Source organism: Dryobates pubescens, chromosome 12 (assembly GCF_014839835.1).
Source record: "Dryobates pubescens isolate bDryPub1 chromosome 12, bDryPub1.pri, whole genome shotgun sequence".
Lineage (NCBI taxonomy): Eukaryota > Metazoa > Chordata > Aves > Piciformes > Picidae > Dryobates > Dryobates pubescens.
This window is the reverse complement of record NC_071623.1, coordinates 23,683,815-23,827,572: the sequence shown is the minus strand read 5'-3', so window position 1 is coordinate 23,827,572 and position 143,758 is coordinate 23,683,815. Positions and strand designations below refer to the sequence as shown.

At 40.7% G+C, this 143,758-nt stretch overlaps 5 protein-coding genes across 6 annotated transcripts; 2 read left to right on the top strand and 3 right to left on the bottom strand.

The window, feature by feature from the left end:
- The first annotated feature begins 57,611 nt into the window (after positions 1-57,611).
- On the top strand, positions 57,612-63,159 carry N6AMT1 (N-6 adenine-specific DNA methyltransferase 1). The gene is made up of 6 exons (XM_054165889.1): positions 57,612-57,828; positions 59,135-59,221; positions 59,798-59,888; positions 60,785-60,868; positions 61,573-61,714; positions 62,735-63,159. The coding sequence occupies exons 1-6, from the start codon at positions 57,686-57,688 to the stop codon at positions 62,839-62,841; spliced, it is 654 nt and encodes a 217-aa protein (XP_054021864.1). The 5' UTR covers positions 57,612-57,685; the 3' UTR covers positions 62,842-63,159.
- Positions 63,160-65,364: 2,205 nt separating this feature from the next.
- On the bottom strand, positions 65,365-97,249 carry LTN1 (listerin E3 ubiquitin protein ligase 1). The gene is made up of 30 exons (XM_054165930.1): positions 97,161-97,249; positions 95,412-95,615; positions 95,210-95,308; positions 93,974-94,204; positions 93,162-93,214; positions 92,570-92,750; positions 91,755-91,928; positions 90,513-90,703; positions 88,727-88,874; positions 87,302-88,084; positions 86,749-86,790; positions 85,595-85,784; positions 82,942-83,181; positions 81,726-81,879; positions 81,151-81,301; positions 80,347-80,548; positions 79,258-79,417; positions 78,977-79,081; positions 78,584-78,726; positions 77,542-77,677; positions 76,196-76,340; positions 74,293-74,506; positions 73,556-73,793; positions 72,684-72,758; positions 71,824-72,010; positions 71,218-71,389; positions 69,769-69,989; positions 67,855-68,049; positions 66,565-66,732; positions 65,365-65,837 (listed from the first exon to the last, which is right to left on the bottom strand). The coding sequence occupies exons 1-30, from the start codon at positions 97,200-97,202 to the stop codon at positions 65,775-65,777; spliced, it is 5,307 nt and encodes a 1,768-aa protein (XP_054021905.1). The 5' UTR covers positions 97,203-97,249; the 3' UTR covers positions 65,365-65,774.
- Positions 97,250-99,952: 2,703 nt separating this feature from the next.
- RWDD2B (RWD domain containing 2B) lies at positions 99,953-102,993 on the bottom strand. 2 transcript variants are annotated; one of them, XM_009905684.2, is made up of 5 exons: positions 102,906-102,993; positions 102,574-102,808; positions 102,422-102,489; positions 100,985-101,350; positions 99,953-100,435 (listed from the first exon to the last, which is right to left on the bottom strand). In XM_009905684.2, exons 2-5 carry the CDS (start codon positions 102,778-102,780, stop codon positions 100,198-100,200), a joined length of 879 nt encoding a protein of 292 aa, XP_009903986.2. In that variant the 5' UTR covers positions 102,781-102,808; positions 102,906-102,993; the 3' UTR covers positions 99,953-100,197. The 2 variants fall into 2 exon arrangements, with proteins under 2 accessions (XP_009903986.2, XP_054021850.1); XM_054165875.1 differs by having other exon boundaries at positions 102,622-102,808.
- A 186-nt stretch (positions 102,994-103,179) lies between these two features.
- USP16 (ubiquitin specific peptidase 16) lies at positions 103,180-126,034 on the top strand. The gene is made up of 18 exons (XM_054165969.1): positions 103,180-103,329; positions 105,546-105,635; positions 109,089-109,267; positions 109,914-110,017; positions 111,554-111,657; positions 113,754-113,935; positions 114,914-115,006; positions 115,687-115,817; positions 116,175-116,262; positions 117,929-118,007; positions 119,017-119,108; positions 119,877-119,933; positions 120,668-120,835; positions 122,005-122,671; positions 123,362-123,456; positions 125,074-125,160; positions 125,470-125,626; positions 125,739-126,034. Exons 2-18 carry the CDS (start codon positions 105,584-105,586, stop codon positions 125,861-125,863), a joined length of 2,460 nt encoding a protein of 819 aa, XP_054021944.1. The 5' UTR covers positions 103,180-103,329; positions 105,546-105,583; the 3' UTR covers positions 125,864-126,034.
- Positions 126,035-128,177: 2,143 nt separating this feature from the next.
- On the bottom strand, positions 128,178-139,236 carry CCT8 (chaperonin containing TCP1 subunit 8). The gene is made up of 15 exons (XM_009905686.2): positions 139,103-139,236; positions 137,434-137,524; positions 136,806-136,885; positions 135,805-135,954; positions 135,351-135,531; positions 134,559-134,620; positions 133,755-133,892; positions 133,153-133,331; positions 132,322-132,388; positions 132,154-132,241; positions 131,939-132,054; positions 130,412-130,483; positions 130,046-130,210; positions 129,593-129,712; positions 128,178-128,412 (listed from the first exon to the last, which is right to left on the bottom strand). The coding sequence occupies exons 1-15, from the start codon at positions 139,160-139,162 to the stop codon at positions 128,335-128,337; spliced, it is 1,647 nt and encodes a 548-aa protein (XP_009903988.2). The 5' UTR covers positions 139,163-139,236; the 3' UTR covers positions 128,178-128,334.
- Positions 139,237-143,758: the final 4,522 nt, after the last annotated feature.

The window sequence follows — 143,758 nt, the reverse complement described above, 5'->3', positions numbered from 1 at the left end:
CTCTGAGGGATATGAAATCTCCATCTGATTCAGTGGCAAAAAGAAATGAAAATAAAGCAGTCCTTAGTAAAACTAAAAACAAACAAATGAAAAACCACCCACTTCTGAATGTGTTATGTTTTCAGTCTTTGATTTGGAATGTGTCTGGACCCTTGTTAAGAGCAACACAGGGAGTTCAGCTGGAAAGGTGGGGGAGGACAGTGAAGGGAGAAAAGTCCCACTGGGAGTAAGTCCCAGCTCTCCCATGTACCATCCCTCATCTCCCCTTGCAGTGACCCATTCTCCCTGCTCTGGCTTTGGCTCCCATTTGGCAGCTGGGTGCCCCATCTTGCTTTAGGGAGGAGAAAGGAGGCGTTCTAGCTCTGTCCTGCCTCATGAAACTTCACTGAAGGCATTAAAATGATTAGTATTCAACAGGAAACGTACAGCAGCAGTAGACACAATGCAATTCATATCTGATTCTCCTTTTTTCTGCTCTTGGGAGCCAATCTCAGAAAGAAAATCACAAATAAATCCCTCTGCCTACTCATGCTCTTTCCTGAAGCTAGAAACCTGAGTTACACTGATTAACCGAATCAATATTCTATTGTCTTGTTCCTTGAGCTTTTCCAGTTCCCTTTCCAAAGGGCTGTATTATGACTTTTGTGGAGCTTTATAAATAACATGTTTTGTAATAACAACACAGGGATTTTTGGAAGTCATTTCTACTCAATAGGTGTCATTTTGGTCTGCCCCATAATTGCTCCAGCCAACATATTCAGATATGAAATCTATAGAAATTACATGCAATATGCTAACTACCACATATAATTTTCCACAACTCTTAATTTCTGTGTACTAAATTGTGTACTTTGGCAGAATATTTAAGTGTGTGCTATTCAGAGATTGCAATACAATTTGACATGGCCACATGAAATGACAGCATTTGGAACACTGATCAGATGAATTTAGCTAATGGTTTAAAATAGGGAGTTCCATACTTAAATATAATGCAAAATCCCATATGCATAAAACTAGTCCTAGTAGGGTAACAAAAAAATGCTTTGTCCTGTTTATATGCACACACACACACACACACACATGCATCCTCTACAGCTTCCATGGAATAATACTACATATAGAATAGAATAGAATAAACCAGGTTGGAAGAGACCTTCAAGATCATCACATCCAACCTATCATCCAACACCACCTAATCAACTAAACCATGCAACCAAGCACCCCATCCAGTCTCCTACTAAACACCTCCAGTGATGGTGACTCCACCACCTCCCTGGGCAGCACATTCCAATGGCCAATCACTCTTCCTATGAAGAACTTCTTCCTAACATCCAGTCTGAACCTCCCCTGGTGCAGCTTGAGACTGTGTCCTCTTGATCTGGTGCTGGTTGCCTGGGAGATGAGACCAGACCCCGCCTGCCTACAACCTTCCTTCAGGCAGTTGTGGAGAGCAAGAAGGTCTCCCCTGAGCCTCCTCTTCTCCAGGCTAAGCAACCCCAGCTCCCTCAGTCTCTCCTCGTAAGGCTTGTGCTCCATACCCCTCACCAACTTTGTTGCCCTTCTCTGGACACATTCCAGCGAGTCAACATCCTTCCTGAACTGAGGGGCCCAGAACTGGACACAGTGCTCAAGGTGTGGCCTAACCAGTGCAGTGTACAGGGGCAGAATGACCTCCCTGCTCCTGCTGGCCATTTTAAAAATATCATAATGACTTTGCTGAATCAGAAAGCTTTCCTCTAAAGCAAAACCAGCATACGGATAAAAAGTGCATAACCCAAAACTTCCCAGTTCAGCTTTTCTGTTAACATTTGCATTCGTCATTTTGAGGGCCAGAGCGTATTTTAATAGAAATGAAGTGTAAATCAGCTGTAATAAAAAACAGTCGCATAAATGTGCTGAAATATACAAAATTAACAGAAAAAAAACAACCCTAAACATAAAACATATCCTAGCTCCTTTATAAGCATTCCAGCCATTCTGCTGGGGAGCTGCACACAACTTTCACATGTTATTAGGTATTTTATTTTCATTTGGGTGCCACTCAGTGCTACTAAGGCTTGTTAGCAGTTTCTGTTCACACCAATTATTTTAGCATACAAATGTGATTTCTCTGCTATATTACAACTGCCTTAGTTAACCTTGTTACTGACAGCTGATGCAATCTGAACTATTTCCAATACTACCCAGTATTTGAGGCTATTAAAATTTCTAGATGGTCAGGAAGGTCCTAGAGCTGTATGTGAGGACAGCGTCATCTCTCTTCAGCCACCTCTGCTGCCAGGCAATTAAATATTTCTGCAAGCTGGATTTATCCCAGAGATTTCACGTGGACAGTTCATGGGGTATCCTGGACTCCTCTATCCTACTCCCTCCCATATGGGACTCTTATGCTGGTACAACCTATTGCATAGAATCACAGAATTATTGAGGCTGGAATAGACCCCTGAGATCATCCAGTCCAGCCTACAACCTTAGATCATCACATTGACTAGACCGCACCACTAAGTGCCACATCCAATCGTTCCTTAAACACCTCCAGGAAGGGCAACTCCACCATCTCCCTGGGCAGTCCATTCCAGTGTCTAATTACCCTGTGGTGAGGGAGTGCTTCTTAACATCCAACATCCTGGGGCACAGCTTCAGGCCATGCCCTCTTGCCTGGGAGAAAAGCCCAGTCCTACTTTACTACAGCTTCCCTTCAGATAGTTCTACAGTGTGATAAGGAACCCCCTGAGTCTCCTCTTCTCCAGGCTAAACAACCCCAGCTCCCTCAGCCTCTCCTCACAAGACTTTTCACCAGTCTCGTTGCTCTTCTCTGGACCTGCTCCAGCACCTCAATATCTTTCTTGAAGTGAGGGGCCCAGAACTGTTCCTCACAAGATCAGTTCTCCAGACCTTTCAACAGTTTTGTTGCTCTTCTCCTCTCCAGGATTTGAGATGTGGCCTCACTAGTACCCAATCCAGGGGGATGATGCCTCCACTGGTTCTACTGATCGCACCATTGCTGATCCAAGCCAGGATGCCGATGGCCTTCTTGACCACCTGGGCACACACTGGATCATTTCCAGCTGCTGTTGACAACCCCACCAGGGTCTTTTTCACCAGGCAGTTTCCAGTCACTCTGCCCCCAGTCTGGAGCATTCATGGGGTTGGTATGATTCAAGTGCAGGACCCAGTCCTTGGCCTTGTTGAGCCTCATTCCACTGGCCTCATCCAGCCTGGCCAGAGCACTCTGTATAGCCTCCAGCCCCTCCAGCAGATCCATTCTTCACCCAGCTCAGTGACATCTGCACACTGCCAAAATCATGATTGTGGAATAATACATGGTATTAGAGCCTTAGAAATACTTATGATGTAGGTATGTCTACCTTTTAAAGTATTTATATAGTGTGAGCTACTGCATGTACATATTGCAATGACATGGATATAGTCATATAAGGAGACACATTAAAGGGACAGAAGCCCAATACTGCAGCTCCACATATTTTTCAGAATAGAGGAAGATTTTTGTTCAGACTCCAATATTTCTGGTGGAAATACTTTTCAAGGCAGGCATGTTTTCCATTAACCTAAATACTGTTAACCAGAACAGAAAACATCCTGTAAGAAAATAGTTTAATCACACACCATTTCGAAACACTGTGCCACACATCTGCTTAGGGACCTGTGTATTGTTACCTGCTAATGTTCAAATACAAGCCTAATTACTTTTTAAAGTTATTTGTTTGTTCTGGAAGACTAATGCACAGACTCATGCTAATTCACAGACAGTAAGACTGAGATCCACAAGACAAGCTTGATCCAGAGCATATTAAAGTCAGTGGAAGTTCATTGACATTAAAAGATCTCAGACCAGAAACTAAAATAAGGTATTACAGAGTAACATTGAATAACCCTTTTGTTAGCCACTCATTCATCTTGCTGGATGAGGAAGAGAACTGCCTTTTTCTTCTTCTTACTCTCTTTCTTGTTTTCTTACTTTTTCTTCCCTTTTCCCTTTTTTTCTTTCTTTCTCTCTCTCTTTTTACCTTTCTTTCTCTCATGCTCCTTTTCTTCTCATTATTCCTTGTTTGTTTCTTCAGACCGATTTAATAACTACATTGTGAAAATTCAGTGGCACTTAATGCAAATTGTTTCTTCTAGAAAGTAGTGCATTTGTGACCTTTAAAATGGTATGTGGGTCCGAGAAATATGATACCAGCAAAAAAAAAGTCACCATAAGTCTTCCAAGGCACAGCTCTCAGGCATTTTAGCATGCACCGCTGCAGGTGGTTATCTTTCAACTATTGCTGCATTTGGTACCAGCAGTTCAACTCCTTGTTGTCACTGTGTAGTATCTAATTGCTTTCAATTGTCCCAGAAACCTTGCTTCACATTCCTGCTCTTTGGATAAGAAAAGAAATATATATATATATATTCTTTCTGCTGAAATATCTGGCTTTCTATTCACTTACATGTTGTACCATTTGCCTCAGCCACAGCCAGCAAAGGGAAGTGTGAATCACAGGTGTTGTGGACTTGATTCTTAGGGAAAAAAGCCCAAGAATTTATTTTTTTCAACCCAATTCTCTAATTATATCTTAATTAAGACAGTGGGTGTTGGCAGGAGACAAAAGGGTTGAGATAAATGAAAAGAGGATTCAGTTAAGGCTTGAAGCTTGTTAAGAGAGGTTTATGTCAATTTTCCTCTGTTTGTTAACTTTTCTGCAGCATGTTGTATTTCCTTTCCAGGGGCCTGTATGTGCTTGCGGTGGTGCTAAGTGTCCCCTTAGGGCAGTGGTCCCCTCTGGTGATATGGAATTTCACCCCTGAGCAAGTACAAAATTCTGACATGCTGGTAAAATGTAAGGAAAATGATAAGGACCAGGGAACCAGGGAACAAGAAAATGAGTGAGCTGTTTACTCTTTGCTCTCTCAGCTCTTATCAGGCTTTGGAAGACGGCCAAGGACAGTGAATAAAACTAGCAAAGGCTTCAGGGAACTGAGGAAAAACCTCTCCTCTTCTGTAGAGGCCTGTGTTTCAGCCATGAGTAGCAGGTGTTCCTGTCTGTGCACACACACTAGTGTACCCTGTGGTTTTACTAGCATGACCATGGGGAGGACATGAGGAAGTGGAATGGAAAACCCACTTCAGTCCTAGCTTCATGAGTATGTGAATTACAGGAGACTTCTCCCCCAAAGAATGCTGCCTCAGTTTCCAGTGGAAAATCACCAAAAAGAGCAGACAAGCTGACTCTGCTTCTGATTCTTCTGAAAGGACTCACAAAGCATCTTCACAAGATGCAGGTGATTCTACTCAGAGGAGCCCTACCTCCAGCTACATGGAGGACAGGGACAGCTGGGTTTATTGGACTATATGGAACCAATGGCTTGACAGGTTGAAGAGCTGGAACCCATCTGTATGTCTGGTGTGACAGAGGGATCTCCACTCCTTCATGCACTGGAAGCTAGGAACCATAATGGAAGCCACAGGGGGTTTTTTCACTTGGAGGGGTGGAAGGAGCCACTGGACTCAACTGCCCCAGGGGTGGAAACACAGCCCTACCATTTGGAATGGTCACGGACTGATCCAGATTGCACTGGAACAGAGTGGAGCTCCAGAGCATCTGCAGTGAGCAGTCTTCTGTCTACTACAAAGCAATCTCATTTTGGGTGAGAATGGACAGTGACTGATGTATGATGTCTATTGTTTAATGTTGATTGCTGCTGGGCATGATGCAGATGGTACAGAATAACGGGTGGAGAATGTCATGGATTGAGTTGAACCTGCTGCTGTTACTCATACCATGCTGCAGTCATGCCAGCTTCAAAAAATGAAAGTGCCAACTAGAGCAAAGTATTATGGGGCCTGAAGTTCAGACTGCAGCAGGGGAAGCTTCATGTTCTGGTTGCTGCTTCTGGGTTACAAGGTCTTGGGTGTTGGCTCTTTTCTGCAGGCACAGTGGCAGAACAGGTGGGAGTTAGGTAGCACTGCTTTTGGTTTTCTGTTTTATGCTGGGTTTTTCCCCTACTTATTTCACTGTGCTTCTTCTGCAAACAGGCTAAGATAAGGTAATCATGCATTATATTATTAAATTAATTAGATTATTAGCTAAGGTAATTATACATTGTGCTTATGATATCTTATGTTACATTAAACTCTTTCCTCTTTATCTCAACCCTGAGTTGTGTGTGTTAGTCATGTTGGGGGAGGAGACATGTTAGCCCTAGCACTAAACTATTACAAAGCCCCCAAATTTAATTTTTTCAACTCAGTTCTCTAATTATATCAAAGAACATTTTGGAGGAGGGTGATATGCTTCTTTGGTTTCTTTTATTGCTGAGGCAAAGGGTGTTTTGAATCTAAATCAGGTAGGATTTACTTAGAATTTGAGCATTCCTTCACAGCACACATCATTATTACTTAAGAGCAAAGCAAGACTCTTCCTTTGAGGTATCCAGAATACTTCTATATCCAGCATGCACTGAATAGCCCTGACATAACAATATTTTTAAGCTGCATGAATAAGTGACATCAGAGTATAAGCAATCTCCCTAGCGAGCAGCGAAAGACAGCACACTTTGTGAACTGAGCTTTCTCCACTCTCCACCCTGAGTTCCTCTCTTCCATATATTTCTGCCTATCTGTGATAGAGTTTTCCAATAGAAAGGGTCTTAGAGAGACTTTGTTCTTACATAGATGTGTTCACAGTCACCGTGCCTGGAGAAGCATTTGATTGACTACTGGAATAGTCTATAATGGACACTCACAGCTGCTTTTTTTTTTGGCAGGTCTTCATTTGATGTATATCTTAGCAGAGTTTCTGATAATGAACGAAGCAAATTAAATGAGCATAACCTAAAGGAATTTAGGTTTAAAAGATACCAGGCATTAAATGAGTGATAAATCCCAGGGTGAGAGATGACTCTTTCAAGATAGATGATTCAAAATGCTTACAGCTAATGTTATCCAAACATCACAAATACATAGTCTGTGAGAACAGCACAGTAACAAGAACAAAACAGAGAATCACAGAGTCATAGCTGAGGTTGCCTTTACTGAAATTGATTGAAAGCACAACTTGCCTTCGTTGAAATTGACTGGAGTTGTGTTATCAACATCAATAGAAGTAGAAATAGCTCAAATGTGTCCAGCTAGTGGCATCCCTATGGTATAATCTAAATCTCAGTTGACATCAAATGTTGTGCTACCACTGAAACATCCTCAACCAACTGGAATTTTTCATAGGCTGCAAAGCAGAAGACATCAGGCATTAAAAGCTGAATTTCTCTGCAGTAACACGTCTAAGAGATATGTATACATTTAAACCAGATCCATAGGCCTCATTAAATCCTCACCAATTCCAAGGAAAACATTTGAGTTTATGCAATCCTGACATTGTACTCCATTACACAATGTAAACAGGGGCCAAAGATACCTCAGATAATGAAAATATTAGCTTTGAGATCTAGAGTGCATCTTGCAGGCTTTGTTCAGCTGTTTATATTGTACTCCTAGTGATTTCCAGATCCAGGAAAGCTTCTCAGCACAGATGTGGCACAGTGCAACCCCATACTGATGCCTTCCTGCAGCACTGCATCCAGCATAACAAGCTTTTCCAGATCCCTAAGTGTGGTGCCAATGAATAATCAGGCACCACACCAAACAGTTAGCCAGGTTGAAAGAATGTGCCTTGCTGTACCACGGACCTGAAAGCTGAGTGTTGTAGGGAGCAATGCCTGGCACTGCCAGCACTCCCTGCAAAACTCAGGTTTCAGGACTTCAGTACAAGTACACTCAAGTTGGCTCCCTGGAGAACAGACTCCAGGCACTGAAAGTTAGAGTAATCTTCAGGTTTATATTAAAGAAGGCTCCTTTTATTCAGCAGCATGTACAGTGTTTACATTAGAACCTTAAGCTCACATCAGCACTAATCTATTTTTTGCTGGTCCAAACAAATTACTGGATGCAGTCAAAGAAGAATAATATTTTGTCCTTTTGTATTCATCTTAGAACTGGTAAAATTACCCTTCTTGGCAGTCAAAGAAGTCTCCTTGCTGTGTATTTGTGAGTGCAAACATACAGAGGACTAAAAAATAATCAGTATTACCAATGGTACTTGTTCCAGCAGAGTATGCAGTTACAAACCCAGTATTTTAAACAGTCATAGGATGATATTATGCTTTTGAACATCAGTAAATATACTGCCTTTGCTCTCCTCTTCCAAAAGCTTGGCTGTCTGACAATTCTGTATGCTTAAATGGTATTAAATATCTAAACTACTGTGTTTCAAAACCCACCCATTTAAGATTTTTCAATAACTGCCTCTGTGAAGAAAAAAAAATTTCTCCTAATTACCTCTTGTGATGCATTAGTATACAGCTCAGGTTTTGCTGTTATCCCCAACACCAAGAGCAGTTGCATTTTCTGATGATGGGAACAATACTCGTATGTTTGATCTCCACAATGCTGTGCTGCAGAAGAAGTGAAAAAGAAAGGACATTATGGCTGCAGAATTGTGAAGACTAGTGACTCTAAAGGTGTTCCCTTGGAGTTCATAGTTTCATAGAATGGTTTGAGTTGGAAGACACACTAAACATCATCCAGTTCCAGCATCCCCACCATGGGTGGGGACACCTTCCACTAGACCAGGTTGCCCAGGGCCTCATCCAGCCTGGCCTTGAATGCTTTCAGGGAGGGGTCATCCAAGATCTCCCTGGGCAACCTGTTCCAGTGTCTCACCACTCTCACTGTAAAGAATTTCTTCCTCATTCCCAGCTTAAATCTGTCTTCCTCAAGCTTCAATCCATTCCTTCTTGTCCTATCACTACAAACCTTTGTAAGAAGTCCCTTCTCAGCTTTCTTGTAGGCCCTTTTCTGGGTCTGGAAAGCTGCTGTAAGGTCTCCCTGGAGCCTTCTCTTCTCCACACTGAACAGCCCAAACTCTCACAGCCTGTCCCCATAGGGGAGGTTCTCCATCCCTCTGATCATCTTTGTGGAATTCCTCTGGACCCATTCCAGCAGTTCCATGTCCCTCTTATGCTGAAGGCACCAGAACTGGATGCAGTACTCCAGGTGGGGTCTCATGAGAGCAGAGCAAAGGGGGAGAAACACGTCCCTTGACCTGCTGGTTCACAATTCTTTTGATGCCTCCCAGGACACAGTTGGCAAGTGCACACTGATGACTCATGTTGAGTTTTTCATCAGCTGACACTCCCAAGTCCTTCCTAAGACTGTTCTTAAGCCATTCCTTGCCCAGCTTATATTTGTACTTGGGATTGCCCCAACCTAGGTGTAGGACCTTGCACTTAGCCTTGTCGAACTTGAGGTTGCCTTAGATGCACCTCTTAAGCCTGTCCAAGTCCCTGTGGTTGGTATCCCTTCCCTCCAGTGTGTCAACCTGACCACACAGCTTGGTGTCATCCACAATCTTGCTGAGGGCACACTTAATTCCACTGTTCATAATGCTGACAAAGATGTTAAACAGCACTGGTCCTGGCACTGATTCTTGATGTCCCTGGGCTCCATTTGAACATTGAGCCATTGACCTGCATTATCTGAGTGCAGCCATGCAGCCAATTCCTTATCCAGCGCATGGCCCACCCCTCAAGTCCATGCTTTTCCAATTTGGTGATCCAGATGTCATGCAGAACAGTGTCAAACACTTTCCACAAGTTCAGGTAGATGACATCAGTTGCTCTTCCCTTATCCATTGATGCTGTAACTCATCATAGAGAGCCACCAAGTTTGTCAGGCATGATTTGCACTTGGTGATGGTTGTGCTGCTTAACACCAATCACCTATTTTTCATTTTCTCTATACCTTAGCAAAGCTTCAGGAGGATCTGCTCCATGATCTTGCCAGGCACAGAGGTGAGACTGACTGGCCTGTACTTTCCAGGGTCTTCCTTTTTTCCCTTTTTGAAGATGGAGGGTTATGTTTCTCCTTTTTCAGTCAACAAGGACTTCACCAGATTCCCATGACTTAACTTGTTCTTATATGCTTGTGAGACGTCTTCTATCAAATATATTGAGCGTCTAGAAAGCAGGTACCTCTAATTCAAACCACATGTCTTAACTCCTAGCTGCCCTGGTGATCTCATCTCTCAACCATCATTTGCAATTGTGCACTGTGCAATCCTCCATTTTAAGTCCTGGATTGTTTAATAAAAGAGCTATTTCAAACTGTGGTTTTCCACCACACATAGGAATACAAATATTAATTTCAGGCATTCTGTACCTTTCACTTCTGTTGCCTTTCACTTCAGAAATAACGTTTCTAAAAGTGCCTCCAAAAGACAGTTAAAAAAATATTAGTTACAGTAAATTGAACTCCCTGCATATATTGGATATAGTGTCCTGTAATTTTTGTTCATTTATTCTCTACAACAGCACCTAAAAGCATCTATTATTTACACAAACCTCTCAATGCCTTGCACACAAATGCTCTAATTTACATCAAGAGGAGTTACTTGGAACCTGCAGTAGAAAAAAACTCTTCTTTACATTTCACTGCAGGTTTTTCTTCAAAAACTGGAGTATGTGTTCTTTAACACAAAGCAAAGCTCAACTACATACCTGAATAATGTGCACACGCACAAGTCACAGAATCACCACATCACCAAGGTTGGAAGAGACCTCAAAGATCATCAAGTCCAACCTGTCACCACAGACCTCATGACTAAACCATGGCACCAAGTGCCACATCCAGTCCCCTCTTGAACACCTCCAGGGATGGTGACTCCACCACCTCCCTGGGCAGCACATTCCAATGGCTAACAACTTTAAACAGCAATAGATGAATCTTTCCGTCTCCAGGCAGTAAATGACTATGTGTCTAGAGTAAAAGAGAAATCCCGATTTCACATTTCCTGAACAGTTGGCAACCACAGGGTTTGAGTTTTATTGAGTGGGCAACTTCATAGTTTTAATTCTCTCTTGATGAAGCCTTCTTTCTGGTGATTAGATTTGCGTGCACTGAGCTGGAAACCAGTTTCAGAGACACATGTCCTCTTTCTCTCACCTGCCGTGAAACTCTTCCATACGGAGAAAGTCCGGCAGAAGCCTAGTCACCATTTAAAAGTCACTAGGTTTGGCAAAATAGAGGTAAACTGATATTTAAGTAGAGCCTCAAGGTAGCTCTGGCTCCTTGCAAAGGTGGAATTTCACCCATAAATCTTGTTCTGCCGATAAATTAATACTGAGATTGATTTTTTTAAATATAAAGAACAGGTAATAGTTACACCACTAAGTGAGGTATTTTCAGTGTCTTTGGACTGGAATTAAAGTGTTTCCCAAGTGGCTGTAAAATGCATAGCAAGTTTAACAAGCTTCTTACATTGTCTCTTAAATTCTCTCTGCTTTAATGCAGACATCTATTTGAGAGATTTTTAGCTAGCTTAAAAGAAAGCTCCAGCCTCCTACTTAATATCTTTGCTGACATCATCATCCACCATGTTTAGGAATGATTATTTTGCAAGGAGATGCTTACTTTTTACAAATAATAAAAGCATAGGTGGCCAGAATTGTAAAGCTTTATTAGGAGGAAGATCAAATTGTGTTTTATCAGAACACTCAGTAATTCTTCCACTTAGCTTCATTCTGGTTAGTTTAAATTCAAGCTGCAAAATACCTCCTAATTCAATGAGGCTGAGTCGAATCTGTAAGAACTCTTTACAAAGCCAGTGTTGACTCCCTAGACAAAACATTAATGGTATCTTAGCCATTTACTTGTGCTTATCTGGAAAAATCAAGTCTTTGGAGAATTTTCCTGTCTAGATCTTACCACTGTCTACCTTGGATCTATACAGCAACTGATACTAAAGTAATTGGAGGCTGATCAAAGGCAGCCTTTACTCTATAACCTTTTGTTAACTGAGAGCCAGTTCTATGAAATTTTTCCTGAGATGTTTCCTGTTGACATCAGAATACATCCCAAAGCAACATTACTTAGTGCATGGTATGACATCTTTTGCCCCATCTTGACAGGAGATGAACACTAAGTTAAAGGAGTTGACCACCAGCATGAAAAATACGCCGTTTCCTATATCTACCGAGGTCCCACAATGCGAATATGGCTGCACCCATGTGCAATGCTAATGTGCTTCAGAAAGTGCCCTTCCAACACCAGGGAGTGACTGAAATGCTGAGCAAAAAAATCCACCAACTGGCCAGTTCTACTTGTTTTCATGTCTTGGGTGCTCAGTCCTAGTAAGTAGGCGCTTCTTCAAAACCTTCTTGATGCAAAAAACATATTTGACCACTTCAGTCCCCAGGTTAGAGGACACAGTCTCAGGCTGCGCCAGGGGAGGTTCAGGCTGGATGTTAGGAAAAAGTTCTATACAGAAAGAGTGATTGCCCATTGGAATGGGCTGCCTGGGGAGGTGGTGGAGTCGCCATCATTGGAGGTTTTCAGGAGAAGACTTGATGGGGTGCTTGGTGCCATGGGTTAGTTGTCTAGGTGGTGCTGGATTGGTTGAAGGTCTCTTCCAACCTGGTTTATTCTATTCTATGTAAAATTCTCCAAAGCAGACAACATGGCTTCTCAACAAAAAAACTCAACACACCCACATAAATTATTATTAAACTCAGCAGTATGTGGTAAGGACCTGAGAGCAAGGTTTCACCCTTGGAAGCTCTAAGCAACTAATAATTAGATTCCCAGGTCTTACTGACTTTTTAAGGATTTCTCAATTTGAAAGAGTGTAGCTAACCATTAACTGATCTGCTGCGGTCTCAGAAAGCAAACTGAATCAACGTGTAGAGGATTTAGACCATTTCTATAAACACATTTAAAAACAAAATTGACAGGAATTTTCAAACAGGTCTTGAGTGAAAAAAATACTGAGGGCCTGTATAATCTCTCCAGCTGATATCTTCTCCATATGTGCCTGAACTGCACACCAGCCAAGAAACTCTCCGAGAGTTCAAGTCACTCTGACGGAATCTCGCAATACACCGCTTAAGTGGATGGAGAGCACAGCTAAAATTCCTGGCTAGGAAATACATCACTCAAAAACAAATGTGGTCCAGGAAAAAAGTCATGGAAAACATTGAAAACAGTCATATGGCAATGCAAGATGTCAGCAAATGTCCTTTTTTTTTTTTTTTAACCAAAAAAAGCTGAAAGTCAGCATAATTGAGTGTATCATGCTAGCTTTCTTATCAGAAGTACTTTTTCCTGGCCATTTATGTGAAAAAAAAGTCTCATAAAAAAAATAGGCAAAAAAAGCCAACCAAATGAAAAACAACATCAAACCTACTCTCACTGTGCTAAATCTCTAAACCAACTGCAAATTAAGGTTTGAATATACTCCCAGGTCAAGACCTCACCACCATACCTTCAGCAATCACAATCATACTGAACTGGGCATTTCAGAAATAAGGGAACTTGGTGTTACTTAATTAGGTTGTTAATGATCTCCACATCACATGATAAGAATTTAAAATTACTTACCTACCATTCATGCTTTTAAAACAAAAACAGCCTCAGGAGGTTCGTTGCCACATACAACTTCATTTGCAGAAAACTGTATTTCTGCCCTTAAAAAGAGCAGTTTCAGAATGAGCCTGCAGGAAGCACAAGAGAAGTATATATGTTCCAAATAATTAATTTCCTTTCCTGTGCCAAGCAATTTTCTCCATTCTTTAAAGCTGCTCTGTTGTCCATAAAGCATCACTCTGGCAAGCCAAAGGACCCTTCACCACTTTCTGCAGATCTGTTTCCCATCATCCTTCTGTGTCATGGCTTTTTTGTCCAGAAGTCCCCAAGAGAGTAAATGCTACCACCTCCAGCATCAACCTGCCCTTCTGTGTCACTTTGTGGCTGAGCCTCCACATGATGTGACAAGAAGCCAAGGGAAGAGGCAGAGTAAATGAAATGCTTGGTTCTTCATTCTACCAGGATTTCCCTGTTTTTCAAGGGGGCATGGTTCTGCCAAGGAATCAGAAGCCTGCACATTGTGTTTCCAGAGTCTGACTGTTTCTGCCTCACAGGGTACCAGGAGCAACACATGTCCACCTCAGCAACCTGAGCCAGCCCCACACATCCCTCAGCACCTCCCAAACTGCTCTCCACACTGCAGGAAGTGGAAGGAGGAGGTGATAAAATAGGGACATTGACTGCTATGCATAGGATTTATTCAGCTCCTTCCAAACTTTAGCTCCTGAGGCATAATCATAATTCTCAGCTGCTCAGGGAGGGTGAAATAGCTGGGTTTGCCACACAAGCAAGCTGGGATTGGTCTGGGCTTGTGCTAGCAGCAACAGTCGGTGGCTCCCATTCTGCTCCTCCGTCTCAGGAAAAAACTGATGTGGCTTAGCTCATGCTGAAGTACATGCTAAGAAGTGTTGATTAACATGTCCATACTGCATAGCAGGGTGCAACAGTGCAAGAATCCTGCACTATGGCTGATCCAAGCTAGCCAGACAGCTGAGAAGTCCCTCCACAAGCCTTTAGAGGTTTGGAGCGCTTCCAGACCAAAACAACTGTGCAGCTCTTAGAGCTGAACTTGCTCACATAAAGTGCAATCCCCAGCTCTTCTATTTTATATTGCTGCTTTTTCTTTTTATTCATTTATTTGAAGTTAACATTAAATGAAAACAGGAGGGAACATGAAAGGGCAATTCAACCAACCAAGCTGCTGCCTAGGAAATATATAAAAGGCACAATGCATTAACATACTGGTCATGCATCTCCAAAAGCAAGTAATGAACACCACCAAATCTATTTTACCATCTTTAGGCAACATGAGAGTTTCCCTTTTGCTTGCTAATTTATTCTGAGCGTTACACTATTCAGTTGTATTTAAACCAGATGCAGGTTGCTGGTTAGTTGAGGTTTCTTTTCTTTTTGCATTTGTTGTTCATCTGCTGTGCTTGGCTAACAAGGGCTGCTTTTGTTAAGAATTTCTGCTACACTATAGTTGAAGATCGTATTCCTTAACCCCAAAATCTCTCAGGTTTATGAGGATCTCTTTATACCTTATCAGATTAAATCTGGAGTGATTTTTCATGAAGACTGTAGTTATAAGTAATGCTATGCTCATGACAGATCTGTTATGTCTTGTAACATTGCTAAAGTCATAGCTCAAGGCTCACAGGACTTGAGGCCTCGCTGCTTTCCCTAGCAGTCACTTCCTGCACCTTCACCCAAAAGAATGGTTTGAATGAGATGATCCTACTGGGTTCAGCCAACAGACAGAGCTTTCCCTAGAAAACAAATGGTGAGCCAAGTGAGAGGTTTAAGATGTGAGGCTATGATGCAAGTAGTTATAGACATGGGGCCAGAGGGCAGAAGACAATTATCTTCTCCAGCGCTACCCAAGACTCACCGTTATGCAAGATGCATGCATCCTGTGCACATAGAGATGCAAACATACCGGAAAGCACTGGCACAGGTATAGTAGCCCTGAGCCTGGAGATATTTATCTGTACTTTCAGGGGATCAGAAAGTCACACAGAGAAATTCCCACAAGAACCAGTAAAAATTAGTCAAAAAGATTTGTCATGGAAAATTCCCAGAAGAAACAATTTCCAATTTTGGCCTTGAGGTTTTAGTTGGATCAGGATGTGTTTAAATATGGTGAGCATAGGCCTTGTGAGCAAAAAAAACCTTACAAGTATGAAAAGCAATAAAAAAATAACTACATTTGCATTTCTAAAGCAAAGTCTTTTTTCATCCTCTAAAATATCTGACTGAAAAATATTATGTGTACTTTTATTCCCTTTCCCCCAAGGGAACAAACACAGTGGCTGCCTCCAAAACCCCCTCTATTTGACTGTGGGTTGGCACAGGAAGGAAGGTCTGATTGGGAATGGATATGGGCATGGGTGAAAACAAGAACATGATAAAAAGAGATGCTTCATCAGGGGAGGAGGCTGCAAAGTATTTCAGAAGTAGTGCTGCATACTTGCCTGTTCTCATTCTTTCTTGTGCATCTGTTATTAACCACTGACCAAATGAACAAGCTCAGGGCAGCTGTTCCCATGCTCTTATTTATTTAGAAGAGGTGTGTTAGCTTTTAATGCTTTGCTTTATCATTTCTTCTTGGTTTCTACTCACAAAGTTTTCAGAAAGGTTTTCAATTTAGAGTTCTAGATGGAGTTTGTTCTTGAAGATCATACTTTTACTGATAACTAAAAAATCTAGTTTAAACTTTGCACAAAATGTAACAAGAAAGTAGACCACATTTAGGTTTGGTGTAAGGAAGAGCTTGGTTAACAGTGGATAATTTTAATCTGCTGCTCCTGTGTGATGAAATTAAGCTTATTGCTCTCACAACTGAAAAACACCCTCTGAACAAAAGTAATAAAGTATTGGACATTTTGATTCAGATGTAGAATATCTCACAGCAGCTAAGAAATTCAAAGCTATGTAGTATTATATGCTTCACTTTTGCAACCTGTAAGTGCAAGCTTATCACTCCCATGTACTGTATACCCTTATACACATGCCAAAAAGCAACCTGTGCTTCTCTGTGGATGCCCTACAAAGGCACTACAAACATCTATGTGACTACAGTGAGCAATATAGGGACTAAAGAAAGGCAAAAGTAAAGCAGAACTAAGTTTGTAAGAACTGAGCTAGGGGATAGAATAGAATAGAATAGAATAGAATAGAATAGAATAGAATAGAATAGAATAGAATAGAATAGACCAGGTTGGAAGACACCTTCAAGATCATTGTGTCCAACCCATCAACCAATCCAACCCACCTAAACAATTAAACCATGGCACCAAGCACCCCATCAAGTCTCCTCCTGAACATCTCCAATGATGGTGACCCCACCACCTCCCCAGGCAGCCCATTCCAATGGGCAATCACTCTCTCTGTATAGAACTTCCTCCTGACATCCATGGCAGTTGTTAATTGTTTTTTGGGAATTGCATTAGTTAAGTTCTAAAAGCAGTACATCTCTTTCCAACTTATGATTATGTACCTGCAGAAGTTACTGTTATTGTTTTTAATCACATGATGATGTTTTTAATACTATTATCCAGATATTTCCAGTCTGTAAAAAAGGAAATTAAGGCTGTGGAATGTTACATGGCTGTGGGAGTCATACATACTGTTGTTCTGCAACTGGAACTCATAGCAAGGAGTTCAACAATGGTGAATTTTACTATATTATAATTAAATTATCTGTGGAAAAATAAGAGCAATGCAATGGACATGTCTTGATATGCATCAGATGGTGATATGACCTTAGAAGTTTATTAGAGTCATAAAATAGTCTGGTATTTAGGATCTTCACAAAGCTTCATGATAGAGCTCAGATTAAGCATTATAATTTTGTGAATTACTTCTGATCATATTTTAATCATTACAAATGTTTCAAAGTAGTCCAAGAATAAAAAGAATAATCTACTGGAAAGCCATTTCATTACTTCTGACTAAGTACACAGAGTAACAACAGCATTGTCAGTGGATGTGCCAAGGTATGAGCTGTCCCTTATTTGACATGTTTGGGGGCTTTTTTGTTTGAATTACAATGTTTAGAGTGTCCTGACTGAACAGAACAATTCTAACACAAATTCCCAGAAAACTCTCCCTGATTTCTCCCATTGGCTACATGACTCCACATCTACTTCCAGTAGACAAGGGTAGTGATAACAGCTGCCTCAGGTCAAGCAGCTCAGTTAGCTTATTCCTCTTCTCTAAAATTTGTTAAATCGGTCCAGTTTCTTCAAAATATCAGATGAATGAAAGAATAGAATAGAATAGAATAGAATAGAATAGAATAGAATAGAATAGAATAGAATAGAATAGAATAGAATAGACCAGGTTGGAAGACACCTTCAAGATCATCGCGTCCAACCTATCATCCAACACCACCTAATCAACTAAACCATGGCACCAAGCACCCCATCAAGTCTCCTCCTAAACATCTCCAGTGATGGGGACCCCACCATCTCCCCGGGCAGCACATTCCAATGGGCAATCACTCTCTCTGTGAAGAATTTCTTCCTAACATACAGTCTAAACCTCCCCTGGCACAGCTTGAGACTGTGTCCTCTTGTTCTGGTGCTGGTTGCCTGGGAGAAGAGACCAACCCCCTCCCGGCTACAACCTCCCTTCAGGTAGTTGTAGAGAGCAATAAGGTCTACTGTCTTTTAAAGCTGCTGTAGTATCATGCTGAGAAGGAAGAATGTCAGTCATTAATGGTTATCAAAGACTCAAAAAAAGCTTACAGTGACAATTTGGATGGAAAATAGAGCAGTTTTCTGGCACAATAAATAAAAATTGTTTGGAGAAAAGTGAACAGGGTCCTAGTTAAACCACACACAAGACACTTAGGCCTGGGCCCTTACAGACATTAGATGAGGTGTTTTAATGAATTGTAGTTTTGAATACTCAAAATGTTTCTTAATGAACCAAAAACCCAACTTTTTATCTTGTGTCGGCACATAAGCATAACTGAACATGTATTTTCCAATCTGTGTAAGCATGAAAACAGCACACCACCTTACAGGTGCAATTATGAAGGTTTCCTTTCTCTACAATGGAAAACTGACAACATGCAAAGATTCAGAGCTCAGTTGCTTCTTTCTGCAGCTTTTAAAATTGCAGTCCTGGGAGAATGAGTCACCTGAAAAGCAGGAAGGTAAACATGATTTTTTTAACTCTCACAGTGACTGGTCTGAGTTCAGGTATGGCCATCTGTAATCCAAAGCCATCCAGTACCTGTTTAGAAATCTGCGTGCCATGAATTGGTGGCCACATGGCAGGCAGTGATTAGGCATTGCTCAGCAGTGAGGGGCCAGTGGTGGTGTATTGATGTAAAAATACAACAAGTTTGTTCATCTGCAGAACTTGCTTTGTGCGTAAACAGAAGACTTCATGCTCACAGACTTCAAGTTTGGATCATCTCCTAAGGAGGCATTTGCTCAGATGTGGTAGTCAGTGTCAATATTTGCATTTTTACCATGCCTACCCAAACATTTTTTTTCTTTCTGTTATCTTACACATGGATCAGGGTGAGTTGAAAGGCACACCCACGATTCACTCACAGCACAGGCTTTCCAGCACTATTTCAGATCTGAGTGTAACTTTATCTAACATGGTTCCTGAGTTGGATTAAAGTAATCAAAGAGACACACATTTCAATCTAATTCCAGTCTAAGGATACACGTGTGTCATTTGACTCCCTTGGTCCCTTGGCAATGCTAGTGTTGATATGGCCAATCCTCCTTGGGGGCAACAAGGAGACATTTTCGTCTTCACATGACCAACAGGAAGCTGAGTCTTGAAAAATTAAGGCCTTGACCCATAGAGATACAACATGAACAGCTGTTAAGTTCCACCTGCTTGTGACAATAGCCTGAGGCTTTTTCCACACCTCCTGCCCTGGCGGTATCCATACTCCTGTCTCCAGCTGCTCTCCCTCTCCCTTTGACAAAGGCTGACAGAATAACTGCATGTGCAACCTCCCCTTTGCACAGTCCATGAAAAACATTAAGGGTTAACAACAACTTTTTTATGGACATGAAGATCAAAGATATTAGCTCAGAGAGTGGTGATAATTGCTGATAGATGAGACAAGGGGGTGAAGAGGGAGGCACAGCTCTTGGGAGGGACATATCTCACTCAGCACAATTACCCACTGCACTGGCACTAGACTGAGCAAAGCAAAGACCCTCTGCAGCAGGAGGGTAAAGCACAGCTAGCCTCCACCCTGCCTGCTTCACCTGTGCAGAAGTCTACCAGGAAATAGCTTTGAGGTCTGTGTGTGAAGCTGCCACTGCAGCAAACTTGGCCTTCTGAGGGCTCTCTCTTCCTCTTCTGCCCTCCTCCCAGGGTGCCCAGTCTGTCGGGTTTAGTTTCACCCAGACCCTAGCTCTGTACCCCAGGGTCATGGAGGGGAATGTGGAAGAGCATGGGTGTAATTCTGGCTCTCCTAAACCCTGGGATGATGTCCCTCCTCCTGCTCGTAAGAGTAAGAGGCAGTGGAGAAAACTACTGCTCTGCTGCTAATCTCCGAAGAGTCTCTTCCAAACCACAAGATACTGGCTCTCACTTCACAAAAATCTTACAGCCCGTGAAAAGTGAGCCTTCTCTGAGCACCATTTACAGACACAGACTGTGTGGTTTCTTGTAGGTGGAGGCACAGTCAAACGCTTGGCTCGACACACTGTGTTTCTGGTCTTCTTAAGCACACGCACTAAGCACCTCGGGAAACGGAGAACATCCGGCACTCATGATGTAACCGCACTGGCTGAGGGGGACACGCACACCCACGTGCACAAAACCTTTAACAGAGCGTGTGGATTGTCCCTTAGAGCTCCTTATGCTTTTATGTCAAAGATGGCAGCTGTGATCTCTCCCCCTGCTTGCGGTGGCAAAACATCAGAAGTCACACACACGGATTCTTGGGCAGAAAGTGTATTTATTTCTTGTTGCCAGCCTCATCCGAAACAGATAATAAGTATTCCAAGGCTTTTGCAGTTTCTGCAGCCTGTCTCCAACAGCCCTGCACTCTGTTACAGCTCAGGCGACCTGCCCTGATGAAAAGTCACAGAAGGAAATCTGTGAAAGAACCAGAATTCAAACACAGATCTTTTAAATCTCAAACTGACTATAATTTTGTATTTAATTCCTTCTATGTATCAAAAATGCTATGCATCTTATTTTATTATTTGCAAGATCAGGGCCTACATTTGGGTATGGCCATTCTTGTAAGAAAGTGTTTTGCTTCTGAACAGCTAAGACATACTTCAGAAGGCTTTTAGGCGGGAACCCAGAGGTTTGCCAGAGTCTATGCAGCTACCTGCCTTCTTCAGTCTCCTACCATGCCCTGTTTAAAATATGGAATATTAGACTCACAGAAGACAAGTGAAAATCATCAGACACTTGAATGTACAGATCAGTGGTACCACAAAGGGCTAATTGAAAAATGCCGATTCATCTCTTCACTGAGAGAGTCATTTGTCATTGGAATGGGCTGCCCGGGGAGGTGGTGGAGTCACGGTCCCTGGAGGTGTTCAAGAGGGGATTGGACGTGGCACTTGGTGTCTTGAGATCTGTGGTGACAGGTTGGACTCGATGATCTTTGAGGCCTCTTCCAACCTTGGTGATACTGTGATCTTCACATCTGCTACTAAAATATATCACTCTTTCCAGATGTTAAACTTGCCATGTAAGGACTGTCATGTGAGGTAAAATTACCTGCAATCCAGTTAACAGAGTGAGCACACAAGGGCAACAAGCCTTGATTACAGCACAAAATTTCATCATAAGTAACAAAGTGTTCAACATCTGCAAAACTGGATCAAAACGGAGCAGTTTCTGATCTTTGACGGCTACCTAGCCATTTAACAGTCCTGTACCGCCATCTGCTGCCTTCTGGTAATAGCTGCACCTCTAAACCAGCAGTCTCACATCACCTTAGCAATGGCATGGTCCCTGGAAACATTAGGAGGGTTCAGTGGCTGGTAGATGCTTTTTCCCACAGGTTTCATCTTCTTTCAAGATGATTGTTGTTTCTTTTTACAAGTCTTTGTTGTTGTTTTGTTTTAATATCTCACTTCTTTGCAGACTTTCCTAACTGAAGTTGAATATCAGGCCCCAAAGTACAACACATTTAATAACCCACAAACTTATTAACATAGCTACATATGGAAATTGATGTTTTTGTGTAATTATAGTTATAGTATTAACACTGAATCCTAATAGAGTATATCCTCTAACATCTATTGCCAGAGAAATAGAAATATTATTTCTTGTACACAAAAGTTGCTCATACATGCTAGAATATGTAGAATATGTTCTCTCTTCCAGGTTACAGAAGCAGATCAGCCAAACTGGCAATCATGTTACTGGCATGTGGGCTGAATTTAATAAGGTACAGTGGCTGAGCAAGCTACCATGCACCAGTGGTGAAGAACCACAGCTGACTGTGATCCTCCATAAAAATTCTCCCTTAGGAGCTGTTGAAGCAAAAAGTTCTTGGATTAAGAAAAGAAAATAGGGATGAAAATGTGGTTTTGAAAGAATGAGCTGTTTTACAGTATTAAGATAAATCTAGAATATCCACTGGCTATCGACGTGCAAATAAGGCACTGCAGAACATCAAGTTTGTCTTGAAGGGAGCAGCTCCACTACATCATTTACCATAACCCTTCTCCAACCTGGTGTAAGTTAGAGCTGCTAGAACCTGAGTGACTAACAGGTGACAACATTGGCTTTGCATATGTCATCCATCGGTTGCTAGGAGGTGACACATCATCAGTTAGTCAGTACTGATCACAGTCTATGTGCGTGCTGCAAAACCAGTTGCAGCTCTTAAGGCACTGAGTACAGAATGCCCCAACAGCACTGAGAGCATCGAGGTGGTGGGGGACTGGGGCTGTATGATCAGATCATCCTTTTCCAGATTAGAGATTAAGCATGCAGCTGGGAACTCAGGGAGAGTGAAGGGGATACTGCTTGTAAGAGAGGTAAGATGTCATGTCTTATTAGCAGTATCTCACCTACATGTAAGGCAACAGCTCTCAACAATCACTGTGTTCAGAAGGTATCAGAGTAAGGAGCCATGAGCAGCTGTCCTGCATGGCTGCTTTTCCTGACATTCTGCAGCACCAAGCTCCTGGTCCTGCCACTGCTCTGCTGCTCAGTTATTTAAAATCCACTCACATGATGCCTTGGGAACTCACTGCTGGTGCTAACCCCTGCTCTACACCACATTTTCAAAGCAAGTTATTTCAGTATTGCTAGTATAATATAAGGATTTGGTTGGGTTTGATCCCAAATAATGAGTGAGCCTAAAAAGATCAGAAATCTCAAGAAAAGTATTTGGGGTGATTGTCATGTTCTGAAAGATTCAGCACTAAGCGGCAGACCATGAGTCAGTGCTTGCCTTTGCTTGTACCTACTCGCCTCATGATGCAGAGTGGGAATTGCTATTGGTCAGCATTATCTTAAAAATCAAATGCTTCTCCCAGTGCCTGGTCAAATAGTGATTAGTATTAGATCCAGGACTCTCTTAGGAGGCATGGGTTGAGTTAGATGCACATCAAGGAAATCAGCAAGAAGAATTCCAAAAGTGGGATCCAGCCCCACAGCTCATGAGGTTGAGCATCCTGAACTGAGCACTTGCATTTCCCCAGACAACAATGAAACAAAGAAATATAAATTGAATTGCAGGAGTAAAGGTCTTAGTGAATGCACAGGGAAATTTAAACTGTACCACAGGGATCAAGTGAAGGAACATGGAGAGAAAGTGACCTATGACTTGTCTAATACATAATGAATGCTCCTACAGCACAAACTGCTTCAGGGAAATGGTTTGTAATAGTACAACTAATCCCTACTGCTAGTATGTGTCCTTGCAAGCGTTAGCATAGCAAAGTGGTAGCCAAAAAATAGAGATCAAGGACACATCAATATTCAAAGCTATTTTAAAACAAGGTAAATTACATTTCCTGGCATAACATTTTATCTTCAATATATTGCCCCACGTGAAGGAGTCACTGAAATGACAAAGGAGATTTATGATTATATGGGGGGAAGTGCAGGATAAATTGTTGAGGCAAATAAAGAGATTATGTTACTAGAGATTAATTAGAGTTCAAATCATGCTGCATGAACCAGTGTGCAGGACTGTGGCTGAATTTTCATGTAGCCAGACTGACACCTTGTGGCTTATACAGAACATTAAAACTTGCACCAGGAGGGGGAATTAACTTGCAAATTGCTACTGCATGGAAAGCTATAGCTCTTTATTATTTTTTTTCAGCAGAGCAGCATGTGGCTCACCCAGTAGTTGTAATCATGGAATTTATATATAAACTCTCATTTCATGCACGTACTTGTTAGCCTTGTCTACATCTGTAAATCTCAGCCTAACAGTTGACTTGCATTTAAAGCCAGCACTACACTCCAAAAAGTGTTTAAAAGTAAAAATGTCCAAAATGGTTCAGCATTCAGGAGATTCAGCAAAGAGAGTGGGGAGATGTTGGAACAAGGGCAAGGAAAGATCACTGAGGATATGTAAGAGAAAGGCTAGATACAAGAGCGTGTACAAGGACAGCCAAAGGGCACATCCATAATGTGCCATGGTAGCTGGCACAGATCTTCAAGCTACTGGCAGCCAAGTCAGGAGAATGTGAAGCCTCCTAACCTTTCTGACTTTGGGGCTGGGGAGCCTAGACACAATGCCAAGCCTGACTGATTGCTTGGCTATGGACTTGGAGGTATGTCCTCTCCAGGCAGCCACCCAATACTAGAGAGGCTGAAGATGAGCTCTGCAATCTTTGCATCACACTCTGCCTCTTGGTGCAGACCTACTCCAAGCAATCATTACAGGTCAAACCCAGTAGGCCTCTTTAAGAGGAAGGAGCAAGGAAGAGGTAGGAGATGGGTTTAGAAAGATTTAAGTAAAACAGGGCAAAAATTGAAAGCAAGGAAGATAAAACCTGCTAGGAAAAAAAAAAAGCTAGCCAGCCTCTCCTTCTTTTCTTGGCTTCATGGAGAAAAAAGCAGCTCTTAGGGCCACACTGCAAAGCTTTGCCCTGACACTCAACACAGCACTGAATATCCCCAGTATCTGCAGTGTGAATCCTTACAGGAATGCCAAAGAAATGGGCCTCCCTGTGAATGGTTCACAGTTGCTGATACCATACATAGTGTGTGCTCTAGGAAAGGTTCCTCCAGAGAAAAAGTCAAAGCAAGAACATACCTAATGCTGTGAAGTATCCAGTCATCATTACCCTCCCTCTCCATGTAAGACGCAGAAGGAGCTGAGAAAGATCTGTTTCTTAACCCAGGACACTTGGGTCACTGCCCTGAACTAAGGTGCAAAGGTTCCAACTTGCAAGACCATATAAGCCTGACCCCCAGGCAAGTACATACACCGTCCATGTCCTGCACCCAGGAGCTGGAAGGTAGTTGTGGATGACAAAGGAGACAAGCAAAATGCTCTGCCAATAGTAGCTGGAATTTTTTCCTCTCTTATTTCTAATATGAGAGAACAGAAAAGGAGTAATTGTCACCATGCTAAAAGAGGTATTTCTGAGGGCAGAATGGAACACATGCCCAAGCAAGCAGATCAAGTGACTTTGGCTGAAGTTACAGAGAAGCAACAGCACAATCTGGCCTTCAGCAATAAACTCAGTTGAGCCTCTCCCACACAGCTCTACTCATATACCTCAATCACAGCCTGGATGCAATGTCCTTGTTGTCCCATCTGGGATCTGCTTTTCATCAACAGCTGACATTCACACCAAATTGTAGAGTTTAATATTTATCCCTAAACACATAAAGCCTGCTAATAAAAATGGACTGGGAACTATTTGGTTACAGTTACTAAGGCAAGAGTGGGAGTTCACATCTCTGAGCCTCAGGCTGTTCCCATCCTCCCCAGCACACTACTCCCAAGCCACTTCTCAGCTTCTCTGCACTTTAAACAAACTGCCTCTAAAATGTCTGAAGTCCTCTCATGGGAAGTGTAAAGGGTAGGAAAGGTGCTTCCTCAACATATTTATTTCTCTTACCCACAGGATGATTCCACTTCCTAACCCTGAAAGGGGGCAAATATTTAGAAGCAGGGTTTTTAAAAGCAGAGGTGGAAGTCTGTAAGGGTGAGAGGGCAGCTTGTCTGCAGGAGCTATCCCAGCTCTGCCCCTTCCACTACACATGAACCCATGCCTGTCATACACTTGTACTCCCACTGCCTTTAAAACCACCACATATCATGGAGGGGAGAAGACCAGCTCGTTCCATTTCTTATTTGCCATTTGTCTTGATAATAGGCCCTTAAAATATAAGAATTATCTAAAGGTTGAGAGATTTGCCTGTCGTTATTGCTAGGCAGCAGGCAGTGTTTGCAACACAATTGCCCACGTAGGTGGGAAGTGTTCGGTCTTCCAGTCTGTCAAGTCAATGCATTTCATGGCTTGTAACAACTGCAGAAAATAATTATGAACAGTGACACTGCAATTAATAATTAATCTCAGGACCATTTGGTTCTAATAACAGCATCTGGCACACAGGTACATGGTTACACAAATCCTCCCTGCAGGCCTGCACAGCTCACCGTATCCAGAGGTACCAAATGACCGCAGGCTGCATCAGCTCATCATTAACGATGGCTGCAAGAAATTCTTGAGACGTTAATCCAGTTTAGGGATGTATGTGTTGTATACATCAAAATCCCCAAACTTCTCTAAAACCAGAGCAGCCATCCCAGCCACAGCTGCCAGCACTGACACTGCTGAAGTCAAGACACTATCTCATACTAGGCCTTGAAGCTTCGAGGGAGGTTCTTCTACCCCTCTACTATGCCCTGGTGAGACCACACCTGGAACACTGCATCCAGTTTTGGGCTCCCCAGTTCGAGAGAGACAGAGACCTGTTGGAGAGAGTTCAATGGAGAGCCATGAGGATGATTAGGGGACTTGAGCACCTCCCTTATGAAAAGAGACTGAGAAACCTGGGGCTGTTAAGTCTTGAGAAGACTGAGAGGGAATCTCATCAATGTGTATAAATATCTGGGGGTGGGTGTCAAGTGGAGGGAGCCAAGCTCTTTTTGGTGGTGCACAGTAATAAGACAAGAAACAAGGGGTTCAAGCTTGAACATAGAAGATTTCACCTCAACATGAGGAGAAACTTCTTTACAATGAGGGAGATGGAGCACTGGAACAGGCTGCCTAGAGAAGTTGTGGAGTCTCCTTCTCTGAAGACTTTCAAAACCCACCTGGATGCACTCCTGTGCAGACTACACTAAGTGATCCTTCTTTGGCAGGGGAGGCTGGACTCGATGATATCTTGAGGTCCCTTCCAACCTCTACTGTACTGTGATTCTGTGATACCGTGAAGCTGCATAAGTTGGTTTTAAATGGGATAAATACTCTGAAATATTACTGAAGATGCTAGGAACTATGGATGTAAGCAGAGCCAGGTTTGAAGGGTGAGGCAAAGCCTTTATTAGACAAACTGATAAAACTGCACTGAATACACAAGTTATGAGACGCTCTAGCTGAGACCCTTCTGAGCCAAAAGGGGCTTGCATGCCCAAAGTTTGTCCATTCTTTTCCCCACAGGTATGAGCTAGCCCAGTGGAGGACTATACTTCTCCCTAGAAATCTCCACTCTCTTAGGGGAGACAATGAAAGCAGTATGATTACTGCTAGTGGCACCAATACAACAATTCAAGACCTTCCCCAGATCTGAAAAATAGACAAGCTGGCAGACAAGCAAGCTCTTTTTCAGAAGGATGACTACAAAAAAGACGCTGCCAGTCTTCCTCTTGCACTGTTTTCAGTTACTGTAACAGGCAATAGGACCTCTCACCACAGGCACCATCTTGCCTAACTAGGCCAGCCTGTGGTAAAGCTTTGTCTTCTTCAGCTCCCTTGACAAATATTACAGCACCATGTGGTAGAGATCATAATTGTTAACTGTCCAAGCACATACTATAATTATCTGCAAAAAGACAATGCTATTGAAAACTGGCCTCATCAGCAAACTCACTGGCTGTACCTTCTCCAGGAGGCAAAAAACTCCAAGGAAAAGGGCAAAGCCTGGTAAATCTGAATTTGGCAAATGCTGCCTCCCAGAGCTTCATAAAGATGTTTAAACAGGCTTTGCAGGCTCTGAGAAGTAAGTTCATGGCTGCTGTGTCTACTACTCATGTCTAATTATTGTACAGTATTGCACAATTGCCTAAGTGCTTTCTCTGAGATACCATGTCAGCCTGGATTTTTGATCAGTGAATGATCTGACTAGGTGAAGTTATCCTCTTTCTTGTTCTATAAATGTGTACTTGCAGAACTCAATCTGTCATTGACTCTGGACAAGCAAACGGGCAAAATTAGGATCTTCAGCCTTCTCCAGCATCAAAATACTGTGTTCTTGGGGAGATACACCAACAGTCAGGTTCATCCCTGCATAGCTGAAGGAAATCCTTTCAGGGCTGTATCCTTTACAAGCAAAGCTCTAAGGGTCAGAAGCAAGCTCCTCTATGCTCCCTAGGTAAGTGGCACTGGTATTTATTGGAGTAAGCTTTCAGCAGCATACACATGGAGTTAATTACACAGCACATATTGCTGTTAATGACAGTCAGGCACCTAATTCTCCACATGCAGCATGTCAAATACCTTACCCTATGAAACTGCAGCTTCACAGTTATTGTACTTCAGTTTATGTAGTTTCCCTTATGCTGCACTCAATGGATTTTCATTCTGTGTTCAGGAGCATTCCAGTCCCTCCAGTAGCAAACAATAAATGAATCTTAGGAGGCTCTGGTATACTTAGGAGGCTCTGGTGAACCTATCAAAATAGGCAATTTATTTCTGCACTTGGCACTAGGCACAGCATGCCTTGTAAATGTCAATTTGTGTATGTGTGAGCATCTGACACTACTCAGCAGCACATGTCCAGGGCCAAGAATTTGACTGGGTTCTGGCTGATTTGCAAACCTAAAAAGATTCTCTTTTATCAATATCCATTTTCTGGTGCTTATTTGCATGCTAAGAAAATTCTAAGCAGGCAGTGGTTTCATGGATCAATCCACAACAATCCACATGAAGACCTGCCATAAACTGCGTGATGACACAGTCTTAACCGTTGCATAAGAAAGGGCCCATATATAGGCGTACTTTGCTTTTCACTGTTTGTCTGTTCTAATCCTGCAAGAATCAGAAACATTTTAATACATTTTATTGTTTTGTTTTCATTTGCATGCAGTGCCCAAAGGCCCCTGGCAAGCAGAGAGAGGGCTAGACAAGCCATATGCATTATTATATCTACTGTAGTTCCTATCATGGACCCAAACCTCTCCCCACTGACGTCAGTGGCAGGTCTTCCAATAATTTCAGTGATAGCTAGATTAAGCCAAAAATCTATGGTCACACCCTGTTATGTTTTATACTAATGGTACTGTGGGCTCCAGCTAGGAATTTTAGCATTTGCAACAGTTAGAGAAACCCAGGGGACTCTAAAAAGAAGTTTTGATGATAAATGAGTGCACTGACACAGCAAGCTGCTCCATTTGTCACTGGAACATGAGAAAGGTGGGTGCCAAAATAAAACATTCAGAAATACCAAAAAAAACCCACAAACTTCTAACTTTTCTTAGAAGCACTCAGGCGACCTACATGGGTTTATCTGACAATTTTGAACATCAAGAACTAGCCTGATACTGCCCGGTGATAAAGCATGCTGAACCAACACCATCGTTGTACAGCTTGGGTATACTGCTTTATCCATTTCATCAGTCCGCTTCATTTGGTGACTCTCAGTTACTGCTCTATCACTTTCAGCTTCACCCACTGCACCTTAGAGAGAGATCTAAGGTCTAAGAGGTATAAGAGACCTTAGATTTCTCTCTTTAGTGTTCCATCCTTACCCTAGTCTTCTCAAATCCTTCAATTTCATACTCTGCTCACTGCTTTCCTTCTGTTTGCTCTCTGTATTGCCTTTCAAAGACCTCTCTCTCTCTCTCTTACAAAGGAACTTAGCTACTTACAACCATCCAGCTCTTTACATCTGAAAAGCTTTTTCTCTCTGTTGCCAACTTTTGTCCTTTTTTCAAGCCCCAAACCACATACTACTTCCAACTCCTACTTTCAGGACTGCTCCACCTCCCTCCATCTTCTTGATTCACCTTCTTTAGCACTTCAGTGTTCTCCCCAAATGCATTGTTTTTCACAGTCACCTTTTCCAACATGAAAGATCAATTTTCCTTGCCTGATGGACTCTGCAGCCCACCAATGTGCACAACATTGATCTCTCTTGAAATAAAAAAATAGGTCAAAACAAGATGGGTGGAAACCCAGTCAAAAGCTCGATTATGTTGTTTAATTAATGGCTCAAAATCAAAGAAACAGCCAGTTGAAAATGTCATTGCTTGGGGGTTGATATGGGGCCCAACACTATTCAACATATTTTTCAATGATCTGGATAATGGGACTGAATATTCACAGCAAGCTTGTGGATGATACCAAACTGGGAAAAGAGATATGCTGGAAGGAGATGAGTCATCGCACAGAGAGACCTCTACATGCTAGAAGACTTAGCCAACAAGATTGCTGTTTAATACAAGGTTAAAACAATAAACGATTGAGGTTTAATGAAGATAAATGGAAAGTCATGAAGCTGGGATAGAATAATCCCAAGCAGCAGTACCGCCTGGGGACTGGCTGACTGGGGAGAAAAATCTGTTGAAAAAGCCTTGAGGGTCTGGGCAGACAGCAAACAAGCATGGGCCGGCAGCTTGTTCTGGCAGCAGAGGCAGCAAACTGTGTCCTGGGATGCATCAGCAAGAGTACATCCAGCAAACCAAGAGATGTGTTTATTCCTCTCTACTTGGCACTTTTCAGGATGCATTTGGACTGTTTCATCCACTTTTGCTTTCTCTCTGCTCAAAAGAGACATTTTAAAATTGGAGACATGCTGGAGAACTTGATGTAGAAGGAAAGGTTGAAGGAGTTAATTTCTTCAGTCAAGAGAAGGCCCTTGGAGACTCTAATCATAGTCTTCTAACACCCCAGTGGTTGGCAGAGGTACAGAATATTGGCTTCCCATGGAAGCACAGCAACAGGACAAGAGGCAATGGGCACAAGCCATCTAGATAAAAGGGGGGGGAAATAAGCAGTGAGAACAATTCAGCATTAGAAATGGTTGCGCAAAGAAGTGGTGGAGAATGCAGCTTGGGTTTCAAGAAGATGAGAAGCCTGCAGAGCTGGCAGGTGGACAAATATGTCTTGTAAACTCAACAAAAATCCTGTAAAAGCTGCTGCTACGTAGACATGAAACTCTATCACGCCATATCTCCCGTGATACTATTCAGTGTATGACCTCAGTAGTGTAGAAGCTTTTCAGCATGTATTTTGCACTCACTTATTTTTTTTCTGGTAAAGAAACAGGGAAGGAAGACAAATTCTGGTCACACACACAAATTTTTAATATGTCCTTTCAATGCTAGAGGCAAGTTCACACTTTCACAGCTGCAGATTTTGAGCCTGAGTTTGTTTGTTGTTGGTTTTTTTCTGCATGGACAGCAGCATCTCTGAAAGCTCAGTGAAGACAGATAACAACTGTGGGCAGAAATGGTGAGAACTGCATTTGAGTGGATCATGTACAGTCTTCCTACTTTCACAACAGCTGACCCACAAGAAAGTCAGAAAATAAATCAGTGTCATGAAAAACAGTATCAAATGAATAGGAGAAAGCATTAGCATTATCCCCAGCTCTGCATTGACCCCAAGGCCAGCTCCTCCACTGGAGCACTTCAGTTTTATGTCAGTCAAGACAGAGGAGGGGTGGATAAACAAATACTTGTTTGCATTAATGTACAAAGTATGTTGATGATATTTTTTCTTTGTACTAAATTGTAGGAAACCAGAATACACACATTTCTGCTTATGATAACTGCAAGCAGAATATAAATTACCATCAAGTTAGGGGCTTAGTCAAAGGATCATATGGCAAATACTTAGAGCAAGAGATATGGAGACATGGAATTCCCAGCTCCCATTCCAAGAGTAAAGATTTGCTGCTTCTACAAGCTAATCAAATAACCATAGCACAGAATTATGGTGGCTCATTATGTGGTGGTTTTCTTCTGTGAATAATCACAAATTGCTACACACTGCAAGCAACCATAAACTATAAGTAGTTCCTCAGACTGAAGAACCCTAAAATACAGGGTCATATAGGCTCAAAAGCCATCCATCTTTTGAGAAGGAGAAGTAATCACTGGACTCAGTCTACAGACACTTAAGGGTTTATTGTGCTTTAATCAAAGCCCAATTAGTCACAAGATAAATTTAAGCAGACTTCAGCAATAAAATGATTGTCTCAGGCTTGTCTTACGCAACTGAAGAGCAAAAGAGTTGTGTTTTTTTTTTTAACAGAAAACATTTTTGTTTGAGTTAAAGAACATTTACAAAATTAACTGCCAAATCACGGCCTTCACAGAGGAAAAATGCTTCAATTTGCTTTCAGAATTTTCCTGGTGAGGCAAATTCGTTATCTTTTCCATCCACGCTCCTAAAACTTCTCTGTGTCTGAGAAGAGTTCTTCAGGTATTATGTTAGAACTGTCATTTATTATTCCTAGTATAATATCTGGACTATTGTAGAAGCTCTATAAAATGTCTTCCTGGTGGCACACAAGTGGGATTCAGTCCAGTCTTAGCTGATGTGTACTAAAGATGAATAACTAGAGAATTTTGCATGAGATTTCATCTAATGTTAATGGCAAACTAATATGTCTGTGGCTGTACACTTCTCTCATTCCGTCTCCCAGTCTTTACTTTGCACAGTTTAGTGATTAATGGTTAAAAAAGACAAAACCTCTGCCAGTTTGAACAAATAGTTCTGGGGACTCGATACAGCTGGGCACGATTTCAAATCCAAGGAAGTGCCAGAAAACTAATGAAGAATGTTACTGATCTGGTCTAGCTATGCAAAATCAGGATTTCATCTTGTACAAACCATGCAGGGTCAAATGCTGTCGACATTCAGCTTAGGAGTCCTCAGGATGTTCCTGGGGGCTGGTGATTCACCAGGCCTGATCCAGCATTTCAGCTTGCTCCTAGGAAGTACTGTGTCCATAGGTACAACACTGAAGTCACAAGTTTTTGATTATGCAAAACAACTAAAAATTCCTATGGCATTTCTTTTTCTACCCTTTTCTTTCCTTTTCTATTAATCTTTTTTCTTTTCTTTTCTTTTCTTTTCTTTTCTTTTCTTTTCTTTTCTTTTCTTTTCTTTTCTTTTCTTTTCTTTTCTTTTCTTTTCTTTTCCTTTCTTCTCTCTTTTTCTTTTCTTTTCTTTTTTTTCTTTTTTTCTTTTCTTTTCTTTTCTTTTTTCTTTTCTTTCCCTTTATTTTATTTTCTTTTTATTTTCTTTTTCTTTTCCTTTTTTATTTTCTTTTTCTTTTCTTTTCTTTTCTTTTCTTTTACTTTTCTTTTCTTTTCTTTTCTTTTCTTTTCTTTTATTTTTTCTTTTCTTTTATTTTGTTTTCATTTATTTTATTTTTTTCTTTTTCCTTTCCTTTTTTTTAATTTTCTTTTTCTTTTCTTTTCTCTTTTCTTTCCCTTTATTTTCTTTTTCTTTTCTCTTTTCTTTTCTTTTCTTTTCTTTTCTTTTCTTTTCTTTTCTTTTCTTTTCTTTTCTTTTCTGTTAAAGTCTGCTATGTTGGACAAATTCCAGCTCTGAATAATTTATCCCCACTTAAGTGACCTATAAAAAATTAAGTGTATATGGTTTTATTCTTTGTTTCCAGCGCTGGGGCTGGATCCAGGAGCGCCAGATGACTGAGAGGCACAAAGGTCTACCAACACAGCTGCTAAATATTGTGTTTTGTGAATGAAAACAGGAGTTCTCTGCTGCAGCCTAGGGATAAATAAGCCTTAGGAATGTCAATTTCTGCACCTGAGAGTACATCCATTCACAAATGACAGTCACCTGGGTCTCTTCAGAAAGGGGAGGTCTGAAAGTGAATATGATAGAGGGCTACAAAACCATGGTATGACATGGAGGAGTTGCTTTCTCTTCTACTGCAAGAACTATAGGACATTAAATGAACTTCATTGGACCCAAGTTCTAAGCAAACCAAAGGATGTGTTTTGTCATGCTATAGATCTGCTTCCCACCAGCTGCAGATGCTGTGGATATTAAAATTTTACATGAACCAATGAGCATCTACAGCAAATGCACTGAGTAACAACTTTCTTAATTACACAGAAACTTCATATGATTCAGAAAGCTGAGGGCTGGGCAATATTAGGCAGATACATCTATTCGGTAGTCAGTTGCCCTACTCCTCTCCAGCATCTTTAACCTCTACCAGAGGCTCAAAAACTAAGAAAGATTCATCTTTGGCTGGACAATATTGCTACTGCCACAACTACCACTTCCCTTCTGGAAAAATAAAACACCCTTCTGCAGATAGCTAGCAAATATGCTCTGTCTGTCTGCAGCCTCTGGCACAGATCAGCACAAAGTTCACAGTCCTCTCTCCTACCCCACTTTGCTGATCTGAATTTAATAAAATATCATGAAATCAGAAGCAGAAAATGAGGAATAGTACTAAAAGCTTTAATACTATTCATGATGACACATCAGACACCTGTAAGAGACAATCTCATGGGACTGATATGATATATTACAACCTCCTGCTAATACTGGCTTACAATCTTTCTATTAGCTAGGACACTATGATAAGACCCATCACCCGTTTGGTAGCAGACACAATTGGATATCTAAACAATTCTTGGTACACGTACCTGCTTCCACCTGCAGCCCAAGGCCTTCATCCTGTCACCTCCAAGAGGACCAGAAAGGTCCAGGGATGGATTGTAAAGTTTATTCTGTGTTATTTCATTCTCATAAGCCCTGAAACCCTTTATAAACAGGTATTTCTATCTGTTCTTCCCCTTTCCTCCCTCTGCTATCTTCTCAGCGTGCCGCATTTACAGAGAAATTGAGGCTTGCAGCCCTGAGCAGCCTGGACTTGGCAAGCTGAATTTTTAGCTGTATCACTTGGGTTTGGGGGAAGGAGGGGAGGTGGGTAGAAAGGCAAGGGGGTGGGTGGGGCATTTGAAGCATGGGTTTTTCTTTAGAGGGAGGTTGTGGAAAGCTTTGGCCTAACGAAGTTTCTGGGTAGCATAGCCAAGGTGAACTGTGGATTTGTGTCTTTTATATGCTTTTGTACCGTTGTATATAGTTATGAATAATACTCCCATTTAAATTTCCAATTCTTTCCAATCTGGTGTGGAACATTGGTCTTTCACTCCTTTGAGAAGGGTTAGAGAGCACCCGTCTGCTTTTAAAATGAAGACAGTTGGGATAGGCAACAAACCTTCTCTCCATAAGGAGACACTACTACTTCTGTAGCACACCATTGCACAGCTTTAATTCAAGCTGTCACATGAGCAGGCAATTTACCAAATCCTCTTTTCCATGTATAAGTCAAATACAGAATTGCTTTGCAGGCTTTCATGCACTACAAATGAGACATGATTCAGTTCTGCAAGTATTCCGGTGCACAATTCAGAGGCATCAAGGGTTGGCCAGAAAATCTTACAATTGGCACTTCCTAAATCAGGTGCTTCAATTTGCAACTTGATGTCTTAAGACTTTTATAAATAACAGGAAGTGCTTTATTTAGTTGATTTAGACTCTTTGCCTTTTTCATAATAAATATGAAATATAAGCCTCTTTCTTGTATGCCTGCACAAATTCCTGCCTGCTGAATTCTAGACCCAACTAGACATGATCTTGGTTTCAAAATTGTTTAACTTACCAACCCTGAAACCATCTGTGCCTCTTTGTATTGAACTTTGCAATATGGCACTGGGCCTGGGGAGGTGCAACAGCTCACAGAGCAACAGCAAGTGCAAACCACTGTTTCAGGCTTCTCTGGTTTATGTTCAGGATGTCCTGAGGGGTCTGTACTCTCACTGTCTTTTTGCTGAGAAGTAACCCGCTTCACCTCTGCAGAAAACAGGGAACTCTGCTTATTAAAACATTGGAGTGTGTGCAGTGGAGCCATCAAAGTTGAGGTGAACATCCACAAATGCCTGTATCCTCGTTGTGGGCTGAGTACACTACTATTTGAGATTCAAGGTACAGACAGAAACCCCTGGAGAAAGAGGCCCTCACTGTAACTAGAAGTAGCCATTCATACCTACACTTGTTTACCTGTAGCCAAATCCTGAGCACATCTTGACACAGCAGCACTCACTGCTCATTGAGATAATGTGGCATCTTTCAAAACACTGTAGAGGATCAAAGTCATGATGGTAAGGTATGAATGTAAGTAACTATCAAATTTGTTTCCATAAACAACTAAGGGCTACCAGAAGTTACAGCTGTTATTAAACATACACTGATCTGGGACCTAGAAATGTGTATCAAACCTAACCAAATATCAAACCTAACTATGTGTACAATAATCATGCATTTCATGTGTTTTCAAAGACCATAGGGGATGCCATTTTTGTCTCTCACACAAGAGGTACTGCTAACTTATTACAGATTAAATACTGATATTTACTCAACAGCAGTCCCAGATATCTCTGCTGATTGCTTCAATGTACATGACATGCCAGTATTGGGTTACTCTGCCACACTGTCCAGTCTCTTACCATAGCCAAAATCAGAGGTGTCAGAAAGAGTACAGAAAATAAACCTGAGCTTAGAGAAGAGTAGATGTTAGGAACAAGTCAGGAACAAGTTCTTTACCACGAGGGTAGTGAAACACTGGAACAGGTTGCCCAGGGAGGTAGTTGAGGGGCCCCATTTCTGAAGATATTCAAGGTGAGGTTCAACAATGCTCTGGGCAACATGACCTAGATAAGGATGCCCCTGCTTACTGCAGACAGGGTTGGACTAGATGACCTTTGTAGGTCCCTTCCAACCCAGACCATTATATGATTTTTATGACTTACACTCAATAGCAAAGGTACAACAGGAGTGCTGGTGATGAGAAACCCAGTTGGTTTGCTTCTGGAAGAGTGTGGTCAGAGAGCCCTCTGGCTGTACCACAGGGCAGCCTCTTGGCAGGCATTTGAAGCCTGTACCGAGTCCCATGGTGCCAGAGCTAGGCTCCTCAACGTGGGATGAAACAGTTCACCATGACTCAGAAGCATCCTTAAGACAAACATTAGAAGAGAAAGAAGGGGATCATAGTCAGGTTTCCCTTTTCAATTGGAGACAAACAGGGAAGCTGTCTCCCTAATACAGCCACGCCTTCATTCTCTCCTGACTCCTCTGGTGTCTGCACACCTGCCAGAGCATGATTCTGCAGTCTTTATCCTCTTTAGTTAAGTGCATGCCTGCATTATACATTTTCATTTGTAATAACTACAACTCTGCTTTTAAAAAACTTATACATAATCTATCAAAAAAAAAAAAAAAAAAAGCAGAGGCTTTTTAAGTTATCCATTCTGGTTTAACAATGCATTTTTAATACACACATGCACACACACACACACACACAAAATATTGTTTAAAACTTATATTGTAACTTTAGCTTCTTTTAAATTCTTTGGGTTTTCTTCTGAGTTTAATGAGCTTAGCAGTGCTTCTACAGAGCAAGTGTTTAACATGTGCTGACCATACAACCAGCCAGATGAGCTCCACTGAAGACAATTTTTTAAGGTTCTATAAATCAGAAGAGGAATGAAAATGTTCTCTAATTGAGAATAGTTTGAACACAAGAAAGGACACATAAAATAAAAAGCATGTATGTTTTAATATATTTCGAACAGAAACCTATGTATTGCTGTAGTGAGATCGACTCACTAATTCACTCTCTACCCAACATCATGGGAGTCCTAAATTCAGGTGTTTTACACGACAGTTACATGATGCTTCCTGCAAGCTGATTGAGCCAATTGTTTGGGTAAAAGGAATAGGGAAAAAAAAAAAAAAAGAGAAAAAGAAAAAGGGGGGGGAGAAAAAAAAGAAAAAAGGAAAAAAGAAAAAAGGAAAATGTGAAAAGAAAGAAAAAAGAAAGAAAAAAGAAAAAGGGAAAAAGCAAAAAGAAAGAAAAAAGCAAAAAGAAAAAAGGAAAATGTGAAAAGAAAAAAAAAGAAAGGAAAAAAGGAAAAGGGAAAGAGGAAAAAGAAAGAACAAAAGAAAAAGGGGGAAAGGAAAATAAAAAATAAAAAAATTTAAAAAGAAAGAACAAAAGAAAAAGGAAAAAAAAGAAAAAAGGAAAAAGGAAAAAAAGAGGAAAAAAGAAAAAAGGGGGGAAAGAAAAAAGGGAAAAAATAAAAAAAAGGAAAAAATAAAAAAGGAAAAGAAAATAGAAAAGAAGGGGAAAAGAAAAAAGGAAAAGAAAAAAGAAAAAAGGTGGGGGAAAAAAAAGAAAAAAAAGGGGGAAAAAGGAAAGAAAAAGAAAAAAAAAGGGAAAAGGGAAAGAAAAAGAAAAAAGGGGGGGGGGAAAGGAAGAAAAAAAAAAAAAACAAAAAAAAACAACCCAAGAGGAAAAGCCCCTCACAGTACACCTGCACAACATTTAATGTCCAGGTCAGAAATATAATTACCAGACTTCTTAGAGCCTGCCAGAAATTCTTCCCTATAAGAGTGTGTGTAAAAGGCGTACATAAGAGAAGCCTGCTGGGATTCAGAGGGATTCATGAAGAATGTGTCTTACAATGCCAAGACAAACTGCAAAGTAAATGCATACATGAGAATTCAATATCTGCTGAAGCAGCAGAGCATAACTGGAATAGATACAACCACCCATCTTAAAATAATTATTGTCGTTGCGTTAGCACCTGAAAGCTTAACCAGAATTTAAAACCTAAGCTCAAGATAAGCCTCTTTGTAACACGACTAAAATGCATTTGTGGCTTCAAGCTGGGAGCGTGATGGAAAAAAATTCCATGTGGTTGCATGTGTTAAATATCAAAATAACATTCAGTGTCCAGCACTTTTGTCTGTAAAACTGTCATGAGCCAAAGGTTCACATGCTTTAAGGGTTAATTTATTATTCATTTTGCAATCACTTGCTGCATGCCACATGCAGTGTTCTGTGAAATCACCTAACTAATTACAAAGTCCTGAAATAGACTCATACCTGTATTCAGTGCAAAGTAAAGTTCCTCCTGTTCTGTTCACTTTAAAGAAAGATTGGGAAAATATAGATAGGATACAACAAACGTGGACTGCAAGACATCAGAGAACTTTAATGCATGCATCTAACACTTCCAGATGTGAACATTTAAAGCTTCCCCAGTTTTCGAGATATCTTAATTATATCATCAGTGTCCTCAGAGGTCACCTTGGACACTGTAAAAATACTGCCAAGTGGAACATGGCTCCCAGGTTGTATTCAAAAGAAAAGTTGAATATGAAGTGAAAGGAGGTGTTGGAGATCAGGATCTAACTGTGATAAAAATGTGTCTGGAGCTTACACAATGCCTGTGCTTTCCTGACTCTTGTCTGGCTCTGACTGGTGCTATTAGTTACATCTGTTCATAAAAACCTTGTGTTCATTTGCAAAAGCTAATGAATCTTCCTTAAAATACTCTGTGTGCTGCTTCCTATCCTCCCTTGTGCTGTTGCTAGGACAGGCTGCAGACTGAAAGTGCCACAACTACATCAGTCACCCGGATGCCAGGAGACTGAAAAGTAAGGAGAAAGGATGCTGAAAACACAAACAAAGCCTATCAGCCACAACATGGCAAAGATGACAGTCTGAGTGGCTCTAGAGGATGAAGACATCATGAGACAGCTGCAGCAAAACATCTGCATCAGACAGGGATGAGAGGAGCAAGCTGATCAGGACAAGGAAAATGCCTTGTGACTTGTCAACTGCACTTCATAACATTTATACTATAAACTGCCTGCCCATTTGCCAAAAATCCATCTAAGAAAAAACCCACACTGGCTAATTTCCCTCCATGATGATCTGTCTTCTGAGAGATATATCTGTTGTGGAGAGAGAGATGGCTGATGGAATGCAAGATCCTTTTAAGGAGTGAATTGTGCAAAGAATACAAATGGGAAAAAGCAAATGGAAACTCTGCTGTGAGCATGAGGATGTGCTGGTTCCTACCAATCCTGTGTTTAAAGCAGCAGAAGCCAATGCCCTGTGTTTGTATTGAAGTGCATAATATGCATAAACTCAAGCTACTATAAGCATGAATGTAACCCCTAGAATCCAATGGAGAGGCATGAGGATGATTAGGGGACCTGAGCATCTCCCCTATGGAGAAAGACTGAGAAACCTGGAGCTGTTTAGTCTTGAGAAGACTGAGAGGGGTCTCACCAATGTGTACAAGTATCTGAGAGGTAGATGTCAGGTGGAGGGGGCCAAGCTCTTTTTGGTGGTGTGCAGTAATAAGACAAACAACAGATACAAAGTTGAACATAGAAGATTTCACCTCAACATGAGGAGAAATTTCTTTACAGTGAGGGTTACAGAGCACTGGAACAGGTTGCCCAGGGAGGTTGTGGAGTCTCCTTCTCTGGAGACTTTCCAAACTGACCTTGATGCATTCCTGTGAGGACTACCCTAGGTGATCCTGCTTTGTCAGGGGGGTTGGACTTGATGATCTCTGAAGGCCCCTTCCAATAGCTAATGTTCTATGATTCTGCAATTAGTTAGCACTGTGACTATACTTGTAACAAGTGGAGCTGCCTCTTGGGAGACTGGGATGATTCGCTGGGCAACATTATCATTTTACCTGTCAAATTTCCTCTGTTCAAATGTTCTGCCAAACAAAGCATGTGAGGGTGCCTGGTGGTACTGACTGAAGATGTGTGGGTTACTGTGTCATCTTAAAGGCCAAGGCTGTCAAGGGAATAATGTGTGTGTATTGTGCAGATGAACAGGGTAGCTCATTTAGGGAAACGTTTGTTGAATCTGGAATTCAGGGCCTTGCAATGCACCCATCTTTGCTCCAGTCACAAATCAACTGACTAGATATGACCACATCATTCTAAATTTCCTTATTTTCTTCTTTTTAGTTACAAGTCTTTACAGAAATTTGTTGGCACAGATTTTCAGTCTGTAATGCATGCCATGACTAACAAGCACAAGTGCAGTGCCCTGTGCATAAAGAATCATATTTAGAACATAAATGCAAACAGACTCTTCCTTCCTCCCTCAAAACCACGAAGTACAACTGGTCCCCAAAGCCACTGCCATTTCCATTAATTCATCCACAAGTGGCTTTGTGTGGATGGCAATACACACAATACTAGAGGAGGATGAAAGCATGTATATTAAAAGAAGTGGATGCTCTCAGCTCCTCATAAACTGGAATGGGCATGCTGTTTGGCTGGCAGTTTTTCCTCCCAAGACACCCATGGGAGAAAGCCTAATTTTTTTTTTGGAAGCTTCTTCTTCAAGAGTAGCTGTCATGTCAGTGGCCTCTTCCTCAGCTGTGGTGACAGAGCTATATGTTTTCTGACATTGCAGGGCTCTTTTACCATCCCAGTAAGACATTTCTGTTGCCAGAGCAAATTGACAACAGAGCTGATGCTTTGTTCAAGTCCTTTGTAGCTTATGGGAGACAGACTTGGGTTACTGATGGGTTATGAAGTCCAACAAAGCCTGCACTTGGGTCACAACAACCCCATGGTAAGACATGGGGATGTGTGGTTGGACAGCTGCAAATTGGAGAGGGATCTGGGGGCATTGGGACATAGTCTACTGAGCATGAGTCAGCAGTGTGCCCAGGTGGCCAAGAAAGCAAATGACATCCTAGCCTGTACTAGAAACACTGTGGCCAGAAGGAACAGGGTCTCCCCTGAGCCTCCTCTTTTCCAGGCTAAGCAAGCCCAGCTCCCTCAGCCTCTCCTCATAGTGCTTGTAAATAGTGTTTAAGGAGAAGGGCTGGGGCAGTGGTTAAGTGTTGTAGAAAGGTCTCAATAAGGTTAAGACCTCGAATAAACAACTAGAAAACTTATTATCCTATAACCTGCTGTCCTAAGTAATAGTGAGGAAATTCCACAATACTTGCCTCTCAGGTACTGAAGCCATGAAGTACATTTTCAGACCTTTATTTCCTTATTCCCAGTCAAATACTTCACACTATTCTTTCTATACAAAGCCACACATAATCCTAGCAACCAAAGGATGTATTTATACAATTGAGAAACCCATGTGCAAAGATACCCAAGAGATCTACTAAAACTTTGAAAAGCATCTCTCTGTACATTTCAATGTAACTAAAACTTGTCTTGCTTGTTTAAAAACAATTGGGTTATGCAATGCTTTGTCTCCATGGCTTCTGAAATACAGGATGCCGGGCCACATGAGGAGCAGGATGGTTTTGAGCTGTAACTGCTCAAATCAAGGAACATCTTTTGCTGTTACAATAGCACCTTCTGCTGTGTGTGTAATGGCATTGTGTTCAGAATGTTAAATATTGACTTTTCTCTTTGAGCCTTCAGTTGCATCAGTGCCTTCCTAAACTTTTAAAGGATAATCTCATTTATAGTTTAGCAAAGGAAATTTTGTCGATTTCAGACCACTTGTATTTTTAGGAATACAGATTCTTTGAGCTTCAATTCAAAACCCCATATATTTCCCCATATATTTGCATGTACTCTCTGATACACACAGATGGTTTCCTCACTGTGTGATAGATTGCACTTACATTGAATTTCTAGGTCCTGATCAACTACAGTTCATTGAGTATAGTTGCTAGTACATCCAGTTTTGCTGGTGTGGGGTATCACAGTATCACCAAGGTTGGAAGAGACCTCACAGATCATCAAGTCCAACCTGTCACCACAGACCTCATAACTAGACCATGGCACCAAGTACCAAGTCCAATCCCCTCTTGAACACCTCCAGGGATGGTGACTCCACCACCTCCCTGGGCAGCCCATTCCAATTGCCAACGACTCTCTCAGTGAAGATCTTTCTCCTCACCTCGAGGCTAAACTTTCCCTGGCACAGCTTGAGACTGTGTCCTCTTGTTCTGGTGCTGCTTGCCTGAGAGAAGAGCCCAACTCATGATACAGCTTACAAGCCACATGTTATTAGAAGAGTAATTTTGATTAAAATATGTTTCCAATGTTCAGGCATATGAATTTTTATGTTCTCAAGGAACAACTGTGTCCTGCCAAACCATGCACTGAAGCAACTCTAAACACTGTTAGCAAAATGCTCCTGCAGCCATCGGATACATTTAGCCATTACAGAATTCTTTTGTTTATAACTTCTTTTTCTTTTTTGTCCAGTGTCCTTTTGATAAATAAATATCCATTCATGAGCTGTATGCTAACTATTACATGAAGCAATTCAATTGCAATACGACGCCAAAAAGACGCTCTGACCTTAATAAAACAAAACCCATGGACGCTACAAGGGATGACTCGGCGATCGACTGAAAAACAATAGGCTACAGAAATCATCCATTAAATCACTCAGTGGTGACAATATTTTGTGCCTTGCCAAAGACTTGTGGACATAATGTTATTTCCAGCCTTTCCGTGAGCCAGTTGCCTACTTCTCCACCAATATCACGAACCACTGCCACAAATCCCAGCGTACTGCAGGCACTTGTGCTCATGGTTAACACCCTTGCTGTTCTCTCAATCACCTAATGACTGCCTTTTCAAAATCTGTTCAGGTTTTATGCTGCACCTGACAGCTCCCTTCAGTTTCATTGTGATGCATTTCCACCTCTGCTCTTGACATTTCCTTTGTAAAATCTCTTAGACACACACATACACAAAGTCATTTTCCCCAATCACACCTTGTGGCGGAGGCACCCACAAAACTGACAGCAATCGCAGCCCAAAATGCAGATTTGTTCTAACCAAAACCATTCCTCACTCCTTCCAACACTATTAAATTCCTTCTCAGATGTCACTCAGGAATATACTGCTACACAACTAATTAAGCTTTAACCTTATACTTCAAGGAATAGTCTCTCTAGAAAGATGAACCAAAATGTACATGCACTCTCTCATAATGGGGAAGCCTCCCATTCAAGGATACTCAAAAATATGCCTTCACCAAAGGGAGGTGAGGACACACTCAGTCCATGGAATTATCCTTAGATGGAGTCTCATTGTAAGGGAAAATGATTCAACTTTCAGACTGCCTGCTTTGAGGGAAACCAACTCCAAATGTCTCTGTAGCAGGATTCCATTTATAGCCTAAGTCAAGGGTACACTGTGGTCATCTCTAATTAGTTAGAGGGCCAAACCCACAGAACCACACAAAAGCAGGGAGAGAGCCTGGGCCTGAGAGGCATCAAGCTGACTTTCATCAACTTCTAGCAAGTCTCAACTCCTTGTCAGGTGTCTGTCAAGCAGACAGGCCTTTTCACCTGCACTGTGTGACAACTTCCCAGGTCTGCAGAGCCTGAGCTCCTTTCTGAAGGAGCCTGGAGGGAACTGCCAGACAGCATTACTAAGGAAGAAGAGAATGCTGACCTTTAGAAGAAAGGCCCAGCATCATGAATCAGTAGAAGACTTCATGGGCCATTTCTTGAATATGGGCATCCTATTATAGGAAATAATACTTTTAAAGACACTGAATTAACAGATTGTTGTCTGCTCTAAAACTATGAGATCCCCAGTTTTATATGTAGATCAGCTATTCTTTTTTAAGGACAAAACAAAGGAATCTTGAAAAATCTAACCCAAGACTCTAATCCAAGTGGTTCCTATTTCAGACATGCTATGCCAAAACCAGCCTACATAAAACCTCAGAGAGCTTAAAAACTACTATACATGGCAAACAAGTAAAGAAAAGAGATATTTTTTGTTCTCTTAGAAAACCACTTTGAGACTGGCACTGCAATATATCTATCTGATTCAGGTTTTATTCTGTTATCTTTACAGGCAGTGCTTCCAGAAGCTGTGCCATGATTATTCACCCTAACAATGTGCATAAGTACTTGGAGTGTATTGTATTGTTCAGTTAGGGCTCAACAGGATAGCCTTGTGTGCGTGTATATATATATATATATATACATACATACTTAATGCTACTGTCAGCCCTTCACATATTGGTGCCATGGTGCATCTAAGCACTAAATGAGAAGGCTAAAAGAATAATTTTCAGAGATGAATACTCAGCAGAAATCTTAGTACTTGGCTTATGCTGCATGATGTTTTACCTAATCAAAATTCATCCCACTTTAAGCTTTTCTCCCATTTTTAAGAGTGTCTGGACAATAATAAATGCTTACAGTTAGGCTAATTCTGCTCTTGTGTGAGTGAATTCATTTTGACATCATGCTAGACTTGGCATCATTTTTTGGTACATACCACTAGGGACAGGTGGAATTTCAATAATAACTCTTGTCTCCTTGGTTGTGTTATTAAGCTAATCTGTGGAATCCAAGCAGATGAAGCAAGAGTGTGCTGAGGCAAATTGTATTTTATGGAGATTGAAGTGTTCCATTACTGAATATATAACTTAAATGCTATAGACAACATTAGTTTTACCACTTTTTTACCTTGTGAACCATACAGAATAGTGATTTGCTTTTATAACACTTATTTCCTTTGCCAACTTCTACAATTATGTTGTAAGAGCCTGGATACAACAGGAATTTTATAGAACATTAGTGGAATAAAAAATTTGAGGAATTACTGGTTTGTTTTCTTTCTTTAAAATGAACTGCAGTATAAAGCCAGTTACACTGCACTATTTCCCCATGAGCTCTTAATAGTAATGCTGCTTCATAACACTAGCATGAAATGGATGAGAGTGACCATCTGGGGACATTTCTCACACAAAGGGAAATGGCTGAATAATTTCATTATTTAACACGACTGCTGTAATTAGCAAAGATGTAGCAGAGTCATATAATTACTCCAAATATAGACTTTCTGAGACTTCGAAGAGCTCGGCTGGCATTCATAAAAATAGTTTCATTCCCCCCCTCCCACGAGCAGTTTAGCAATATGGGCTAGCAGCCGCTCCACTCAGTCTATTTTTGCCCCCCCCCCCCGTGTTTGTGCATTGTGTGCTGACAACTGTAGCATGTTTGTACTACAAACCGTGCTTTGAATGGGGGTTTGAATATGTTCAAGTTTTCTAATGTGAAAGGAATGTTGGCACGGGTAGAGAGAAAGAGAAACCCTTTAAAAAAATCTTCCTCCATGAAGAAAGAAACTTTTTCTCCACAGTAAATGTGATGTGAGTAGAACAGAAGGAGTAACTGTTTCCCTCTTGCTCTGACACATATCTTGTGAATCGGGTGTGACCATGCACCACTGCAGCATCTATTCAAATTGCTAGCAAGTAATTAAGCACTAAATAATAGTTTTATTTGGGAAGGAACTTCTGTACAGCCCCTGCTGCAGATTTCAATACATACTTCTGCTTTTTCAGAGACTGTGTCTTAAAAGACATAATACACATGCTATACATACATACACTGAGCAGACAGCTCAATGGTAGGTACCCTAAGGAACAAACATAATCTTTCAGGGCAGGTCACTGCAAGGAGTAATCTTTTTCCTCTGTGTCTTTGGTAGAAACAAGGAGCCACAGGCTTGAGCTGAATGAAAGCTGTTTAGGATACACATTTTGAAGAGTCCTTTCTAATCTTAGGAATCTAAGGGAAATGTAGAAGTGCAGTAGATTGCCTAGAAAACTATGAGGCCTGTATCATGGATATCTTTAAGGTGATACCATGTAGGTATCTGTCAGGAACGGCCACAGTGCTGTTTGATAATGCCTTGCACAGTGGGGATGGACTGCCGAATCCTCTCCGGGGAATAGAAGTGGACATAAGGGTAGATGTAAGCATCTTTCCTATTTCCTCACCACAAAATGGGTAAGACAAGACCCCTGCACGGGCCTTAACTCTACCAGCCTGTCCAAGCCTTGTCTTTATTAAAGGCTCCTTGTGGCTTTGAATCTGCTCAGGAGTATGTGTAGCCCTCTTTCACCACTCCCTCCACCCTCCATCGCTCCCATGCACCTTAATTTGAGGGTGGTCATCCAGAGACAGCACAAAGCCGCCCTTCCCTGTGCCACAATCAGGAGGAGAAGACTGGTGCCATCAACAGGGATTTGAGTTTTATGATCAGTATACAGGGCTCCAGAGCTGTGAGTATCAAACAGGTTGCACTTGTCCCAGAGGGAGATAAGGAATTTGGGCGGGAGGTGGCAGCACTCATTGGTAGGGCTTTAAACTGGATTCGAAGGGGGAGATGGTTAATAATCTCACGCCTGCCTGTAACACTCAGTGGGGCAGCACAGCAGGGCAGAGGGATGGAGTACTAGTAGGGCTCTCAGCTTGTTGCCCTGAGGCAAACCAGGGTTGATGCCCCAAGACACCCCAAGGGAATCACCTAAGAGGGTGACATGGCCAGCCCAGCTGAAGTGCCTCTATGTGAATGCATGCAGCTTGGGCAATAAACAGGATGCATTAAGGGCCACTGTGGTGTTGGAATGCCATGACATAGTGGCTGTTACTAAAACTTGGTGGGATGATTTTCATGACTGGAATGTAGTGATAGATAGGTACAAGCTCTTTAGGAAGGACGTGCAGGGTAGGAGGGTAGGACGTGTTGCTCTCTATATCCAAGACCACGTTAATTTTTGTTTGATAGCTTTGGCATCTAGTATGGTATGGTAACCTCTCATCTATTTCCCTCTGCTCCCAACTGGGGATTTGCTGCTGAAAGGGGACAAATAGACCTCTGAGTTCAGTCCTCCACATTTACAAGCAGCTGTGCAATAGAAGCAGATATACAGAGTTTTGTCTACATTTGGCCCAACTCATCACAGATCACAAAAGATTTTTCAACAAACTTCAGCTGCACACCAAGAGGCCAGAGTGCAACCATAATGTGCTACACAAAGAGAGCAGGAATGACAAGGATCCTCTGCAGCAATTTTACTTGCTTGGCCATATCCTGTTTCCAGCTGAGGTAAATCTGCAACACTTTAGAGCATGGCACACCAACCAGGCACCTTGAGGATTTTAATGCAATTCTAAATCACCTAATTTATTCTTATTGACATATGTTATGTCTCTACTTGTAATGTATTTTTAGTATTTCCTGTAAAATATATTAACAGGTGTGCATGTGAAAATGGACAGCTTAAGGAGGTTGTTGTTGCTGGACAAAGATTCAGTTTGAGTGTAGTCCAATGAAAATGTTACACTACACAGCCTTACAAGCCAAAAAAAAGGAAAAGTTTCCCAAATCTCACATTCTGATTGTAGATCAGGCTAACTCAGCCAGAAATAAACTAATCTGCAAGTTCCTTCCCACAAAATATTTACTTTCTTCTTTCAGTCATGCTTTTTTTGTATCTTCTTTGCATTTCCTTAAAAAACCTAGGAAATATAATTAAACTCTTGATGTAAAGTTATTGACAAGTCACAGACCCCCTCAAATGCAGGATTGCTTCATTATTCATTAAGTGCTAGCGGACATTTGTTGCTATGGAAAGGCATAGCAAATGTGGACTCTCATCCACAGTCCTCAGCATTAAGTTAGACTAGCCTGGTGGCAGCCTTATCCTCACTGTCTTGTACTGTGATAAGGTCCTTGTCATGATTATTAATATGTATTAACTACTACTAATATTAATTATTAATATAAAAATATGAGTTAGTTTTAAGCAGTGTGTATATATATTCAGATTCTAGTGCACAATTGTTGATGTAATTCCATAAACTGTTACAGTTTAACAGTTTTGAACCAAATTAGAAAAATACGAAAGCCATTCAGGAAGAACTAGGGTGCAATTTGCCCCCTGTCCACTAGGGGGCGACTCAACAAGACACCTGGCAGCTCAACAGCGCTGAAGCTAGGGGTCAGGGAACATGCAATTAAAGGAACCTTTCAAAGAGACTTAAGCCAATTTTTTACCCACAAATTATGGCTCCAGGTACAGCCGGGAGCTGCTGCTTTACGATCCACAGGTTACAATACCACACGGGCTAAAGCGCAAGGATTTTGAACAGAACCAAAGCTGCTGCTAAACTTGCGAGCACTGAAAAAGATAGTTTCACTGGTAGAAGCTTGTTGCTAAGATGGTTGCTAAGCTGGTCTCTGCTGGTAGCTGTTGAGGCTCCTGGGGACTTGGCAGGGCTGTGGCTGGCTCCCGGAGGCAGTCCCTTCCAAACACAGTGGAGACCGCTTCCTCCTGCAGCTGCGGGGGTGCGGCATGAACTTCTGCCATAGGGCAGGTTCACCTGGAACAGGTTCTTGGGCAGTTCCCTCGGTGCTGGCAGACAGTGCTCTGTATCGCCCTGGTGCTTGGCTTAGAGCGCTGCGGAGCGCTGGGCGGCCGCTCCTTCTCCCACGACGTAGTGGCCAGCATAGGAGTGGCTGGGCTCGGTCCTTGCTTTGCGAGCAGCACACGAAGGACAGGTTTGGCTCGCACTCTGCGGCTTTGTGCTTACATCTGACATGCTTAGAACTGCCGAATGGGATTCGGGCAAGTCCTCCTCAGAGTGTGGCTTCCTGGGTTTCTGTCCTTTCAGGGCACAGTTAGGCAGCTTCTTCCTACCAGCAGGACTGCAGATACGATGCTAAGCTGGCTATAGTTTCAGTGCAGTTTATGTGGAGGACTCTTTGCTGGTTCCCAGGTAAACTGAGGCACAACGGCTCTTCCCAGATAGCAGGCTCCTCTCTGGTCTGCTGACAGGGCAGAACATGTACACAAGGGCAGAGCACATGCAAGAGAGTGCAGAAGAGCAATAGAACAAAGGAGCAAGTTGTTTACAGTTTTGGGTAATATTTGTAATTTGCTTGAGGCTTGGATTTAGCTAATAGTCATACTTGGTACATGCCATTAGCCTGTGACAGAGCATATGGCCAGAGTATGCCCATACTTGGAAGAAGCACAAGCATCCCACAAGGTGGTTGCATGCTCTTGTTTACCCCAACAAGGCAGGTTGGATTGTTTACCCAGGTTTCTTGATGCCTGGCCCTTTGTTTTCTCAGCTCTGGGCTGAGAAACTGCAGAAAGGAGGGAGAAGTGGGTTTGGGCAAAATGTGTAGGGATATGTCTTGGCAATATTTGGGCATAATTGTGGGCCTAATGCATCCTTTATTACAGTCCTTCATGATGGGCCAAATTTTGGTATTCTTTTTTGACTGAACAATGTGTGACTTGAGAACTTATATGGCATTATATGAATACTTATGACCTTAACTTTTACAATGTATATTCATCAATCATCTACAGTATATACAGCTATAGACAACATCTATTTTGCATGCCATTAGTGTCTTTTTACCAAGTCTGTCAAGATGCTTTATTTATATAATCCTCAAGAAAATCTTTCCTCTGAGGCGCCTGATGACATACTCTATCCAGACCCTAGTAAGCTTGCTATATCAACATCCAGTGTTTTGGTAGACAGCTGCCTAAACCCTCCACTTTTGAAGCATGACTGTCATGGGATATCATATATCATTATGGAAGACATTTCAAGGTTGTTTTGAAGTGAAAATCTTTCTTAATAGCTCTTTATTAGATTTTCATACTAAAATGCATACAGGGAAAACTGCCACCCAAAACATAATTACATGCAGATTTTGTTTAGATTCTTAATAGCCATGCTTTTCTTTCCTGACTAAAAGAAAACATTAACATTGTCCAGGAACACAGTATGGATGAGAAGGTGCTGGGAAAATGTTGGTCATATCCAAACAAAAAGAGAAAGACATAACATTTGCTAATACAAGAACCACAGCCTGCCTAATCTAGTATTGAGTTCCCGTGTAATCAGTATCAGCAGAGTCAGCCAGAAGGTGGTACTTGAAATCTCCAGGGTTGGTGTTTTCCTTGATGTTTGTTTCACAAGCACGTTGCATTATAATGGACTTGCAAGCAAGTTTTCAGATGAACTGGGAGGACCAGTTCTGTGACGGAAGGACAAGAAGCAATGGACACAAGTTGAAACCATGTAAGTTTAGTATGGATACAAAGAAAAATATTCTCACTTTGGCAGCAGTCAAGTAAGACTGCAGAGGTTCCATCTTTGCCGGCTTTCAAGGCCTGCATGGAGAAAACCCCAAGTGGCCTTGTCTGATCCCAGAGATGGCCCTGCTTTGTGCAGGAGGTTGGACAAGAGACCTGATGCTCCTTCCCATCTGAGTTACTCTTTGATCCTGGAATTAGAGGCTTTTTAATAGGAAGTAAGATTTTTTTTAGAAAGCCAGCTCAAAGCTCACAATGTTTGCTTGTTTTTAGGCTGCTTCTGTAAAGATAACTCAGTTCAAACTGAACTGCTTTGCTTAGTGAGTTTTATGCCTGGTATTCCTGGTGTAAATTGCTTCAGTAATTCAACAGAAAATGACTCTATTTTTTCAACTAATGACTCTCAGTAGTCATTCTTAATGTAGAGTTACCCCATCAAAATTAAAACCAACTGCACAATGTTTGAGTAGCCTGAACATTTAATACATCTCACTCTAAATGCCTATTTGTGGACAGCTGCTGTTTAGTTGAAGCAAAAGTGTTAGCATTTTTATTGCCTCTTCCTTAAATAAGTTGCTTTAAACTGTTGGGCTCATTTACATATTCTGACAATTCATTCTGCTGCTTAATTGCATACTGTGAAATAAACACATTTCTTGCCTTTAAATTTTATGACTTCCTGAGAAATCACTTAAGTTTCAATTTCTTCAGGAGCTCCAGCCCTCTGATCATCCTTGTGGCCCTTTCCTGGCCATGCTGCAGCATATCCAGATCTTTCTTGTAATAGGGGCTCCAGAACTGGACACAGTACTCCAGGTGTGGTCTCATGAAAGCAGTGTACAAGCACCTCTCTCCACCTGCTGGTCTCACTGCTCTTGACGCAGCCCAGGATATGGTTGGCTTTCTGGGCCTCAAGCGCACACTGAGGTGTGAACTGAAGTTCATACTGAGCTTCTCATCCACCAACACCCCCAAGTCGTTTTCTCCAGGGCTGCTTCCACACTAGTCACTCCCCAGCCTATATCAGTGCCTGGGATTGCCCCAACCCAGATGCAGGATCCTGCACTGCGCCAAACTCAAACTCAACTCTCAAACTGCGACAGAGGAAGTTTAGGCTCGAGGTGAGGAGAAAGTTCTTCACAGAGAGAGTTGTTAGCCATTGGAATGTGCTGCCCAGGGAGGTGGTGGAGTCACCCTCCCTGGAGGTGTTCAAAAAGGGATTGGACGTGGTACTTGGTGCCATGGATTAGTAGTCATGAGGTCCTGGGTGACAGGTTGGACTTGATGATCTTTTGTCATAGAGTGCTCCAAAACCCTCCTTCTCCCACATCCATCTGCAGAGGTTGAATGGGGGAAGACAAAGATGTGAAATTCCTTTCTCCTCCCCCTATGGGCTTGAGTGGGGAAATGTTTAAAGGTGCCCTCTCCTCCCTCTGGGAGCTAGAGTCCCACACGTGCATTCACTCCTGGAAAAGCCCATGCTGATATCTGGAATTGTGATTGGCTGGGTTCTTCATGCCACATATACATTTGCACTGGACACATTATCTAGGGAAGATCTTAAAATAGAGTAACCAGAAAGTGGACTCGTAGTCATTTTGGGATTCATTAGATTTGTGGCGCTTGATTTGAAATTGGAGAGATTTGCCTGCAGCACCCAGACCTGACTTCTCCCCGGACCTGCGTACCCTGGATTCCTGCTCCCTGCCCCCTGCTGGAGCAACCCTGCCTCTGCCGTAAACTGCAGCTGTTCGCTGAAAACATGCCAGCAGTACAGCTTCTCTTCTCTGCTCCACAGGATTTACCTCGTGGGAGTCGTGTCTGGAGACACTTCAGTTTTGCCGGATTCCATTTTCTTTGGATTTATGCCACGTGGTCCACAAATTGGATTATAAATATTGCCGTTTCAGAGACTGCTGCTAAGGAGAGACCCAGGGACTATCTCCAAATTACTACTTCACCCTCGTGAGTAAAATCCGTTACTCTCAGCTTTTCCCTAGGGTCCTGACTTGCCTCTGATTTCTAAGTGGGGTAAAGCTATTTTGTGGCTTAGCCTTATCCATTTTCTGAATACTCGAAATTGAACCAAAATTGCCCATAAGCAACCTTGTGGCATTCCTGACCGAATAGAACCTGGAAATAAAATTTAACTAGTTTGTACATAGTTTGGGGGCAGGGCTTTAGGTCCCATGGACTTGTAGACCTTCATTTTCATGGAAACAAGAGGAAGTGCCAGAGGTAATCAGTCAATCTTTATTCCTGGTGCAGGACATACAAAAGAACCTTGGCTGCCACCCAGGTGAGCCCATTATTACTTGGCTCCTCTGATGCTGGTATAGTGTAGCCACTAGTTTGGAATTAGAAGGCAAGGAAGCCAAGAAGTTACTATCCCTGTCTAGGGAAGGGGGCATTGACAGGGTTATCAGAAAAAAGGTGCAAAACCCTCAGCCTCTGGAGACAACTTCTAGGAGATGTAAAGGATGGGTATGCCTTCAAGGAATATATGATGGGTCATCTGGAAAGATGGATCACCATGGAGAAAGGCATCCAATACTTGAAGGAACTAGCTCTGCTGGAAATTCTCTATAATGACTCAAATGACAATCCTCAGCCTACGAACCCAGAAGTTCTATGCACACATGCCATGTGGAATAAGCTTCTACAAAGCACACCACCATCATATGCCAGCTTATTGGCAAGAACAACCTGGGCTGTAAGGGATAGCCAAGGAAAAACAGTGGATTAAATGGTTAGCCTGCTACACCAATATTAGGGAAGTCTCTCTTCTCATACATGGGCCTGTGTTTCAGCTGTGGAGGAACTGTCCTGAAGGGCTGACCAAATCTAAGATAACATGTCCTACACTTCACCTGTGCAGTCTGATATTTCAGCTATTAGAATCAGGCATCTCTCTGTCCAAGGGAGAATCTGGAAGTATACACCATTATGTATCCTCTGGTTTTACTGATTTGACCAGGGGAGGACATGAGAAAGTGGGATGCAAAGTCCACTTAGCCCTAGATGCATGAGTCTGTGAATAGCAAGAAAACCCTTCCCAGAAGAATGGTGCCCCAGTTTCCAGTGGAAAATCTCCCCCAAAAAAGAGCAGATGGATTGTTTCTGCCTCTGATCATGCTGGAGGGACCTCCAGAGCATTCTTACAATATTTCATTCAAAATGTAATGAGAACTAAAAAAAGTCTCTGCATTGTGTATGCATATGTTAAATACAGCTAATTCATTATCATGATCCCACTTAGCCTGACTGCATTCAGTTTGGCCATTTGTAAGAGATTCCAAATCAACCCCTTTCACCTTCATGCAGGTGATGATTCTAGTTAAAATGTACAAGGAACACAGCTACAGTTTGACCTATCACAAGTGCTGCTGATAGACTAACAGCATGATTAGAGTAATCCACATTATTTTTAACCTTTGTAAAAAGGAATCCTGAGCTTCTGTAATTCTTAAGAAGGCATATTGTCTTGTGACTGCCCATCACTTCCCTGTTTTCTCTCTTTCTCTATGAATTCTCCATTCAAAGACCTTGGAAACAAAATAAGGAAGGACACTCAAAACTAGCAGTCAGCATAGAGACTTCTCCCACGTATTTGGGCAGGAAGCAAGTAAAGGAATCTCCTGTCTTGCTAGTTTGCTTGTCAGAAAACATTTTTTTAGTCTTATTTGTGTCTAAACCAGTTTAAAATTGCAAGAAACATCAGAAACACCCTGAAAATAGGTGAAAGACCAAATCTGCCCTGAGCTACATTGTAGTAAATTCATGGGGAAATTAGACATAATTCACAGTATCACAGTATAACCTGTCCACCAAAGAAGGCAATGTTGGTAAACTAGCTATGAAAGGAAGTTCTGCTACTATTTTGCTGCTTGAGGAACTGTGTTTTAAGATATAAATGTAAAACATTTGATTTGACTTGATCATTTGTAACTATAAAATCACATTTCCATTCTTTACATTATTTGTTTCATATCCAGCTGCTCAGTTACTGGTGGCAAGTGTTTGCTGATTGTTGTTTGTGCTCCCTTGTCTACTTTCTGCTTCTGCCTTTCATAGTTAGTTGTAGTTTCTTCTGCACTGTTGCTTGGTGCCTGGGGGGGGGATTTTGCCGTGTCCCCTGCTGATGTTAAAGGAGGAGATGACTCACTGCAGAATGCTGTAACTAAAACAAAATTTGTATTTCAACACAGTACAACTATCTCTGCTGGTCAATGACATAGTTAAACAAAAGAAACTTGAAAAAAACCATTTGAACAGAATAGCCATCAAACACGGCAATCCCACTCCTCTTCTTGATCTCACCTAGCAGTAGGTCTTTCCTAAGTATCTGGCTCACATTCAGTTAAAATATGACTACTTCCCTAAATGTTCTTTTTCTGCTTAGTTGATCATTTTTCTGCTTAGTTGATCATTTTCTCCCCTCAAGTGTTAAAATAGTTTTGTAGACTATTAAAAAGTTCCTTGCCTTCTCCTGGAGGTAGCTGCATTTCAATGATGAGTGACCTAAGTCCTTCAATAGAATATTTGGTATTTGGTTTGTAAAGTGTAGCCTGCACTCTGGGATCATTTCAGGAAGGGCTATGAACAAGTATCCATCATTCTTATTGTTTAATATGTCATCCCTGGACCTTTTCTTAGCAGGTCTAAAAATTCCACAGCTGTGATTAAACAAAACCATGCCAAGGTGTACTGAAGCAATGTCATGATGTAAGAGCAAGAATTTCCATCATTAAGGAAGTGAAAAAAGATGAGAACTATTCACTTTAGAAATACAGATTAACAGTGTGTAAAGCCCAGCACTGACTCACCAACAGTATCTATGGAGAATGGGGAGCAGAGAAGTTTTAACGGACCATAAACTCCAAGGTTTGGGTTTTGGTATAGTTAGGGAACTCAGTAGTATGAGTAGAAAGGGAAATGTAATTGAGAGATGTGACACATGCACAAGTAAGTTAATTATCCAAATACTAGAAATGAGTAACATCTATGTGTTCTTCACATCAACAGTAGTGTAGTTCTTCAATTAGTAGTCAGGGAAGCAGTAAAAAGAGGATACTACTTTTGAATTTGATAAGTAATTACTATGTTGTGTCATGGATGTCAAGGAAAATAACCTTACATGACTGACCATGTAAAAATTGAATATAATTAAAGAAAGGATAAACTAAAGTAGGTCTGTCTCTAAACCACACTATTCTAAAATGGCAAGCTTTAATAACTAAAAAGCATAATTGAATGAAAAAAAATCACACTATGGAAGGGATTTCAGGATGTGAATGAGAAAGGGTTCTTAATTGTTTTGCATTGAAAGAGAATGAAAGTATTTGATCACAGATAAAGGTGGAAGCATGGGAATGAATGTGTGCAGGAATAGGCTTCAATCCTGTGAAATAACCACCCCAAGCAAAGTATTACAGATATGCAGCATGTCAAAAAGAGAAAAAAATACTGATCAGTAAAAAACCTGTGTCTTAGAAGCTGGCAAATATGTAAAATATGGCAAGAAACCTATCTACTTTTAGGAAGATATTAGATCAGTTTAAGAAAGAGATTATATGATGTGGTTGCCTGCTGGACTACACAGATGAAGAGATTTCTTCCAGAACTCTCCTAGCAGTCCCATATTTTCAGTGATCCTGGTGGCTCCACTTCCTCAAATGTACAGAAACCAGAGTATTCACAGGTCCAGGACAAGTCTACATCTCTTCTGGAACATGGAGGGCCAGATGCATCCATGAAATATTTGAGTTGTTTACAATGGAGATCTCTGAATGCTGACAGACAGCTAAGGGGTTATGAGTTAAACATCACTGTATAAGAAGAACAGCACCAAATTCCAAGCAGGATAGAGCCATACATCTTAGTTAGTGTAAACAAATGGTTATGATTCCCCTCACGAACCGTTTTTCATCTCAATAAAGCCTAGTTTAATAAGATGGCATAGGCACCATTGAAAATGGGAATATTAGCTTTCCAATAATTTCCCCAAATTGAAACAGAATCTGTTTGGGCAAAAACAGTCTAGTTGTCTACCAAGAAAAACATTTTAGGTAGTTATATAAGCAATAAAAATAAATGTTTTATAAAATTCACCCAGAGGACTTATATGTATTTTAAAAAAACAATAATAATTAATCAGATTTCATGAAGTATGTAACAGCCAGAAATAACAACGAGTACAGCTGAATCTGGTGAAGTCATTTCTTCTCCTGCACTCCAAAGCTCGACCACCTGTGAAGATTAAAGAAAAATTATCCAAAGAATTCACTTTCCTTATACGGACACAGGGCAAAATTCTGTCTTTTAATATGACTTCATTTGGCCAAAGTAGTGGAGTTTTATGCAAGCCTAATATGTTTTACAAGTACGTGGCCCTCTGGCACAGCAGCAACTCATTGGGAAGACAGATGAAATGAAGGTTTCCTTCTGAATTTAAAAAACTGGTATTGTCTCTAGCGAGGCTCCTGTTCACTACTACCCCCTGAAGCAGCCTGTTGTGCTCAAAGGATGACCACAGTAACCTAGACGAGCCAACAGGTGGTTAACCTCTGTCATTCTGACAGATGCATGATAATCTTGGAATGATTCATAGAATCATTGGCTGAATCATAGAATGCATTGGGTTGGAAGGGACCCTCAAAGGTCCCCTTGTCCAACCTCCCTGCAGTGAGCAGTGACACCTCCAATTAGATCAGGTTGCTCAGTGCTGCATCAAGTTTGGTACTGAATGTCTCCAGTGATGGGGCCTCCACCACGTCTCTGGGCAACCTTTTCCAGGTTGCTCTGCATTAGCCAAGAGATTTCCAGTAAAGGAAACCATCAGTATCTTCTCACAAGCTCTGATCTCACTTAACCTGTATGCAGACATGATGGTGAAAGATAGAATAACTCCAAAAACACCCAAAACTTTGCAGAAGAGCACAGTAGGGGCCTAAGTTAGGAGGCGAAAAGGGTTAATTTTGTTGGCAAAATGAAGCTTACAACGACACTTCATATGGGGGAATGAATTAAGAAAAAATAACATTTTAAACTGGAATGTAATAATAGTACCAGATCAGCTCCATGATTAAATTTACTCTGTAACGTGAAGTTTTCTCAGCTTCTGAGTTTCTAGAAATGCTTTATGCACCGGACAGCGGAGTGAGAAACCTAAACCAGTTTAAGATCAAGCCTGACCATTTCATTTCCATGACAGGACAGGAACGCTCTCACTGGCGGCGCGGGCTGCACCAGCGCCTCGCCGCTGCCGCCCTTCCTCCCTTGGCGTCAGCGCGTCGCGCGCAGACCTGGGCCCCACCCCCTTCCCCTGACACCCGGGCGGGCCTGCGCACGCGCGCCCCGCGGCAGGGCGGTATGGCGGCGCCCGCGCTCCCTACGCCGCGGTACGAGCACGTGGGGCCGCACGGGCCCTTCAAGGACGTGTATGAGCCGGCTGAGGACACCTTCCTGCTGCTGGATGCGCTGGAGCAGGACGCCGACTGCCTGCGGCAGGCTCGGTAGGCGCGGCAGGGAGGGGCGAGAGCATCACTCGGGAGCGGCCAACTGGGGAGGCGGGGCGGGGCGCTGGTGGGTGTGGAAGGCGCGGGGAGGAGGCATGGCATAGCATGGCGTGGTGTCTCTCCGTCACGCTGCTGGCAGACGCTGCTCTCAGAGCGGCCTCGGCCACTGCTCTTTGGCTGCGGGGTGGCACGCTGCGGGGGTAACTGCCCGAGCAGCCGTGCGGGGGGCTGAGACTTAACTTTGTTGGCAATAGCACACACCTGAATGCTCAACTCCGGGGCTCACAGCTTTAAAAAGACAGGGATCTGCTTGAGTGCCTCCATTGGAGGGCTACGAAGTTGCTCGGGCGTGGAGCACCTCTCCTGTGATGACAGGCTGAGATTATGGAGGCTTCTAGTACTTACTAGAAAGCTGGAGAGGGACTTTTCACAAGGGTACGATAGGACAAGAGGTTATGGCTTTAAACTGAAAGAACATACATTTAGATTAAGATGTGAGGAAGCAATTCTTTGCTTTGAGGGCAGTGAGGCATTGGCACAGGTTGTCCAGAGGAGCTGCAGATGCCCCCGTCCTGGCAGGGTTCAAGGGCAGGTTGTATGGGGTTTGAAGCAACCTGATCTAGTGGAAGGTTCCCTTGCCAGTGGCAAGAGGGGTAGAATTAGAATGATCTTTTAAGGTCCCTTTTGAACCCAAACCATTCTATGATTCTATGACTATGGTAAAATGTCTCTGTCTCAGTCCTGAAGAAGCTACAGAAGTTGCATAGCATCTTGAGTCACTGCCCTGTGTCAGTGGCTGTCATCTGCACAGCTGTCAATGTAAATGCTATAGAAATCACCCAAAGAGTTGATCTTATGAGTGCTTATTTTGAAATTGCCTGTAACTGCTGTTTGTCCAGAGCTGGCTGAAAGGCTCCTGAGATATTCTGCATTTGAGTTCTGCTTTTGTTGTGTGGCTTCACGGTGAACTTCTGTAATTTCTGTTATTCAGACTTGCTGCAACAAATGTGCATTAAATGCTGTAGAAATGTAGCCTGTACTATTGAGATTGTGTAGATAATGGAAACTTATTGTTAGACACAGGGAAATGTGTTTCTCAAAGTGACTTGTGATAACCTGGAATTGGCTGTAAGGGCACCAGTAGGCCTGGTAGCCATTATGAAACAGAGGACAAAGGCTTTGCGGGCCTGTGATCAGTAAGTATTTCACCACATTTGGGTGGAATAACACTGTCTAGACCAACTTGCATCTGTTGGAGATGTTCTTGTATGCTACAATTAAGTCATACAGTTTTCTCTCTTAGAGTTGAGATCTGCCTTGAAATAGGATCTGGATCTGGTGTGGTTTCAGCATTTCTAGCTTCCATTATTGGATCCAGTGCACTATACATGTAAGTATAATAGGTCTTAAACTCTTGTATGTGGTAATGAAGACGACTTAGCCCTCACATACACATTTTTCATGTTCACATTGGTATCCTCACAAAGATAGCTCAGTTCTACAGATGCAGAAATCCAAGTGAAGACAGTCTAACTACTTACTTTAGGTTTTGTAACAATCTGAAGTAATAGTGCAACTAGCATAATGTTTTCCCACTTAGACAAATTACCAAGCTTATGCTTCTGTTTACTGGGTTGAATCTTGCACTTTAGCCACTGACTAGTCTTACTGAGGTGGGGTGACACAGCATTAGTGTGTTGGCAGTTCAGAGACTTGCATGTATAAATATTATGTAGAGCTAGCATTGAAAAGGAAATCCTGTACTTCAGCTTTAAGACAGTGATTGAAACAGCATAGTGTAGTTTAGCTACTGATACATTATGTGTATTCTACTGACTACTTTTTGTTATTTACTTGCAAAGTAAAGGCTGTTGGATATTTTTATTAAGAGTACAGAAATTAGCATGTGGTTCACAGGCTTAGATTTCTAGATACAGTAGCCAGTAATATAATAATATGTTTTTAGATGTACAGATATCAACCCAATGGCAGCTCATTGTACAATGGAGACAGCTCTGCTTAACAGTGTTGACCTTCAGCCAGTCATTACTGACTTGGTAAGACAGATATTTCCATAATATATATATTTTTAAATCTTTTGAATTTCTTAATATTTACTAGATACTGAAAACTTGAAGTCTAGAACAAACATTCTCTTTCTAAGCGCAGGTGAAGAAAAAACAACAAAATGTCAGTGTTTCTGAAAGAAAGGGAAAATTAACTTAAGCTCTAAAAATTAAGATTTACAAATTAATTAATTAAAAATGTATATAAATTACAGAGTTAATTTGGAAAATGCTGCACAAGGAATTCTGCAGGGACCTGACATTATCAGAGCCCTGCCCCTCTGATGCTATGCAATTCCTGCTTCACATTTCTTTCTGATTTTATTAGGAATCCTATGTGCTGTTACTTTTTGTTTCTTAAAACGTTAGTATAGAGAAAAGCTAAGTTTCTCATTTCCTTAGAACCTATTTGTTTAAAATATGCTGAATACATATGCTTATAAAAAATGATGAAGATAGGCAGCAATAAATGGATCTAAAATGGATAAACAACTGCTCGTACTTGGGTAGTGAACTGCAGCCATCACAAATTGGTCACTTTTAGTAACAAATGTTAACTGATGAAAAATTCAAGACTCTTTTCTATCTTAACTGAGCCTTTTATATCTGAACTGAGCCTTTCTCTTGCTCTTCTACATCCCATATTTAAATTGTCTTAAGACTGGTGAAATTCTTTTGCCACGGCAAGCACTTCTTGATGCATCTCTTGTACGTAGAAAGTAAAGCTTAGCATTCCTGAGTCAGGCTGAAATGCTGAGAATATCCAGCACTATCTAATTTCTAATTTTGCCTTTTTTTCTTTTTTTTTTAAATGTTTGCATTCTTCATGTTTCAAAGAGCAAACAAACAAAAATAATTAACAAAAGAATCATCAACTTCATCTGTAGGTCAAAGGACTGTCTCCAAGATTAAATGGGAAGGTTGATCTACTCGTATTTAATCCACCGTATGTGGTAACACCTTCTGAAGAGGTAGGAAACACCAGAAATGCACAATGAAAATGGTATTTCTACTGACAGAGGAGAGATGGCAAATCAAATAAGCTTTGGTATGAAAACTGGAGGGCTTTTCTGAAATAGTAAAGGATTTTATAGGACTAGCTCTGTTGTATTGTAACAGCACTGTCATGGTGAAATTGACTCACTTGAGCTGCTTAGAAAGACTACATGAGAATAAGGATTGCTGTCTGTCTGCAGCTTCTCAGGCCTTAGTTTCTCCATCAAGTCTAAACCCTGTAAGACTTCTGTTGGGCATGCTAAGGTATTATAGAAAACTTTCAATGGAAAATGCTTTTGTTCCCTACAAAATAAATACCCTCTGCTTCTGCGGATCTCTACTAAATATTCTCTGTTCTCAGTGTTTGACTCCTGAGCACTTAAAGGATTTTCTGGACACCTTCCACTTGACAAATAAGCTCATACAACATTGTGTGTATTTTCTTACAAAGTCTGTGACAAAATCTAGCTTTCACTCCAGTTTAAGAGAATAATTTGAAACAGAAGTATTTTCATCAAGAAAGAATTAATCTTTAAGTGATTTTGCTGCATAAACTGATCTACTGAATCAAAGTTGTCTGTTGTCTAGTGGCAAACACTTATGATGATGTTTCCCATGTAGGTACCACTGACACTTCTATCATTCTGTGTTATGACACTCTTTGCTTTTACTCTTCTAGGTGGAAAGCCATGGAATAGAGGCATCCTGGGCTGGTGGCAGAAAGGGCAGAGAAGTAATGGATAGAGTTTTTCCATTAGTACCAGACCTACTTTCACCAGGAGGATTATTCTACTTGGTCACAATTAAAGAAAATGATCCAGGTGATCACTTTCCACAGACCCTTTATATATGCCAAAGGAGATTAACAGTGTACTAATCAAAATGTTAATCTCAGCAGTGTTCTCCAGGTAACCAGACTTCAGTAAACAAGTAGTACATCAGTTGCATCGAACATGTAGTGATAACTCATTGAAGACTGACTGTATGTATTGAAATTCACACAGGTGTTCCAGGTTATCATTAGAAATGCTATAGAGGGGTAGAGTGCGTCTGTACACTTCATACAAACTGTGGCATCTCTGTGGACTCCAGTGCTTCTCATCATTGGAGTTTTGTAACCTACAGAGAAGCATCTGCAGAACCTCATGGCTTTTGGAATCTTTTATTCCTTTTATTCATGCCTTGTGCATCCAGTGACCAAAAATGTAAGGACATCTACCAAAACTAAGAACTCCCTAAGCTAGCTTGGAAAATAGTAATATGTAGGTTCTGACTCCAGCAGCTCTGTAAGGTTTCAGTTCCAAGTCTGAAAGGTGACTGTAACTCTTCTCAGCTAGGTAACAAAACCAGACCCACCCTTTCTCCTGAGAGAGAATGGTGTTGTAATCATAAAAGGCAAAAGCCTTTAGCTAGAGATGTGGTGCTGTCTAATTTTGACACACACAGAGAAGAGCTTTGGACCTGCTCCTGATCTGATGGTGAATGGTTGTATGTTATCAGGTAGTTTGAAAAAAAAATAATAGTGTTTTCATAACTGATTGATTAAGGCTGGGGAGAAGAAGGTGCTAGAAAATTCACTTTCCTCTACAAATTAGCTTCATAACTGTATTTTTTTTTGTTGCTTCCAATAATACCAAAACACAAAACTTCTGTTATAAAGTTTACAATTTACTTTGTCCTTGGTGGAAGGGTATTGTGCATAAAAATTACTGTCTGAAAGACTAAGAGGACATAGTTCGTAATCTTCGCTTTACAGTTTATGTTTGACAGATACCTTAGTGCTGCCTCTTATAGTTGATGACTATATAAAATCAGTTTTAACACTGCACTTTCCATTACAGATGAAATTCTGGATATAATGAAGGAATGTGGCTTAGAAGGCACACGAGTACTTTCCAGGCAAGCAGGACAAGAGATGCTTACTATCCTCAAATTTAAGAAGTCTTAACCTTCCAGGCAGATGGACAGTTCAACACCGAGTACCAAAGCTGTCAAGTCAGTTTTTTAAGCCAAGATTTTCACTCTCATAAGGTTACTTATTACAGCAGTGAAACTGATTGAGACTCTTGTTTTGGGGTTGTTGTTTTTTTATTCTGGGTATTAACCAGCTATTACCTACTATCAGAGGTAGAGTTGTCCTCTGGCTTTACACAGGACAGTTGTGGGGGAACTGAAATACCCTCTTCTGCTATGTTTGCACTAAAGACCTTTTTCCTCTATAAAGAGGTACTTGTGCATTTGTCATTTTTGGTTATTAAAATAATGTACTTAGTTCTTCCTTTTTTAATAGCTAGTGTATGCAGTCTTAAATTAAAAGACGGGATAATGAAAATAGGAACTTAAAGCATAGTAAACCAAAACATGATTTCAACAAAAAAGTGCACTGGAGTGTCAAACAACTGGATATTTGGACAAGGAAATACATGCATCCCTATTAAAGAATCATGAATCAATTCTGGCCCCAATGTCTGCTGCAATCCAGGTGAGAACACGGGTAAGTTTTGCAGGAAGTGATTCCTGTTATGCTCTCAGCATCCTGCTGAAGACTGGCAACTACTGACAAGCCAGGTAACTTTTTTGAGTATTGCTGTGTCTACAGAAAGGTCTGCAAAGGTGCACCTATGTCCTTCTCTTGGAAGACCAAAGAATGCAACACTTCCTGGAGAGTTTTGGGAAGCATATTCCTGCTCTTAACACACATGAGAATAAGCTGCATGGCATGTATTGTCAAACTTGCCAAGAAGAAAGCAAAAATTCTGCTCTCCCAGACCCTTTTGGCTCTGCCCTGTCAGCAAGTGCCAGTGTCAGAAGACATCTGCTGTGCAAGCACCTGCAGATCTTTGTTCTAGTGTAACCACAACAAAAGCTCTTCACAAGTCTGTTCCTAGTAGACAATTTGCACATTAGTGTCTACTAGAAGAGTTCAAGATGGCTCTTTTCAAGCAATACCTAAATTTTAAGCCCAGCTGTGGTTAACTTGCTGAACTTGCAAAGGAGTCATATGGAATAACTAAAGTGATGGATCAGAAACAACCTGTTTTCAGTTAAACCTGTAGAGTAAGTTTTAGATCTTTTCTGTTCTGTCTCAAAAAAAGTCAAGAAATTGCTCCTCTGGAAGCCCAGGGTTACCAATTACAAACACAGACCTATGTTGTCAACAGCTAAAAACCACTGCAAGAGCTGTTGCCTAAAAAGGGACTAACTTTGATAAAACATACAGCATCTTTAAAAAACCCCAGCTGTTGAGGTACTACCAATTAGGTACACTAGAAAGTCAGCATCTGAAAATTCATGGTATTGGTTTCTGAAAAGAAAAAAAAACCAACCAACAAATCAAGTGGAAGAGACAGCAAGCCAGAGACTGACAAAAATGTATTTATTCCCCTTTTTATTGACTTTTCAAGAAAACCACCAAAAATACCATCCAAGATCAAAGATATTTGTATGCTACTGCTGCTAAGAAAAAAAAAACCCAACCAACTTAAATGTAGAGTTGTATTGGAATTTAATGGTCTTCATCTGTCATGTTCACTTAAGAGTCATGATTATGGGACAGTGGAAGCACCAGTGTATCTTCAATGATTGTTAATTCACCAGCTAATGAAGGCATTAAATGAAATAATGAGAACAGGAACTGATCAGTACAGAGGCCTTCTCTTTAAATGCCAATCATCACTCAACAGGAAGTGTTTTTTGTTGTCATAAGGGAATAACTATATGCCCTTGAAAGTTAGCTGCAGATTTTCCAGCAGAAGAGCGAAGAAGTATAAACAAATGCACAGCTGGGTGTAAAAAGGAAAACAAGAGACTGTTCTAAACAAATTTCATTGGTCAGATGTGTGGAATGTATTCTAACAATCCCACATTCTTCTTTATTCCTTTCTCTTCTGGCTGTTGAGGTTGTTTTCTGCTCTGCCCAGCTGGGAGGACTGTTATCAGCCTTACCTTGAGATAAGAGCACTAACTCTCTAACATCTTTCTCTTTTCTTCTAATTACACAGAGGAAAGGGGGGGGAAGTTAGGGGGGAAGCAGGGCAGTTTTCCCCATTCAGAGGGGTTTCTCTGCTGTGTTCTGATTGTAAATACCTGTATAATATTGTAAATACTGTATATTTGTATATACTCATTGCATTCCATTGTAGAGTGTAGTTTTGCTTGTAAATACAGCTTCCATTTGCTTTCCCGACTGAGTGAGCCGAGCTTCTTGTTAATGTGGTGGTAGATTCTATACCATTACAGGGCTTCCAAGTTTTTGTGGTTTTAGGGTATTGGATAGTTGAGGGGTTTTTGGGAAAATGTGACTGTCAAGGTGAGAGCTTAGTTTATAAACATGTTCATTTAGAGTGTTCTATGTATAAATTTATACTTCAACAGAAGGTCATCACCCTAGTTCTATGCCTTAAATGTCTAAGAGTAACAACATTCTTTTTTTCCTCCATACGAGGAACTATTACAAACACACTAAAATCAAGTCTTCATACCTTCTATGTTAAATTCAGCTGTTATATTCAGAGGTATGATCTAGGCTAAGTGCATAACATCATGTTAAAATATATCTAAAATAAGAGGGTTTTAATCCACTATGCCATAGCTTAAACACCACTTTTCAGACATAAGTCTGCAGTATTTTGGAATTTTTAATATATCTCAATACCTTTAAAATATACACATTAAAATAAATTACTCTTACATATTTCTTTATATCAAAGAAGAATCTTCAAACTTACAAAAAACAGTCCAGAGGTAAATGTGGCATATGCCTGTCAAGAGTTTTAAAGTAACAGACATTACTTCCAAGGAGTTAGCTTCTTTCAACACACAGTTTATTGCCTCCTCTTCCTTTATTATTTAGCTCACAGACAGAAGACAGACCATTTTATTTCAGAAAAATGTCTCTCGACAGAGGGGACAGGTGGATTTGTTGCTGGATGTGAACCATTTGTACTGAAAGAGAAAGAAATCTGTTTAATACATCTGTTTATCACTAATAGTTAATCATGATCTCCTAATGAATAGATTATCAAAATGTTAACTGTACTTTAAAAATACCATCAAGAAATAGGAAAAACCAAACCCCTTTCCACTTATGTATGCATGTACACACATGCACGTTTGCAGATGTATGTACACATATTGAACAAACACAGCATTAACATTTTAGTCTAAAACCCTTGACACAAAGGAATGCTCACTAGTCTTAGTCTTAGTCTCAGAATAAAAAGGCAGTGTTTTTAAAGCAGCAGTAGTTCCACCATTGCATGGCCACTCAGATGCCAGCTCTCTAACAATACAGCCAGTCCCTGTGCCGCCTACAGTTGAAGGTTAATTGTCCAGATCAGCATAGTTTACTAAAGAGCACACTGCATGAATCAAATTTAGCCTTTTCTACACTGCTGTCTGAGCTGAAAACACAATGCTGTCACTACACCTTACGTAGATACACTGACTTCTTCATGAACTCCAAGCAGTTATCTGTGAAGTAGAGCAACCCCTCTCTCTCATTAGGTGCCCTTACAGCTTTGTACAAAATCCATAAAAACCAAAAGAGTTTGGCCAATCTCAGCTATTTCCATGACATAATGGAGAATTGTTGGTGTTACAGCAGAAGTTCCTAGCTCAAACTATGAATTTATTTATTTGTGTATTTCAAAGATTTAGTCTAGGTACTTACCAAGCAAGCTGAATGAAACTTTTTCTTGCATGTTCTGCAAGCTTTTTTGGGAAGAGAGTAGTTGGAACCATGAATGACTGAAAAGCAGATCATGCAATCTTCAACGCCCTCAAAACGTTTATCCACATTATTTTTCCACAAAGATAAGCCTTCCATAATGCTTCCATTCTAACAGAGGAAAAAGAGCTGTTAACACTGTACAGTTCCTTCAGAATATACTGTTACTCTTAAGCACATAGAATCAATAAGGTTGGAAAAGACCTCAAGGATCATCAAGTCCAACCTGTCACCCAACACCTCATGACTACTAAACCGTGGCATCAAGTGCCACGTCCAATCCCCTCTTGATCAACTCCAGGGATGGTGACTCCACCACCTCCCTGGGCAGCCCATTCCAATGGCTGTGAAGAACTTTCTCATCTCGAGCCTAAACTTCCCCTGGCACAGTATGAGACTGTGTCCTCTTGTTTTGGTGCTGATTGCCTGTGAGAAGAGACCAACCCCCACCTGGCTACAACCTCCCTTCAGGTAGTTGTAGACAGCAATAAGATCTCCCCTGAGCCTCCTCCAGGCTAAGCAACCCCAGCTCCCTCAACCTCTCCTCATGGGGCTTGTGCTCAAGGCCTCACCCCAGCCTTGTTGCCCTTCTCTGGACACATTCAAATGTCCTCCTTAAACTGAGGGGCCCAGAACTGGACACAGTACTCAAGGTGTGGCCTAACCAGTGCTGAGTACAGGGGCACAATGACTTCCCTGTTCCTGCTGGCCACACTAAAGCCTGAAGGCTTTATAATCTGAAAGTATATACAAAGCCAACATATAAAATACAGGTAACAGTCTAATCTATAGAAATGCAAGCATTCAGCATAACCAAAAGAATGCACTTAGGAGCACTTCAAAGAGGATTTTCATATTTTCAATCCCTGTTTTGGTCTAATCACAGACACTGCAACTTTAGCAGCCACCACTTCAGTGTGCTAGGTTTTGGAGGTTTTTCCCCTTTAATTTGTACTGGAGGTGGCATTGCCAGATGGGGCAAACACTGGGCTATGTCTTAAACAGATCTAAATCTTCCAACTTTGTCTATGGATTTACAGAACTTACTAGGCCAATAGTGTTACCTTGCTGATTCAGGACCCAAAGAAAAGCAGATGTGACCAATTTAGTGAAGTCCTTTGAGATCTACTGGTGTGACCCACTATACACATCTAAATAGTACTGCATTACTGAGAATATTTTGCTATCATCAGCACTCAAGTTTTCAAGACTTGGAGCTTTCTCTAAACTCACCTGATGGGTAAGATACGTGCTTAACTGCAGCATCCAATTGCGCCACTGCTGTACAGCCACACCAACCCTCTTTCCACTCTCAACTGTTATGGATCCCAGGGGGTAATTTGATGGAAGCTGTATTATTAGTTCAATAAATATATCATCAACTGAATAGGTAGCAATGACCTCCCGTGCTGCAGACCGAGCTTTTACCTGTTAAAAAAATGCACATATCAAAAACCTCCAGAAAGACATAAAATTATTAGAGATGGTGCATATGTAAATAAAGCCTAAATAGTTCACTACACACAGTAATTGCTTTTCTTAGGCCAGGAAAACAGTTTTCTTAAAGACAATAAAAATCCATTCGGATCTAGGCAAACAAATGACCAGCCACTTTCCAATGACTATCAGAGGGCTGGAACACCTTTCCTATGGGGACAGACTGAGAGCTGGGTCCATTCACACTGCGGAAGAGAAGGTTCTGGGGAGACCTTATAGCAGCCTTCCAGTACCTTAAGTGGGCCTATTGGAATTCTGGAGAGGGATTATTTATATGGGCATGTGGTGACAGGGCAATGGTTTTAAACTAGAATAGAGTAGAATAAACCAGGTTGGAAGAGACCTTCAAGATCATTGTGCCAAACCTATCATCCAACACTACCTAATCAACTAAACCATGCAACCAAGCACCCTATCAAGTCTCCTCCTGAACACCTCCAGTGACGGTGACTCCACCACCTCCTCGGGCAGCCCATTCCAATGGGCAATCACTCTCTTTGTGTAAAACTTCCTCCTAACCTCCAGCCTACTGCAGCAGAGTAGATTTAGATTAGTCATTAGGAGGAAGTTCTTTACTATGAACATGGAGAGACACTGGGACAGGATGCTCAGAGAAGTTGTGTATGCCTCATCCCTGGAATTGTACAAGACAAGGCTAGGCTGAATGAGACTTTAAGCAACCTGTTCTAGTGGGAGCTGTCCCTGGCCATGGCAGCAGTGGTTGGAAGTAGATAACCTTTTAAGGTCCCTTCTAACTCAAGTTGTTCTATGATATGATTCTGTGATATAATTAATGCTTGATAACAATTTTTAATAAACCAAAAAGAAGTATACTGATAGCAGGATCTTCCACTTCCCTCAACTCCTCCAACATCACAAACCTCATTCTTTGATTTTGCCAAGAGGAATATTAATAAGCATTAACAATGTATCAGCACCAAGCCAAACTACGTTCTCATCAACCACTCAGCACAACAAAAATGCGTGCATGTAAAGCGCTGTAATACATAGAATACATAGAATACATAGAATAAACCAGGTTGGAAGAGACCTTCAAGATCATCGCGTCCAACCCATCACCAATCCAACACCGCCCAAGCAACTAACCCACAGCACCAAGCACCCTGTCAAGTCTTCTCCTAAAAACCTCCAGTGATGGCGACTCCACCACCTCCCCAGGCAGCCCATTCCAATGTGCAATCACTCTTTCTGTATAGAACTTTTTTCTAACATCCAGCCTGAACCTCCCCTGGCGCAGCCTGAGACTGTGTCCTCTTGTTCTGGTACTGCTTGCCTGGGAGAAGAGACCAACATCTGTCTGTCTACAACCTCCCTTCAGATAGTTGTAGAGAGTAATAAGGTCACCCCTGAGTCTCCTCTTCTCCAGGCTAAGCAACCCCAGCTCCCTCAGCCTCTCCTCGTAGGGCTTATGTTCCAAACCCCTCACCAACTTTGTTGCTCTTCTCTGGACTCGTTCCAGCAAGTCAACATCCTTCCTAAACTGAGGGGCCCAGAACTGGACACAGTACTCGAGGTGCGGCCTATATATATATAATAAAAAGACTGGTTCTGAGAAGTAACATTTCTCAAAGCATCTGTCAAAAACCCTTATGTAAATAAAGAGAACAGAGGACAAGAAGTCTCACTAACCGTCATGCCATTAAATAACTGTGTGCTAGTCTGAACAGAAGAGATTTCCTGTGAAGAAAGCACGCTGCTGACGTATTTGCTCGTAAATTTATCTACGACATTGAAGACACGTTTCTCACAGCTATTCCACCAAAGCCTGACCATGGCTGGCAAGTCTTTCAGTGTTACACGGTACACAGAGCAGGCCAAGTGGGGAATCTGGGATGACAAGTCTCCTGTCCCTGGGAGGGGGGAAAAAAAAGTCCTTGAAATACTCTAACCTATTAGTTACAAATGTTGGTTCCTCCACACCACGCACAAAAATTTTGAGACATAATTTCATGCATATGTTCCTTCTCCATCTGTTACCGTAAGTGCTGCCTTTCTCCAACAATCCAGATTCTTTGTTAGGCCAACATTTCATGACTGGAAATTCATTTCCTAATTTAGAGAGGAAATGCATCTTCCAGCACTGGATGGACTACCAGAAATCAAGAGTAATTTATATCCCAGAAATGACAAAATGCTCACTTTGAAGTGAGCAAACAGATGTTTGGAGCACATCTGAGGTTTGCAGTATTCTATAGAAGCACACAAACAGCTAAGAGAAATCTCTCTTGGGATATCCTGTTGGTCTTTCTTGCTTACTGTCATCTAGATAAACTGTTCAGCAACATGGAGTGATGTTCAAGCAAAAAAAAATTATGAAAACTCAGTATCTTTGCTTACATCTGTACAGGTACATAAAATAACAAATAATACAGGTAATAATACTACAGGTAATAAATACAGGTAACAGAATAACAAATCTCAGTGAAGCAGCTTTCAAACCTAATTTTCTTTTTCATGTTTCTCAGATAGGAAAACAAAACAGCCAAAAAAACCCAAGCCTATCTTCTTGCGTCGTGGTTGATTGACTCTGGGTGTTCTAAACAGCATGATTGAAACAATATACAATTTATCATCTCAATTAAAAAAAACCAAAACCACAACCTTAGTAAGATACAAGCAAAAAAAATATAGGAGTTCCATTTAGCATTAAAATAATAGAAGAAATGGGAAAGTCCCAGAATAATCAAACATTTTTATTATCTTGGAATCTTTGCATACATTCAGGATTCAGATAAGTAGCAATGCATTATTGGGGTCCTAAATTAATCATCTAAGCATTTCATTCTTTTGGGTTGGGTTTTTTTGTGTTTTGTGGGGTTTTGGTTGGTTGGTTGGTTGTTTTTTTTTTGTGGGCTTTTTTTGTGGGTGGTGGTTTTTTGGTGTTTTTTCTTCCCTGATAAACATTTCAATTTTGGTTAAGATTCAAATGGGGATTGTTAGCCAAAGATTTTTAAATACAGGTATGTATATCTGTATAATTTCATAGGCAATATTTTCTAAGTATGTATTTTTAAGCAGAAAAGAGTGTTTCAACTTCAGCAGTATCAAAACTCAGGAACACACAGATTTTTTACTAACCTTTAACACCTAGACGAAGCTCTTCGGTAAAGAAGGTTTTTGTGTCCTTATTTGGAGCTTCTAAAGCTGGCCCAGAAGAGACGGGGTTTTCAGGCATAAGCCTGAACAAGTGATAAAGCAGTTTATTCAAGCTTTTAGTTCTTCTAAGGTACTGTGAGTAGAGAACTCGCAGCTGAAGAAAGCAACACACAAAAAAGCAAAATGCAGATGAGACTTAACAAGTAGAGCTTAGTCTGTAAATAATACAGTCATGTTTGTGTAGGGATGAAAAGCAAGACTCTGATTCTGAGCAAGTGTTCAGAAGAGTGACTTAGTTCTCTGCACCATTTTGAGTTATTTTAAGATTTAAAAAAATAAATAAATAATCTATAATGCTTGTTTAAAAGTGCCAGAAAGAATCTTCTGTTAATGGCTCTTCATTCTTTATTACTCAGATATTACCATCCTTAATTACTGCAGTGCAGGAAACCAAGTCTACTGATGGTTTCAGAATCCCACTAATTCCACACAAGCAAAAGAGGTAGGAAGATACAAAATTAAACTTCAAGATTCAACCACATAAGCACATTGAGCAATTCAGTTAAAATAAAGACTCTGAACATATACCTGAGACGAAGCTGCTTTGAAGAAAGCTAGTATTAACTTCCAAGTGAGAAGATATCCTAGAACAAGGCAGAATTCATCACTCAGGGGCTGAATAACTGCAAATTCTCCAACTGGAATACATTCCAGAATGTTTTCCAACAAGAGTTCTTGAGTGGCCAGGAGAGACATAAGAGCTGCTGGAGGTGATCTACAGAAAAACGTTGTCTGGATTAGTAAACTCAAATCTTGATCACGGTATTAACTGTATTTACATTCACAGCTTTCCTAGAAACTTGTTGGGAAAGCCAGCTATGTAGGACATAAAAGGGCCCTATTATTACAGGAAAATTTACTTTTTGATTCACACATTAGTGCTAGATTGTAAGATTTTAATTTTTTCCCCCCTGAAATGGATAGTTGGTGTGTTTACCTCTTGCAAGACAAATATAAACTGAATGCCAATCACTTAATGTGAAAATAGTCTATAGCTTAGCTGATTTAATCTACATTGTGGACAACCGGTTTGCTTGCATGCTTTAATTGTCAAGTCACACCAACAAAGGAGCAACTCAGCAACAGATCTCCCTGTCACTGAATGTGTTGGGTTTGGACTGTGGTATTGGCACTTAATGTTGCACTTAATTTAGTACCTGTACTTAGAAAACAATTGCAAATATTGTTTCCAGTTTTATCACCAAGGTAGGCTTAGCCAGTTACATAGAATATTTTCAATATTTATGATCCCTACTGTCATAGCCATGTTCATTTTTCTTCCTTTTAACATCTCCTGACAGATGACTACTCTGCTGCAAATCTCATGTTCTGTAACATAGTTTAAAAATACAGAAAATCCATAAAAAACATGAGGAAAAAATACACACAATGCCAATTCCTCCTCTTCATCACCATAAGACTTGAGATCTTCGTCATCAAATTGAGGCAATTCAGGCATTAATCTATGGATACATGGAAAGGAAACCAGATTTCATTTCTACAATTTTAATGTATGTGATGCATAGTTCTTTACTTATTAGTGTCAACATAAATGATCCTAGAATCAATGAGGTTGGAAGAGACCTCAAAGATCATCAAGCCCAAACTGTCACCCAAGACCTGATAAGCAGTAACATAACAGAAGTACTTCCTTAATAATAACACAGAATCTCTAAGAGAGATGTCATCATTGCAGATTTGGTTCCTGAATGACAGACAACGAGCACACAGCCTTACTTCATTCTCTTCCTGAGTCATGCTGCAACAAACTTCTCTCTCTCCGAGTAAAGCTATTGCAACTTCACTCATTAGTCTAAGTGAAAGCCTTATGCTTAAGCCATCTGCCTGGCAATCTGCATCTAGAACAGTGAAGTGCTTTTCAAAGTCGTCTTCTTCTCTCTATTGGCATTAGAGATACCCAAAATTTCCACAAGAATACTAAAGATTTTTACTCATTTTCATGATCTAAACTACTGAAAATAAAAAGGTCATTCTATTTAGATATACTGTCAAATCAAACCCAGATCAAACCTGGAACATTTCAGTTTACATTTTAGGATTCTCTCTGTGTTAAAAGAGAGACTAAACATAAACAGCTTTATAGTTATGATGCTGATACCTGTGTAACTGTGGTACAGAAAACAAAATTGTATCTTCATGTACTGCAGTAAAATTTCTCAGCATGATATTCACATGAAATTTATGAACAAAAAAGGGAGTTGGGGGAAGTGAGGAAAGTGAGGAAATTGTTGATTCTTACTTATACAACATATGGTAGACAGAAATCTGCACAGGTCTAGCCCGGAACAGCAACAATGGAGATAATGTATTTAGGAGAGTCTGAAGTTTATCTGGAAGATTTGTTTTCTGCCCTGCCACAAACTTTGCCGGCAGTTTATGGTTTAACAGCTGGTCCTTCGAGATGTATGTCAGAGCTTCACCCAAAGATGTCAACACAGCATTCTGAAAGCAACCTTCAGATGCATTTTTGGTTTCTCCTATTTAAAATAGAGAAAGAGAAGCAGTGATACAGAATGTATGCATAACATCATCAACAAACACTACTTGAAACAACTAAAACTCAGTCAAAATCCATCTAAACTTAAAAGTCACTATATTAAGTGCAATTAGGAAGAAATTCTTCACAGAGAGAGTGATTGCCCATTGGAATGTGCTGCCCAGGGAGGTGGTGGAGTCACCATCATTGGAGGTGTTTAGGAGGAGACTTGATAGGGTGCTTGGTTGCATGGTTTAGTTGATTAGGTGGTGTTGGATGATGGGTTGGACAGGATGATCTTGAAGGTCTCTTCCAACCTGGTTTATTCTATTCCATTCTACTTTACTGATTTACTGTATGCTCTACAAGTGTTCAAGAAAGTGAATTTTTTTTATAAGCTATGTTGACATAATATTCCTACAAATTCAAAACTATGGCCCATGAAGTGCATTTCAGAATAGCCTGACAGCCTATTACCCACCTCTTTGCCATATACTTGCCTGTGACTTTCACCAACAAAGGTAACAGCAAATTGTGAATTCCTTCAGAAAAGAATTCTTTCCATTCACTGTTCAAGTTCACAGGAAGGTTTCCAGTAGTTTCAGGAGTTGCAGCTTCAAAGTAAGCACTGAGAGCAGATGCCAAATCACAACTAACACAAGCAAAAATCTGCACAAGCGGCACATGATAAAGCGAACGGTTTTCACTGGTTGTCTAGGAGGAAAAAAACAAAAGGAAGAATTTGTAACTATAAACTGGCTTTAAAATACAGTTCATGTTCTCTGTCTATGCCAGAAAGTGTAATTTTAAAGAAAGCAAAGTTGCAGGAAAGCATTTTAAAATTACTTGGAGGAAAAAAGGGGAAAAAAAAGATAGGGGAAAAACAAACAAACAAACAAACCAGAAAAAGTATTAAAAATGTAATTTGCATTTCAGCAACATGTGCTAAAAGTTATTTCAAGTTTCATCAGCATTTAGAATCGTGGACTGCTTCCCCTGGTATTATCTTTCTAAAGACAGAAAGGAGCTGCCACCAAGTGGATTCAAACCGAAATGCACACAGCTGTAGCCTATCTGGAGCACTTGTGCACACAAGTGCGCCAAAATGGATACACCAAGTGCTCTCACTTCTCTCTTTCAAACATAAAAAAGTCATACCAGTATCATGCATCTGTTTCCAAATTGAAGGAAATTGGCAATACACTTCTGTAAACCGGAAGCTACTCAAGTGGTGATCAGGAAAACATTTCCTCCCATTTCCTCTTACCCAATACAGCTCTTTCATTTTATTTTTCTTCTTAATAACATACCCCCCAAAAGCAGCATTTTAAAATATTAGTAATATTCCTAAACATTAATCTATGCAACAAGTTGTTCATACCCTTTTAATGATTCTTTGCTTTGTTTTTCTTTTAAAGAAAATACCAATGCTTTAAGGGCCTCAAAAACATCTAAGAATGACCAAGAAAGGACATATGGCAGTTTCCAGTCAAAAACCAGAGGTTCTATCTTTATCTGATTAATAAAGAAATAGCTTGCTGTTCACTAACTTTTTTTTCCCCTAACAGCATTAGAATATAATTTTCATGTTTCATGTGATCATTTAGATACTGAAATGCAGATACTGCTTTTCATTCAGTTACATTTTTGAATGTCTTTGGTCTTAAAGGGTATTTATTTTCAACAAAGAAACCTACACCTGCCACACTTCAAAATTATCCCCTGATTACTAAAGCCATTATTAAATATCATATTACTTCAAGGGGGAAGTAATTTTATCTCCCTGTATACACATGACCTCTGCCAGAGTTCAATGAAAAAAGGATTTAGTGCAATTCTATACAACAGTGTTGAATACTTGCCGAGATAACTACATCCCTGTGGTATCCAGAGAACAGTCTAAAAAAGCACTCATGCAGTAGGCAAAGTTTATTTTCTTAGTTCTGTATTTTTAATTAAATGCTGTTTAAAATAAGATGTCTTTGAAATGCTGATTAGCCAGCTATTAATAGTCATTGTTACTCTGAAGTACCAGAGAAGTAACACACATTAGCTGGAACAAAGTTAAATTTGTTAAGACTACTGTATACTGTAAGTTTGGAACACTCTGATTTCCATTCCTTTTGGCAATCCTTATGCACTTCTTCTCCAATTTAATTGCTATGTGGCATACCTTCTACAATGTTTTATTGTATCATCCTGATACCCCACTTTCCACTTGGTAAACAGATAGGTAAGCTTTTAACATGCAGCTTTCCAAGTTTTAGGAGGAAATGTCAATCAGACATGCCAGAAAGACTATAAAAATTCATTTATTTTGCAGTCCATTTTTTAACCCTGACATCTGGAGGATCCTAGGAAAAGCTACAATGCAATGTTTATTAACAGTCTCTTTCATATTACCTCCAACCAAGCCAGCATGGAGCACATAATGAAGTCCCATTCACTCTCAGCCAAAGGAGCTGTGGAATGCTTCAGCAGCAAGGGCAGGTAACGGATCATCTCTATGTTGAAACCAATCAACTGAGCACTTGTTTCTTTCAGATTGCTGTAATGAAAACACAACTAAAACTTAACATATCTTCATGTTGCAGACCTGAGTATCTTATTTTCTTGCCTTCACTTCTCCTCTTAGGACAAACTAGTCTTACAGCAGGCTCTACTTTTGACACTGTCATTTTCAAAATCAGAATGCCACACTAGCTGACAAGTCTAATAAGTAAGTCAGTAAGCAGGCACAAAACAGGCCAGCAGATTTAATTTCTCATTTCCCTGTTCTACAGGTTACTAAAATTCTCCTATTTACATACTCACTCAAGTAATAAACTTACATAGACTATGAAATTTAGTAATATTTACTGGATCAATGTCAGAAAATAGTAAATTAAGTTACTAATTAGAAAAAAAAAAGAAGCCCTAAGGGCCCAAGTAGTGTATGCTGTTTAGAGACCTTTGTTGCCTGGACTCTTCTCACTATACTCAACACAAATGAACCTCAGTATTTTTCATACCTTGCTGGAAGCTTTCAGGTCTAGAATTTTTTAAAAAGAAGATGCCTAAATTTGGTATCCAAGTTTTCTTTCTGCTATCCAAATAAGAAATCAGAATTTGGAACTGAATACTCAGCAACACCTAAAAAACAGCTGGTCAGCTATGAATGCTTTTGAAAACTGTTGCTGTCTTGCTGCATTAAAAAAGGTGCTTCAACCCTTCAGCTGCTGAGGTAATTTTCTTCAGTATGAGTTATTAGATACTTAAAGACAGATATATTAAACTAAGTGATGTAGTAAGCAGAGAGGAATAAGCAGAGGAGAGGAATAAGCAGAGGAGAGGAATAAGCAGAGGAGAGGAATAAGCAGAGGAGAGGAATAAGCAGAGGAGAGGAATAAGCAGAGGAGAGGAATAAGCAGAGGAGAGGAATAAGCAGAGGAGAGGAATAAGCAGAGGAGAGGAATAAGCAGAGGAGAGGAATAAGCAGAGGAGAGGAATAAGCAGGGTTGGAAAAGACCTTTGAGATCATCAAGTCCAACCCATCACCCAACACCATCTAACCAACTAAACCATGGCACCAAATGCCTCATCCAGTCTCTTTTACAACAGCTTAAAAAAAAAATGTAATGTTAGAGATGGTGGTTGTAACCTACAAATTGATTTTGTGGCTTTTCTTTGAGTTAGTAAACACTGTGTATTTTTTAAACTCTTGGTTTAGATAGGAATTTTTAAGAAGTCCAGCTCAAAGTTGTACCCACCAGCTAAAGAGAAAGCTATCATCATTATCATTTTTCCAAGATATTATGATTTTTAGTATTCCAGGTAGTAGATGATCAAAGTCAATACTTCCATCCTTCAGGCAGGAGTTCAAAATGGAAAGACACCCAAATGCTCCTGTAACATAACAAAAATTTAATACTCAATAGGTCATAATTTTTGAAGACAAAACAAATATTAGCACATGTGTCAACTGACTGGGTCTTTTTATTTGAACTCAACATTCATATCTTAAGACAGTCTGGATAATATCTAAGCCTTCTTCTTTGCACACTTTATCTAGAGACACCTTTGTTAAATAAAAAAAGACTATATCCAACCCAAACTTAACAGGAAAAAAACAAACAACAAAAGAACCCTCAAACCAACCAAACACTTTTATAAGAGCAACTATTAAACAGTTAACAAATACAAGGGAAAGCAAACAAACAACCCCCCCACACACACACACAAAAAACCCACACCAAAACAAACCAGAAACCAAAAACCTGGTAAGATTTACATCTATTTCTGCTACTAAAAATGTAGTGTGCCACGCAATAATTTGGAGAGATAATTAAGTAAATGCAACTGCAAGTTGTGAATTTCAGTATTACTGTCAAAGTGTTACTTTTTATTTTCAGAGTGAGATACTACTGTTGCATTAGTGCTGTTTTCCATTTTTAAGGAAAACTTCATCCACCTGGATTTTTTGGAGAGCAGAAACATACCTTATAAGCATGATGACAAAGAACTGAGTTAATTATAAAGTACAGTATATGCACAGCAATACCAACCAAACAAAAACTGCACTTCATTTACCAGCACTTTGCTGATCTGGAAAAATAAACAAACAAACAAACAAACCCCACCCACAAATAAACAACAATTTGACTGGGAAGTCTACAACCTGTGTTACACATTATAGTTAGCATGCTTTATCTTAAAGCAAACTGTATATACTGTATATATACTGTAAAGCAAACATTGTAAAATAACATTCCTAAATTCTAATGAAGTGGACTGAGGTAAGAACACACTCACCATCAGTACTGGAAAGCTCTGTCTCTGTGCATGTCATAAGTTTGGCCACACAGTAGGAGACAAGTTCTTTCTTTTCTTCCTCAATCAGAAAAGGTGATAGGCACTGAAGGGTATGCAATCTGCCCTCTGTTAATGGCAAAAACCTATTTATACAAGCAAAACACCAAAATGAAATAAACCCAAAACTTCAACTAGTGAACACAACATCAGATCATAATGATCCAACTTCCTACAATGTAACTAATCCCACACACTAAACCAAATCTCATTTTTAACCTAACATACATACATAATACTGCACTTTCAGTCCTGTCATTCATCAAAATCAGTACCATTCAACATTACCAAGATTTGCAACAAATCTAAAGTTTATAGGCAACAGTATTAAGATACCCTTCTGATGCCTTAAACAGGTGTTTCATCTCGCAGGACACCGTGTTTTCCACACGAATCACTTTAGCCATGGTTAAGGACCAGAGTCTTCCACGTTCCTCTGATCTTCAAAGGAGAAGAAAGACCATGGTTAATATACATGTATCTATATGCAGTCATAACAAAAGCATTTAGATGAAGTTTGAATCATTACACATAAGGAAAGAGGGTGGCATTTAATACTCTATACAATGTAAAATATGAAGACACAGTTAAGTGCTGTTTTACTTGTTCTTACATACCTATCAAATATTGTTTGCTGAAGGCTGGCTGTATTACTAAGTGCACTGAACTTCTCATATGTGATGTGCATTTCTTCTAACATGTGAAGATACTTTAGAAGCAGATCAGGAGGACTCTCCAATTCTTCAATCCATTGTAATGAGTACAAAAGTTCTGCAACTAATAAAAAAGAACGTTCTAGTTTACTAACAACTGCTGAATATATTCAGCGCATAAGCATGAAGTTTCAGGTCAAGGTTTTGTTGGCTTCTATTGTTGGTTGGTGAGTTTTTGATTTTTAAAAATGTGGGTTTAATACATTGAAAAAAAGTGTATTTACATGCTATCTCAGGTGCCTCAGAGCCTGAGCTGAACAACTTTGACATTCAAGCTTCTGTTGAGATAGATAGAATGCATCACAAAATGTTCTAGAAATACAAACTCTGTACTTGTGCATACTTGTACTTTTAAAGGAGAAGGGAAGATAAAAGTAGAACTGTATCCAGTTCTGGGCCCCTCAGTTTAGGAAAGATGTTAAGTTGCTGGAATGTGTCCAGAGAAAGGCAACAAAGCTGGGGAGGGGTTTGGAGCACAAGCCTTATGAGGAGAGGCTGAGGGAGCTGGGGCTGCTTAGCCTGGAGAAGAGGAGGCTCAGGGCAGACCTTACTGCTCCCTACAACTACCCCAAGAGAGGTTGTAGCCAGGTGGGGGTTGGTCTCTTCTCCCAGGCAACCACCAACAGAACAAGAGGACATAGTCTCAAGGTGCACCAGGGGAGGTTTAGGCTGGATGTTAGGAAAGAGTGATTGGCCATTAGAATGTGCTGCCCAGGGAGGTGGTGGAGTCATCATCACTAGAGGTGTTTAGGAAGAGACTGGATGGGGTGCTTGTTGCCATGGTTTAGTTGATTAGATAGTGTTGGATGATAGGTTGGACTTGGTGATCTCAAAGGTCTCTTCCAACCTGGTTAATTCTATTTAATTCTATTTAAAAGGATAATTTCTCATACCTGTATGCCAAACTAACTATTCATTTCTAATTATCAATTCAGGTTAATTTGCAACTATCTATAAAATTCAATTCTTTCCAGTTTTACCATTGTAACTTACTTATATTGTCAATTTTCTTTCTTTCAGCATCATCATTTCCATGGACTATACCATTTTCCAACACGAGTAGCACCATTTTACTTAATAAGGCTGAAGTACACAGATGGCCTGGGAGCTTAGTTGTGCTGCACAGCTTAAAATGTGATCCCAAAGGTTCACAATTCATACTAAGCCTTCCTTCCAAAAGAGGTTTGTGCATCCACTGTAGTATATGCATAAAAAGAATATGAACAAATAATTGACATTTTAATTGTGCATACAAAAGCTATGATCTGTTTAATCTTGAAATATCAGAATTATTAAAAAAAAAAAATTAAAATAATGAAAGACAACACCAAAAGGGGTGAGGATGACCCAACTCTAGCATATTAAAAATAAATAAATAAATGAAATGGCATTGCTGCCTCAGAAATAAATATTTATCTTTAGAACTCTATATATTTTACAAGTAATATTGAGATTTCTGAAGATTGGGGGTTGGACAGAAAATGCCTATCATGTCCCTCTGCAGATATTGCTGTCTTTCACATCATTAATTTTATAGGAAGAATTAACTTCAAAATAATAACACCTTCAGGAAATTCCTGAATTGTAAAGTAAGATAGTGAAGTTCCATAAGGAAAAGAGTGGTTTCATAGATTAGCTTTTCCTGTCATGGTCAGGGGCTGAAAAGAACCTCTGCACAGACATACACATATTCATAACTGCAGTGTCACATCCACATAAAGAAGGCCTATCACCCTAAAGAGCAGAGACTCATGGTAAGATTGATTGCTGCTTTTAAGTCCATTATTATTTTCATACCTCAGTGGATAGAGACTCATGCAGTTTCCCCCACTCAGTTTTGTTTGGTGTGACACGCTCAACATAGGCTCCCACAAGACATCCAGACTGTCCTTCAGCTTCCATAAGCTTAGACAGCAAATCAGTAACTGCAGAGATCAAAACCTGAAGGCTGAGAAAAGGAGAAAACACAGTAAACAAGTTTGCCACTACCCAGTGAAAGAAAGCTGCTTTATTTTAGATTGTTACAACGGCAGTGGAGTCACCATCACTGGAGGTGGTAGAAAGAGACTGGATGGGGCGCTTGGTGCCATGGTTTAGTTGATTAGATGGCGTTGGGGGACAGGTTGGACTCAATCTCAAAGCTCTTTTCCAACCTGGTTAATTCTATTCTAATGATATGTGTGTTGCATCAATACTATATACTTGCTATACCAATGCCCTTTTATATTATGCTCTACCCACAGTTCTCACTTCTATCAGGCTGAAAAATCTCTTAGTAATACAGCCACCAACTAACTGAAGAATAGCATAGCACTGAACTTAGTTTACTGCGGACAAGAATATATTATGAAACAGAAATGTGCATCAGTTACCTTTTAACATCCAAGGAGGAAGAGAGAATTTGATTCTTGACCCATTGCGCAGATTTATGCAAGAAGGTACTCTGTTTCTGCATACTCCAAAGTTGACGCACGAGTGAATTTACGCCGGTCATCCAAGTGTGTTTTAATTTACACACAAGCAAATCTATCGCAGGGGAAACAAGGGAAAACAAAGAAGCAACACCAAAAATCAAAACCAGCAAGAATCATGTTCCTCTTGTCTACTATAGTATGTCTGTATGGTCTTTGAAACTGTAGATCTTTTTAGAATAAACACTGAATATTTACATCAATAGTCATTTGCAGAGGAGCAGCAGTTTCCAGGCTGGTATTGTCCAGGACACAACTGCAACAACTGCAACTTCAGAACAAGAGGACACAGTCTCAAGCTGCACCAGGGGAAGTTTAGGCTCGAGGTGAGGAGAAAGTTCTTCACAGAGAGAGCTGTTAGCCATTGGAATGGGCTGCCCAGGGAGGTGGTGGAGTCACCATCTCTGGAGGCGTTCAAGAGGGTATTGGATGCGGAACTTGGTGCCATGGTTTAGTAGTCATGAGGTGTTGGGTGACAGGTTGGACTTGATGATCTTTGAGGTCTCCTCTGACCTTATTGATTCTATGAACATTTTCTCCTTTGCACCTGCATCACTAAATGCAAATACTCTAAATGCAAAAAACTCTTCTAATTTTGCATTCAAAGAATACAAATCAGGACCTCAGTCTGCAAATAAAGCACTGGTGGAGAGACAAATGGGTCACAATTTGTCAGAGCAACTTGACCACTATAAATGGTTTCAGAATAAACATAGTTATCTTCAATGAAGTGATTGCGCCTTTTTGCACAGCGTTTCCACACCACAAAATGAACCAGAAAAAATGCTCTTTGTACTCTATAGACCTTAAATGATTTAGGTAACACTCCAGAAAGTATAGAGTGTCACAGCCTCATGGATAGCTGAAGCACAGGGATACTAACAAAGTCAAAATCCTTATGAAGATGTACAAAACTTGATGTTTAGTAATAATTACTTGTTCGTAGCAGTAAAATAAAGCACTGAAAATTAAAAGCAAAAATTTTCATGTAGCTGCAAGTGCTCAGTAACTGTAAACTCAACATTCCCTTATATACTTGAACCTCTTGCATGAAAAAGAATTTAGATGCAGTCACCAAATATGACAAGATGCAGCTGAAATTGCTTTTCCAAATTACCTGTTAAGTGTGTAGCATTCTGCCTCTGAGCACACAGTTGGAAGATGGTAAGCAGCAAGTCTTCTGAGGATGGCAGCAGTAAACACCCTTTAACCGAGCTGAAAAAGCTTGAGGCTACATCACAAATAAAAGATACTGATGGTTCAGTATTTCCAGCTTCAGAAAGGTCCTTAGCTTTAGACAGAGCTGCTTGAAGTTTATCAATAATCCTTTCAACGTAAGTCTCACCGATCAAAGATTCTGTTGGGAAATAGATCAAGACAAAATGCTTTGATTTCTTTGTAAACATAATTCAAAGACATCATATTAATACATACCAATTTGTATTTATTTACTAATTTTGAATGCAAAATAAAGCACAAAGTAGTTTCAGTCCAATGTATACCTAAACTCTCTTACTCCACAGTCGCCTAGTATCGCCTAGGTGACATTTCTCATTGCCAGTATCCTTTCACTAAACCACCAGAAGCAGCTTAGACAAAAAGCGAGCATTCCCTTCCCCTTTTATGCCCTCCCAGCTTCTGGCAATTGGCTGTGAGCCAGAGATTACCCTGGACCATTGCATATAATAATCTCAGTCAGATCAATCGTCCCTGGATATGCTTAGCCTCCTTCTCACAGGATCTAATCCCATTTATTCTCAAACACCAGCAACCTGTGGCAACAAGTTCCATTATTTATTTATTTATGAACTCTGTGAAGAGGTATACTTTTCTCTTTCCTCAAGCCTATCTAAACATCTGTAAGCAAACTCAGGCTCCTCCATTTGGTGAAATAACGAACAGTCTTGCTACTTGCTTTTTCCATACAAATGATGATTTTATAGCTCTTTACTACAATCTCACTTCCATTGCAAGCTGAAAAATTCTAGTTTGTTTCATTGCCTTCACCATCAGAAGCCACTGCATTTGCCTGACAACCCCTGCTACTTTTCTTTGGGCACATTTTAAGTCTAACACACCTTTTTTTCAAAAGCACATAGGTGAACAAGAATGTTGCAGTAACTAAAACCATGGGCAGCAGTCAAGATGTTGACATACCAATACTCTAAGAATTTTTATTTGTCCTCTTCTCTTTTCACAGCAGCTCCTAATCAGGTGTAGCCCTTTTCTACTTGGTGAACACCAGCCTGCCACTTACAGGGAATCATCACAATGACTGAAGACCTCTTTTGTGGTTTTTCATAGCTCAGAGCCTACCATTAAATAGATACAATTCTGTTCCTCCTGTGCATTCTTTTGCTATTACTAGTTTTGAATTTAATTTTTAATGATAGGAGTTAATCATTCAGTATCACAACACACTGCTATGGCTCCATGAAGTTTCTACTCTGAATATTTTATCACAAACAATTATCATCCTTACAGTATTTATCCCTTTTTAATTCCTTACATCTGCCAGGTTGCTGGTCAATGAAAGGCCCTTCCATTTATTCCATGACAGTTTACTTTGAGAAACTTAGATAAGAGACCTCATAACAAAACCCAACACAAACAAAGAAACACAACAATAACCTACGAAAAAAACCAAACCAAACCAAACCAACAACATTTTTTGAAAGTCTGCATAGTCTATTTTGGCCTAAATCACTCAGTCAAGAACCACCATAGGTCCTGAAAGATCTTGGATTTATCCAACAAGCATTAAAAACAGGTCACACAGCAGCGAGCACGAAGTGAGCTCAGCAATACCTCCAGCTCTAAACAAAAAGTGAAGTAATTGGACAATGAGTCCTAGAACACAGCTGACTCAGAAGCAAGAAAACTTGCTGAACTCTCTCTGGAGAGAAGAAACAGCTTTTCCTGATGCTCCTCTACATCACAAGTTCCTGTAACAGAAATAGCACTTAAGGATGCACAGTGTAGGAATATCCACTGCAGGCAACTTGGGTGCAACTTTGAAACTTGAGAACACCACAAATGTGCCCAGCATTCGAGTAAACTGAAGCACATCACACCTCAGGGATCAAGGCAAGTGCTGAGTTCAACAAAACACAAATGGCAAGTTTACATGGAAAACATCAAGAAAACTGAACTGCACTCTAAGTCTACATCACAGATACCTTAAAACGCAAGGAAGAAATTAAATAGGATACTATCAAAAAAAATAGAGCACATATACAGCACAAGTACATGCACACAGCTTTTAAACTACATTAAATCTAACTGAAAATAGCTCAAAGCAATTCATAGGTCTTGCAACAATGCATTGACAATGCATGCATGGGCCCAGAACCATTACTTTTGATATTCCAGTTTTGAAGGTATATTTAGTTTTGATAATATGGTTTAAAAATTAATACTACTATATAGCACACCAGCTAATAACTCAAACTTACTTACATTTTTCCTCATGTTTCCCAGACTCATAAACCTGAATCTGTTCTTTAAATACTAACTTTTGTTAAGCAACACAGACAAAAATGTTGCAATGTTGTTGTTGTAAGTTAAGCATTTATTTAATTAAACTGGATGTGGCTAACTGGGTCAGGTAAAAAAACCAAGACCAGACCAAAGGAAACAGAAAGTCTAGAAAAGAAAACTTAGATGTTACAAATTCAGTATTCTGGAAGTTCTCAAATTCCTTTCAACCTCCTACAAAGCACAAGTGTGGTATTTACACTTTCCGAACTCCAAGGAATATATATGCTTACCATTTTTAATGTGTTGTGACAAAACTAAGCTCAGGAGGGTCCACCTTTCTGAAGATGACTCTGATGAAGCTACTACAGGTTTTAAACCCAGATGACACAGATCATCTGCCAGCATTACAAGTCTTTCTCCAAGTGTATCTCCTTTCAGCCAGTCAGAGACTAAGTTAAGTTTTGCTGTGCTTGAGCATGCCTGAATCACAAGAAAATAACAATGATAACCTTTTGAAGGTATTAACTAGATTAATAAGCCAAACTTATATACAGAGAGTGGGAACCATATCATCTATCATAAACATTCTCTAGATGTCTAGATCTGCAACAACCCCCACCCCCAACATTATTTTTGGTCAGAGACAATAACTTATGGCTAGGTCAGACCTCTACTTTGGAGTGAAACAAGTCACATTGTGCAAACTCTTCTTTTTTCTTTTCTCCAACTATAAAACCCAGGGAATGCCTATTCTAGTTAGATAATTTTGGATGACCAGGTTGGATGAAATAAAATCTATTTACAACATAAAAATCCATTTACAGCATTTGAATTTCTCTAGAAAGAAATGGAAGGTCACAAATCAGGAAGAGAAAAAAAAGCATTAGGACAAAGTTACAAAATCATAAAACTGGAGGATTCCTAAAATACATAGTATCTCTGAAGGAAAGCTATTATGCCCAATGCACTGGATCATAACTCAAGTACTAAGAGATCTTGCTCAAAAATGTTTAGTACACTTTGTATTTCATCCCTGGCAGTGCCTCACTTACATGTCAGTCTCTCCATATCATGGGAAAAAAAGGTATGCTGTCATTCCCTTGTAAGTATGACACAAGGGTGATGATAAAAAAATAATCATTTGAATTAGAAGGGTGAACAGAAACAAATCAAAAATCAACCTGGCTCAAAGAGAAACATGTTCAAAAAGAGAAAGGACAGAGATGCTTTTGCTTTGGTATCATCATTTCATTCCTAAGACTGCCCCAAGGTTTAAATGCCGTTAAAACAAACAACAGCCTGAAACTGTTACTACAAGATATTCAAGCTATGGAAATCATCACTAGTTATATTTGTTTTAAAAAGCCATTCAAACACATTTAACACTGACACCAGGGAAATACTCAGAATAGAAATGAAAAAAAAAATTAATCTTAGGAGGTACCTTTTGAATTATCTGGAGAAAAATAATCCATTTCAGGTCCATCTGAAAAGAAAAGTGAAATTCCACAATATTTAGCAAATTATTTGCTGAAGAGTTTCACAGCATTTTAACTATTTGGTTTACAGCTTTATTGTCTGCAGGAGAGGAGCAGAAGTTGCTGAGTTTCAATAATAAAGTTACTGATTCTATTATTTCTGGCTTCTAAGTCCTTCTCTACCACACAGACAATATGGAACTGAATTTATAAGAAAGGCCATTGATAACTAGTGTAAAAGCACAGCGTGTAAAGAAGCAAGAAAAGATAAATTCTGATGGTACTTTTTTAATAACAAAAGAAAAAGACTTATAGCACACAAGAAAGGGCATATGTCATAACCTTTTACCCTGGCACTGTCATGTCAATCTTCCCCAAGTCTACCTTCCTTATGCTGAATTTATCCAAGTTCACATAATATATCTTCCACTCTACATCCCCAAAATAAAATGGTTAACCACAGCCCACAAAGAGTAATCGACTTTGATAAAAGCTAGTAACAAAATGTACCAGTCATACCTTTGTTAAATCATCAAGAATGACTTTCCTTTCATCGTTACTGTTGCAACAATTCAGCACACTGTACAAAGTATCAACCAGAAACTGTGTGTCTTTCCTCCAGTCTTCTTTCAACCATGTTATTAAATATGCATACAGAAATTGTACAGACAGACTCTCACGATGGGCTTTTGTTTCATTCTGGGATTCAGCTTGAGAGCCTACATCATTTCCCTGCTCTAAGAGTACTTGAAAAACTCTGTTTGAAGAAAAAGAGTTGAGCAGGGCAGAGAGAAATTTCAAATGCTGTTCTGACTTCTGTTCATTGACATACACAATACTCAGTTCAGCAAGGCTGCAGACTAAATTCTCTAAATGCTCCTTCCTTAAAAGTGAACTATGCTGCAAGTCAGCCTGTATTTGAGAGTCACTATTTTTCAATTCTGTGAGCTTTCCATTCTCTGTGTTTCTTTCAGATTCATCCTCGTCTGTAAATCTGATTTTTAGACACTTCCTGTTGTTCGGTTTTGCAGCATTCTTTGGATTCTGAAGAACCTGTAGCATACCAGATATGGCAAGCAATGATTTCTCATCAGCATCCAGTGTGTCAACATGGAATACACACATTTTTAAAAGATGGTCCCAAAAATTTGACAACAGTTTCTGGAAAACTTCATTTGTGCCATCATCACTGGAAAGCTCTGCTTTAGCTTCCCAGGAGCTCAGTGTTTCCGCTATTTGATAAAATATTGGTCCATTTTGTAACCGGGGTTCCTTAAGTACAGCATCAATGAGAGGAATTAACTAGAGAGACAAAAAATTATTATTAAGGAACAGAGATCCAAGTAGGTGATCATTTTATTCTTTACAATACCAAAAAATTCTACAATCCTGACAAACGTTCCAGAAGCAATAACAAAAAAAGCAGAGTAACTCGTGCTTGGACACTTAATGAAAATATACAGGGTGGGATGCTTTTTTCTCCCCCTTTTTCCTTCTCTTTAATGTAATTTCAATTTCACAGAATCACAGAATTTCAGGGGCTGGAAGGGACCTTGAAAGACCATCTAGACCAACCCCCCCTGCCAGACAGGATCACCTACTCCAGATTACACAGGAACACACCCAGGCGAGTTTTGAATATCCCCAGAGAGGGAGACTCCACAACCTCCCTGGGCAGCCTGCTTCACACTGTCACCCTCAGGGTGAAAAATTTTTTCCTCATATTTACATGAAACTTCCTATGCCTCAACTTCCACCCATCGCCCCTTGTCCTGTCACTGGGCATCACTGTACAGTAAAAGGCATAATTTTCTAGGAAGGAAGGAATTGACTGAATTCAGTAACATTCTTCTTTTCCATAAGATCTAGCGATGCTTTCAACACAAACAAACCCTTAACTTATTAAACACACATACAACAATATTAAGTACTTCTACTAAATACCTGGTCACGTATAAGCATCTGATGAATTTGCCTTTGGTCATCTTCATTATCTATTTTCTGTAGTATGGCAAAGCGCAGACACTCCATGAACGCGGCTGATATTGCGGAGCTTTCCGAAAGGCTGGCTGTTGCTCGCTCACTTGACAACCTGTTGGAAGGCACCATTGGAAGGACGGCACCCTTAGTCACCTATGCTTCTGAGAAACCACCACACACATGTAACAACACATATGCAACCTTGGTTATGTTGCTCTTATACAGACACCACCAACATGAAAACATAGAATCATTGAATCACTGATGGGAGTCAAGATCGAAACAAATTCAATACGATCTGGACATGCTGGAATGTGTTCAGAGAAGGGCCACGAGGATGACCAGAGGGCCTGTGAGGACAGACTGAGGGAGTTGGGGCTATTCAGTCTGGAGAAGAGAAGGCTCTGAGGAGACCTTATTGTGGCCTTCCAGTGTCTTAAGAAGGCCTACAAGAAAGCTGGTGAGGGACTTTTAAGGGTGTCAGGTAATGACAGGACTGGAGGGAATGGCACAAAACTAGAAATGGGTAGATTCAGATTGGATGTTAGGAAGAAGTTCTTCACCATGAAGGTGGTGAGGCACTGGAACAGGTTGCCCAGGGAGGTGGTGGAGGCCCTGTCCCTGGAGGTTTTTAAGGCCAGGCTGGATATGGCTCTGGGCTGCCTGATCTACTGTGAGGCGTGCCCATCCATGGCATGGGAGTTGGAACTAGATGATCCTTGATGTCCCTTCCAACCCTAACAATTCTATGATTCTATGACATATTTAAAGAGTCTAAACAATAAATCTGGGCACGTAATGTAATTTATATTAAAATAACTTTTTCATCTAGTTTTAGCATTCATAGCAGTATCTGTGTAAGCAGAGGAAACATACCCAGTCAAGCATATTGCCTACTGTTTCACCTGTCTGTCAGTTGCTTTGCAATTTGCTACACACACTTCAGACTGGGTGTCACTTTCCCTCATCACAGGAAAAAAAATAAAAGCATCAAACCATAAAGCCACCAAAATAGTTTTGCCATAACCACTCTGTGTCCAAACAACTGTGACTTGTTTTTCAAGGAAAGTTAGACCACACAAATTAAGATACAAATATTACAACCATTTCACTACTTTGAATAAAATTCTATACGCTTTTTAAAATCAACCCATACATAAGGCTCTTCTTAAAGAGCTCTGCTAATGGCCACACCAAGACTAATTAAGAACTGATTTTTGTTTCCATAAGCTACATTTCAGTCTTTCATAAAATAACTTACATATGCTCAAGCAGACAGTGCACAATCATCTATTTAGATTTGACAGCAAGAGAGTTTTGACATATTTCAAAGGCAAAAAGCCATAGCAATTTCAAGCCTTTAAAAATTGAGCATCAGAAGAACTTCACAATCACAAAGCTAGTCCATAATAACCTCTGTAACAATTACACACTGGTGACAAGAGCCTGACATCTTCAAAGCCATCCTTAAGCTTAAATCAATTTTTTACTTTGAACTTCTTATGGAATAAACACAAAGATTTGACAAGGAACACTTTAGGCAAGGAAGACAATCAAAAAGATGTAATTTTCAAGAATGATAGTGAAAGGCTCCTCAAATAAACTATTATTGCACATTTAAATATCTTCAAGCCAAATGATACATTACTTATCTTTAAATGCTTAAAGAAGACCAGTTCTCCCATTTCAAAATGTAAAAGAGACCGATTTAAAAGAAAAGAAAAAAAAATAGTAAATTTGTGGTTCATACCCTTGAAGTATAGAGCTGAAAAAAGTTCTAAAATATTCCAGCTTTGGTTCTGCAATACCAGGAGGTACTCTGCTAAAGAACGGCAAGAGATTTGGGTATATAACAGTAGCTAGTCCTCGTCCTCCTTCTCGAAGCACTGTCCATAGCTTTGGTAGAACTCCCTTTTTGGCATTCACATGATTCCAACAGTCCTACAGAAAGAAATACACCTAGTGTAAATGATATGTGCATATACCACCTTGGAAGAACTCCTAAGCTAGACATTTAATATGTTTCCCCTAAGTTATCACATTCCCCTATGCTTTCTGTACATTATTGCAACATTTAAATTCACTTGCTCCTATTTTGAAAAATCCCTTTCTCCCTACTTCAGCTGCTGCATTTAAGAAGTTAATGCAGTAATATTTCTGTATTGTTTAACATCAATTGACCTTTCTTGTTAGCAAACTGCAATTAAAGGCTTCTCTTTAATAATGCTTAAAGGATTCTTCATAAAAATGATTATTGTAACTGGTCCTGTACTTAATTCTGAATTCTCATTATCAAGAATAAGCAATGAGTTCCAAACCTCAACTTTAGAACAATTGCCAACTTCAAAATTCCCCTCAACAATCTTCTGATGGTTACATAATACCTTGGCACCTCCACCACCGTCTTTTTTTTGTCACCTGATCTATCATATTTCCAGGTGTCAGCATTAATAGAGATCTGAACAAAGATTATTGATTTTCCCCCAAGAATTGCTACAGTTCATACCAGCAATTACAAAAGAGATCTGCAGTCTTAAACCCTCAAAACATCCCTATTTATGACAACCATTCATCCCACCAATAATTTCAAAGCTGCTATTTCACTTGATGTTATAAAAAAAAGAAAAAAGAAGTCATAGAACTAAGCATAAAATTAGCAAGGAAAACAAACAAACAAAAAATGCACTGCAGGTCATTTCTGTAACTGTCTGCACCTGAGAAAAGGTTTTAAGTATTATTTTACTTATTAGTAACTATTTAGTCAAAGAGATTCAGGTCAATCTACTTAATGATTTTCAGACATGCTAGGCACAATTCAAAGTTACACTGAAACCCTAAATAGGAAGGAGCATGTAACACTGATGAGTTCATGTTATTAATAACAAAAAACCCTTAGTCAAGCTGTTCTTCTTAGTTCTCGACAGGGAACAATGGCACTGGGTAAAAAGCCAAATGCAAGTAAAATACCTACCCCTTAGCTTTCCAACATTACCTCAATAGTGGTGACAGCATAAAGCACAGCTTCCCAAAGAGCAGGACACACCACTGCATCACTGTCATCAATGCTGAGAAGAACAGCAGGACAAACTCTTGGTGCTTCAGCCTTCACTAGCTCAGGCAAGTACTGGCAAAAAGCAGAAACCAGCTCAAAAAAAGCTGAGCGAACCTGACATAAAGCACAGAGAAAACAAAGTTGTAGTCAAACGACAACACTTTCTCATTCCCCCTAGCTTACAACACCCTTTTTAAAGTCACTGTAACTTAACAACATGCAGTTCCTGTATTTTACCACATCAGCAAAGGTATGTTAGTAAAGCTAAATCTGATAAGCCTATTTAATTTGGTGATAAAAGGTTTATGAAAAAAACTTATTAAAAAATCTGCTTTAACATACGTCTAATATTTTCCCAAAAGCACCATCACATTTTTACAAAATACTACCATCTATGCACTACTGAGCTTAGCAGACCAAAGACAAATAAAATGGTTTAAAAAAAAAAAAGAAAATCCAAAAGCACTAACACCACAAGCACTAAGCTGGCACAGTTTGTATCGTTTCCATGCACTTGAAACGATGACAGATTGCCAAGTAGAAGATGATGGTAGCTTGGAAACAACAAATTAGGCTAGCAGGCAAGTTTTAGAGTAATACTGTCTATTTAAGACCTAAAAATTTGAAGGCTGTTTCTAACAGAATTCAGTGAAGTACAAAGATCATTCTTGCAGAGTAAAAGTAATTAATACTTGCTTAGCCTTAGTGTATTATCTTTAAAATCAACCAAAATAATGAAGAAACAAAAAAGTCACCTGGGGTACGTTGTGCTTGCTGTATTTCCAAAACTTATTCTGGGACAGCAGTGACATTAACTTTCCCTCCAGTGAATGCACCTCTTTCTTTGGTAACATGCTAAGCAACTTTTTTAAAGCTAACAAGGAACAGGTCAGAATCCGGAAAAATTTAGCTTCCCTTTCTTCCTCTGGTACAGTTCTTGCAAAACAAAAACAAATTAAAGTGAAACATACACAAATCAGCAGGCCTCTCAAGCTCTTCTAAACTGGCTGAACCAAAAGTCAGATTTTCTGTGCCCTTCCTTTGATTTCAGCAACAGCATCAATGTAAATATGTACACTTGCCAGAGGTTCTAATGATACCAAATCACATCTTAAACATTAGAAAGTTTAAAGTCACCTCATCTTCCAGGTATTGAAAAATGCTACTCCTGAAACAGCTGAAACATGACTCAGACAACTGATAACACTTTCCCAGAGAAACTTGCAGGGGTCTGAACTCAAATGACTATTCTATCTCTTGAAACAAAACTGAATCCAGTACTTCCAGGCACAGAGAACTCACTACAGACCAAGATTAAACCATACTTTAAAGCAAGCTAAAACATACTGGGGGTCACTGAGTGTATCAGGTGTTTCTTTCAGAAGGTGATCTTGAAGCACCTAGAGGGGAAAAAAAATAAACATATATATGAACATGAGAACCTAATATTTATATTGGAGACATCAAGAACAAAACTTAATCAACTCCTACTGAACGCAGTAGCTGTGGAAATGTTTGAATCAGAATTTTCTAATTCTTTGTAAATTGCAGTACTAAGCCAACAAGGGACCAACAAGGCTGGGGAAGGACTCTTTAGAAGGGCTTGTAGTGATAGGATGAGGCACAACGGTTTTCCACTGGAGCAGGGTAGATTAAGGTTGGACGTAAGGAGGCAGTTCTTTACAATGAGTGGTAAAATACTGTAACAAGCTGCTCAGGGATGTGGTTGAGGACCCATCCCTGAAGATATTCAAGATGAGACTCATTGTGACCCTGAGAACCCTGAACTAGTTGGAGGTGTTCCTGCTCACTGCAGGGCAGTTGGACAAGATGCCCTTTCAGGGTCCCTTCCAACCCAACGCAATCTGTGAATGCATATGCTTCTGGTACTAAGGCACTAAACTGATACAAAACAAAAAAGTTTACATATGATGGATCACAAAAAAAAAGAAAAAGAAGAGGATGTGACTTGGACAGAGTCTTCTCCTCACATTAGCAGAAGCAAAGTTTCAGGTTAGAAAGAAATTTAAGCATGAAGAATAGATGGGGGCATGATAAATTTTCAATCTGCAATAAAATCTGACATATGTTCAATACAAAGCCTTGAAGAAATACAAACAAACACAAAGCCTTTAAGAAATACAAACATATAAACTCACATTAAGAATTTCATCCTTACAGAATACTAAGGCTTCAGGTTGTTTGCTTGAAGGAAAAGCTTTTTCAAAAGCTACTTTTGAAGCAGAAGCAGCAGGGGAGTAAGTGTCACATTGAGCAATCAGCCAGTATCCCATGATACTTTTTAAGTAAGGAGCTAAATGCTTCTTTACTTTAAGAATGAGTTGCTCAAAAGATTGCTGAGTTGCTTCTCGAACACGGCGATCATGATCCTGTTAAAACAAGAGAAAGGATTACTGTTTAAAAAAAAAATGTACTTTGCATGCTGAGTACTTCAAAGAAGTGATGACAAAAACCAAAAGCTGCCTCTCCATTCACACATTTTCATAATGATTCAGGCTGCACAGATGTGAAAACAGGTAACAACAAAAAGTCTTGGTATCTCTAGATAAGGGGAGAGTCCCAACTTAGCAGTGTCATATTCTCACTGTGTGGTACATTCAAAATTGTAACCTTTCCCTGATATCCCCAACTACAGTTTCAATTTCCATTTTATACAAACATTTAACAGAAAGACAAGAGGAACAGGAAGCTTTGAAAAGACTTTTTAGATTAAAATGACAATAACCTTACACAAACTGCGATTATCCATTATTTACGTATGAATTTACAACATCACGATGACCCATGCTCTTGGCTCCCAAAAGAAATGCTAGGAATTGATCTAATGGCTCAGAGTAGTGATTCATTTTGTCAAATATGACATTTCCAATAGCAGTCAGCTCAGATAGCTTGGAGATGTATTAAACACATCGGGAAACTATGAATTATCTGGCTAAGAATGGTCTTTTCATGTTTGTTGGGGTGTTTTTTTTATGGGGTTCCTTCAGTTTATTAACTATCAAGTCTGGTCAAACATTAGTCCGAGATCAAATATATATAGATACATATAAATAATTTCTTTAAATGACTCTTCAGCCATTCTGGAATCTACACAAAAGAAATTTTCATGAGAACATGCATCTTGTCATATTTGTAATGTAAAGTTTTAATAAACAGCTATCTCCATCCAGTGAGTACACCCTAGACATCAATGCTTCAAGATTCCACCCACTGCCAATACTGAAACACCTCCAGCATAAAGACTTTCCCTCAACTTCAGATTTTCCTAGAACAAGTCACTAATTCCGACAAAATTAGATGTATCAGCAAAGACTGCCTTAGAGGTTTGCATAGGAAGTATCCAGAGAAGTTCATTAGACACTTTTAATACTTACCAGTGAGATTTTACAGTAAATTCTTGGCCAGTAAGGAAGAACACCTTTAACAACTTCTGCTTCTCTTTCCTTGCACATTGTCCCAAACTCTTGCATAGCCTAAAATCAAGAGCAGGATTTAAGGAGTCAGATAGATATTCTGTAATTTGATGGGACTGGTTTTTTTAAGTACTCCAAGAGGAGGGATAAAGGATCAACCTACTTTTAATTTTGTTGTGATATCCCTTTTAGAAAGTTTTCGCAACACCATGCGAAAATCAGCATCCACAAGGCTGTCTATTTCCTCTGCTCCTTGGATTGCAGGAACATATCCTAGATCACTCTGAGATGTTCCAAAGCCAATAAAGCCAGGCACTGTTCCTTGTTCTTTGGCAAGGAGCTCTGCAGCTTGGCCACTGCTAGAGGGCTAACAAAAAAAAAAACCAAAACAAAAAAAAGGGGGAATATGTCAGTTAACTTCAGTAATTTTATTGTGCATGCATCACACATTTGAAATCATGATCCCATTTATATTGTATAATTAGTCTTCTATTTAAAAGAAAGTCTTACAAAAAAGGGCCATGTGTAAGCTTGACCTAGAAAATGATTTTTAGAATCAGCATTCCCTTTGCTCATAAACCATGAATACTTACTGAAAATTATATTGGTTTCATACACATACAAAAAAGGGGCAACAAAGTAGTCCTTCAGTAAGTGAACAACTTAGAAACAATTTACCCTCCTTCACTACTTCTGTTTTCAGTTGTTCTCATGTTATCATATGTGGACCAATACAGCTCCCAAAGAACGCACATATAACAAAGGATGTTACCAGCAACAACAGGGCCAAGTAAAACTTAGTGAAATGCAGCAAACACCTAGATATGTAACAGTGTATAATGCTATATGGTCTGTACTACAGTGAGTGTTTTGAATTGCAAATTTTTTTCTAGTTTGCCCCAGTTAAGTCAACATCTTGCTCATCACATCAGCAGCTCTTGTTTATGTCAACCCCACTCTTTTGAAATGACTGTTCCAAACTAAACCACCACTTTAATGTTCTCCTGATACCCTGTAAATCAAATACTTTTTATTTTCTAATAACAGTTGTGGGTTTGTGAGTTTGTTTGGGTTTTGTTTTTAAGTAATGACTATTTGCTGAAATGTACTGTACTGTTCTTATTACACATTTTGCCTGACTACTGCATCTACAGATTTAATCCATTTTCTTTCTGAATGCAGAACCTCAACTATCAGGACATGCTTCATTGGGAATGGAATAAACCAGGTTGGAAGAGACCTTCAAGATCATCGCATCCAAAAGTTTCCAAGTTGCTCCCAAGTTTTCTCTAAATACATAGCAAAGAGTAGATTTCTAGGAATTACATAACCTGAATACAACCTTTGACCTACAATTCCCCTGTTCTGAGCTAGTGCCACAGTTGACAGATGTCACACTACTTTAGCCCGGTGGCAAGACAGAGACACCACGACAGGTGTACTCGAAGACTCTCCAGAGGGGAGGAAAAAAAAAAAAAAAATTAAAAAAAATAGCACGCTAAATGTAGCCACCGATACCTTGCAGAATTTACGTCCGTGGTGATTCTGCAGCTACAGGCCCCCACCCTTGCCCCTACCTGGAAAACCCGTACAACCACCACAGGAAGTTGCAGTCCCACTCCCCTAAAACACGGGCCCAGGCTGAGTCGCCCCTGAAGCCCGGCGGTGGCCATAGCCCTAACGAGGCCCAAAAGTGGGCCTAAAAGTAGCGCTCCACCCCCAGAGGCACCGGGTGGGCAAGGGCTGCTTAACCCAGCCGCCCGTGCCGGAAGCCCCTGCCCCCGAGGCCGAGGCGCGGGCCCGGGCCCCGCCGCCCTCCGCAGCCAGGCCGCCTGCCGGCCCCGCCGGAGCCACTAGCAGAGACCCGAGGTTCACAGGCGCAGCCGCCTCCCGCCTGGCGGGACACGCTCACCCGCAGGTTGCCCTTGGTTCGCTGCTTGTTCTTGCCCCCCATGGCGGCAGCGCTGAGCACCGGCCGCGAGCGCCGAGACGCAGGACAAGCCGGAGCGCAGGAGCGCAGCACTTCCGGAGGGCGGGCAGGAGGCAGGGCCAGGCGGGCGCGGCGGCTTCAGCACTGCGGGCGAGCCACAGAATGGCTTGAGTTGGAAGGGGTCTTTAAGATCGGATCGTAACCACCCCTGCCATGGGCAGGGCCACCTCCCACTAGACCAGCTTGCTCGTACCCTCATTCAGCTTGTGTTACATACTTCAAAGGATGAGGCATCTACAACTTCTCTGGGCAATCTCTCCCAGCGTCTCACCATCCTCACAATAAAGAACTTCCTAATGACTAACCTAAATGTACTTTGCTCTAATTTGAAACTACTGCTCCTTGTCCACCACAGGCCCTCACGGGCTTTCCTATATGTTCCCTTCACATACTGGAGGGCCACTATAAGGTCTCCCCATAGTCTTTTCCAGGCTGCACAGACACAACTCCCTCAGCCTGTCCTCACAGAAGAGGTGCTCCAGTGCTCCAATGATCTTTGTGGCCCTCAATTGGACCTTTCCCATGTCCTTTGTGTGTTGAGGCCTCCAAAACTAGATGCAGTACACCAGGTGGGGTCTCACAAGAGCAGAGTAGAGGGGCAGAATCCCCTCCCTTGACCTGCTGGCCACACATCTTTTGATGCAGATCAGGACACAGTTGGCTTTTTGGGCTTCCAGCATACATTGATGGCTCATGTCAAGTGCTTCACCAAGAAGCACTCCCAAGGCCTCCTCTGCACTTTGCCTCACTGAACTTCCTGAAGCTGACATGGGCCCATCTATCCAGCCTGTCAAGGTCCCCAGGCTGGTCATGCCAGTGCTGGGCCATCTTCCCCAGAAGGTGCCTATGACAGACAACCCAGCACAGGCCCCAAAATAGCAAATGGTTGTCAACATCTTGTTGTGAAATAGAGCATTGATGTAAATGGGTTGAAATATCCTTACATTTTGTACCCATCAATAGATCTTAAAAGTGCAGAGACTTCAAGAGTATTGTGAGGTCTTTATTGAACTGTGGTATTCTTGTACACTGACAAGGGCTTAGAATATGGCAGTTTCAAATCAGAAGCAAATCTGCACTTGTCAAATGAAATCACTGTGGAAAGTGCCCAAATCTGTACCATACACCACCGTGTTGGGAATTTTACCAGATCTACACAGAAATACATATTCAGAAAATCAGAAATTGGCATCAGAAGCAACTTTGGTTGGAAAAGACCTTTAACACCATCGAGTTTAACCATTATCTATCAAGTCTGGTGGTAAATCATGTCCCTCAGCATCACATTTGTGTGTCTTCTAAACACCTATATGGATGGAGATTTCCCTAATGAGCCTAACCCTTCCAGTGAATAAGTGTGTTCTAATATCCAATCTAATCCATCCTTGCTGCAACTTGAGACCACTTCCTCTTGTTTTATCACTTGTTACTCAGGAGAAGAGACAGACACTCACCTCCTGCTCTTCATGAACCCATGCTGATGGGGCTTGATCACTTGTTTGCCCTGGACATGCTGCATAATGGCATTCAAGATGAGCTGCTCCATGACCAATCCTGGCACTGAGGTCAGACTGACAGGTTCCCAGGATCCTCCTGCCATCTCATCTTGGAAATGGGCATCACATTCACCAATCTCCAGTCAACTGAGACCTCCCCACGTAGGCAGGACTGCTGGTAAATGATGGAAAATGGCTTGGTGAGCACTTCCACCAGTTCCTTCAGTAATTTTGGGATGCCATCCAGGCCCATAGACTTGTGTATGTGTAAGGGGTGCAGCAGGGCACTAACCATCTCCCTTTGGACTATGGGGCTTCATTTTGCTTCCTATCTCTATTTTTCAGCACAGAGGGATGGGTATCCAGTGAGCAACTGGTCCTACTACTAAGGACTGAGGCAAAGACGGTATTGAGTACCTCAGCCTTTTCCTCATTCTTGACCACTATGTTCCCTCCTGCATCCAATAAAGGACAGAGATACCCCTTAGTCCTCCTTTTGTTGCTGATGTAGAAGCATTTGTCATTCTCTTTAACAGCTGAAACCAAATTAATGTCCAGTTGGGCTTTGGCCCTTCTAATCCTTTCTCACAACTGTAGGTCTCCTCAGTGGCCTGCCCCTTGTTCCAAAGACCAAACTCTCCCTTTTGCCCTGAGCTGCAGCCAAAGTTATCAGTTCAGCCAGGCCAGTCTTCTCCCTGCATGCTCACATTTCAGCACACAGGGAGGGCCTGTTCCTGCACCTTTACGACTTCTTCTTGAACAGTGTTCAGCCTTCCTGGATCTCATGGATCTGTGTGAAGGGAGAGGGGCTTGTGAGAGTGGGCTGTGTTAATCCAGGACACTGGACTCCTTGGTCCTTCAGAACTGCATCACAAGAGACTCTGTTGACCAGTCTCCATAAGAGGCCAAAGTCTGCCAACTGGGAGTCCAAGATGGCAGTTCTGCTGACCCCCACCTCTTTACTTCTCCAACAACTGAGAACTCTATAATTTCATGATCACTGCCTAAGACAGCCCCCAACCATTATATAAACCACGTCCTTCTCTGTTCACAAAAGGCAGGTACAGCAGGGAGCCTTCCCTAGTTAGTTCCATCACCAGCTGTGTCAGGAAACTTATCCTCCACACACTGTAGGAGCCTCTGGGACTGCTTCCTCTCTGCTGTATTTTATTTCCAGCAAATATCTGTAATGCAATTCCAGCCATTCATATACAATTCTGCAAGTTCCTGGAAGGTTATTATACATACTTTCTTCCACTGTAGTTATGTATATACCCTAAATGCCCTTAAAACCAGTAATCATCTAGTAATTTTCATTATTCAGGATTTCACTGGGTATTTGCTTTCATTGAAATCTGGATTCATCATATAAACCACAAATTATTCTCTCTCTGATCAACTGTTGCACATCAGCGAAGGAATCTGTTACGAGGCACTTGGACCCATGGTGATCTTCAATCCCTTCAATGCCCTTCAACCCCAAAGTACATTTGAAAAATATCAGCACAACCTTTTTCTTCCAAAAAATGATACAGTTGTCCTAAATCCATATGATTCCCTCTGGCACCATGTGCATCAAAACATTTTTCTTCCAAAGTGGAGAACTTTCTTTGTTTCTGAATCTCAGCATGTCCTCCACCTTCCAAAGAAACATCTTCTCTGTGTCGAATGAGAATTCTTTTCCATGTTAATCTTCTTATTCTGAAAGCAATTGGAAAATTATGAATCTAGCAATAAAATAAATACTGCTTTAGAAAATACTATAAAATAGCTATTATCCCCAAAGTCAATAGATTCCATTTGTTCCATTTGTTTCCATGTGGTTCCAATTCCAGTGCTCACTTCTGTCTTATCTGTGCTAAAAATTCTCATATTCTCATACCCATTATACCCAAATGACAATGTCCATGTAGTCTGCACCAACCAAAATATAAATGATGGGAGCAGAATAAAAGAGGAATGTAAAGTGATTTAACAGCACACTGATCTAGCACAACTGGAGTACTGCAGTCCATCACTATACAAATAAAGTCCAGTGGAAGGTAAAACAGGAATAAATGTGCAATGGTACTAGCAGCTTTGATTGATGCAGACAACTACAGTGGATATTCAGAGCTGTAAATACTAAACACAAATATTTTGCAGACCTTTATAGGTTGGAAGGTGGTTGGATTTCCCACTTTACACATACACAACTCCAAACATATTATTCTAACTACTAATGGCATTTAAGTAGGAAGAAATACATACCTCAACCAGAACTCTTCACAATTACTTTGTAGACCTTCCACACAAACAACACCTGGTTTCCCAGGCATGCAAAACCCTGACAGAGAGAGCTCTTTGGCCCAGTCAATAATATTCTTTCTTTTCTGCTTGTTGTAAATATGATGACTATAGATCCACAATCGAGTGAAGGTGGTATCTTCTGACTGCATGGTATTTGATGTTGTCACTGAGGAAGCTGAGAGCTCTTTGTCAATGTAAGCAGCTGCATGGTCTTTAACCCATTCCCTTGCACTCAACATGCAGGGCTCCCCATTGCAGTTTTCCATCAAATATGTTTTGAGATCAGAGTTCAGGTGAATCTGCTGGGAGCGGCTTAAGAATGATGACCTAAAGAAAAAAACAATGCAGTTGTAATATGCTTACAATTTAGCATGTTTTTCAAACAGTTTCACTTCAAGCTTAAAAAAAATCAGGCCATATTTAGATGGCATGCACTTGCTATTGATTCTTAAATCAAACTAGCTACAAAAAGGTCTTAATTAGCGTTTAATTGGTGTGCTAACTCTTGTATTCACATGTAGTACAGTAAATCTCCAAATCAAAATCAAGAAGGTGGTACTTGAAAAGTAAGTATGGTAGCTGAACTAATTTCCAGTAATATGTAAGGCTACTTCTTGAAACAGAAATGTTCCAATGAAGTTAACAGAAACCTTGGAGTAACAGCAATTTGACAGGGGAAGCATAAGACCATTGACTAACTTTTAATTTCTTTAATTTAAGCCTTATCAAAACAGGTAATAATCTCACTTCTTGAGCATAAAACCCATGAATAACATCTATATCTAACCCTTCTGTACAGAAGATGCCATTCCTCCACACTTTTTCTCATCCTATTCAAGAGACAGGGATCTGATGGAGAGAGTCTAAGAGAGAGCTACAAGAATGATTGCAGGATGACAGTGATAGTCTCTTTTTGATGGTGCCCAGTGATAGGACAAGGAGCAATGGGTACAAGCTAGAATATGGGAGGTTCTGCCTCAACACAAGGAGATATTTCTTTAAGGTGAGGGTGATGGAGCACTGGAACAGGTTGCCCAGAGAGGCTGTGGAGTCTCCTTCTCTGGAGATCACAATCCAAACCTGCCTGGATGCATTCCTTTATGGTCTGCCCTAGGTGATCCTGCTTTGGCAGGGGGATTAGACTTGATTATCTCTGGAGGTCCCTTCCAACCTCTAAGATTCTGCGATATGTGTGAGTTTTATCACTAATTTGCTGGACATCAGAGAAATCATTATCATGGAGCCTTTTTTTTTTTCCATCAGCACTGTTGTCCTTCTGGCTTGACAGTGAACTATTCAAAAATGACTGGCTTGGAGTTTTTTTTCTATTATAAATGCATTTATATAGTACATAATAGCATCTAAATATTCTTGTTAGTTGTATTTTTAATATCATACCTCACAGTAATTTCTGGTAGAACAGTTGGGTATTTAAATGGTAAAGCACAGGACATAGAGAATTCCACCTAAAAGACATGAACAAACATTCAGTTCAAGGCAAGACCTAAAATCCCACAAAATGAAAAGCATTAAAAAGGTGTTTACAATACCATAGGGGCATTGGAGACCTCTGGCTTTACATTCAATAGAAACTGAACTTTGGAAGAGGGCATCTCTGCAGACTCATTTTCAACATAGTGTTTTAGTTCCGCCACAGCCAGCTGGTCAGTCACAATGAACTCCTCCTCATAAGGAAACATACTAGAGAGTAAATCCAGTTCCGAAATTTGTATCTCAGCTGCTTCTCGGTCACTCATTTCTGTGTCTTCCTAAGTAAAGAAGAAACTGGGAAAGGAAAATAGGGCTTTAATATGGGACAAAGTTCACTAACTACCCCCACGTAAATCATCTCGATTCTCCAGCCCATGAGACCTCCACTGACCTGAGATGGGACAAGATGTGCTCGTGTGTCAGTAAATACATTTCTCCCTCACAGGGCCGCATATCTGGAACGCAGCCGCCTCGGCCACTTTGAGTCCGCAGAGGCGACGACCTGCGCGCCCAGGGATTCCACCTAACACGACCAGCCGGGCCGGAACGCACACCCAAGACCCTGGCTCTAGCACCGGTTACCCCGCGGGACGGAAGGCGGAAGGGGAGGTGCGAGGTGCCCGTGCATGCGCAGTCACGTCCCCACCCCCGTTCCCTTCCCGGCCGTGTCCTCACGGGCCCACAATGCAACGCGCCGGAAGAGCGTGTGGCAGCCGGTCACCGTCGCTCAACCGACTGGGGATGAGGTGAAGCTACCGGGCTACCCCGAGACGGAGCCATGCGCCACCAAGCTGTTCATTCCGCAGCACCGGCAGGTGAGGGATGGAAGCCCCCTAGTACTGCTGTCACTCTCCTACCAACACGGCCGCCCTCCTTCCCCTGCGCCGGGAGTCGGTCTTCCGACGATCTGCAACCTCCGCTCCGGCCGGGACACTTGGCTATCCCTATTGGCTGCGGCGCTTGTCAGTGAAGGCGCGGGAGTCGGACGCAAACCAATCGGAAGCAGGCGGGGCGGTGCAGCACGGTGTGCTCCGTGGCGGCGGGGACGGGGAGCACGTGGGTCAGGCTGGCCGTGCTGCGCTTAACCGAGCACCTAGGCCGGGTTGTGCTGAGTTTTCGGGGCACACGTGCTCCCCGTCGTTGCCCTAGAGCGAGGAAGTGCCGGCGGGGCCGCTGGGGCCCGGCCTGCTGCCCGGGGCAGGCTCCCGCCCCTCCCCTACAGCTTCCCTGGCGTTGCCGCTGTGGGCATTTTCCCCGTGTCACGTTTTGTCGTCTGTGGAGCGCTCTGCCTTATTTAAAAGAAATAAATACAGATGCCGGGTTTTGCGCCAGCTATGGGGCTGTGCAGGTTTTTTCCTGGTGTGGGCTGTTTCGTGGAACAGGCTGGTGACGAGCCCGTCAGACAAGTCTGTCCACACACAGCGTGGGTTAATTTAAATAGCTGTCCTTCTTTCTTGTCAGGAGCAGCGTCAGTTTGGAAAGGAATTTAAGGGTTTAGAGTGGTTTACAAAATCGCGTAGCTCTCTGTGGAATGCTGCACTGTAGAGGCAGTTTGTTAGATGAGCTGGTGTTTGTGAGCAAATTGAATGCTAAGTTGCAAAAGGTGACTAATTCCACTCCTGATGAAGTGGCTGGCCTGTCACTTAACAGGTGGATAATCTGCCCAAAAAACATCTTTCTAAAAAGTTTTTCATATCAAAAGTCTTCTTGTGTCATACTTAAACTGTTTATTTTTCTCTAATTCATAGAATCATAGGGTACATCAGTTTGGAAGGTACCCTTAGGTCAACTTGCCCAACCCCATTGCAGTGGGCCGGGACATCTTTAACTAGATCAGGGCCCCATCAAGTTTGGCCTTGAATATCTCTGGGGATGGGGCCTTCACTGAATCTCTGGGCAACCTGTCCAGTATTTTGCTACCCTCATTGTGAAGAACTGCCTTCTAATTTCTTCCATTCTCTTAAGCTGGCTTTGATTTTCGGCTGTGACAGCTCCGTGCAGGCAGCTGTTCTCTATGGCTGGTGTGCTGCTGACTGTAAACTAAGAAATTATTTAGAAAGGAGAAATACTACAGGTCAGACTTACTGCTTTGCTAACGTAAGGGATGGACAGCAGGGTTAGGCCAGCCTGCAAAGGCTGCATAAGACTACATAGACTTTGAACCTTTGTAGTTCGCTTGTTTTCCGTTGTATGGCACACATCAGTTTTTAAGTTTACCTGATCTTTTTGAATGATCTTTTATGAGATAAGGCAGAACCTTGCAGGAGCTGCAGACTAGAAGTTAAAACTGTCCTACCATATGTGCAGTAACCGATTTTTTGTAGTCAAGCACTTCTTGTAGGATTTTTTTAGTGGTAGATCACGCTACAAGGGTCTGTCTGTTTTCAAATATTTTTGAGTATTTACATGTGTCAGACTCAGAAGGAATTTGCATTAAGGAAATCTGACAGATTGGAATTGCAAAAGAACTTCCAGATTTAACTGGAACAAACCTAATTCTTTTTCCTGAAATGCCTGTCTTGTTAGTTAGCTAAAGTACAGGTCCTAAAGATGTATAGCATGTTTGATACTGAAGTCTCCCATCTTTTTTCTCTGTGCAGTGCTTTTGATTTAAGGTTTTAAATCCTTTATTTTTTATAATTCATGCTGCAATCTTTCCTGTGCAACAGCTACAATTACTTCACATTGAAGTATAATTATTTTCTTTTGAAAGTGTCAAATTAAACTACCTAGATTTTAGACCAGCTTGCTTTCTAAATAATGTAACAGCTACTACTAACATCTTTCAGTTTTAAAAAGCTGCCCTTAGCTAGTCACTATTTATATTTACTAGCTCTTTTGGTGGCTTTCTTGGCTTATTCTGTCTTGTAAGTATATAGTCATTGTTTAGCTCTGTGGTTAGGTTGCTATTTTCCCTGTGCTCATGATGGTGATTTTCATGGGGCATCTTTACCACAGAAAACACTTACTGTTTAGCAATGAACAAGCAGACCCAAAACCTGCTTCCTAATATACTGTTTTTCTTTGCTAGGTCACTGTTCCGTGTAAGAAAAATTACAGACTACAAATATGGGGAAGAAACGCGTCAAAGACAAAACGTCACAGTCTGATGAGCCTTCAGGTAGGCTGAGTATGTTTCCTCAGAGAAAGCTGTGGTCCTAATGTTTGTTTTAACTTCAAAAAGGACCTGAAAATTCATTAATATTAGAAGGCCTTTACGCTAGTCACTGGCTTTGAAGTCTCATTTGCAAACGTGTTGGATTGTGTAATTGAAATCGAAGTCTGCCAAGAGGCATTAGTGCTGCTGCTTCTCTGAATGTGCTGAAAAAATAATCCTATCTTGAAAACTAGGACTAGTTTCTGGTTTTCAGTAAACCCAAGACACTTCTTTGAAGACACAGCATTCTTTACTGACACACAGATCATGTTGAATCAGATTAAATTCCTTAATATAATGAGTTTGTAGAGTCAGCTGCTCAGCTTGTAATAGCTTTAAGTAGCATTTTTCCTAGTGAAGGTTCTATTGCAGAAGATTCTCGCTTCAGCAAAAAAGATTGTGATTTGAAATTGCTGTGATTTTTTTGTGTCATTTGTCTTTGCACTAGCAGCTAACTTAGTACTGGCCTTTGCTGCCTTAGCTCTGTAGTCACAGTGCTTTTGGGTTTTAACCTCTTCCTCTTTCTCTTCCTCTCCTCCTGTTGTGTCTTGCCCATGATTTTGCTGATTCTGAGCAGGAAAATGAGTTTGATCTGGGAATGAGCATACTAGAGTTTTAGCCAGGAGACTTGATGTGCTGGCCCATTTATTTTAAACTCAAGTTTACTCTTCTTTGGTTTCCTGGTTATCCTGGTCTTGTGGTAGTGTCTGCCTCTTGTGTTTTTTGGGGTTTTGTTTGGTTGCTTGGTTGGTGGGGTTTGTTGGTTGGTTGGGTGGTGGTGGTGGTTGTTTTTGTGTCTGCTGGAGTCAAGATCAATGTTTGCTGTGACTCTTCCTCATTTTGTCCAGCAAAGAAATTAGTTATGGTGTAATTGCTGATGGTGTCTTACTTTTTTGGCTAACAAAAGGCAAGCTTACCTCCAAAAGGTCCTCTAAAGCTACAGATGTAAACTAAGAATGATTGTTGGTGAATAATTCCACAGCAATAGCAGTGGCAATATACAAAAGGTTTGTTTGGGGGGGCGTGGGGGAAGTTGTAGATGAAACCTGTGGGCTTTTTGTGTTGCTTGGTTGGGTGTTTTGTATTGTTTTGGTTTTTTAAAGACTTGGAGGTCTAAATATCTGCATTTTACAGAATCATGGAATGTTAGGGGTTGGAAGGGACCTCTAGAGATCATCTAGTCCAATTCCCCTGCCAAAGGAGGATCACCTAGGGCAGGCTGCACAGGAACGCATCCAGGCAGGTTTTGAAAGTCTCCGTAGAAGGAGACTCCACAGCTGCTCTGGGCAGCCTGATCCGATGCTCTGTCAACCTGACCAAAGAGAAGTGTCTTCTCATATTTAGGTGGAATCTCCTTTGTTCTACCTTGTACATGTTGTTCCTTGTTCTGTCACTGGAAAAGAGACCACCACCTTCATCTTGACACCCACCTCTCAGATGTTTATAGACGTTGATAAGATCCCCTCTCAGCCTTTTCCTCTCAAGACTAAACAGCCCCAGTTCTCTCACTCTTTCTTCATAGGAGAAATGTTCAGCTCCTGCAGTCATCCTCACAGCTTTCCATTGGACTCTCTCTAGCAGGTCCCTGTCTCTCTTTAGGTGGGGAACCCAAAACGAGACACAGTGTTGGAGGGGTGATCTAACCACGGCAGAGGAGAGGGAGAGGAGAGCCTGCCTAGACCTGGGTATACTTTTCTTGTTGCACCCCAGGATCCCATTGGCCCTCTTGACCACAAGGGCACATTGCTGACCCATAGATAGTTTGCTGTCCTAAGGTCTTTCTTCATGGAGCTGCTTTCCAGCAGGATGACCCCTAGACTGTACTGGTGCCTTCTGTTATTCCTCCCCAGATGCAGGACACTACGCTTGTCCTTACTGAACTTTATTTGTTTCTTATTGGCCAGCATTTGCACTGTGGTGAAATACGATGATCTTGGGCACACACAGAACTGTAGGTACAAAACTTTTCACCATTTTCAGTTCATAAAGAGTTTGCTGGCTTGAGGCTGTAATATTGCCTGTAATCTTGCAATCTTTGACCTCAACAAAGATAGATTCAGATCTGTTATGCTGAGTAATAAAAATGCTTCTGTACCAGAGGACTTTGGACAGTTGAATTTTGTAAACAGTTCATGTAAGTCTTCTTAATAATAGCTTCACAAAAATATGTTTTTTTTTTTCCCTAAAAAGTACATGAAGCATTTTTCTTTTAGCAAGAGTTGTTTACTCTGTGATTTTTCTGACAGGAAGTAACTCTGTACCGTCAGATGTTTGACCTTGTAGTTGCAAATTTAGCTACTTGTAACTGCAAATAGGATCATCAGCCTACAGTTCACTGAATGTCTCAGAAACTGATGTTGTCAAAAAAAAAAACAACCAAAAAACCCCAAACCAAACCAACCAACCAACACCCAGAAAAAAGGGAAAAAATTAATGTTCCTCATTTTATATTTGAAACGACCTGGATCAGTTTGCACTTGCATCATCTGTCAGTCAGTTTCTCTGTACATGGCTTAGGCTTACAGGCAGGTTCTTTTTGCACAAGTGAGAATGTAACCAATGACCTTAAAAGTTAAATGACAATGAAATAAGATCTTAAGCTTGTGATAGTAGCTTTTAGCAAGAGAAGCCTGTTCTCAGTGTAACCATCCCTAGCAGAGTTTGGTTAAATAGGTGGAATTCGCACCAGGATCTGAAGGTGCAGCTCTAAGTGAGGTGAAGTGATACTAGAATAGAATAGAATAGAATAGAATAGAATAGAATAGAATAGAATAGAATAAACCAGATTGGAAAAGTCCTTTGAGATCATAGAGTCCAACCTATCACCCAACACTATCTAATCAACTAAACCATGGCACCAAGCACCACGTCCAGTCTTTTCCTAAACACCTCCAGTGATGGTGACTCCACCACCTGCCTGGGCAGCCCATTCCAATGGTATGAGTAGGATGACTCTACTGTTTGTTGTTCACAATAGTCTGCTGCATAATTTCACTGAGGCAGCTGTAAGCTTAACTTCCACAAGTTTCACTTTTCTAGACCAGCCCGGTCGGTGCCTTGGCGACTGAGAGCCATGGTAGTGGGCTGTGGCTGCTCTCTAGGAAGTGTGGAAATCTTACCACAATCAATAGGAACCACAGCCTGACACAGTAGATAGGTTTGTTTCCAAAAGTTTGGTGAATTTCTCTGCCTGGGTGTAGATGTGAGTGGCATGCTGGGGGATTTTTGTTGTTTTTTTCTGTAGTAATGCAGAAGTTTAGGCTGCAGCAATGTGATCCCTACATTGTAATTGGGGTTTCTTTCTGACACATCTGCTAAATTGTCAGTGTTTCTTTGCCTGTCCCAGCTGCTACCTGTTTCTTTGCTATTTGCATTTGTTATGATCCCTACATGCTTCTTGTCCTTTTTGTTTTGTAGAACCCGTGTGCAAGCATGTTCGTAAAGGATTGGAGCAAGGCCATCTGAAAAAGGCACTGCTAAATGTGGAGTGGCACGTTTGCCAGGACTGCCAGGCAGACAATAAGACACAAGAAAAATCTGAGGAGGAGACTGATGAAAGCCCTTCGATATGGTTATGTCTAAAGTGTGGCCATAGGGTATCTCTTGTTTTGTTCTTAATTTGTCTTAATATCTTTCAGTACCTCATAATGCACTGGAACAAGGGAGCTTCTAATTAAACTATCTTTAAAGTTGGTGCTAGATAAATGATTTTTTTTTATCCTGTAGTGATTAAAAAAATGTCTGCTCTAAATTGTTAATAAAGTACTTGGAAGCTTGGCACAGTGGCAGCTTGGCACAATGGCATTTATCAGGCTTAAGGCTAGAACACCATCTTGAGGCCTGACTTTCTAGGAAAGTATAAATTACTTTGGTAAGAAAATAAAAATTCCTGTTAATGCTTCTAATTTGACCTTTACAATAACACCGTCTGTTCACAGTAGGTTGTTAGACTTTGAATGCTGAATAGGTTTCTCTTCTATTTTGTATTTCAAGCTGTTCAAAATGGAATTTGTAAATTCAATGCTCAGTCCCTGGGCAACTTTATAGGCATTATGCACCCAGTAAGTTACCTTTCTCTCTTTGGAAAGAAGTGTCTTGATATAGAGATCTATCTGTCCATCCTAATTAGTTCAATATAATTAAGAAGTTTTCATTTTAATGTTGTGTTTGTACCCTGACTTTATGTATGTGTAATTGACAGTCCACTGGATTTTGTGACACTTGTGTTTATCAACATTGTAGGGCTGTGGCAGAAATTCTCAAGAGCAGCATGCTTTAAAGCATTCTTCAACACCAAGATCAGACCCTCATTGCTTGGTTCTCAGTTTGGACAACTGGAGTGTGTGGTGAGTTTGTCAGGCAGCAGTTACAAGACACAGCTAGAGGGCAACAGAGGCTGAAATATAATTTGTATATTCTTTTCTTTGTGAATTCCACACGTGAAAATCCCAGCAGTCTTTGCTGGGATTTGCTGAATTAGTTTCTTGTAAAATGCATAATTAGAAATTTTTCATGATTGAAGATGAAATCAACCAACTAGTAAATGCCCTTGACTTCATATTTTACTGCTTTTGCTTGGTCAGGATTCCAAGACACATGGAAACAAATAGAATAGAATTAACCAGGTTGGAAGAGACCTTTGATATGATTGAGTCAAACCTATCATCCAACACTATTCTAATCAAGCTCAAGCCAGTCTCAACCTGCACCAGGGGGGGTTTAGGCTGGATGTTAGGAAGAAGTTCTTCATAGGATGAGTGATTGGCCATTGGAATGGGCTGCCCAAGGAGGTGGTGGAGTCCCCATCGCTGGAGGTGTTTAGGAAGAGACAGTTTTGGTTTTGTTATTGTGTTTGTGGTATTGTTTTTCAGTGGGATATGAGGAAGTGTTAAAATTGCAGCTAATTCCAGGGATGCTAGAGATTCAGGGAAGCACTTTGCTGCAGATCTCTGTGTTTGATACCAGAAAACAGTCTGACTTAACAGTAATCCTGAAATCTGCCAAATTCATTTGTGCCTCCGAACTGCAGTGTGTTACAAAGTGCAGAAATATTTGCGTTCTCTTCAATATCTGTTGTCATCTCTTCAAAGAGCTGACTGGGCAAAACGACAAAGTTGGTGCACACAACTCTACTTCAGCTGTTTTCTGGCAAAATTTTACCTTTATGTGATTGTTTACCACTGCAGCTTCTCTTACAATTTCATTTAAAACAGATTAGAATCTTAGAATCATTAAGATTGGAAAAGACCTTTAAAGTCATCAAGTCCAACTGTGACCCCAACACCACCATGCCTGCTAATACATGTCCCATGTCTACACATATTTTTAACACCTACAAGGATGGTGACTGCACCACTTCCCTGAGCTTGCTGTTAGTGTCCAAATCATGTAATTCTTTGCTCATAATGGGAGAAATAGTTTTGTATCAGCAATGAAGGGACACTAAAAGTGTGCAGGGCTAATGGAAGGCACTTGTTTATTTCTTATCCAATCTAAATATAATGAAGGGCTTGCTAGGCTAGAATACTCACAGTGTTGTTCTTGCTGTAGCATTCCTATGTAATTTCCTTTAGGGCCTATTCTCTTGATATTTATTTACTTTTGTAAATTCTACCCTGCATTTATTTTTCTTGCAACAGGGTTTCTATGCACATCTTTTAAGACTGTAATTTGTATTTGTGAATTGCAACCTTCGGCCACTGAAATAGTTTAGCAAAGATAGTTTTTAAACTCTTTTATTTTCTTGATCAGAAGTAGGTTGAGCTCTAAGACTTTTAAATCTTAAAATAGGTCTTGCAATTTTGTAAGTTTGTGCATTGATTTATAAACAGTAGGAAAAAAAGGTAGGACTCATTGCCTTTCCTTGTTGGGGGGGGAGACAGGTGCTACATGTGTGACAATGAAGTTCCGTATGATGCTAAGAGCCGACTGGGCCAAACTGTGGATTGCATTAGAAAACAAGTTTGTACTGACTCATTGCATACAGGTAAGTAATTACAGTACACATACAGTAAATCAGAAAGACATAGAGTGATAGAATGGTCAGAAGGGACCTCCAAAGGTCATCTAGTCTGACCTCCTCACAGTCAGCAGGGACATCCTCAATTAGACCAGGTTGCCCAAGGCCTCGTTGAGCCTCGCCTTGAGTATCTCCAGGGAAAGGGGCCTCAACCACCTCCCTGGGCAAATTATTCTAGTGTTCCACCATCCTCATAGTAAAGAACTTGTTCCTAACATCCAATGTAAATCTGCTCTGCTCTGATTTCAAACCATTGCCCCTTGTCCTGTCACTGCAGGCCTTTGTAAACAGTCTCTCTCCATCCTTCCTGTAGGCCCCCTTAAGTGCAGTATACAGTACTGTAAATGCAGAACATAAACTAAATTAAGTTTAACTTGTGTATGGTAAAGTGAAAAGCTAATATCTTTATTTTATTTTTCTCTCTTTTTTTCATGTGTTAATTGTCAGAATTCTGATAGCATAAGTAATATGGACCTAATTGGACCACGATGTTGCTCAATGTCTCCTACACTTGCAGACCAGAAATATAGGAATAGGAAGAAAAAGAAATACAGTTTTACTGTGCCATTTTAAAATACATAGTGTTCAGTTGTTCTGTGAGTAAGGAGCTGAATTTCAATACTTAGAAGTGCTCTGTTTATTCATCAGTGTTGTGCAGTCTGTGATGAGTTCTGAAGGAGAATTGTCATTGCCTAGGGATGATTTGATTTGTTTTTTAAGAAAGTATTATTATAGGTAGTTGTGAATGTATCAGCTGAAACAATGAAGTGTCCAGGTGTTGAGGCACATTTTCTGATGGAGGGAGTATAAAAGTTTTGTCTGCTGGGTCTGCAGATTTAGTATAAGTAGCTGAGCTGCCATGCATTTAGAACTCTAAAATAGCATGTTCAGCCTACAGTCTATCTGCAAATTGTGTTTGTTTAAAAGGAAACAAACCCAGCAAACACTCGTTCCCTGTTTATGCAATAGCAAAACTGGTTCTGTATAAGGCATATCCACTAGAAAACTTGGAACAATCTGCCTATAAAAATAAATGCTATAATTTATGGCTATCAAAAACTCCAACACTATCTTACACTGGTGAAAGTATTGGCCCCTTGGGAAATACATCATAACCATATAGCAATGTCAAGTGAATATTTGAGTCTCTGAATATTTGTTCTGGAATCAGCTGAGGTTTTCCCACAGGAATCAGAATCTTTGAGTGGTTTTGATCAGCATTTTCCAGATACATCTCTACACGTATGTCTAATATTTAAACTTCATATTGGTTGCCAAAATTATCTTCTCAGGCTTGAACTGGAAAATAGATGAATATCTGAGTGCAGTTGTTGTCCCTTCAAGGTATTTCATCTGTTGTCCATCTGCATCTTGTCCATCTTTATTGCCTGTTTTCCTTGCTTTCTCCAAGCTGGCATTACTTTGTTTTGGCTCACATCTCTATTTACCTAATCAATAGTAGACTGTCAAGCTGGCAGAACAGGTGTGAGTGTTATTCTAAAACTTAGCCAGAAGTTCCTTATGGTTTTATCAAACAGGTCATTGAAATTTTGAGCTGCACACCAAATTAATTATGTGGAAAATGTTTTGAAGAATATAAACCTTCCAGCTTCATCTTAAGACTCATGTAATGAACATGCTTTGACATTGGGAAGCTTGTGCACTTAATTTCAGATAACAGTGCCATGTTAAAAGAGATATTATCTCAGAAGCCCTAACATAGGTGACTTTGAAACAGGAATGAAGTTTCAGATAACACATGCAGGGATTCAGAGTTTGTTGATGTGCATGGCTTGTGGCCCAAGTTGCACATTTAACTTGCACACTGATCTGAGTTTTCAGGGGGGGTTATATTTAATTTTTTTTGTTGGTGGTTGTTTCATTTTGTTTACTTTTTAACTCTTTTTACACAGCCAGTTTTAAATCTAAACCAGTAGTGTTAAATTTATACAATTGCAGAATTAATTATCCTATCTTAAAGTTTTAAACAGCATAGGTTACTGCTGCCTGTAATAACTTGGTCCTAGCCCACTCCTAATGTACTGTGTTTTTCACTCTTTCAGTCAAGCAACAAGAAGAGAACAAAGAATTTGAAAATAAAAAAGTAGAAAAGGACAGCAAAAATGAGCAAGAAAAAGAAATCTCACTTAAAGAAGAGAGTTCTCATTCAAGTACTAGCTCGGAAGTGACCGTGAAAGGACTTAGTAACTTGGGGAATACGTGTTTCTTTAATGCAGTGATGCAGGTATGGTAGTTATTGCTGCTTCTTAAACTTCAAAGAGCAAAAAAAAATCCAAACAACCCAGCCCACATCAACCCTGCCCTCAGTGTTTTACAACAGCACAATCTGCCAGGAATGATGGAGTCTTCCTGAAAATAATGTGTTGGCCCAAAGAAATATGAAAAAAATGGAGCTGCAGGTTCAGACTTGCTTTGAGGGAAAATGCACACTGACTTGCCTTTGAGGGATGGCATCTTTCACTGATGCAAAGCAAACGTGTCAGCTTCCTAGTTTAGTAAAAAATATAAAGCAGTCTGACATATTACCCTTGCTGACCTCTTAGAATATAAGAAATGAATCCCCCAAGACTCTGGGTGTTTAGTGAAAAGAAAAATGTCTCTCTTAGCAATAGGAAGTCAAATCAAAGTTAATCTTAACAGGAGGAGCATATTGCATTGCCATCTTGTGTGTCTTGCTAAGCTAGGAAGTGTTTGAATAGAATAAACTCGCTCTTTCATGTATGTTGAAACTTGCAAGTAGTCTTGTTTTCTTTGGTTCTTGATATTGAAGCTTTACCTGAGTGAAACTCCCACTCTACTTGCAGGTTTTAATAAACAGTTTGATTTATTATTTTTTCATACATATTTTAAACCAAGCAAAGATTACACACTTCATCTTACCTTTTGATTTTTAGAAACAGGCATTAGTAAATAGACTGGCAGAAGATCAGTCTGCAGAGGAATAGTATATTTAGGTTTTCTGCACCCTAAGTAATATATATAGAGGACTCTTGCAAGTCCCATTAGCTGTATGGAATGTATGTTTACCTGTTAAACACTGTTAGCATTTATGCTAGAGTGGTACTTGCCACTCTAGTTCCGTGTTTGGGAAAACTAAAATGCTCTTAATCTGCTTGCTGCAAATTCCATCATGGGTGGAACTCAGTTGCTCTTCCTCTTCTTACCCAGATGCCAATCTTCTCCTGTCTTTTATGTTCTACAGAATTTATCACAAACTCCAGTTCTGAGGGAGCTGCTTAAGGAAGCTAAAATGCCTGATGCAACAGTGAAAATTGAGTCACCTGAGTTATCCATGGTATAAATCTTCAGCCTTCATAGTGTTTCTTCCCACCCTTCAATTCTCTTGATGAAACAAGCAATACTCATCTGTGCAGTTTAAATCCATTTCATCTAAATGCTAACAAAATTAAGGTGTAAATTCAGTGGGAGCTCCACCCATAAGCTGCTTCCACGTCTGAAGTCAGCAGAGGACTTGGATTCCAAGCGAAAGAGCAGTGATTCAGTGCTCTTAACTACTGGTTGTCATCAAAGGAGTACTTAGCATTATGGTTAAGTTGTTTTAAGGCATGAAAATGTGTAAGTCTGCTATAACGCCACAGCTAAATGCAAGATAGGAAGCTAGCAGATGTCTGCAGCACTAACTATAATGCACCTGCTGTTACAGTTAGAGATTTCAATGGGAAAGAAGGGTTGTGCATTTGAATAAATGTGTTTTCCTAATAAAAGCAAGAAATCTGTAGCTGCAACTAAGCTATAAATAATTCATGATGCTTAGCGCAGCGTTTTGGTATCGTGAGACTCCATAGGTGGGTTGGTTTTGGTCAGGTTAACTTACTGCCATTTTGGAATTGTGTGTATTGTATTTTACAGTAATGTTTTCAAGAACTGAAATGTTTGGATAAGGGAAAAACTTGCTCCAGAAGGATCTTTCACGAAATTAAGGCAAAACAACTTTGTTGCTTTTGTTTAAAACAGGAGCCTCAGCTGGTAAAACTAGATCAGCCAGGTCCTTTGACATTAGCCATGTATCAGTTCCTGACAGAAATGCAAGAGACTAAAAAAGGGGTAGTCACTCCTAAGGAACTTTTTGCTCAGGTTTGTAAAAAGTGAGTATCTGTGCAACTGTACATCATGGTATGAAAAAAGTTTGTTGTTTAAAATGAAGGTCAATTTTCTCCCTTGTTTTCATCTTGAGCTCACATCAGAGCATATGGAATTGATATACTACTTTATCCTCTTACTTCAGAACATGTTAAGAGGAAACTATAAATGAATAAAAGCAAGATGAGAGATATTCATCTTGTGGCATATTCTGATTAGCTAGCTTCATATTTTTAGAAAATAACATGTATTTTATATGCATATTTGCTTGAGCCTTCATTCTTTTGTGTCTGATATGAATTGGTTTTACTTTGTCTTATCTCTTAAGTTTGGTTAACACTTCACAATTGTTGTTTAAACAGAGCAATACGGTTTAAAGGTTACCAGCAGCAAGACAGCCATGAATTGCTTCGTTACTTACTTGATGGAATGAGAACAGAAGAAATCCAAGTGAGTGCTAATTTCATAGTTGTGCATACCTTTCTTCTTCATACCACAGACAAAGATTTTCCCCTCTGTTGAGGGAAGAGAGTTCTTTCTGAGGTAAGTCAGCCTCTGTAGAGTGGTTTGTGCTGCCCATAGCATTTAATTGAAGCAGACTAGCAACAGAGTTGTAGAACTGGGCAGTCTCTGAGTGTTGGGGTTGTGAAGGAGCAACCACAGGTATGACTCTCACAGCTTAACAAAACTTCTGAAAAAAAGTTTGTGGCCTATATCTCTTTCATATATTGAACACAGTGTGTAAGTTTCTAATGTGATTATTTTTTCTGTCTTTTGGGAAGTGGTGTACTGATTATTCTCTATGCCCTTCTAAAAAAATCAAGTAGAACGGTTCAGCTTTGCTTGCTTTGATTAATTCAACACTTCTAATATAGATGTTGAGTTGCTGGAACATGTCCAGAGAAGGGCAACAAAGCTGAGGAGGGGTTTGGAGCGCAAACCCTGTGAGGAGAGGCTGAGGGAGCTGGGGTTGCTTAGCCTGGAGAAGAGGAGGCTCAGGGGTGACCTTATTGCTCTCTACAACTACCTGAAGGGAGGTTGTAGCCAGGTGGATGTTGGTCTCTTCTCCCAGGCAACCACCAACAGAATAAGGGGACACAGTCTCAAGATGCACCAGGGGAGGTTTAGGCTGGATGTTTGGAAGAAGTTTTTCACAGAAAGAGTTATTTGCCATTGGAATGGGCTGCCCAGGGAGGTGGTGGAGTCACCATCATTGGAGGTGTTTAGGAAGAGACTGGATGGGGCCTTTGGTGCCATGGTTTAGTTGATTAGATTGTGTTGGGTGATAGAATCATGGAGTCAATAAGGTTGGAAAAGACCGATCATCAAGTCCAACTGTAACCCAACTACCATGACCACTAAACTACATCCTGAAGTGCCATGGCCACAGGTTTCTTGACCACCTCCAGGGATGGGGACTCCACCACCTCCCTGGGCAGCCTCTTCCAATCCCTGACTACTATTGCAGCAAAGAAATTTTTCCTAATTCCAACCTAACCTTCCCCTGACACAATTTGAGGCTGTTTCTTTTCATCCTAATGCTAGTTATTTACACCAGCCTCACTGCAGCCTCCTCCCAGGGAGCTGTAGAGAGCAATGAGGGTTGGACTTGATCTCTGAAGTCTTTTCCAACATGGTTTATTCTGTTCTGTTCTATTCTATTCTATTCAAAATGTCTGTTGTCATTCAGAAGTAGGTTGTCCAACACTTCTACAGGAAAAAGTGGGTTTGGAGCATGTGTTGTCACCCTAAAGAATGTGTTTTTTTTCTTAACTTCTGAAATGCCCGAAGGCTCACATGTGGATATTTTTATTTTCCAGTTTAGACTTGGGAAAGTGTTTCCTCCTCAGATGGATTTTCTTACATACTAATTGCAATGTTAAGTCCCAGGCTTGATTCTCGCTTGGTTATTTTTTTAATACCCACAGGAACTATTAATTTGTCTCTGTAGGCATTTGTTGTTTGTCTTGATTCTTTTAATTGCTTAAGATAAAAGTTTTCCCTTAAAAAACCCAAAAACTCAACAAACCCAACCCAAACCTGTTTGGTAAAATGTGCTAGCTAACTGAATGAGTTTAGGAAATCTTACAGTGTGCATTTATTTTGAAATTTTCAGCAAATCAGTGTTGGAATACTGAAGACACTGATTGACTCTAACAAACAGAATGAAGAGGAACTTAAAAAGAAAATTAAAGGTAAAGCAGTTACTGATGTTGTGGTCATTGGCAATCTATTTCTTTGGATTACATACTAGAAATGCCAACTAAAAGACACATGTTTGATTGTATACCTTTGGGATCAGGCTGCCCAGGGAAGTGGTACAGTCCCCATCCCTGAAGCAATTTAAAAGCCATATACATGTGGTGCTGAGGGACATGGTTTAGTGGTGACCTGGCAGTGCTGGGTTAATGGTTGGACTTGATGATCTGGAAGGTCTTTTCCAAACTAAATGATTCTGTGATTCTGTGAATATATCTGTATCTCTGAGTAGTGTTCATCTGCTTAGTTAAAAGTCTGATTGAACTTGGTGGCTTCTCCTTCCTAACAGTCTTAAGTGTGAGCTGATTCTAGAAATACTAAAAGTTAATCTAATTAATGATAATTTAATTAATAAATAATATTTAATCTTTCAGATATGATGAAAGAAAATATTAGCAGATTAATGTAGTAACAGTTTATTCAGTCATCATGGACCGTTGTTCCTTTACTGTTTGGTAGGGGTTTTTTGTGTCAGTTAATGGAAGAATTCTTAAACTCAAGATGACTTAGGTTAGAAGATGAAAGGCAAGTTTAAATTCAGACTATGTACCATACTGAAAATATAACTTGAGGAAATCATGGGGTTTTTATGTAGGACACTTATACAGACAAAAAATTGGTGCTTATTTTTTAGGTTCAGACACTTAAGTCCTGAGAGAAGGCAGTGATGCTTACTGGCACACAGTACTTCTGAGAAAGCAGATAAATGTTTTGGAGTTGAGAAAGTGGTAAAGGTGTTGGTTCAATCAAGCTGTCTTCTGCAAGTGTTACACAAAAGAATCTTATTTAAGAATCTTGCTGTACTTCCTGGGGAAAACAGAGCAGGCCAGCACGTTCCATCGTGTGTCTTGCTCTTTTTATTCTATTCAGTATGCCATAACTGAGTTGGTTGCCAGTATATTGTATGTAATACTAAACTTTACTATCTACTTTGTCAATTCACAGAATATGAAAAGAAAAAGGGAATACAGAGTTTTGTAGACCGAATCTTTGGTGGAGAATTAACCAGTACAATTATGTGTGAGGAATGCAGAACTGTAAGTAAACTGCCTGCTTTGAGTAGCTTAGAGTATAATTTCATGTAATCTGCAAGAGAACCCCAAAGTAACTTGATGTAGAAATAAGTGAAATTTAAGAGGTTTGCTTCAGTCAAACTTTTAAGTGTTGACTAGCTGCATGCTTTTCAGAGAGAGGCGTGGCTTGTCTTCACTTACCTTTTCAAAAGCCTTCCAAAAAAAGAGGTCAGCAGCAGCAAGCTGCCTGTGCCAGAAGAAATCACTCTCAGATCCCTAGTAAACACCTTCCAGTGGTGCAGATTAGAGTGTATTCATTGTTCTGCCACCAGCAGTATGCTGCCAGGGGCTTTTCCTTGTTTTCATCAAATGGTTAGGTTTTTGCCTTTCCTGCACTGGGATGACTGCAGGATTGCTTAACCATTCTCCAGGCAACAAGGTACTGTTGGGATAATGCATCCTGAAAATAATTAACAGTGTTAGCAAGTGGGATAGCGGAATGTCATGACAGATTGCAGATAGCCATCCCGAACCCTAAATTGGGTTCTCACATCCTAGCCAGTAGAAAACTGAAATTTGTGAAAGTCTTTTGTGCTTTTTCATGTGGTATGACTGCTAGATTTTGGTCATGGATAGCTATTTGTGAAGATAAATCAGGTGTGCTTTAAATTTGTATGCACAAGTGTAAATGTGCATTAAATGCAGACAAGACTGAATACTAATAAGCCTATTGATAGAGAGCCAGCCATTTCCAATCAAAATTAAATTGCACTTTTGAACATTTATTTAAAGGTATCTTTGGTCCATGAGTCCTTCCTTGATTTGTCACTTCCTCTACTAGATGATCAGGTAAGAAATTGTACATGCTTGCTTTTTGCCTTAGTTCTTGTTTGCTTGTATGAAAACACCTTACTTATATAGAATAGAACAGAATTAACCAGGTTGCATGTGACCTTTGAGATCATGGAGTCCAACCTATCACCCAACACCATCTAATCAACTAAACCATAGCACCAAACACACCATCCAGTCTCTTCCTAAACACCTCCAGTGATGGTGACTCCACCACCTCCCTGGGCAGCACATTCCAATGGCAAATAACTCTTTCTGTATAGAACTTCTTCCTAATATCCAGCCTAAACCTCCCTTGGTGTAGCTTGAGACTGTGTCCTCTTGTTCTGGTGCTGGTTGCCCGGGAGAAGAGACCAGCCCCCACCTGGCTACAACTTCCCTTCAGGTAGTTGTAGACAGCAATAAGGTCTCCTCTGAGCCTCCTCTTCTCCAGGCTAAGCAACCCCAGCTCCCTCAGCCTCTCCTCATAGGGCTTGTGCTCCATACCCCTCCCCAGCTTTGTTGCCCTTCTCTGGACACCTTCCAGCAATTCAACATCTTTCCTAAACTGAGTGGCCCAGAACTGGACACAGTACTCAAGGTGTGGCCTAACCAGTGCTGAGTACAGGGGCAGAATGACCTCCCTGCTCCTGCTGGCCACACTGTTCCTGCAGCATCTCTGTTTCTGTGGGGGTTTTCTGGCTTTCTTCATCTTTTTTTTTTTTTCTTTAAATTATTTTTTTTTCTTGTAGAAAGTAAAAATAACAAAAGAGAGAAATGCTAAACAAACCAATGAAAAGGAATCTGAAGATGAAGAAGATAAAAACAATGACTGTTATCTTAAGCAGAGAGATGAGCCCTCCGGTCCAAGTAAGCACCTTCAGAAAAAAGCAAAGAAACAGGCCAAAAAACAAGCCAAGGTTGGTTTTGGTAACTATTTCCCTTTTATTAATGAAGCATTTGCAAATTCTGCTAGAAGAGATTCTTTTTGCTTCCTCAGGTTAGAGGGAGGAGTGAGAGCTTACAGTCTCACTCAAATGCACAAGTGTGAAAAGACCAATTCAGTCTATTTCTTTGCTGTTAAAAGTTGCCGCGCTGGGAATCGGGTAGTGTCTGGAGGAGTGTGGAATTTGTGGCCCATGCAAAGGAGTGTTAGTTTGTGTCCAAAAGCTGTTCTCCAGTCAGTGACTGCAGGAATAGTCACAGAATAGACATAAGAAAGGTTTAAGAAGATACAAAGACAATCCTAAGGAATAGAATAGACCAGACCAGACCAGGTTGGAAGAGACCTTCAAGATCATCGCATCCAACCCACCTAAACAACTAAACCATGACACCAAGCACCCCATCAAGTCTGCTCCTGAACACCTCCAATGATGGTGATTCCACCACCTCCCCAGGCAGCCCATTCCAATGGGCAGTCACTCTCTCTGTATAGAACTTCTTCCTAACATCCAGCCTAAACCTCCCCTGGTGCATCTTGAGACTGTGTCCTCTTGTTCTGGTACTGGCTGCCTGGGAGAAGAGACCAACATCTGCCTGTCTACAACCCCCCTTCAGGTAGTTGTAGAGAGCAAGAAGGTCACCCCGAGTCTCCTCCTTTCCAGGCTAAGCAACCCCAGCTCCCTCAGCGTCTCCTCATAGGGGTTGTGCTCCAAACCCCTCCCCAGCTTTGTTGCCCTTCTCTGGACTCGTTCCAGCAAGTCAACCTCCTTCCTAAACTGAGGGGCCCAGAACTGGACACAGTACTGGAGGTGCGGCCTAACCAGTGCAGTGTACAGGGGCAGAATGACCTCCCTGCTCCTGCTGGCCACACTGTTCCTGATGCAGGCCAGGATGCCATTGGCCCTCTTGGCTGCCTGGGCAAAGATGCTGTGTAATAAAGAGAAGTGGGAACTGTACGTGAGGGAGGATAAATTCAATACATCACCTCTGATCATTGAATCATAGATTATTCTCCTTACTCCTACCCATTAAATCTGTGGCATGCTGAAAAAAACTTGATAAAGAAGTGGCAAGAAATGCTGAATGTTATTTAAACCTTTTCTGTGGTTTGTGTTTTTTGTATGTTACATATTCAAATCTGCAGAGCCAGCGCCGCCAGCAAAAACTTCAAGAAAAGGTTCTTCACTTGACAGACATCTGTGCACCTGAACAGTCAGAAAAAGATGTTGAGTATAACCGAGAAGCAGAAGCAGAAATTAACTCTGAAACTCCTGATGTGAAGCAAGAAGAGGAATCAACAAATGATTGCAGAGATCACTGCTTAGCTGAAGACAATTTGAGTGTACAGGAAAGTAGTACAGAAGTTCAGAGCATGCATGAAAATAGAGGAAAGCCAGAAGAAGAGTGTGTAGAAAATGAGTCACTCGTGGATCTCCCCATGGAAGGCTTAGATTCTCCTGTAAAGTTGGTCAATGGCCTTGACAACCTATCTTTAAAAGTTGAGGGTGATGAAAATGAGGAAGATCTAGCCACTGACTTTTCACAACTACACCTGGGTGCCGATGCTGAATCCGTCTTGAGTACCTTAGATGACCTTCAAAGTATTCCCACCAAGACATGTGAATTATCAGCTGAAGATTCAGAAAGAGCATTTTGTACTCTTGCAAACCGGGAAGATCTGAACCTGGAAGAGGGTTCAGTCCAGTACTGTTTGTATCAGTTTACCCGTAATGAAAAACTTACTGAGACCAATAAACTACTCTGTGATGTATGTACACAAATGCATTATGGACCAAAGAAGAACATAAAAAGTATGACAAATTACCTCTTAAGAGAAAACTTTAAATATGTTCTAACTGCTGCTTGGGTGGGTGAAGGAGGTGGGGGGAGTGGGGTAAAGTGGGAGTCTCTATAGTTGTATAACTTAACTTGGACAAATTCAACTAGTATTCAGTAGGTAGGTTCTGAGAACCCTTTTTGCCCAGATCAATATAAGTTCTTAACTAAGCAGAACTGTAGGTTCACAGGTTTGGGTACAGAATACCTCAGGAGTGAAAGAATGAGCAGAGGGGCTTGGGTTTGGGTTTGTAGGGAGATAGAGTATATTTCAATCTAAAAATTAGGTGGATGAATGTAGGGAGTAGCTGTTCAGCAGGTGACTTTTCTGTTCTTCCTCAAATGTGAAAATTCTGCTGTGACAGTCATGGGGAAATCATATTGCTGGGAAGGCCAGTAAAAACCACATGCAATTTCTGATTTTTAGAGTTGTAGAGAGCAAGCAAGAATTCATCCTGCTTGTATTGACACTGCTCATGATGTGAGCAGTTGTTTTTTTGTGATCTGGGATCTGCACGATGGCAGCTGCTGTACAGATCCTCATTTAACGTGATGTTAAAAAGGGGAATGTTTGGTTTCTCAGTTGATGTAGTAGAGGACGTTGTAAGAGGTTACACAGTGAGAATAAATTCTTGCTGTGATGTTGGTGGTGTTCTTTTCTGCAGGTGAAAAGAAGTATGTTTATACTAATGCCAGAAAACAGATGCTCATCTCTCTTGCTCCTCCTGTTCTGACTCTTCACTTGAAGAGGTTTCAACAGGTAAGTGCAGACTGATAATGCAAAAATATGGTATCAGTTATATATATGTGTGTGTGTATGTATATAAATATGTATCTGCACATAGTACTAGCTTAGCTTAGAACTAATGTTAGCATATTCTCATGTCCTGTAGGTCTGTTTTGGTTTGTGGGTTGGTTTGGTTGTTTTCCCAAGGTTTGGAAAGCATTGGTGCGCAGCATTGGTTTATGTGACCTTTGAGGAGTTGGGGATTGTTTCCCTGGAAGAATATTCCATTAGTTACCTGGGAAACATGGTCTTCTGAGCTTATTTGCAGTATATTCCCTCACTATTGTTATTGCTTACTGTATTAAGCAGTATCTCAGTAAAAATTGTTTCCTTCTACTACCACAGTTTATGGACTCTTACAGTACAGATAGAGCAGGATCCTTTGCTAAGTGAATATAGCAAAACAGGTCAGGAAAATTCAAGAAGAAAGGATTTGGAGCCTTACTGAGGGGGGGTGGGGAAAGGGGATGAATGGAAAGCAGTGCAAGTTAGGTCTTATTTGTTAGAGACTGAAGTAAAGGGTTTGCCTTTTTTCCAAGTTGTTGGAAAATTTTTAACTTAGGGCTTTACCTTTTCTGAAAGAGAAGAGCAATGGGGGTGGGAGACATTCAGTCTGGAGAAGAGAAGGCTCCGAGGTGACCTAATTGTGGCCTTCCAGTATCTGAAGGGGGCCTACAAGAAGGCTGGGGAGGGACTTCTCAGGATCTCAGGTAGTGATAGGACTAGGGGGAATGGAATGAAGCTGGAGGTGGGGAGATTCAGGCTGGGTGTGAGGAGGAAGTTCTTCACCATGAGAGTGGTGAAGCCCTGGAATGGGTTGTCCAGGGAGGTGGTTGGGGCCCCATCCCTGGAGGTGTTTAAGCCCAGGCTGGATGAGGCTCTGGCCAGCATGATCTAGTGTGGGGTGTCCCTGCCCATGGCATGGGGTCGGAACTAGATGATCCTTGTGGTCCCTTCTGACCCTGACTGATACTATGATTATTTCCCTGTTCATATTTTGGTCAAAATACTTGAAAAATAAGGGAGATGACCTTAAGCAGATGAAAAACAATGTTTCACAGAGAAAATGAATGTGTGTAGCCCATTCCAAGAGACTGTAACATAATTGAGTATGTAAGATTTATTTTCCATGTTGTTTCTCCAGTTTGATACTGGAAAAAGGTGGGAGTAGAAGTTACAAGTCTTGGCAATGTAAAGTTAGATCCTTAGGTATCGCTACAGTATCTGAGAAGCAAGAGATGTCCTCATAGTTAGATAAGTACATTAAAGGGTTTTGTTTGTTTGTTTGTTTGTTTGGAGTTTTGGGGAGGTTTATTTCATTTTATTTTCACTTTTGCAACCATTAAGTTGTCTTCAGAGCTGAAAAAACATCTTAACTTGTACTCCAGTGCAGCATGTGGGGGGCATGGAGGTAATGCTGGAAAACCTTGGGCATTGGAGGAGGAAAAACAAGTCATGTTTTTCCCATTTTTGTGTAATGTAAAGTTAATTTGGTATTGTTGAAACTTTATCCTTAAACATTTAGTAGGTAGGCATGGGTTCAACATGCTACATTCTAACATCATGAGTTTTTCCTCTGCTTTGTCTAAGGGTGGATTTAATCTGCGGAAGGTTAACAAGCACATCAAGTTTCCAGAAGTGATAGACTTGGCTCCTTTTTGTACAGCTAAGTGTAAAGTAAGTGGGGAAACCATCAGATTTCCTTTACTCCTGCTCTAATGTGCTTTCACGGTTAAGCTGCTATGCAGAATCTGCAGAACACTTCTCAAGCTTCAGTTATTTTCTGTGATAATCCTGGGTACCTTGCAACTTACACAGGTGCAGCTTACGTAAGTTGGTGTGCTTCCAGTGATCACAGCTGTGGTGCTTGCACGAATCTGTAATGTCCACCTTTCCCTTCAGCAGCAGCCAAGTGAAGCATTTACATTTTAGCCTTCTTCAAACCCCCAGTACCCAACCGACTCAGCTAAACTTTTGCTTTTACAGAATGTAGCTGAAGGGGAAACAAAAGTGCTGTACTCTCTCTATGGAGTTGTTGAACATAGTGGAACAATGAGGTCTGGGCACTACACTGCTTATGCTAAAATGAGAAACATGAACAACAATCTCTCTGATCTTGTCCTTCGAGGCCAATCTCCTCAAGGTAAATAGTTACAGATGTTTCACAGATTGTTTCTTAGTGCAGAACAGTAGCCGCAGCCAATTGCCACCATTCCTTGTTGTAACTTTTTACTCCTGAATTCTTCCTTTCTCAGCTTCAGAAACTGAACCAGTAAAAGGGCAGTGGTTCCACATCAGTGATACCCACGTGCAAGCTGTGTCTGCAGCAAAAGTGCTGAGCTCGCAAGCCTATCTCCTGTTCTACGAGCGACTGCTCTAACTCCCTGTACATGCAGCTGTCTTCAGGTGGTCTAAAAGAAGGCAGAGACTTGCAAATCCTGTTTTCAACATGCTGGAGCTACTGTACACAACCGCAGGAATATATTTTGCTTCTTGGACACACTGACAAGTGGTTAACTTACACTTTTTCCAATGTTTTCACTTTAAATAAAAGGATTTTTTTCTAAATAACAGCTTTGAGCTTCTCTTGAGTAATTTGTGTTGGCACAGACAAGCAACCACTAAGTTTAGTTTCCTGTGAGTGCTATACAGTGTAGGCAGCAACTTTTTTTACTTTAAAGGGATTAGCTATCATTTTGAACTATAGTTATCTTGGCTATCATTTGTTCCACGTGTTTTAGAACTGGGTTCTGAGCATAGGGAACTCTTCCTTCATACACATCTGTGAGCTCAGACACATTCAGCAGCAGCTCTTGTTGGTTTATGTCCAGTGGAGCCCTTGGTCTGCAACCTCTCTAGGAATTCTTTTGCATGGGAACCTTATGCTAGTGTTTGGGCAAGGCCAAGAGTTCAGACCTCTCCCCTTTTTGCTACAGGCACTCCAGCATAGCCTTTCTGCACTGTGATGGGTAAGAAACCTAGTCCTGCAGTGGCTTACGACTTCTTTAAGTTCTCATCAGGCTAGGTTTCACAAAAATAAAATATTGGCTCCTCCATGCTAGAGCAGCAGCTGCTTACATTTGGTGCATTTTTCACAGCAACCTCACTAAGAAAATGGGCTGTCTTGCATGTTCTTGTTACCCTTATGGTCAGCAGCAGCACCACTTGTGCAGCTGACTAGATCAGTATGCCAATCCTTCTGAAAACTTGCTGAGTTTATTTTTCAGCCACACCAGCAACTGACTATAAAGCAAGTATTAGTGTAGCTGTTCTACGGTAGCCTTATTTAGGCATAAAATAGTTCCAGCTTGATTTAGCCTTCCACTCCCTTCTGGCTGTGAAATGGAGTAGCACTGGCAAGAGTAATAAAAGGATTAATTATTGAAGGGGCTTGAGTTTCAAGTTCTTTCAAGCTACTCTGAGACACACAAGCTGTTTACTTTCCAAGAAGAATCTTAACAGGGGGCTTCAGCTGAAAGATTCCAGTGCTCTGTATCATGCTAGCTATTGCTGCTCAGTGTTTATTTTTAAGGCCATTAGAATGAGATGCAGCTTTCTACTGTCAGGCTGACATTTTGGGAGTGTGGAGACTTTTAAAGGCTGAGGATGAAATACATGTATGTAACAAAAATGAATGTAGGCGTGGACTGCAGACATGCTGCCATGCTTCATTACTGCTATAGTCCTTTGGCTTCTAATGCTCAAATATTGGGCAAGGAGCACAATTCAGAACACAAAGAACTGCAACAATCATAGATTATGCATTCCTGCAGTTGAGTTCCCTGCAGCAAACTCATGGTCAGCCTCCCTTATCCACAGGTGTGGCTTCTGTGAGGAGAGGCTGGGTGGGGCTGGCCCATTCTGGACCCAGCTTCAACTGACCAACTGCAAGACACAGCTGAGCCCCTAGAGCCAGGATGGCAGTGTCTCAAGGAAAGACTGGGTAAGGGTGGGCAAACACTGCCCAGCAGTGAAGGGCAAGTGTGAGAAACAGCCCTGCAAGGACAGAGGGGAAATGAGGAACTCCAGGCACCCAAAAGCAGCAACCACACTGGAACAGGGTTTCCCCCTGCAGCACTTGCAAAGCACCATGCTGGACCTCCATAATGGCTGGGGAGCCTCCCTGGGGCAGAGCAGGTGGATGAGCCTAGATTGGAGCAGGCTTCCCAGCCAGGAATAAAAGTACCACACAGAAGCCACTGAAATTCCTGATGGACTGTAACACAAAGGGCTATACACCACAGCAGAGGACAGGAAAAGCACACAGAGGAAGGAGTGTTAGAAGTTACAGACTGACTGAAACCCTGCTCATTAATCTCCCATCCCACTGGGGCTGTACAGGTGGAAAATGTAGGAGGCAGCAGCACAGAAAGAAGAGGAGGTGAACAGAAACACTGTTTTGTTCTTGTTTCTCACTCTCCAACTCGTTTTAATTAGTAATTAATTAATTATCCACATGTTGGATCTGTTTGGCCTGAAACACTAATTTGTAAGTGATTGATGATCTCCCCTGCCTTTGCCTCAGCCCATGAGGTTTTTCTATTGATTTTCTTCCTGTCCTGGTGACAAAGGGGCATCTAGCAGCCAGTCAACGTCATACCCTACCTACACACTCATCCTCACACATACACCTGCACAGTCACAAAGTGGGAACAATGATGTCACATTAAGTCCAAGTAGAATGACAATTAACATTTTACCAGCAAGTATGTTTATTGAGGTGTTTGAAGTTCTGCACTCCATTGGACACAGTTCATAACTTAAAGGCAACAGAACAAAACATCCTGATAGGCTCCAATTGGAATATTAAAAAACTCACATCATCATGTCACTTAAGTACAGTTAAGCTGTTCAATCATTTTGGTCTTCATCCCAGTCTTTCTTTCCCGAGGGAGGTTTAGGGCCACCAGCTGGTTTTGCCATAATGATCTTGAATAGGGAAGCAGAAAAAGATAAGGTCAGAATGAGACTCTTACCACAGACTTCACAGCCATATGATGTTGGCTCTTAACACTGACTCAATTCATGCAGTTTCTCTACTCTGAATATTATTACCCATCTAATGGAGACATACACAACATAGTTACCTTTCTTTCTTGTAAATGGCAGAAGCTGAGCCTTAATATACAAAAAAAGGGAGCTTTTACCTCATTTTTGCATGCAAATAAAGATACCAGTTAGTCTACAGAAAGTGAGTGCTTAAATAAGCTAACAAGTGATTGGTTTACATGATGCACATTACAGAAAGCAGAATTGTCAGAGCTATTGTTCTGAATTAGTCTAAACACCACACTTCAAAGCATAGAGTCCATGTTAGAGGGTCATATTCTGTGCTTGCTGTAGTGGTAAGTTAAGGTGGAACCAAAACTATGGTTTGTCATCCCTTCAATGAAAATTTACAAGTAAAATTCATTTGCAAATACAAAACATAGCGATCAGCACACGTAAGACAGCAGTGTTACGTGTCCTCAGGAAAGATATCATCTGCCATGTGCTTGTCAATATACTCATGCATGTTCTCATACACACAGGTACCTCTCTGCTAGAGAAACAGAGCTTACTGCACACTATTTTTCAGGTTCATCTTTCCAGTCATCCTTATCCCAATGTCCTTGTTGCTTAGGGGCTTTTGGACCGCCTGCGGGTTTTGCCATAATAATCTACAGGAATTTTACATGCAAAACGTTTTTGATAGAGTTCCACAAAATACATCAAGAAGGGTTTTGTCACTGAAATTATAACTTCTGACTTTTTTTTGAAAAGCAGATTTCCAGGTTAAAAATCTCATCTATCTCATGTATATGAGGTTAAGGTTTCTTCTGTTAAATCTTGTTCCCACAGAGGTAAGGGTGGTACTTTGTGGATACAAGTATCAGATCTTAAAAAGAAACAGGAATAGCTCTCCTATGGAAGCAGCAACATTGCAATGTTCCAAAATCACCAGCTCCTGCAAGAAACAGCTTCCTGGCCTTCGGAAATACACAAACCACATTTTCAAGTATTGTATTTTTATGCCTTGCATTCCAAGAAGATTGACATATTTTGGGCTCATGCCCAAAATAGAGTTCAAGGTTACCATTTTCAGTACCCAAATTACTTGTAAGCTTACCTGATCTACCCTTAGGACAGTGACTGCTGCATTTGTAGCTAGCTTGATACCCCAGGATTTTCCAAGGTATGTATCTAATACACCAGCTTCCAACATATCCTTCACAGCTGCAACTTCAGCCTATCAGACAAGAGGAAAAACATTACTCAAAGCTTTCTCAGGCTTCTACCTCACAATTTATAGGGTTTTCAAAGTTACAGGTTTAAAAATAGTTAAGAATTTTGTGCTCTCATCTTCTCTTTTCAGAAAACCTTCATTCCTAATCTACTAGCAGGATGACAAAGTAATTACTAAAGTCTTATTCTGTATCACATTGGTCTAGCATCTCACTTTACTTCCTACATACTACACTGAGTTTAACAGCTTGCTGATGGAAGAAACACCACTTCAGTATTACAATTCTAAGATGTTATTCTTCTGGACTGTGCAACAGTATTATAAGAGACTATTTACCTCAATATCAAAACCAACATTTTTGTTTCCCTCCTGATGCACTGCATAAAGCTTGGAGATGACCTCATTAGCCTTTACTCCAGAGTTTTCTGCCAGTGCTCGGGGAATGGCTTCAAATGCCTCAGCAAACTTCTTGATGGCATACTGGTCAAGCCCAGGACAAGTCTAAAGTGAAGTGGAAAACATGTCAGCATTGCAGAAACCCCTAAGACAGGGAGACATTTTCCTACACATTTTAAATTTATAGGTATTAATACACATCATTTGGTATAAACAGTATGTATACTTTTTTTTAAAGTCAAGGATGTATATTTAAATACACATATGTTTGTGTAAAACAAAAATCAAAAAGCCCACTTTCTGTACCTCTCCATAAGATGTGATCTGCTTGGCTAATTCAATCTCTGTTGCACCACCTCCAGGCACAAGACGTTTATCCTGTGAACAGACCATCCCAAAATTCAAAGATCTGCTTGAAGTATCACATTAACTTTTTAGAATTTATACACTTTATCTAAAATGCAATAGGACTTAATCCTTCAGAGATTTAAAGAACTGGCTTAAGAAAAAAACATGCATTGTAAGAGAAACTTAACAGAATGTACTCATTCTTTCCAATGCCCTGGAAGAAAACCAGCTTTTTTCATTAAAAGCAAAATAATAATGCAGTGGATTTTGTCTGTGGGGTTTTTTAGTGGGTTTTTGTTTGTTTTTACAAGAGTGATTTCAACTCCTGGCTAATTTATAAGAGAATTCCTAGATTTCCCAATCTTTGCCATTAACATGATACAACACAACATGCAGAAACCCAGTCTACTGTATGCTAAGTCTAATACATCACAAGGTGTTGAGAGGTTTTGACTAGGTTTGGTTTCATACTGTATGGGTTTTTGTTTGATTTGTTTGGTTTTTTTTGTGGACTCACCATCACTGGAGGTGTTTAGGAAGAGACTGGATGGGGCACTTGGTGCCATGGTTTAGCTGATTAGATAGTGTTGGGTTATAGGTTGGACTCGATCTCAAAGGTCTTTTCCAACCTGGTTAATTCTATTCTAATTCTATTCATTTTGTGTATCCTTTGGCAAAGGCCCAGTCTTTCAAACATAACAGTAACCATCATAAATCTGAAGTTAGGACAACTCCTGAAGACAATTGTAAACACACAGTCTGTGGCTGTTTCTGTACCCTAAACCAACATATGCCTATCTTGGTATTTACAGGACATTAAGTTAAACAGAAGATTACCATGTTTTGCATGCCACCTTCCAAATAAATACACAAATATTTCCTTCTGCATTTCAATTAAAAAAAAAAAGAATAAATGAAAGAATATTCAAGCCCTCAGAAGCTGCTCAGGAGAAAAGTGAAGAACTGAGTTCTTCCATCCATAAAGCCTATCTGTAGTACATGGAAGAAGCAGGTCTTATGAACCATGAACTATAGTTTGCAACCTGTCCATTCTTCCTGATGATCCCATTGGCTTCCAAGGAACGTTACAAAACGGGCAACAATCAAGGAACTATCAGGGAAGAAGGAACTAGACCATTAGGGAAACTAAAAATCAAGAAACTTGACTATTAGGGGAATAGTCAAGAAAGAAGTGATTAGCATTAGAAAGTGTTAAAACTAATCTATCTTCAAGAACTCACTCATTACTGGAAAACTGAGTGCTGCAGCTGCCAAGTACCAACTTCTAAGTACATTGTGTTCATGCGGATGTCTCTACACAGCCATCTACATCTCAATACTACACAACCTTCTCTACACCTCAGAAGGCTTCTAAGCTGGTAATGTAAACACCTGCTACAGCCTTTGTAGCAAAAGCCAGGCTGAATCTTGCCTCAAATTGATCCATAGCTCAGTTTTGATAACTGTAGTGTTCTGGTTACTTACTCTTGTGAGTACTTTAAAAGTATTTACACCATCATCCACTGCTCTCTCTATATCGTCCATCAGATTGTCTGTAGATCCACGGATAAGTATAGTGGAAATGGCACCATCCTCTTTTTCTGTTTGGAAAGATATATGAGAATTAAGCTTAAGATGAAAAATACATATGATCATACTTCTAGAACAGTAGCATTAGGAGTCCCACAGAACATACATACCATGCTTGAACACGACAACTTGTGTATCCCCCACTTCCGATAAATAGACACTGTGACAGCGACCCATTTCTTCTAGAGTAGGGGGAGTCTGGAAAGAAAACCAACAGTTAAAAGGTGAACTCACTCAGCAGCTCTATCCCTTCTGCACCTCATTTGAGAAGTCCATACCAGTCTGGGTAGGGCTGTTGCACCAACAGTTTTGCACAGTCTTCTCAGATCCCACTTGGAGTTCAACCTTTACAACAAAACAAAAATTAAAACCAAGCATTCTAATAACAAGTTCCCCAAATAAGTGTTAAAACATACAAGTATTCACTTGGCGTGTTCTGTACACCAGTAACATCGATCAAAATGTACTGCATTAAGTTATACAATCCATTGGTCTATTTTTTGGAGCTATTTTCAGGGATGCTATGCAAAGACTATTTTTCTAAAAATTTTAGATCAAGTAACTTAAATCAAAAACATGGAAATTATCTCCCAGTATGTAAGACTTGAACTCATCTTGACAACACCTCCACAATAATCCTTAGCAGGCAGGAGATCATCACACTCTTACCTCCAGAAATTTAAACTTCTGGGAAATTGCAATAAAGTTACAGCTTTCAGAATAGGACCACTTATTTAAGTGAGATGCAAGAGCTGCTACTAATAATTTGACTTTACTTTGCAGAACATGCCTTTGGGGCCACATCCCTCTGCACTAGATCAACAAATTTTGATATTCTTAATGTCAGCTGTGTTATAAAGGCACTTAAAAGCAGAACAACAGTACCATAATACAAGTTACATTCTATTAGCCGTCATATAGAGGTGAAATACTACAAAGAAATATAAGCTATGAAATAACCAAACTGTAGCTCAGATCTTGAACCACTAGAAAACCAACCAATCAGTCTCCAGTATCTTCTTTTCTAATTTGAGAGGCAAAAAACAACATGGCAAATACATTTCATAACTCTAGTAGATCAAATGTTTTTATGCTTTTCTGGTACTTACCGGACCAACATAAGATTGTACTTGTTGGCATAATGAAGTGCCATGTCTGCCACTTTGCCACCTGTTACTACTACATTTGCACCGCTGTCAGCAATAGCTTTGACTTGCATATCCATCAGATTTTCTTCCCCCTTACTGAAATTCATCAGTTCTTCAGCATTTTTTATAAGCACAGTGCCCTAGTAAAACACACACATACGCTGTTATCAATTCAACCGTAAAAGCTTTTGACAAACCTTTTGTTTCCTGACCTATTCATAAACATCAAGTCATCCTGGGTTAGAACACTGGCACCCTTCCCAGGCAACAAGGTAAAGCAACTGAAAAAAAAAAGGGCAACTCTAGCATTTCTAGACAAGATTCAGATGTTCTATCATGTTGTTTGGCTCAAAGAACTCAATAAAATCATCAACTCCATAACCCCAAAACTCTGCAATACAAAACTGCATTCAGACATTTCCTATGAACTTTTTTAAACTAGTGAACTCAGTATTAACAAAAACATCTCAATCATCAACTGTCAAGAATATTTATAGTTAAGTCTGAAAATAAGAGCACATAAGCATAAATAGACATCTAACTTATTTTGAGCTTCTACATACCTTAGTTTCAGTTATCATACCATCAAAAGGGCAGGAATACACAGCTATTTTTGCATCTTTGACAGAAGTAACATCTCCTTCAGTTTCTTTTTTAAAAACCATGCCATGCAGTACTGAGGAAGCAGAGATACCAGCACCCTGAAAGGAAAGAAATGGAATCATTATCATTCATCACTTATTGTCAGAAAGCTGCACTACCCTTTAGGAGAAGCAGTCCTTATGTTCACTTGAATGTAGTGACCAACGTTTTCATTGCAGCACAAACAAAATAAGATTTAAGCTGATTTAGCCACAATACTGTCTTTCAGGTTCCCATTTTAAGATTAGCTGGTAGTCCAGGTTAAAGCTTGTGCTCAACTCATTATGTCTTTATTAGCAGGGAAGAAACACAGGGGGAAATTCATACTAGATACAAACTTGTTCCAATCCTACATACCGCACGGAGGCCTCATGTCCCATTGACAAAAGGAACACAAGACTAGACAGCTACATTTCTACCAGCCTGCACATTAGACTAGTTTTGTGACTGCTTCTATGACAAAGATGCAATAAACACCCCTATGCATAATTAAGGTACTATATCTAGTTTAGTATAAACTTTCAATACTAATGATTTTTCTATCTGGAAGCTGCTGCTGGGCACTAAACAAGGAATGCAAACATCAGTTACCAAAATTTATTATGCATGCCACAACACAGCAAAGAGAAGAAAAAGCACTTTTGAAGTTCAAAGACCTGAACATTAACTTTATTATTAAGCTATTTACCTTAACAGTACAGTAAAGCTAATCACTTCCAACTTACCACAATTTTGCACACTCTGATATTATCAACGTTGAAATGACCAGAATCAGGAAGAATAGAAACTGTTGGGGGGGGGGCAAAAAAAAAAAAAGTTAGACAAAAATAATTGGTATTGCTTACTGAATCAAGTAGAACAATGACACCATAAATAATGCCTGGAGTTTTTCTGAAGTACTACAATTCCATGGTTTGAGATGTCTGCCCAGATTCAAGTCAACTAAAACCTGCCAATAATCTGCATCAAGAGATGCAGAAATTTTGTTGGGCAATGTAGTAATCAGAAAGTAACACCTATCAGGATGCTCAGTTAATTCAGTTAAATACCCATTAACACAGGTACATTCAAAAGTGAAGTCTGACCCAGAATTTTGTGCAAAAACATTTTAGCCAGACATGAAAGTATTTTCTTGGAAATCTGAAGGGAGAAAACGCCACCACTACAGTCTTGCTTCCATGGTTCTGTGGCTGAACTAGCAACAGTTTATCTAAATGTAATACATCTTCCCACTGATCAAAAACAGGAAAGATGAGTTTCTGCTTTGCAGAGACTAAACATTCTGTAAATATTTAGTAGAAAACACAGACCTTTTCTGAGCCACAGTGACAATGAAGAGTTCAACACAAGAAAGCAAGTTACACTCATTTCATCCAATTCAACCTGATAAACTGACCAAACGTTTTATCTTACATAAAGCCATCAGTAATGATCATAAGCAAACCAGTGCACTCTCTCAGGTGCGGTTTTGGCTTTTTTTTAGCTGCATACACACATCTCTCTTCTGGTCCACTTACCACAGGCCTGAGCAATGAGCTTTGCCAAGAACTGTTCATTGCCATATTGTTTGCTCATGACCGAAGTGTGCAACAAAGATGCCACCTCTTCAACATCTCGAAGGTTCTTTGCAGAACAGCACACCAAGTCTGGAAGAATTTCTAGGGCTTTCTTGCAAGCCTTCTCATATCCTTCAATCACCTGTACAGGAAACAGTGTTTACTACACCACTTCAATATGCATTCATGCTGCTTTTATTGCCTCTTCAAAGGGTCATAAGAGTTTAAAATGCAAAATCTTCTAAGGGAAGCAAGGAAACACAAGCAGTAAGACATCTACTGTTTTCTTCATACATTTTTATCTAAAAAATTATCAGAGCAGGAAATAAATGACTCAAAACATCATGACACAAGAATACTAACCAACAGCAATCTGAATTCAAGTGATGTGAATTGAAGTAACAGTATAACTTGCCTCTGAGACTGATAATCCCATTCTCAGAAGGTCTTCTGCTAACTCCAGGAGAAGTCCAGCAAAAACAAGAACAAAGTTTGTTCCATCTCCAACTTCCTGCTCTTGCATGTGGGAAGCCATCACAAGCATTTTTGCAGCAGGATGCTGGACCTTTAAAAGAAGTTAAATGTTTTAGTTGTCAGCATCCCACCTAGAATGCAGTTCCAGGCTTTCCTGTGATAGAGGTTTATCTGATACAAATATGAATTTGATACTAAGAGGGGGAAAAAAAAAAAGTTATGACAGATGAATCTTTCTAGATTCCACTGTATTCACAGGAGAAGGATGTTATACCCTCAGGATCTGAAATCCATATAACGTGTTCTAAGAAGACAAGACAACGTGGTAGCCACCAAAACTGTGAGATTAATACAACAGCTATTTCATTCAAGAGTTTTCCAAACACTGTATTGTCATACCTTCCTTTAGAGGACACAGTCTCAAGCTGTGTCAGGGGAGGTTTAGGCTGGATGTTAGGAAGAAATTCTTCATAGAAAGAGTGATTGACCATTGGAATGTGCTGCCCAGGGAGGTGGTGGAATCACCATCATTGGAGGTGTTTAGGAAGAGACTGGATGGGGTGCTTGGTGCCATGGTTTAGTTGATTAGATAGTGTTGGATGCTAGGTTGGACTCAAATCTCAAAGGTCTTTTCCAACTTGGTTAATTCTATTCTATTTTATTTTATTCCCCTAAATTTACATTGTTTTGAGGAAAAAACCCTAGGCTATTTCTAAGCATCTCCTGCAAGTACTTAATATTTCTTTTCAAAAGAGTTCTGTTTATCACTGTGGATATGGCTCATGACTTCACTCAAATCCAGTGAAAAGTTATTTTGAAAACGCTGTATGTAAATCCTCTGACAAGGTTACACCTATTTCCATATTAACATTCAGAACCATAGCAGCCCATTAATAAAAACACTAGTACACAACTGACAACCTCTAAAGCAAGAAAACTTACCTCCAGCTCTCTCAAGATAGTAGCAGCATCATTTGTAACAAAAAGCTTCTCCAGGTGATTGATAACCATTTTGTTCATTCCTAAAGGAGGAGAAAAAATGTACAAAATTATGAATTAGACAAACACTGTTTCATAACTTTCAGGTCAATCTTGTAAGCCAAAACATTAGCCCTATATATAATTTAAGAACCTGAAAGACTTTTGTGAAATAACACCTGGGAATGTGTTACATTAAGGAGAAATCAATAATTTCTGAATAAGCTGTTTTCTCTTCAGAAATTTACACCATTTAATTACTCTATAGTGATGTATCTGTCCAGGCATGGTATGGTCACATTCATTGTGACTATATACTGAATTACCATCCTTCCTTTAACTCAGTAAGACAGTGAAGAGGTAACAGCTACTGGTACAAACACTTGGCAAAGGCAAGTATATTGTGCATAACTCAAGAGGTAACTGAAACGTAATCTGTATAGACAGAAAGCCTATATTTAAGAGTTCCAGAGCAAGTCCAATGTGTTTCCCCCCCAAAAAAACAAACAGCTGCTTCTTTGTCAAGGTAGGTTGAGCCTTCAAACCTAACATTTTGCTCAAAAATACTACAGTAATTTTGGGATTTATTTACCATTTGGTCCATAAGCCGTGCGGGTGGTTTGAGCAAGTTCTTTGCATGCCTGGATGTTCCTATAGACAGCTTCTTCTAGTCCTGAATAATGCTAGAAAGAAAAAAGTTCTGCTTAGAATTAGGCTTTCTAACAGAAAAGAAAGGAATGAACATTTCTGACCAAAATAGCGAAGATGGATCAACTCCACAAAAGCTTTTGATTAATTTAGACATGGCATTTCCCTGAAGTTTAAATGGAAACTAAACCTTACTCAAAGACAGCTAGTCAGTCCCATCTCAGCTAGTCAGCTTAGCACACACAATAAGGTTCCAAAAAGGAAAATCTGAATAATTACTTCATTTTTAAGACAGTTTGCATCTCTTAAGTGGCATGCTAAAAGGAGAGAGAAAATCAGCAACAGAATACTGGAAAGGAGCAAGGGTTTGTAAATGTGTGGTCTTGCACACACTTCTTCACTCGCAACTCTGTTATTCCACAAGAATCATTTAACTCAGTTCAAACCTGCGGTTCAAAAATGCAGCAGCAGAACAATTCATGAAATATTCATGCCTGAGAAGCTAATCACAGTGGCTTCAGTATGGAAGCTTTAAGAAAAGGAAGGATCCCCAGAGAGGGCCTTAAGAAAGAACAGGGCATAACACAGTGGGCCACATAAGAGAGATGTACTCCAACAGTATTATGTCCTAAATACAAAACAAACTTGTCAAAATGCCAGCTGCCTCCTCCTTTTGTTAAAAGGCAACTCTTCCTTTTTGGGCCTTGAATTCCTTGTTAGAGAACCAAAATTTAAGGCCACTATGTTTTCCTGCTCTTGGCATATGCCATTCTTTATCTTCAAGGAAGACTGAAAACCAAACAAAAACCAGAGAGCTTTCTGAACTGCTAACTTCACTATCCTTTATCTAAGGAATAGCAATCAGGTTGGTTGAGGTTTTTTTTCCAATTTCTCTGTCTGGAAAAAAAGAAACCACAAAGCCCTGCTTTCTCTCTGTCCGCTCTTTCAACTGAAGCTTCTGCTCTCTCAGGCACAGGCCCACAAAAACGGATTTACAGGAATACATGAATGATGATTCGTAGACAATAGAGGCAAATACATTTTTTCTTACGGGCGCAATGACAAAAAGAGCGAGAAAACGTACGCGTCTAGACAGCTAAAACTGTAGGGCCTGGCTGAATTGTAGTGGCCACCGTTTATACAAGCTCCTCCAAACAAAGCGTCTTCCTAACAAGGCTTTCAACAGCCACAGCACACGAGCCAGGCACCCAACCCGGAACAGCGCGGGCGCCCGGCGGCACGGCAGGAGCCCCCGCAGCGCCCCCGAGGCGGAAAGAATCAGAGGCCGCGCCTCTGGGCGCGGGGATGCGGCCCCGCTAGAGCCTTCTCGAAGGCCGCGTGCGCTAGGCGCCGCCCTCCTCTCCGCCGCCCGGTACCCGCGCGCAGAGCAGCAGCGCGGGGCACGACCCGGCCCCGCCATGCCACGGCCACCGAGGGGCCCACAGCTCAGGGACGGGCAGCGCGAGATCCCCCAGGCGCCCGCCTCGCCCAGCGCGTGGAGCCGCCGGGCTCCGCCGGCCTTCTAGAGCCTTCCCCGCGCCGCCATGCTCAGACCTCCTGCCCACCCTATCCATCCTCCTGAAAAAACAGCACTCGCCCGGCGGCGTTCTCACCTTCGCCCCCTCCTTGAGCATCTGGGCGAAGCCCGGGGCCTTAGGGACGTGCAGCGCCATCTCTGCTCCGCTCCGTTCCTCCAGACAGTGTGGTGCGCTAGGGACGACGGGAGTAAGAGAGCGCGCCGGCGTGAGGGGACAACCGAGCTGTCGGCAGGCAGGACGAGTTGCGCCCAGGGAAGATCGATGGGTGGCTGGGTTGCGTTTTCTGCTTCTCCTGGGAGCTGCCGGTGGGTGGCACTCAGACTTCGGCTTTCAGCGCGGGCGTATCCCTGCGCCTCTGAAGGGTTTCTGAAGGGTTTCCGAAAAGCCTGGTCCTGTGCAGTAGCGTATCGCCAGACATCTATCAGTCCCGGCTTGACCACCTAACCAGGCCGCTGAAGGTCTCTAGAAGAGAATGAAGATTGATAAGACAGGGCAGCATTTAAAGACGGATAACTTGAGGGATGGTTGGCTTGTCTTCTGGCTATGCGTTTTGCTTTAGGTAAACAAAAGTGGTGGTTCATCTCACTTTTACAGCATTTATGTAACATTTACGTCATTTATTTGAAAACCAAGTTCTTGTTTTTCTCAAATAAGCAAGATAGCATTGTTTGACTCATTGGATGTCGTATACACACTCTTTCTGTCACTGCCTCTTCTTGTCGGGGTGCAGGGTGGTGCCATTATTTCCTGGGAAGCATCATGCATGTAACAAAGTGATGTTCCCCATTGTGGCAGTGGCTGATTTTGGCTCCCTCAGAGTCTTTCTTACACTGTCAAGTTCAATGTACTGTCTCGTGGGCGTTTGAGCCTTTATTGCTACCAATAGCAAAAACTGGTCATAAAATTTTGCATACTCTAGTCGAATATTTTGCATAGGGCATACCTGACTTGTTCACATGGGAGCAAAATGTACTGGTAGGAAGACACATGTACAGTCAAGTTTTAATTATCCAGGGTAATCCCAAGTAATATGCATGCTACAGGACATGCTGAAGAATGTTTTGGAAGCCCTCCTTGACATCTCTACAAGTAGCCGAAATCCAGCCAGGAGGCAGTGGAGGTACTTCTATGAGGAGCTTCTATGTGGTTTGGTAAGTTTTATTAACTTTGCTTTTGTGCCACACAAACATACTGGTTTGAGACAAGAGCTTCATCACTTTAGGCTACATAGTATCTGAGCCTGTAACGATCCACCTCTACAGCACAGGTAAGACACCTGCGAGGTTAGTTCAATCACTAGGTATGTGTTGCTTAAGCAATCTCAAGAGATTCAGTTTTACTGTCCTTTAATTCTTGAAATTCAGTCAGTCTTAACTTGCAACATATCATGGCAGTGTAAAAAAAGAATGGTGGTAGAAAGCAAAACTACATAAAGACCCCAAGAATGAACTTCAAAAAGTCTGTCTGCAGCTATGCTAGAAGTACTTAAGAGGCAGATGCTGCTTGAAGAAGAGGGAACCTACACAGCCTTGACTATCATGACCAAGGAGCGTGGGCACTCCCAAGAGGAAGTGCTGGGGTTTAGCATAGGGGCCATAACCCCATTTATCCCTCTCTTCTCTCTTCCAATGTATCTGTACCACAGTGCAGTTCAAAAGAAGGAATGGTCCATCCTGTTCTACAGCCAAGATACTAGAAACTGCATTTTATAAAGCAACTTCTGTTATCTATTGTTAGCCATGGAGATCAGAGGAGGCACTCCTACGCCAATGCGGAAGACTTCATGGAGATCAGAGGCGGCACTTACTCCTACGCCAATGCAGAAGACTTTCATAGTCATGAGCATGAGGTCATGGGCATTATATCAGCAGTTGAATGCATCCCAGTCAAAGACACTCATTTTAAGGCAGGGGTGGAAGATGGTTCAAGTGGTTAGGCTGGTGATCAGTGACTGCAGCATGTGTTTCAGCTCACTGAGTCATGCCCTGCATGACCTCAGGCAAGTCTCTTGTGATTCATCAACACTTAAAAGTTTTGCCCTTTTTTTCACTATATATTTTACATTCTCAATGCCATCATCCAGGTGTAGCTACCAACTTGTTAGAGGATTTAACATGAGTACATATTTTTCCAAATAGGGAATAGATTAGTTAACTGATGAAATGGTTTCCTTGAAATTTTGCAGTCTTCAGCCAGGAAGTTCATCGCTCTTTTCCTGTAGAATCCTCTCGCTTGCCTAGGTGGATTACCAACCAGTGCTTAAATTATGATGCCCCAAACAGTATTCATTTGTATTAAAAAATGTTTATGAGCTGACTGGTATACATTGGTATTATTCTCCTTCCTTGATTTTCACCAGGACAACAGAAGACTCAGGGCAATAGTATGGAGAATGCTAAAGAAATGGGATGCTACTATTAAAACCACTTCATAAGTTCACATTTTAATCTTTCCTTAACAAGAAAGGCTGAATATTTATCTTTTTTTTTTTTAACTTCTGAACTCTGTTCTCTGATTTTTGAGGGATGGTCTCTCCAGAGTACTTGCTTTGTATTGCTCGTCTGGTCTGGGGGAGCTGAATGTAGTTGTAGAGCCCTTATAACGAGGTGCCATCAGGTGATGAATGAAAGCACGAACCCCGCTGCTGTATAGCAACGAGATTCCAGAAATGCAGAGAGCAGAGAATCTCAGAATTCCTTCCAGAAGTCTTTTATTGCTGCATTGTAGAATCCCCAGCACTACAGAGTCTCAGAGTCCCCCTTACAGAAGTCTTAGAAGCCCTTAGCAGACAAAGCAGCTGATAGAAGTCCTGAGCATATCCCTCACAGCATCCCTGCCCTGAAGTCCTAGCCAGAAGAAGTAGCTAACTAACAGAAGCAGAAGTCCCCAACCCCAAGGCTTAACCAAAGATAAGTATTTCTCAGAGTGGCTGTTTATATATATTCTTTGTTATCAACCCCTTAACCAGTAAAACCCAACCATATACATAAGCTAAAATCTTTTCCCAGTAAGAGTTGCCAGCATGTCAAGGAGGTGGCTTCTGCAGCATGTTCCAATCAGAGTGCCAATGTGAGGATGTTGTTCTTGGCACACGTGGAATGTTATTGTTTTGCTCTGTGCATTGTGCTAAGGAATTAGCCAACTAAGGAATCATGCACTTTGCATGCATCCAGCAGCTGCCCTCAGAACAGTGGCTGCAAAAGCTTTGCCTCATCAGAACCTTAGTAAATGTTAGCTCAGAAATTAAATTGAGGTTTATTATTGCCTGGCAATTTTCAGTATTAACCTTGTGAGAATTCATCCTTCTAAGAAGGTGACATTAACGTTCTGAGGCTTCAGTAATTAAAATGTTGTTATTTAATTTGCCTCTCAAGTGATTATATATAGGAAAAGTAGCTTGCTTAATGTTTGAACCGCAGCAAAAAGTAAAGTTTGCCCATGGACCTGAACAATAACCATTGAAACATTGCATGGTGCTTCTTATTAAATAAACTCTGCTTGAGTAAAGTAAGCAATCTGGGGCTGAAAAACTCAACTCTTATTATTCAAGACTTCAGCTGTTCAGTTCACTCCAGTTTAAGTTTCTACAAAAGTGCTGCTTTTGTTTGGAGAAGTTAATTTACCCATGTTTGTTTCTACCTGTAATATCACAGAGTCAAAAAGTCTGTGTTGTTTAATGATTCTGTGCTCCAGGTCTAGTATTTTAAGTAAGGACAGTGGCCACAAAGGCAGCCCCATCTTTGGCTGCCTGTTACACATCTGCATTCTCTTTCCCTTTCTCTCAAATCCTCTCTTGTTCATTGTGACACCCATGTGATGAACCAGATGAGGGAAGTGATCTGCATTAAGACTTACTCAAAAGAAACCTATCCAGATTCTAGCTTACCTACTCACTATGTGGCTGTCCAAAATCTTGGGCTGGCACAAGGAGAGATGAAGGGAAATGGGGCAGCAGTGTCTGTCTGTGACAGTGCTACCTTATGCTGCCTTCAAATATTTCTAAAACTGCCTTGTGGGTAAAATGTTTTTATTGAAGCTTATGCTAGCTACATTTTTTAAAGCTAGAATACCACTAAAGCTAAAAGATATATGCATGGTTTTGGTTATTAATATATACAAAATACATATATGTTAATCTGTATTAAGATATCACTAAAACATAAGGATGAGTTATTTGGGACTCACTGTCTAATCCCGACTTTGACTTGGCCTTGATCTTTTTTTAGCTACTCATCTACACTGTTTATATTCTGCACAAACATTGCCAGGCTAAAAGACCATCCAAAGGTCAGAGGGTTGGTTATTGGCAGTTGGCTGCTCTTTCACCAGCCAAATCTATTACAGTACATGTGGAAATCCCCAGCTTATCTGTAGGCACATATTTGTCAAATTTTAGGTTGGTAAAATTTTAACAAGATCTTGGGAAATTCATAAAGAGGACAGAATGTTAATTTACATTTGCTTACTCAGCAGTGGGAACTTAAGCAATTGTAAAGCAAGGGATAGAAATGTATCTGCTGAAGTCATGAGTGTAATGTCTGACTGTCTTTATCTAACAACACTGACATCTGGCCAATGAAAAAATGTGAATAGCATCTTGAAGGGAGCCTGAGGACCATAACTAGTTTGCAGAGAATCATGCCTATGCTTGAAACAGAATTGTAAACCACATAGGGCTGAACATTCAGGGTGAATGATGGATCATAAGCAATCATAACTGGGCAAAAATTA

What these genes read in the sequence shown, in the direction of transcription:
- N6AMT1 (XM_054165889.1), top strand. Translation starts at nt 57,686, where the DNA reads ATGGCGGCGCCCGCGCTCCCTACGCCGCGGTACGAGCACGTGGGGCCG. An exon ending in TGGTAACACCTTCTGAAGAG is followed by an intron (nt 60,869 to 61,572) that starts GTAGGAAACACC and finishes TTACTCTTCTAG; the next exon opens with GTGGAAAGCCATGGAATAGA. An exon ending in AATTAAAGAAAATGATCCAG is followed by an intron (nt 61,715 to 62,734) that starts GTGATCACTTTC and finishes TTTCCATTACAG; the next exon opens with ATGAAATTCTGGATATAATG.
- LTN1 (XM_054165930.1), bottom strand. Translation starts at nt 97,202, where the DNA reads ATGGGGGGCAAGAACAAGCAGCGAACCAAGGGCAACCTGCGG. An exon ending in GTCACAACACATTAAAAATG is followed by an intron (nt 83,182 to 85,594) that starts GTAAGCATATAT and finishes ATTTCCCAACAG; the next exon opens with AATCTTTGATCGGTGAGACT. An exon ending in CCATGCTGGCTTGGTTGGAG is followed by an intron (nt 74,507 to 76,195) that starts GTAATATGAAAG and finishes TTTTCCTCCTAG; the next exon opens with ACAACCAGTGAAAACCGTTC.
- RWDD2B (XM_009905684.2), bottom strand. Translation starts at nt 102,780, where the DNA reads ATGAGTGACCGAGAAGCAGCTGAGATACAAATTTCGGAACTGGATTTA. An exon ending in CTACCAGAAATTACTGTGAG is followed by an intron (nt 101,351 to 102,421) that starts GTATGATATTAA and finishes TTTTTTCTTTAG; the next exon opens with GTCATCATTCTTAAGCCGCT. An exon ending in TGTGAAGAGTTCTGGTTGAG is followed by an intron (nt 100,436 to 100,984) that starts GTATGTATTTCT and finishes AATTGCTTTCAG; the next exon opens with AATAAGAAGATTAACATGGA.
- USP16 (XM_054165969.1), top strand. Translation starts at nt 105,584, where the DNA reads ATGGGGAAGAAACGCGTCAAAGACAAAACGTCACAGTCTGATGAGCCT. An exon ending in AGTCACCTGAGTTATCCATG is followed by an intron (nt 115,007 to 115,686) that starts GTATAAATCTTC and finishes TGTTTAAAACAG; the next exon opens with GAGCCTCAGCTGGTAAAACT. An exon ending in TTCCTCTACTAGATGATCAG is followed by an intron (nt 119,934 to 120,667) that starts GTAAGAAATTGT and finishes TTTTTCTTGTAG; the next exon opens with AAAGTAAAAATAACAAAAGA.
- CCT8 (XM_009905686.2), bottom strand. Translation starts at nt 139,162, where the DNA reads ATGGCGCTGCACGTCCCTAAGGCCCCGGGCTTCGCCCAGATGCTCAAG. An exon ending in TGGGATTATCAGTCTCAGAG is followed by an intron (nt 135,532 to 135,804) that starts GCAAGTTATACT and finishes TTTCCTGTACAG; the next exon opens with GTGATTGAAGGATATGAGAA. An exon ending in ATGTTGGTTTTGATATTGAG is followed by an intron (nt 129,713 to 130,045) that starts GTAAATAGTCTC and finishes CTTGTCTGATAG; the next exon opens with GCTGAAGTTGCAGCTGTGAA.